Source organism: Alternaria postmessia, assembly GCF_024291825.1.
Source record: "Alternaria postmessia strain BMP 2775 chromosome Unknown scaffold_83, whole genome shotgun sequence".
In the NCBI taxonomy this organism is placed as follows: domain Eukaryota; kingdom Fungi; phylum Ascomycota; class Dothideomycetes; order Pleosporales; family Pleosporaceae; genus Alternaria; species Alternaria postmessia.
This window is the reverse complement of record NW_026260156.1, coordinates 1-120138: the sequence shown is the minus strand read 5'-3', so window position 1 is coordinate 120138 and position 120138 is coordinate 1. Positions and strand designations below refer to the sequence as shown.

The following is a 120138-nucleotide window of genomic DNA, read 5'->3' as shown; positions in this document are numbered from 1 at the left end:
TTTTGGTTACAACGATAACTCTTTTCCACCTGATCATTCCATACGATACCTCACGGACTACCGCTTTAGTCTACCTCGCCTTAGTACGGACCGAGCCTAGAGAAGTATAGCCTAACCCCGTGTAACATTATATTCAAATAGTATATTGTTATAGAGCGCTTACTTTGAAAAACCTTACTTAAAATAAGTTAATCTAAGTAAAGCCTAATCTCAAGTTCAATATAGTAGAACTTAGTGATATCTTTGTTTATATATATCACTAAGACAAAGTACAATAGAATAATAGCACTTTCAATGTACTAAAGATACAAAAGTTAATTTTCTTCAACTTATTATATTGTAAATTATAATAGTCACTATTATATGTTATAACTTAGATATTAGTACTATATGTTAACTAGCTATAGAACCTTTAGTTAGTAATTAAGTTAATATAGTTCTTTTACTTAAGAGTTAGTAAAATCTAAGCTAAGTACATACTACTTATTTATTATAAAGTTATTTAAGACTAAGCGCTTAGTAGTTATAAGTTATATTATGTCTAATAATCTGTCTTATATTTAGAATAGTAAGCTTAGGTACAAAAATAAAGCTTAACGTATTAAAGTATAAATGTAAGAATAACAAAATTAAGATAGTTTATATATAGATTGCTCTTAAGTTTAGATTCTATACCTTAAAGCTTTGATTACTCGCTATTAACTATATTTATTAATATCTTTCTAAGATCTGACTATAAACTCTCTATAAGTTTAGAATATATAACTTAATTTGAAGTTCTCTACGTAAAGTTAGAACTTAGTAGTTTAGTCTAGTTAAAGTGTAGCCTAAAAGTTATCTTTAAACTAAGCTTAGCTACTAATATCTTTAATTACTATAATAACAGCTTATAAAGGGCTATCCTATATTTAGTAGACTGTTTTACTTATAGAACGTATAGCTTAATATAAACTAAAGTAATAAAGTACAAAGCTTATAAAACGTGAGTTATAAGTATAAAATAAACTGTTCTTTTTTTATCTTTTCTCTTTTCTATATAAAATAAATATCCCTGTATTAGCAAGCCTCTTTTAACTCTTAATATAACAAGAAAGATTTTATATTTCTTACTCTTATTTCTTTACGTAGTAAATTTAATATAAAAATATTACTTCTTAATATAACTAAGGAATAACTATCGAGTAGTAAATTTAGCTAAAACTTATTAAGTAAAAATTGTAAACGCCTTTTTCTTAACGTATATACAACTTAAATAAAAATCTAAAATAAAAGCTTATTGATATAGTTAGCCTTCTAAAAGAGAGCTCAAACTAAATAGTAATAGGAGAATTAAATATAGCTCTATAATTGTAGGTATAAATTTTAGCTTAAGTAGTATTTTATTAGCGCCTAAGTATACTAACTTCAAGTAAAGTATTACATCATACTATGTTAGTATCTATACTACCTTCTCTTTACTAAGATACTATACGTTAATATAAGAAAATAAGACTACCTAATATAGAAACATCTAAAAAAAGCTTATATAAAAACTACTTTCAATAGAAAATATATATATATAAATAAAGCTCTCTATAGACTAGTAAGCCTACTTAGCTAGAAAAAAGTTTAAGTGTACTATACTATTTCCTATAAAAAGAGTTAGGCTTTTACTACATTAAAAATCTATATTATAGGTATAATAAAAAGCTTTCCTTAAGCATTTTTAGCGTAGTTTAAGAACTAGCTTAAAAGGTTTTTTTATAGACTCTATAATCTATAAAAAAGTAATAAAGTAGTTCTAAATAACTAAATAAAAGAAAGATAAGTTTATCTTTTACGTATAGGTATTTAACCTTAAATTTCTAGCATTAAGCTTAAGAAATATAAGTGATGTATAAGAGACTTACTATCTTAAGTAGTCTTATAACACATAACTATAACATGAATAAATAGTCTCTTAATTTGTAAAAGATAGTTTATATAATAAATTTATATAGAAGAGATATATTACCTACAATCGTCTAAAGCTGTAGACTAAATTAGCTACTATATATATACTACTAGCAAACTCTCTTTTATACTCAATAATTATAATACTATAGATTAGACTTTTACTATAGAAGTATCTTAAGCTTTGTATTAAGAAAGAAATTTTAGAAAATATAAGCTTATATTTGAAGAAGAAAAAGTAAGATAACTAGATAAATATAAGTACTAAAGCTGTAAAGATATGTAGTACTAAGTTAGAATTAGAAAAGAGCCTACTTATATAGGAAAGAAAGAAGCTTTAGTTACCGTAGTTACTTTTATAAAAGTATGTACTAACTCTAAGAAGTTACTAAGAAAAGTTTTAACTTAAATATAAGCTAAAGTAAAGTATAGAATTCTTTTTTACACTGTAGAATTCTTTGAAAAAAACTTATTTTATCTAGTATTAACTTTTCTTATATAGATAGATAAAATAGTAAATAGCTTTAAATACGCTACTGCTATAATAAATAATAGTTATTATACTTGTTAAGTTATAACTAGGAAGCTTATAAAATTAAGAAGCTTACTATATATAAAGATACTTTATATCTAGATTAAGAATGTAAATAAGTAGAAAAGCTCTATTAATGCTATTATAGAGTTTGACTTAGATATTAGAAAAATAGATAACGCACTATAATAAATATCGTATGTATAGAATATAATTATAATATAATTCTTAGAAACCTATTGCTAAGATAAATAAGTAAGATTATTAATTGTTACTAAGACATTTTAAAGCTACCTTAACAGAGTGTTACTATATGTAGTATAAAGTTATAAGAGAAAAAGATAAACTTCTTTCTAAATTCTACTATAGCTTTTTAACTATATATATAACAGAACTAAAAAAGATAATATAGATTTTACTTATAAGCTTTGACAATATTAAAAAGGCGTTTTAAATACGCTCTTCTTTTATAGTATAGTAAAGTTACTAGTAACTCTAAAAATACTTATAATAAAACGTATACTTTTTTTCACTAAAAAAAAACTCTCTTACTTTTATTTAGGCCTGTAGTAAACTACTCACTAAAGCTAAAAGTAAAGAGTAGTAATAACCTAAAGATTCAATCGAATTCTCTCTATATTATAGTAAAAGGTAAACTATTAGTACTATTAAAACTACTATATATACTTTTGAATAGAAAGTTTATATAAGCAAGGAATTCTTTTATAGTATTGCTAGTTTTAGGTATATAAAAGCTAAGTAGTATGTAATAATCTTATAATAACTATAAGATATTAGACGCTAGTACTAAAAAATATTAATACTTACTACCTCTTCTTAAAGGAACTTTGCACTAGAATATATAAGCAAAGTAGAATACTAAGCTTAATATAATAGATACGTTTTATAAAATATATATTATTAGAAAGTAATAGTAGATAATAGTTTTTTAAATAAGATTTAGCTTGTATAAATATTTTATAGCTTCTTTTAGCTTTCGAAACGCTCTAAGTACGTCTTAGTACTATATAAACAAAGCTTTTAACAAAAATCTAAATCTGTTTACGTTAGTATACTTTAATAATTTATTTCATATCTAGCGTGTAAAAAGTTCTACTTTTGTAAGTATGCTGCTCTTCTGTTATAACTTTGTAATTCTAGCTTTATTAAGCATTTTACTATATGCCTATAATCTATAATAAATTAGTACTACAAAATACTTTTTTATACTTTAGTAATAATATTATTTTTATAACTAAAGTACAGTTCTAGTATAAGTAGTATTAGACTAACTTAGAATTGCTAAACTAAACTTGGAGTTAAAAAAGTGTAATTTCAATATATAGTGTATAAAGTACTTAAAATTTATAATAGAAATAAGAAAGACTATCTTTATAGACTTAAAGAAGGTATAAGCTTTTTAAAACTAAAATACACTTACTATATTTAGTAATATAGAAGAAATGTTTAGAACTTATAGACTTTTATAAAAAGTCTGCTTTTACTCTATACAACTATATAAATTACTACTCTAACGTATACGTACAAACGCTAAGTTTATATATATAAAAAAAAGTAAAAAAGAAGCTCTAATATAGTAAACAAAAGATCTCTATTTTAATAAAGGTTTTATACTTTTTGACTTAGAGCTACTAATAGTTCTAAGAAACAAGTGTTATAAATATATACTAAAAGATACGTTTTTGTTAAAAAGCTTCAATAGTATACTTTATATAGCTACTTACTTATTATAAAAGTTTCTTACTTTTAAATCTAACTACCTAATATATAAAAAACGGCATTCTACTATAATTTACTTTTTACAGAAATAAAACCCTAAACTCTAAAGTATATAATAAGCTAAAGTTGTTATAGATTATAATAGCTTTAAATGCTTTACTAGTAAGTAGAATATAATAAAGAGCTATATAAAATAGTTAATTAAGTTATTTTGATTTTTATTACATAACAATTAAGTATAAGCTAAAGTAAAAGATATACACGCTAATAATTTCTTTAAATAAAACTAAGATATACTATAAAATATAGAATTTATTAAGATTATAAGTACAAAGTTCATACTACTAACTTTAGCGTTCTAATAAAAAAGCGTAAAAGTTACTGTATTTACTCCCTCTAGTTATACTAGTAGTGTTAATATATTTCTTTAGCTATTAATTAGATACAAGTTAATACAAAACTACAAAGCTATAGTAGTAGCTAAGAATAACTTCTATTAGAAAGTACTTTAGTTTATATAAAAAAATTAATACTTATTATTTATAACTAATCTAATAGCTATATCTCTAAAAACCTATAAAATTAACTTATATAACTACTGTATATAGAAGATATATACTTAAGTACTTAGGTTAGAACTACTTTATATAATTATAATCTAAATAGCCTACTTATTTTTACAAATCAGCTACTAAAGTAAAGAAGAAACATATATAATTGTAGTAAGAGATTAGTACTAGCTTCAAATAAGTAATTATATTAGACGCTAAATATAAAACTATAAGCTTAATAGAAAAAGCACCTTATAAAAAGATAGTAGATATAGTTACCTTTACTTTCTACTAGCTCTAAGTTATACGTAGTAGTACTTAATAGTAGACTTTGTTATAAGGCTTTTTTTTTTAATAAGAGATGAACTTAAAAGTAATTTAAAACTATCTTAGTAAAGCTATAATCTTAATACTTATCTAAAAGACAAAAAGCTAAAATACACCTTAGACCTTTATCTTGAAGTATACTATTGCTATAGCTATTTTTTATTCTATCTAATAAAGGCTTTTAGTTTATAAGTACTATATAAGAAAATATCTATAACGTTTTAAGTATAAAGAAAAACCTACTTATAGTTTAGTACTTATTAACTAATACTATAGCTAAAAGAGTAAATAGTAATATTAAAGTAGTTATTCAAGTTTTTTATAATAATAACTAAGATAACTAAGCTATAGTATACTTAGTTCTTAAACTAATACTTGTCTTCTATATTAATACATTTACTAATATCATTCCTATCTTCTTATAATATAGTTAGTATAATACGCTTTTATTAAATAAAAAGAATATAAATACATAATAAGTAATAAGATAGCTAGAAAGCTTACTTTAAAGAAAGCTAGAAAGACTATCTAAATAACTACTTCTATAATAGAAAAGGCAATTACAGCTATACTATATATATATTAGGTAAAAAAGAGTAAGTAAGTTAAGGCAAAACAACTACCTTTTTTGTAAAGTTAGAGGTTAGATATAGCTTAACTTATAAAATATACGTATAGTATAAGTAAGTAAGAAGCTAAACTAAAGCATTGAAAAGTACTAAATATTACGCGTACAAAACCTTTACTAAGGAGAGCTAACTATCTTTTAAAAAACTTAGTAAGATTATATTAATAAAACTAGACTAGCTACGACTAATCCCCTACTTTAATAATAGACTAATAATTTAATTTCTATAGTAGTATTTACATAAGTAAGGATCTATAAGAAGAATTTTTACATACTAAGTAGAAGGTAGTATAAGTAAAAGAACATTTTAAAGAACCTAGTAATATCTTATAAAATAGGCTAGATTTTAAGAAGCTATATAGGAACTAAAGGAAGATTTAGCTAATACTACTACTTTCTAGCTCTAGTAAACTTATATTCAAGCTATATAGTTACTTCTAAGGTCTTTTTAAGAATAAGAACTATTAGTAGTAAAAGCGTAGTTATTTATATTAATAAGCCTATTATAGCTTTATAACTACTAATTACGTAATGTATAAATCGTAATAACGCTAGACGTAGAGCTTAGAGCTTGCGCTCGTTATCTTATACGATCAGAATTGCGTGTAATACTATATTACCTTATTACTAAGATATGTATATTAGCATTATAAGTACTAGCTATTTCTTCTTGCTAATACGCTCTACCTAATAATTACACTTTACTAATATCTATTACTACTTCTATTTTTCTACTATCTACTTATTAATTATATTTAACTTACTAATATACGTATACTTTCTCTAATACCTTCTTAATTTGTATATACGCGCGTAATTACTTAGCTAATTTAATTAATTTGTTTAAGAAGAGGATAGAGATTACAAGAAAAAGAACTTAGAATAGCAGTAACTTTATTTAAAAGTAATTAAAGAAAAGCTTAACTTACTTCTATAAATTCAAAAAGACTAGAACTAGTTACTATTTACTTTAGCTATATAGGTGTCTATAAAGTGCGCTATCTTCTATAACTATAAGTTATTAGCTCTTAACTTTATTATATAGAGATATAATATATCTTTTTATAAAATATAATATTCTACTATTTTCTTAAGTGATAGATTATAGTCTTTATTACTAGCCTTAGCTTATTATAAATAGTAACTAAGATAGTAGTATAAAATACTAGTAGTAATTGCTAGCAGCGCATTTCTATCTAGCTTTAAAATAAAGCTAATATAAACTTTGAGTAGTATCTATACTCTAAACTTTATAACCTAGTAGTAAATTCATAGTACTATATTATGAAAAGCGTCTTTATAAAACTTATTATAGAATATAACTTCTTTGATAAAGTTGATAATAGCATAAGTATAATAAATATCTATAGGTATATTTTTAGATGTATTTATAAACGTAATTTTAGATATAGTAGTAATATCTAGTACTAATACTACTAAGAAGATAGGCAAGTTAGATATATTCTAGAGTCTGCTTTTAAACTATTATATTCTTATATTTTTTAGGCTTTTTCTAAGTACTATAGTTATTCTCTCTAATATGACTAAAAAATAATAATACTATAACTCTATAGTATAATAAGCTTCTACTATTTATTACTTTAATAGACATATCTACAGACTTATTATATCTTACTTAGATCCTTTGATAATTACCTCTAGATAGCTATTATTATGACTAAAGATAGATTAAGAGATATTAAAGCTCTATACTAGTTAATTTAGAGAATATAAGAATTTTATCCTAGGTTAACTTAGCTTTATAGTATTAGCTTAGATATATCTAAGCAACTAAATATATATAAATAGACTAAGTTAATAGTTTTTCTAAGTATTTCTAACTTTATACTACAATAACGTCTTATAATTATAATACCTACACTACCAATACATTAGTAATATATAACTCAGAGCTTGAGTTTAGATTACTATAACAACGTCTATTAAAAAAAACTACTGTATAGTATTAGTTTATTATAGATTAAAGGTATAGAGTAAAGCGCAAAATATAGCTATAACTATAGAATAATACTAGAATAGTAATATGCTTGTAAAAGTAGAAGCCTTTAGACGCTCAATAAGAAGAAAGAATTTGTAGTAATAAGCTTCTTTTTAGTAATAAAGTATAGAGTACTAAATTAGTTATATAAAGACAAAAACTAAAACAAGCTCTTACTTCTCTACTATTAAGCGCTCTTTAACTGATAAGACTATACTATAAACTATACGCAAACTTAATATTATTAAAGTAAGCACTTTTAACTTTCCAAGATTTAATATATTACTTATAAAAGTAGTAAAGTCTTTATTACTATATATAGTATAGGCAAAAATATCAGAGTACTTAGCAAAGTTAAGAATAATATCAACATAGGTAAAAAAAAGCCTTAAGATATAAAGCGCGTTTATTAAAAATATAGTCAGTATAAATCGTAATATAAGTAATAATAGAAAAACACTTATTTCTACTTAAACTCTAATAGGTGTTAGATAGTAAGTTTCTAGTAGGATAAAGAAAGAACTTTATAATATTGTAGACAAAATCCTATTATACATTTAGTAAAGTAAAAACTAGATTAAAAATCAATATACAGAAGCTATTACAAGTATGTAACAAAGCTTATTAGCAATATATCTCCAAAGAATATATTGTTCGTTTATATAAATACTATTTTTATATATTTGTAACTATAATAGTTATAATAGAATGTTAATAACTAAGTAAGTAATAAGTAATACTATATAAGTTAGCTATAGCGTTAGTATATAAGCTATTAGCTTGACTACTAGTACTAAAAGCAAGGTAAGTAAAACTATTAGTAGCTTAGATGTTCTGAGTAGAAGTAGCTATTATTAGAATATTAGATTAAAGGTCTTAATAAAAGGTAAAGAAATTACTTTTTGTTCTATAGAGCGTCAAGAGGCTTCTACCTTTACAAGCTTACTGCTATTCTATTATAATCCTATAACATATTAGCTGTTTTAAGTACTCAACTCTATGCTTATAATCTATAACAAATTAATAATAAAAAGCAGTTTTGTTTTCTTTAGTAAAACGTAGTTATAGTAATTCAAACCTAACTTCTATATTATATATATTAAATTTATTTGTAGTGCAGGTATTATAATTATAAAACGTTATTCTAGTATAAAGTATAAAATACTAAGAAAAACTATTAATCTACTTTTTTTATGTGCGTTTAGTTACTTTTCTTACCTAGATAAAAATTATAAAACTAAGTAGACCTACTTTTAATCAAAGATATTATTTGCGTATTTCTTATATTAACTTATAAAGAGCCTTGATATTTTTTTAATATAATATTGGCTGTAATAGCTACTATCTAGAGGCAATTATTTAAGAATTTAAGCAAACTGTAAAAGCCTATCTATAGGTCTATGAGAGTTATGGTTATTATTATAAGGGCTAGTAATATTCTCCTAACTATTATAATAGGCGTGTAGTTATTCTAGAGAAGATATTTCGATATTTTGTATTTAAGTTAAGTTTCCTCTGCTACCTTTACTATGTCTTTTTTCTTCTATATAATAGCCTCTTTTTCTAGGATAATAGCTATAATAGATTTACGCAACTGTATATTACTAAACGCGCTTTACTTCACAAACCTTAGCTTTATTTACTATTAAGTAGTATACTACTACTATAAATAATTTGAGTAGATTCTTATAAAAGTAGAAGTATAAAAGATTAACTAAGTCTATTTTCAGCCCCTTCGTAGGCTTCTAATACTAACTATTAATATATAAGCTATCTAATATAATAAGCTTACTTAGAACTTACTCCTAGCTAAGCTCTTTTTACTACTATAAAAAAGACTATAGAGTTAGCCTACTTTTATAATAAAATAAAAAACTTCTACTTTATAAAGTCTTACTTTAGCTATTTTAAAGCTTAAGAAGATATATATTTTTATAAAAAGTATATTCTATGTAAAATAGTATATAGTTTATATCTATTTTAACTCTCAAAAATTAAGTTTATCATTCTCTTAATTACTCATAAATAAGGCTACTCTATAGTTAAAAAGTTTTTTTATCTTTACTTACGTTCTTATCTTTCTTTTAAATAAATTAAATAAATTAGATAACTAATTATACGTGTATATAAGCTAAAAAAGCTTTAGAAGTAGTACATATAAGCTATAGTAAGCTAAATATAACTAATAAGTAGATAGTAGAAGTTAGGAACTAAAGAATAAAGGTAGTAATAAATTAGTAAAATTAAGTTGTCTAGTAAAGCGTGTTAATTTAGAAGAAAAAAACATAGTACCTAATACTAATATCAATATATTAGTAATAATGTAACATACAGTTTTTTATAATTCTAAAGATGTAATACAAAAGGTTTAAGCTCTAAGCGCTAAGCGTAAAGCGCTACGCCTAGTATTATTATTATTCTTATACAAAGAAATTAGTAGTAATAAAGCTATAATAGAAAAAACTAGTATAAAAAAGAGAAAGTTGGTAACAAAGATACTAGCTCTATATAATTAGAACAAAATACTAAATTTCTTTTTATAGTAAGAACGAGTTAAGTAATAGTAGCTAGATCTATATAAGAAGCTTTGTTTACTATTAAAATAGTTACATAATAATTAATATATGCATAGAAAAGTAAGATTTACTATAGACTGTAATATTATATTATAAATACTCTTCTATAATAACGCGTTGTATGTAATTCCTAAAAAAAGGGTATTATGAAAAGCTATACTGTATTAAGTAGATTACTTTAATTGTATAATATATAGCTTAGTATAGACTAAAGTAGTTAAGTATAAAGCTTAGTAAAGGCGAGTTATATGCGTAAGAAGAACTTATTTTCTTTAATCTTACTTCTTCTATATATAAGATAAATGTGTACTATTAGCAGGCGTCTTTCTACTTCTTATATAGCTATGGATAACTGTAGATATTTTTGGTTTTCTTAACTATATCTAATTACAGTTTTCTTTAACGCTCTAAAGTTATAATAAAATAAATTTAAAAGTATAATATAAATTTAGTTTAACCAAAAATATTTATACTTAGCTCTAGCTATAATTATAGTATTTATAGAGGTTACTAAGCAAAATAGCTGTTAAGTAAGAGTGAAGCATAAGCTACGCTCTAGCTTAGCTATTTTGCTTACTAATAAACGTTATATAAGAACTCTAAACTAAAGCGTCTTAAACTTTTAAAGAGTTTATAGTAGAATTCTACTTTTATTCTATTAGTTACAACTTTAGAGGCTCTATAGGTAAGGTAATAAAAAAACTACTGTTACTTACATATTTATTTTAATTCTAAAGTTCTACTAATGCTTCCTTCTTCTAAAATTAATATAAGGTATTAGAATTTAACAGCTTTTTATAATATACTAAGTTTCAAATAAGTAAATATACTTCTATAATTGGTAGAATTATATAGGAGCTTAAGAACACCTACTATAATATAATGTAGTATAGTTTAATAGCGTTGTACCTACGTCTACTTGCTAGTACGTTTAGTGTATCAATATGTTATAGCTGTATACTATAACTTTATAATAAAACATATATAAAAACATAATTTGTTAAGTACAAGTATTATACATTAAGATGTTAGAGTATAGAGCTTGTAATCTATTCTAGTATAAGATGTTTTATCTTCAAAGGACTAACTAGCTAAGAGAAAAAGTATATAGCTTTAGTTTTGTCTAATTCTGTAAGATTAATCTAAGTATTACTCTAATTACTTGTAAATTAAGTAGCTTTGTAACTATTATGTGTTATTATATATATCTTTATCTTTTTATTATATAGATTAGCTAAATTAGCTAACTAATTACTTATTTAACTTTCTGAATCAAACAAAGATATTAAAATAGTATCTATTCATAGAGGAAGTAGGTACTAATAACAAAGAGTGCTATATTAGTATATAGATAGAAATTAAGCACGTACTAATTATATAATTATTCTATAATCAAACCCTAAGTATATATAGTTTCTTAAGTAAATTAACTCGAATAGCAGCAATCTAGGTAATAGACTTAATGTATACTAATCTATATAAGTCTTTTTACTAAAATAGCGTTAAGCCTAGGTACTTGATACAAAGAATAATCTCTGCTAAATACTGTTTTTTACTTATTTAAAGTCTGTAATGTTCTACTTTTATAAATCTACTACTACTCTATTATGATACTATAATTAATTATAGTAGTACTAGTATTACTTACTTTTCTAATAAAGTTATTATCTTAATATACGTAATAATATTATTACTTAGTCTTTAAGTAGTATTAGTAAGAGCTATTATAACAATCATAGTTTATTATAGTATAACTAACTATTATAGCTTTATTACTACTAATTCCTTTGTATAAGAACGATAATGATATTAAGCGTAGCGCTCAACGCTTAGCACTTAGAGTTTAGACCTTTTGTATTATATCTTTAGAAGTATAGATAATACTTTATTATATTATTACTAAGGACTACCTTCTTCTCTTCTAACCTTATACGCTCTGCTAAACAACTTAACTATACTAGTCTATTACTACTTTTATATTTCTATCTCTAAATTCTACTATCTACTAGTTAGTTATATCTAACCTACTATAGCTTATACATACTATCTTTAAAGCCTCTTTACTATACATATATATATATAAATACTTACCTAATTTAAATACTTTGTTAAGAGAAGATTATATGTATAAATAAAAGTAAAAGATATTTATAGCTATAGACTAGCTTAATTTAAAAGTAATTAAAGAGATATTCAACTTAGTCTTAGAAAGTTAAATAAGATATAATCTATAAACTATTCTACTTAAAAGAAATATTTTAGAAGTTTATATTTCTTAAGTATTGAAATAGCTTAAGTAAAATATTATAAAGTGAAAGTTTGTTATCTCTTTATAAAAGTAAGCTAATTTTATAGTATTCTATAGTAGTAAAAAACGCTTAGCTAGTAGTAAGTTTAAGTAAGTTTATTATACTAAATAGAATAGAGAATAATAGTTAAACTCTAAAAGCCTACTAAAATGCCTAAGAAAAAACAGTTTTTAATACGCCTATTTCTTTATTAATTTACTCTTCCTATCTATAGTAGTAGTATACTACTTAGTAGTAAACAATTTTTAAACTTATACTATATAGTATATTTCAAAATATATATTTATATAAACTATTATAGCTATTATCTTACAAGTAGATTCTCTCTTTTTGAATAAGAGTAAAAGTATAGTAAAAGTAGTAAAAAATATGTAACTAAAATATAAGTATCAGAATATCTTCTTTAGAATAATTACTTCCCTATTATAATACGTTAAAAGACATTACTAGATTTTATACTTATAGCTAGGTACTTACTACTCTCTACAGCTTTAATAAACTTGAATACAAACTTATTATAGCTTATTTAAACTTTTATATAATCCTCTTTTAGATAGCTATAGTAAAAACTAATTATAATTCAAGAAATACTAAAGTTTCTTACTAAGAATTAAAAGAGTTAAATCTCTTAATTCTTAAAGAACTTATATTATATAGTACTATTATAAGTACAATAGGTAACTACAAGTATAAAGTATAGATTATTAGAGTAGTTTAATAGTTTTTTTCAAAGTATTCCTTAATTTACACTAAGATGATATTTTAGAACTATAATACCTACACTACTAAGATATTAACATAATATAATAGAGAAATTATAAAGCAGGCTAACAGAAGTTCTAGCTTTTAGCGAGATTATATAATTTCTAAACCTGCAAATTTGCAGAACCTAAGTTTAAACTATTATAGTAACCTTTTACAAAAAGAGAAAAAGAAAACTACTTTCTATTCTTGCTTGTTTATAAATTTAGAGTGTATAGTAGAGCACTTACTATTAAGAAATATACAGAACTATAACAGGATAGCAATATGCTTGCAAAAATATTAGCTTTTAGACTCTTAAAAAAAATAAAAAAATAGAGAAGTTAAGTCTGAGTTACTATAACTAGATTAAATTAAAGAATACTAGCTACTTTTTATTTATAATTCCCTATAGGTTAGAAGTATAGAGTAAAGTACTTAAGACAGCTAGAATTATATAATTATAATAAAATCGCAGTATGCTTATACAAGTAAAAGCCTTTAGACGCAAGAAAAAGATTTAGTATTTATTTATTATAGGTTATAAACATAGAGTAAAGTGCTTACTATAGCTAACGTATTATAGAATTATAATAGAATAGTAGTATACTTATAATAGTATAAGCTTCTAGGAGCTAAAAGAATTTCTAGTATAGCTATAGCAGCTTATTATATAGGTGAAATAGGTAAGTGTCTTAGCGTTAATAAAAGAAGATATTGTAGTACGCTAGGATTAAGCTTAGCTACTTAAGATTTTTCTAATAATATATAACGTATAGTTACTAAAGACTTTATTCTTAAGGCTTAGACATAATATACTTAAGTACATAGAGTAAGAAAATAATTAGCAATTTTATAAACGTTACTTATATCTATTAGTACTAGAGTAGCTTTTTCTTATATATATAATGCTAATATTATAGTTTATAAACCTTATACTACTAATACTAACATTGTTATTCTACTTCCCTATATAGTTCCCTATATATTAAGCTAGACTAGTAGCTACTTAACTATAACTTATTTTATTATATAATCAATATACTAGTTATAGAATATAAATATAACACTCTTAGGTTATACCATGTTCATAATATAGTGTGGATCTCTACTATAGCGTTAATTTTACTGCTTTCTTGATATAAAAATAATAACAATACTAAGCGTAGCTCTTAAGAGTTAATACTTAGAGCTTAGACTAGTGATATCTTATTTTTAGATTTAGAGATAATTCTTAATTATATATTTAGAATTCTAGACGATATTATCTTATATTATTACTAAAACATTAATATTAGTATTAGAGACTACTTTTTTCTCTTTTATTTCAATACACTATACTAGATAATTTAACTATATAAACTTTTATTACTACCTATATTCTTCTACTTTCTATAATCTAAAGCTATCTATATATACTTTTCAAAGTCTATATACGTACGCATAATTAGTTACTTAGTCAAGGAATACATTTCGAAAAAACAAAGAAACTAATAATAAAGTAGACTCAAGTAATATGTAATAATTAGGCAGATTTAAGTTATTTATAGATATAAAAGTAAATACTTAACTTTATTTTAAAAAGTAAAGAAAAACATAGAGTAAGAGCTGTTTTACTAAGTATTATATATATTTTATAAGTTTATTTTGTCTTGCGAAGTATAGATAGTAACAGAAAGCTTTATTACGTAGAGCCTTTTTATTCTCTTTTAATTATTAGTTAACTAAATAGCTTCTTATAGTTAGAAGAAAAGCTAAGCTAGTAGTAAAGAGTTTTATCTAAGCTTACCATGCTTAATAGTAATAATAATCTAACTTTAAAGGTAGTTTATATTAGTTATAACTAGAAAACTACTCTATTTATTAGCAGCTTCTTCTATAATTATAGCTAGAGTTATTACTTAGTCTCTTAGAACTAGGCGCTTAACAGTTATATTATCATTCTATATAATAATCTACTTTCTATTGATAATAAGATATTAAAGTATAGAAGTTAAAAGAAGAATACTTAAGTAGTTTATATTAAGATATTTTCTAAAGTTTAAATTCTATATTTCAAAATCCTATTTACGTACTATTAACTAAACTTACTAATATCTTTCTATAATAAACCTACTAAGCTATAGTTTATCTACCTAATAATATTATAAGGTTTTGAAAATACTTTTCTCTTCTATTGTTTATAGTTATTAAGCTTTAGAGTTTAATAGCTTTAGTTATAATTAACAATATTCTTATATATAATAAAACTAAGTAAGTATTAAAAAACATACTTCTATTGTAATTAAATATAGTATAAGTTGATAGCGTTCTGCCTATATTTATATTACTGAGACGTTTATTATATTAATAATGCAACTGTAAGCTATAAGCGTACTAAGACAGTTTAAAAGAATATAACTAATTAACTACTAGTATTCTCTTAAGAAATTACTTCTAATAAGATATAGTAGTAGTATACTACTTAGTTGTAGCTAGACTAAGATTTTATCTTAGTTATAGTTATTACTATACGTATATATGAAGTTATTATAGCTATTTTCTTAGTAAGCAAGGCCTTTATTATATAAAAAGTAGAAATAAAAGTAACAATAGGTATATAACTTAAGTATAAAATATAGGAAAGTTTTTATTATATTAGTTATATTCTTATTATGTTATCTAGAAGATGTTTACTCTTTCTCTAAATATGACTTCCTACTAAGCCTTAGAGCTCTATTATATTTTAAGAAAAAAATCTTTAATTAACTATAAGATAACTAAGTTACTTTTTTATAGTTTTCTTTAGCTACTTTTACCTACTTTTTATATAGTTATAAGTAGTTTCTAATAGACTTATTAAAATAAAAAGTTCTTATAGTCTAATAACTTCTAAGCTAACTAGAGTATAGTATTAGTAACTTATAAGTATAAATAGTTTACCTTTTACTCCTTTTTTAAATTATAGTATCTTACTCTAACTTAAGTAGTTAGAGCTAAACTATAGCTTATAGCTATAGTAGGCTAATAAAAGTTCTAAATTCTAGTAAATCTATTAAACTATTATACTTATAGTATAATAGAACCTAAGTTTAAACTATTATAATAGCCTTTTATAAAATAAAATAAAAAAACTACTTTTTATTTTTACTTATATACAAATTTAAAGTGTATAGTAAAGCACCTACTATTACTAAATATACAAAGCTATAATAGAATAGTAATATATTTCTAGCAGTACTTTAGTATTAGATATTAGATAATTAGATTATAATCAATACTAGAAATATAATATTTAAGAAATATACAGATTATATTACATAAGTAAACTAAAGATAGATTATTACTAAGCTATAATATCGTCCTATAAGTCTTTATATTTTATTTCTTAGTATTCTAAGCTAAAATAGCCTTTAATAGCTTAGAATAGCTTAAAGTGCCTTTTTAGAGCGCCTAGCCTAATATTATACTTTTAATATAAAAAAATAGTATAAGTATAGTTTTAAAAACTTACTTAGCTTTACTATATAGAATTTTATATATACTTATTTAGAAACATCCTTAGTTATAACTAAAGATATTAGACTATACCGCCTATAATTAATATTAAAAGTATATAGTATTATCAATAATTAATAATATATATAAATAATATAAGTATTCTATAGTAGTATTAATATAAACAGTTATTAGTAACTATTGTTAGTAGTTAGTAACTAGACTCTTAAAGTACAGGATTAAAATTCTTTAAAGTATTTAAAACTAGAATCTATTCTAACTTAAAAGCTAAACTTAGCTTATTATATTAAAACTATCTTTCTTACTTTTAAATTCTACTTTTGTTTCTATTTATAAGGTCTCTAAGGTTAGACTAAATAGATTAAAATTAATAAATATAGTAAGCTGAAGTAAAACTATCTCAAAATAGCTATAGCTATAATTATAGTGATTATAGATGCTTACGTTACACAAATTACTATAAGTAGAGTGTCTTTAACTAATAAAGAGTCTATAGTAGAATATTATATTTATATGTACGTTAAGAAATAAACCTATATAATAACAGGTTCAAAGAGATAATACTCTTTGATAATAGGCTGATAACCTTAGTAGTGTTGTTACAAAGACTATCTGCAACCTTCTTTCATGCCCAGCCTACGTTGCGAATCTCCAGCTATTAGTCACCCCTGTTTGCTCCTCTTTCGCAGTCAAATCTTTGTTCTTCTTATTGCACCACCACTTCGTCGCAAGACACAGTATGATAGTCAAGCCACATCCGGCAATGATACACCCACCTCCTGTCTCATACCTCGGCTCCTGGTTCGTGAGGAAAAAATATGGCGTGAACCAATGACTAACGCTTGACACACAGTTTGCGATAGCAATCAGTGCAGCTCTTTTGGTCCGCGGACGAGGCACAACTGTAGTCTCCCATGAGAGCTGGATGTTGAGTCCGACGAACGGTCCGCAACAGAGAAGAATCATGGAAAAATACCTCGCACCTGTATTCAGCGTGCTGATCATGATGATTGCTCCAATGAGGGTTGTCGAGATAGCGCCGATGATATGATAGCCGTGTTCGAGCATACGCCCGGACGACCATGACACGACCAGTGTGACGATATAAGCTATCACGTATGGCGGAGCCTGAACAAGATAGGTTTCGACCTTTCCAAAGCCCAAGGTGTCCATGATGGACGGAAAGAAGTCTTTGAATGATTGGGCGATGATAAGAGAGAAATGTATGCCGGCAAATAGCCACGTAAATGGATCTCGAACAGCCTGCATCAGCCCGCCAAGGTAGTCGCCTTCTTCGTCCTCCGATACCATACCAGAAGACACGGACTGGCGGTATTGCGCCATCTGTTGCTCTTCAGCGGTGAAGTAGTACGTTCCGGTGTTGTTGGGGAAGTTCGGAAGAAGCCAGAATCCGGGAATGGCAACCATGATGGACACGATACCCTCCAACAGGAGAAACCACTGCCATGCATGTAGACCCGCAATATTGTCCATGTTGGTCAAAATGCCCGCCGCAAGTAGACCAGAGAAGACATTCGAGACGATGTTTCCTGCGTGCCAGATTGCCATCCGTAGAGGACTTTCCTGTTTGGTATACCAGCATGAGGTCATGAGCGCTACCACAGGGAGGAATGGGCCCTCAGTGAAGCCAACAAGAAAGCGACAAAGCATGAAGTGCCATGGTCTGGTGCATGCAGGCATACAAATGGTGACGGATGACCACGCTAGCATTATACAGGGCATCCAGATGCGTGGCTTCTGTTTCGACATGATGATGTTTGCAGGTACCTGTGAAATGATGTATCCCACGTAGAAGAGCGAGATGCCAGCAGACCACTCCACATCGCTCATGTGAATGTCATGTTGCATGCCAGCAAGGCGGGCATTAGAGACATTGATGCGATCAAGATAACTGTCGGAAGTTAGTCAGTTGACTCTGAGCCACACAGCCAAGAAAGCTGTCTCACTTCATCAATAGCATCAACGTAATGATGAGCAAGAATTTCCAATCCAATTTCTTCAGAACAGCCTTGTTCAATCTGTCGAGCTCATCCTTGGACTTCTCTCGCAGCAGAGGATAGCTCTGGAGAAAGATCTCGGCTTCAGAAAGCCCAGCATCCTCAAGCTTCACAGTCTCGCAGCTTTGCTCCAGGAATTTTTTGTCGGTAGTCATGGTGATGTCGACGGTGGACGTTGGCTACTGAATGGCGGGTAGAGAGAAGAAAGGGTCTGAGCGGTGCAGCATCCGGCGATAGCGTTTCGAGATCTTCGGCTTCTTTATACCTTGCTACAACAGCTAATGTACTCCAAGAATCGATATGATGCACAGTTGGCCATGCGTTTTCCCGTCCATCGTTGCCTGTCCAGCGTGCGGGGATGGTTCGTGTCGCCCACACATTCCCCAGATCCCAGATGCCCTACTAGTCGCTTGCCTAGACATTTCTTCTGAGCTTGGTGCTATCGGTAGTCGTCCGATGATTGTAGCGTCTCGGGACTGATGCGAAGGCCACATCTTGCGTCGGTGGTCGCCCGAGAGGTGGCGTGGTAGAAGCGGGGAAAGGATGCCCTGACAGGCGCACTTGCTCCCGTTAGACCCTGCATGACTCATGCACAGCACGTACTCATGTTCGCACTTCGGTCATGTCCCGAAAACATGTCGGTAGCCCGATACTGTGTGTAGTGGACCGAAAGGATCATAAATGATGTCGTAGTGCAAGGGATTACGTCGCATTACTTATTGCAGTCAATAGACGGCCAACAAGACGCTCTTATACCTCAAACTCTGTCTAGTCCTTCAATTTGGTACTGTCAACACAAGATCATCACCAGACAGAAACGGCGATATGGCTGAACTTACTCTCCATAACTCTATTCGGGAGAAGATGCTCCGCGATGAGGTAGCATACACCTTGTCTGTTAAGCTTGTTCGCAGTGTCGAACTTCCAATGATGGCGAAAACCGCAGGATTCGATGGCATACTCATTGACATGGAACACTCGACCTTTGACTTGGACACAACCAGTATGTTTTCCCTTGTTGACCTTCCATTCTTCCCAACATTTGTGTCTCTAGAGGCTGATATGACTCAGGTCAGATCTGCATAGCTGCCCTATACGCTGGCATCTCTCCCATAGTTCGTGTTCCATCTAAAGATCCTTTCTTCGTTTCTCGTGTACTAGACGGAGGCGCCATGGGGGTCATAGTCCCGCACATCCGATCTGTACAGGACGCCAAAGATGTAGTCGCCGCCGCGAAGTTTCAACCCGTTGGTCACCGTTCGTCGACGAACAACATGCCACAATTCCAATATCGACACCTCTCCGCCAAGGCTATGAGCCCCGTGTGCAACCGCGAAACACTCGTCATTCCGATGGTAGAGACACTAGAAGCAGTTGATTGCGTTGAAGAGCTAGCAGCCATCGAAGGTGTTGATAGTCTGCTGATTGGCACCAATGACATGTGCGCCGAACTAGGTATTCCGGGTCAGTACGAGAGCCCGCAATTGCTCGAGGTCTACGAGAAGACTATCAATGCCTGCAAAAGGCACGGGAAATGGGTGGGTGTAGGAGGTTTACATTCGAGACTAGATCTTGTAGAGAAATTTTGCCAAATGGGAGCGCGATGGGTCATGGCAGCGACAGATGGGCCATTGCTCCTCGGTGGAGCGACAAAAAGAGCAAGTGAGATGGCACAACTGAGCGAAAGAGTCAAGCATATCGAACAACCGACCCACCAGGAGGCGAATAGAGCTGCAATCGAGTCGACTAATGGAGTTATCGATGTCTTGAAAACAAAGGCTGGTGTTACTGTTGCAGAATTGACGAACGGCCACACGAATGTATTGGCTAGCTCTTAGTCAATAAGATATGTTTACAATATAGAGATAAACTGACCTTGCGTGTTGTATGAGTATATCCGGCATCGTTGAGTACGTCAAAAGACCAATAGTCATGAAAAGTGTCTCCCTGATCGTGGGGCGGCAATAGTTCTTACGTTCCTAACAGCGGGACCAATGGTTCCCAGGATTCGATAGCTGGCCGCAAAGTGCCACAAAACCCATACCTGAGAAGCCCAGTTGTTTCGGAGCAATTTGCATTCCCTTAGAAGCAATCGAACTTGAGTTCGTTGTAGGTATCCTAGGTTATTCTGACTGGTGGGACCCGAACTCGCTAGCGCCTCGTCCTGTGCCCAATGCCTCGGTTCGCCACAGCGTTTCCACCTCGATCTTCGAACCTAGGCCCCAACTCGGACTTAACCTGTCAACATGACCACTATGCAATCGCAAGCCTGCGAAAGATGTTGGAAGAGAAAACAGAAGGTTGGTGGGCGCATTTCCCCGCGTGATAACGACATATGGTAACACCTGCCAACAGCCGTTCTACCCTAATGTTCCGTTCTTGTTCTCAGGGCAGAATGATCCGCCATCACTCTGTGAACTCACGTCGTATTGACATATCGCTGACAGGTGGTGTAGTGCTCCCGCGAAACACCAACATGCCAACAATGTCTCAAAGCCTCTTCACAATGTGTGCAGCGACGCTTGGGTTCGACCATCGATGCTTCTGATCCATCTTCTATCTCATACATCGAGTCTTTGAAGTTGAGAATCCGTGATTTAGAAGGTAGATGCAAGCGGCAATCTGATGTACGGCACGACGACCTCAACAGCAACGATTCCACAACTCAGAGTTGGAGTAGCGATTCGACGAGAGCTGACACTCCTCGTGCGCCGAGCAATGGCGGGACTGGAACATCGGTTGTTTACAATAGACCAGGAGACGACTTGCGAAACGCTATGCATGAAGCCAACTACTTGAGCTTGAGTGCAATGGCGGAGCCTACCGATAGGCAGTCGTTCTCGAACCAGGAACTTTCATTCTCAACATTATTTGTCGCTGCCGCAAGCGTAGGAGGTGCCAATCCCAGTATACCTTCCGGAACCAATCAGTCAGTTTCCGGCTCCATAGCAGACTTCCGGGGTCAGATTTTCCCTTATGGTAGTAGGTTCGACGCTAATCAAGCTATCGAGGCATTCCAAACCTTTCTCGGAACAGCCCCAGCAACCTTCCCCAGCATAACACGCGGCGATCTCGAAGAACTTTACAACACTGTTTCCACGGCAGAGCGAGATGGAGTTCTCGAGATCATAAGTAGCGAGTCTCCAGATAAGGTTTTACTTGTAAGAACAGGCATTGCGCTTGGCATGCTGCTATCTCCAACCTACAGCTTCACGGAAGTGCTAGCATCAGAGCTAGCATCCAAAGCCGTACAGCTTATGCCACGCATCCTCGATCAGTCCGAGGATCTAGCGGTTGTACAATGTCTTACGGCTCTCACTGTTTATTCACTGTACACAACGTATGGCGGATCCTCATGGCATCTGCTTGGACTGGCAATGACACGTTGCATTTCTTCGGGTATGCATACATCGCGAATCTCCGACATGACTTCAGAGAGCGAGATCAAGAGGCAGAATGGTAGAGCTTTCTGGACGTTGTACGTCTTGGACACGCACCTCAGTACAGCCATGGATCGGCCATTTTGTCTCAACGACAGCGATATCATGATGTCGCCACCTTCGTCCCCACGAACTGCACCGATGGATACGGGCTTCACGGCTTTGCAACATCTGATCCAACACGCACAAATTCTGCGTTCTATCCGGAACCGCAGTGAGGACGATCTACTTTGTCATTTCGTCAATCTAAGTCATTGGAAAGAAACAATACCTGCCGCATTGTCAGCAGCGGGTTCAACGAAGAACCAACTCCATGTCAGAGGCCTCGTGGAACTACTTAAATGCCCTTTGATGGCCCAAGACGTGCATCGAGATATGATGCTGAGACACATTGAAGGAGAATTGGCTGACTACGCGGCTGCGACTGAGCATCAGCTTACCAGCCATCAACGTGCGCCTGGAGCCCTGGAGGGATATTTAATCTTTTCCATCGGTGCATTCAGCGCATCGCAGCCGCCTGATGAGGGACGGCAGAGGTGTGTGCTTCAATGCCTGAGCAGCCTCACTATGATATCGATGCGCTACACTGCTTTCCAGGGATTTCGCAGCATACTTGTTGCATTCCAGTCTAGATCAGCTTCTAGAGAGCAACTTCAGGCCCTGATGAGCGCATCTGAGATCGCTGTGTCACCTCAATTACAACAGCTCATTCTGGGCAATTTGTGAGTGGCTCATGGAGCCCATCGCAAAATGCACCTGCTGCCATTTGCTGCCATTGAGAGACCTTCGCCTTCGGCATCTTGCGTCCCAAGCCAGGTTGAATCGTGCGCTTGATTTCGTGCCTCGGCTTTACCAACCGGTGGGGCCAAACAGCCCAGAGAAAGACCTGGTTTTCCCACACCCTGTTCGGGAGAGGCGGACATCCTCCGACGCTAGTGCCGACATCTTTCGGTGGTCGTCCGACAAGCCGTGTTACTCTGCACATCATCTGTCCTTCGGCATGTAAGCGCGGTGTCGGCTTCTCCAATATGGCAGAATGCTGTCTGTATTTCACAACCTGGTGTGTCCCCATTTCTATAGGCATTGTACATCCATACACGTGTTGTTTTCAGTGTCCTGGCTGTATTTTGACAACCAGTTGCAGTTCGACATTGCCCTGGCCTTTAAATTTTTACTTACTTGAGTTCTCATCAGCCACCCTGCTATCACACCGTAGCTGTCGCCATGGCACCAGGACTTATTAACTCGGGAATTACTTCCGAATCCTCAACTTCGCCAAACGGAGTCAACAAGCCAACGGTTTATCTACTGGATACGTTACATCCTCAAGCCATCGAACGCGCCCGGTCGTTATTCAACACTATACTACCTTCAGACCCTAAGCACGCAGAGTGGAGGGAGCATGCTGAATACCTGGTGATTCGCGGATCGTACCTGACCACAGAAGACGTCGAAGCATGCAAGAACCTAAAGGCCATCGGAAAACAGGGTGTCGGGATCGACAAGATTGATGGAGAAGCCTGCAAAGCGCGCGGAATCAAGATCTTCAACACGCCCGGAGTCAATGCGCAGTCTGTTGCTGAGACAGTCCTCTCGCTCACGATGTCTGTAGCTCGTGAGATTGGTCGCATCATAGCGCTACAGAGTGTTGGCATCAAGGTACCGAAAGAAACTTGCTCCGGCTTGATCATCAACGACAAGACGGTCGGCATCGTGGGTATGGGGAACATCGGGCGGAAAGTCGCACAAATCTTTCAAGGCGGACTAGGGTGTCGTATAGTCGCATACGATCCACTATTGCCAAAGGATGCTTGGGAGGACATTGCGCACACACGGGCAGAGACGCTTGATGAGGTGCTCTCTGTCTCTGACGTTCTAACACTACACGTGCCTCTTCTGCCACAAACCCGAGGTCTCATCTCGTATGAACAACTTAAGATGATGAAGCGCACTTCCATTTTGATCAACGCCGCGAGAGGTGGAATCGTGCAAGAGGCGGATCTCGAGCGCGCTTTGAAAGAAGGTCTCATCTGGGGAGCGGGTCTTGACTGTCATGAGCATGAACCACCAACAAAAGAGGTATATGGTAGTCTTTGGGAGACCGGACGCGTCGTGAGTACTCCACACGTAGGTGCTGCAACGGCTGAGACGCAAATGCAGACTGCAATAGCAGCAGTAGATCGATTGTATGAGTATATTAAGACTAAAGGCGCTATGTAACAAACGAACTGCTCAACAAAACAATTTGCGCTCATCATTCATATTCCTGCTTATTCGTAACCGAGAAGATTCCAGCAATTCATCTCGGGATTTAGCGAACCCCATGCGTATTCACCCAGCCCTGATTCAAGTTGGTTCATAAGATCGTCTGTAAGACCAATAGCAAGTTCTTGCGGAAATTGAGCAGTTGTGATGTCGGGAAAGTCCCGAAGTGAGATGGCATCTGCTGTTGTTTGTTGCTGTTGTTCGTCGACGGATAGCAGATAATGTCCATCGACAGTACCTATGCCAGAATGTAGCGGATTCCCATTGACTGAATGACTCGAGAAAACTTCCGGATTTGAGAGATGGCCTGAGAGCTGCTGGCGGTGTTGTGAAGTAGGGGCCGCTGTGACGTTGGCTGACGAGGGTAGCAAATGCGCGAAACGGTCTTTCACAAACTCTTCCTTTATGACGTTGAACACAGTCGCAAAAGACCCTGCGTCTGGCATCTTGTCTTTGAAGAAATCTAATAGTGAGCCGCAGATATGAAGTGTTCGCAGAGGGTCCGTATGAGTCGCAGAGAGCCCATGGTTGTCGGTCAAGACATCCAAGATAACACAATAGATTACAGTGAGGCCGGCTGTGAAGATAACCTGAAAGTAGCTGCGCGTCCAAGTGATAGCGTCTTTGCTTCGTAGATTCGCATATAACTCTATTGTACGCGTTGCTGACATGTAGCACGCTCTCAGTATCTCCTTTAGTATGGACGCGCCAGAGAACTGTCGTGCCGGAAGGTTGTGCATAGCGCCACGGGCAAGCAGAAGGCGGTCTTTCTCATACATAAAGTCATGCCATTCAGATCGCTCGTACAGACATCTGGGTCCTGAGAAGACAGGTGCTGACGCCCGTATCGCATGAAGCTCGCTATCGAATTGAGAGAAGGACGAGTAGACATTTCCGATTGATCGGAATGCTGGTGTCCGAGTGCCGTCTGCAGTACTGCTTGAGGGTGATTTGCGACTGGTGTAAAAGGCTGTGTGCACCCTTGAGCTTAGACGTCGCAGCTTGATGCAGAACAAGTTGATTGAGACTTCGCTTGGGTGTACAGCCGTGACAGTCGGAACGGTATCAAGTACATTTGTCCCAGATGTTATGATCGTCTCGTCGTCCGCATCTATGGGCAGTGGCATGCCTATCTCTGACTCAAGTAGAGCGAAAGGACGACCCAGAATGCCAGAGCTGTAACGATCATGAACGTAACACTCCCAAAATATCCTGCGCTGGTGTTGTTCTTTCAAAGGGTCCGGATTGCCATATGCGTTCAGATGCAGACCCCATTCGATACATTGGCGCATACAAAGGTGAGATATTTCCCATATCGACGCTCCAATACGATGGTACATGCCGAACCTTGCTATGAGCAATAAGTTCTGGATAGCGTCCAGACCTTTGATCAGCGGTATATCGGCAAGGTAACTTTCGGCAGCAAGATAGTAGCCGTATGGATGTTCAGCACTTTGACCAGCACTTTGGCAAGCCCGATGTCTAGTTGTGTCGCTGATTGCAAATAACATGAAAAGGCGGAAGTTGTCCTGAGCGGAGGGTCTCCCTAGTGATGGCGGGACTGAGTAGACCCGGTTGAAGACGTCCAGCATCTCGCTGCGTAGTAGAAAAGCATGGTGGACATGGAACCGAGTGAAATAATTGTCAAACAATTGTCGCGCTTGTACCATCGGTGGCAGAGCGTTAGCAACGGGCCGATGCCTAACGATACGAGGACGCTTCTTCAGCTGCTCCAGTATTTGGGCGCGATGGTGCTGCCATTTGATATCAGAAAGAATGCTCTGCAAGAAACCTAATCCACTGCCATCGCCGACAAATCCGCTTTGAGTTCCCGAGCTCGCTGCCGTTTCAGGGCCTGCCGGTGTCGGATGGGAACCGTCCGATCTCTCAGTCGAGACTGGAGTGACAACGCCTGCATCGTCGAGTGCACCAAGTCTTTGCGTTAGGCCGCGCTCCTTCTCTTCTAATTGCCTGATATAATCACGTGCATACTGCTCTCCAGTAATCGGGTCGACAACGATACAGGCGACACTGCCTTTCGCACAGTTGGTACATTTGGGTGCTTGCCGGTCACATTTGACTTTGCGCAATCTGCATTTTTGACATGCAGGCAGCTGATTTTCGCGTTCTTCGGACATGACCCATGATCTGAAAGGTTGGTTTGTAGCACAATGTGGTGAAGGATAAGTTTGGTTGGGCGTCACAGGGAGCCCCGAAGTTGGTGGCGGTGTTCCTGAGCCGAGGGGCAGGGGCCGACCATTGGCGCTGCCGCGGCAAGATAGGTTGCCCAGGCCTTGGAGTTGCACTGAAGCCGCGAAACATGAGAGCCTTCAATCTGTACCACTGCCCAAGTCTCGGAAATCGGCACAAGAGTTGCCATGCAAAGATTGATACAATTCGTAAATATGAACAAACATGCTATGTGCGCCGATGGCTACAGATCTGACCCCATCAAGATAGAAGGCAAGAATCTTGGTTTGCTCGCCACTGCAAGGAACCATCCGCTCAAATCTTCCCTCAACCCATGCGCCTTTGCGCGGTCGATCCAGTCCTCCATCGGCATGACTTCCACTGGGTCTTGGATTTGTGTCGCGACGAACTTGTTCAAGTCCTGCGCCGAAACCTTTTTACTGCCCGCGATATGTTTGTATCGAATGCCGCCGGTAGATGGCAGAAGCGCTTCCTCTACAATGTGCTGAGCTACTTGATCCACAGGCACAATGTCAAAACAACCCGTCCACTTCTTCGGCAGTGGCACAGCCCTAACTTCCCTCGAAAATCGCAGCAGAGTGCCCAGCGCGTCATGCGGCAGGACATCATCCGGCTTCCCAGCACCCTCGACGACAGTGCTCGGACGATGCACTGTAACCGGTATTTTGTATGATGCTGATGCGTTCTCCAGGACGACTTCACTTGCCCATTTACTTGTCGTATATCCACTCGCACCCGTTGGCGGAATGTGTTCCGCTACTGACTTCTCGCGCAGCGACGACAGATTTGTTAGCTCGGCAACGCCGGCTGTAGATACGTAGTGAAACGGAATCCGGCGGGGTGTTGCCACACAAATGGGCTCTCTAGTCGACGTTACGTTCGCTGCACGGAGAGAAGCGTAAGGTTGGAGGAAAGAAACTGTAGCACCGTTATGCACAATCATGGTGATGCTGGCAGCCAAGGAGGAGAAGTCTTTTTGAGAGAGGCCAAGCAGCGGACTAGCCAGGTCACTTGCATGCAGATAAACATTGGGATAGGTGGTAACGATGTCTTGCAGGCTGTCGAGAGAGCGTACAGCAACACAGTGAACGGCAGCCACCTGATCATGACTGTATGTTTTCCGAAGCCATAGTCCAGAGCTTTGAGCATACATCCGGCAATACCAGTAGCAAATATCTTGGATCTAAGTCAGCTCAGGTATGAGTGTAATCTCATGTCATTCTACCCACCGCAGCAGCAAGAGTCAGCCAGTTATCAGCATGTTTCCACGGATTTGTAACGAACGACTGCGCATAGAACCTCAAGGCCACAGCTGCGACAAGTGTAACAAGACATACTACATGCACTGCAATGACTTCGCCCAATCGGTCTTCTGCCCAGTGCTGAAGCTGAATTTGGGTGGCGTTCGACATCTTGACGCCTCACGTCAAGAACTGATGGCTTGGGTTTAGGATAACAGTGGTGCACACTCTATTCTCCATGTCAACTACGAAGAAAAGGCCATGCACACAGGAAAATGTCGACCCGCAGATGACATGCAGCAAAACGCCGAATCTGCGGCTGAAGTGTGGGTGTGTATACCCATTGGATGGTAGCGAGGTAAGCAACAAATAGGCAATATCCGCCCGTTGCAGCGCAGTGTTTCTTATGTCTTACGGCAGTCTGGCAGCCAAGGTTGGAAGGCTCCAGGTATGCTTCAACAGCACCCCTGCCGTTGTCCAATACCGGTACTCCAACATGTACGGGTAAATTGACAATCGCCATACAACCTAGCTTTGGTGCCTTTTGATTCGAACATTGGCGATTAGACTGCACTTGCAGCTGCATTAGCTGCGGTCCCGAGGCGCACTTTCCCCGAGCCTGGCCGTTGCTTACCGGTCGATGCATATTCTGTATCTGTACCTCATCTCAAACGGACTGTCAGTTTCTTTGTTATGTATGCCTAGGTAAGATCACGGCCCTCGCGAGGGAGAGCATAGAACGCAGCGGCATGCTCTCCTTCTGTGGCGTACTTGCGCATGATCTGGAATAGGAGCCAATCGGAACACTCCATGATGAGCCCTCCCACCACGCCGCAATAAGCGGCACAATATATATACTACCGGGACTAAGTCGCGTTAACTCGCACTGGTTGGACTACTACCATGTTTACACCTCCTACCTCTATTAGCAAAACCCGGGACGCCTGCGACAGATGTCATTCCAAAAAGCTCCGGTGCGAAGGAAATGGGCAGTCTTGCACCAGATGCGCGCAGGCAGGCTCAGCATGTATCTTCAGCCCGCGTCAAGCGTACAACAGTTCGAATAGGCGGCGGCGAGGAGCGGATGCACCGAGGACCGCAAGGAGATGTTCAACCAGCATTTCAACGCGTTAGTATACCAAAGGCCACAGATTTAGTCAGCCTCACTGAACCCGTACAAGGTTCTACATCACAAGAGCCGCCCAATTGGACAACAACAAACCTGGGGACGCTTTTGACTCCCACCTCGGACACTGTTATCCTGCCACTGCCACGGGACGAAGGGATCGACTTCTGGAAACATGACGACTCGGGTACGGCAACAACTAGCGTGTTCTCAGACAGTGCCCAAGAAGTTAATCACATCTTACCAACAGACACGTTTGGGTCTGGTGCGACCATATTTCCTCGTGCGCGTAGCACGATTGTAGAAGCCACGCTCTCTTCCGTGGTCCACGACATCTTCCACAACCTCGGTACACTCCGACTAGAATTTAGAGCACTTGACGGATCTATACAGTATCCGGAAGTGTATGCGCGTATCTTCCAAGTATCACAAGCCTTTGTACAAATACTAAAGGACGTCGAAACCCAGGATGCTCCCTTTCTCGATCCCAAGGATCGCACTTGCGCTGAAGTGGAAGACGCAGATATCGTCTGCACAATGTCTTGCTTTCTGAAGCTTTTGACAGGCTACGATCGGATCTTTACATTTTGGCTCGATTTGATGACTAGCTCCCTAGAAGACGCAACTGTGAAGGCGACATTCCGCCACACAATCACTCACTTGTTACCGACTGTATCCATCGGCTCTTTTGTAGCTCCGCCTTGCTTTCTATCACAGCTGTGTCTGGTTCTCGACGTAGCCGGCCGCATGTACGACGAGTTCCAGGACGGGCTCAGGCGCTTTGCCAAGACACTCAACGAACGTGATCGTGCGATTTCGATGGAGCGCATTTCATATGTATCTGATACGACTACTGAGCTAGTCATAGGTCGCGAAAGATCAGTCGCTCTAAAAAAGCAAAAGGTGCTGGAATGTTCACGAGATGAGGGTCTGAAGAGGCGTTTCGATACGACGCTCGTATCTAGCTAGTATACTTGTCTATCTTTTCCCTGGCTCATACGGAAAGAGCATGAACCGCCAAGCAGTCGAGTGTACTGAAAAAGTAACAAGACCGCGTAGAGATGTCAAATACGAAAAGGATGGACATGGAACAAACATGCACATTTCATCATTTCTTCGCCTCACCTTTGGTTTCGAGACCAAACTCCGTCTTTATAGTGTCCTTGAGCTTGATTTCTTTGAAAAACCACGTTGCTAAGAATCCCAAAGCTGAGAACGCAATGAGAACCTGCCAAACAGTCTTGAGTGCACCTTGGTATGTTCGGATGAGTTCGGAGCGTGTCGGCTCCGTAAATGAGCCAATGTAAGCAGCCGAGGCCCTCTCGTATGCCATACCATTCTGCAACAACGCTCGTACATTCTCGTCAGTAATCTGCTTGGACAACTCTCCAAAACGTGTATTGAAGATAGCCGCTGGAATCGACACTCCCCAGATGGAGCCGAGACTACGGAGGAAACCCCACGTAGCGGTTGAGGAAGCGCCGTCGCTTTCCGGAAGACTGACCTGTACAGCTGGGAGAGTTGAGGTGGTTACGAGTCCAATACCAGCGGCTCCTATGATTTGGAAGACTACCCATTCAGCCATCGATGAGGCAGAATCAAGCATGGTGAAAAGCCCGGCGGCAAGGGTCATAAGGGCAAAGCCCACAATGTTCAGCGGTTTGTAACGGCCAGTAGCAGTGACCAAGCCACCAGCAATGATTGCGAAAGGGAGCACTACGATGACAGTAGGCAAGAACTGAACGCCCGACCGGGTGGGACTACTCAATAACACTACTTGAAAGTACAGTGGTAGGAAGTAGGTTATCCAGTAGAGTATCATGCCGTGGAGAAAGACTAGTAAAAAGCCAGTAAGCGAGGTACAGATGGTGAAAAGCCTTGCAGGAACAACCGGCTCCTTCTGACCGCCAACTGCTTCATATATGTGGAACCCGATCAATCCGAGAAGCCCTAGAATGAGAGGCACGATTGTACGCCAAGACGACCATGGGCGGAGTGTTCCTCCATAGGTTAAGGCAATCAAGATGGATACCATGGACAACGTGAGGATGACGTTCCCGGTGTAATCGAGTCGCTTGAGTTTGTTCTTTAGAGCCATCTCCTTGTCGTACTGAACTTGCAAGAAGGCGACCAAGAACATCAGGGAGACACCAGCTACGGGAAGACCAATGTAGAAGACCCAACGCCAGGAGGCTCTGTCGACCAGTATACCTCCCACAAAAGGTCCTAGCGAAGAGCCAACAGCGAAGAAGGCGAAAACGATCCCCATGACAGCGCCGCGCTTTCGCTGTGGAACTAGATCGCATACAATGATGTCGATAAGCATGTTGACACCTCCAAGACCGACGCCTTGAAGTGTGCGTCCAGCGATGAGCATTCCAGCGGATCTAGCACCTCCAGCAATACCGCTGCCAAGCGCGAATACAGCAACTGTGAATATAATAGGCCATCGGCGACCAAAGACGTCGGCCAGCTGCCCAAATAATGGTTGTACGACCGCGCTGACGTGGTTTTAGTCATGTGGACGATATCAGGACATTGATAGCACAAAGGTGCAATTTACCTGGAGAGAAACAGTGCGTTGACGAACCACACATAGAGTTCGCGGGAATCCAGCTCACGGGCGATGCTGGGAAGCGCTGTGGCGGTAACAGTGGCTTCAATTGCGGTAAGAAGGGAAGTAAAGCACAGGCTGAGAATGATCATCCAGAATCGCCATCCGTAGTGGGTCGTATCTTTCGGAGGAGCATCGTCTGCCCGACCCTCTGATGCTAAGCTAGTTTCTAAAGTGTGCGTGTATTGTGTAGCTGAGAAATCTTCCTTGGTCTCGCCGTCGGGTGTCGAAGTAGCAGTCATGTTATTTGTGCAGAGGGGTTCCAGGTGTTGAGTGCAGATGCAGATGCGGATGTTGTTCAAGGCGATAAGATACGTGCAAGTATCGAGCCACGGACGAGAGATTTCGGCTCCCACACATGGTTTTCGTGTCTGCATTGTCGAATTCGCCGGAATCTGCAGCAAAACATGTACGAGAAAGTGAAGTTGTGATCCAACACATTGGTTCGACCAGTGCTTGCACTCCAGCTGCTTTTTCCCATTGGTACTCTGACCCCTGTTCGGCGAATTCGCGCGTGCGTTTTGCTTACTCACACGCTGATAGGAGCGTGCAGGCTGAGAATCTTACCGGCGTGTTCGGTATTTTGACCAATGCTTCGCATTAACGAAAGCGCCCAAGTACGGACAGATGATTTGTCTCGCTTGAAGCATAACTTTCCGATCCAGGAAGCTATCATTAGGCCTTCGCCATCATGCATCGATTTTTCAAATCCGAGTTCTTCAACTTTGAGTTCCTGCGCATTCTAAGCACGAGGCGCTATGGGAGTTGTGGAATCGGAGAAGCTCTGGAGGCTGCGGTGCATATCAAAGACGGTGACCCGCATTCATGGAGTACACAATGGTCAGTCCTCAGTACTAAAGCTGAGGAACTAAGCAAAGAAGCGCAAAAGGCGGGCAATACGATCACGGCCCATAATGCCTTGTTGCGAGCAAGTAACTATCGCCGTGCAAGTCAATACATGCTCAACGCGCCCGACCCTACGGAAGCAACCTTGGCGATTACCAGGCTAGAGAAAAGTGAGACCCTGTTCAAGCAAGCTCTATTGCTTCAGGAAAGGATCACTGTCCATGAACTAGCAATCCCCTACGGCAAAGGCATACATCTTCCAGCATACTTATATGTGCCAACACAATTTGGAAAAGATAATGGCGTACCTCTGGTCATCAGCCTGTCGGGAGGCGACTCCACGCAGGAAGAGATGTTTGTGGTGTCTGCGTACGCCGGATTGCCGAGAGGATATGCAGTCCTTACCTTTGGAAGCCCAGGACAGGGCATCTTGCTGAAGCGGGAAAGGTTACCCATGGAACCAGCGTATGAGAAGGTGACATCTACGGTACTAGACTTTCTCGAGCATAACAACTCGAGTGACCAGGCCAACTATGGGTTGGATCTCAACCGGGTTGCCGTTGTGGGACAGTCGCTGGGCGGTTATTTTGCACTGAGAGCCGCAGCCGACCAGCGTGTCAAGGCGTGCATCGCGGTCGATCTTCCATGTGTCATGTGGGATTTGGCGCTCTATCGTATGCCGGGGTAGTTCATGAGAGGATGGGTCCGCGGTATTATCACGGGCTCCATGTTCAAGTGGACGGTGGGCCTGCTGTCGAATCTCAACTACCAGCTGAAGTGGGAGGTGGCGCACTTGCAAGCTATGTCAGGTGCAGACAATGCGGCAGACGCTTTTCGATTCTTCAAACAGCCCACTCTGAGGAACGCCGACGGGAGCCAATATCTTCGTAATGTCAAGTGCCCGGTGTTGGTCACCGCGCCTACCAACGCAATGTACTTCGATCTTGAAGTGAATTCGAAGAAAATCTTTGCGACACTTGATCATATGAAATAAGGAAAAAGAGATTATTGGGTCCCTGGCACACTGTATGAAGGCGGGCTGCAAGCCAAAGTGTGTGCCTTCGAGTTGGCAAATTATCGCATCTTTGGTTGGTGCGACGAACATCTGTAGATATGACGTAGCAGCAATGACAAACAGTGCCCAAACAAGCGTTTTGATTCCCAACACATCAGTCGTTGCCGTTAGTGAAGTTGCTTCGGGAAGTTTGAAACCTGTACTGTGAGGTGTAATACATGTGAGGTCGGAAGAGATGGTCCGGAACTTGATAGGGCTAACGCACGCTATGACCATTAGCTCCACCAAAAAAGTTCAGCGGCAGGCGCGAACTCGACTGCAGCCAGCAGCGCATTCACTCACCACCAGCGCCTCACAGACATTTAGAGCATGGCGCCGCCTTCCTTCTCGCCCGACACATCCATCTCTTCGCATACCCTCTCAATCGGCTCCGCCCAGCCACCACACATGGAACTCCAGCCATCCGCCGCGACTTCGCCCACAAGTCTGCTCACCAAACCACTCGCTTTTCTCCAGCCCACCCCGCAGCTCAATGCGACATTCCTAGCCGCCGCCAAACGCTACCTGGACCCGGTGGCTGCCGGCGTAAGCGCGTCGCAATCCCAACGACAGCAAGATCTGCGCAAGAAGCGGAAGCGGGGTGGGGGTTACGACGATGATATCACCATCTTACACTTGAAGAAGGTGCATCTGGACGGATTCGGCGTGAATCAGGTGTTTGAGCAGACGCGCAAGATTGTCGAGGCGACGACAGATGAAATCGAACTTTCGCTACCCGACCAAGAAGACGGAGTTGTCGCTGTGCGCGACGGCGAAGACGACGATGAAAGCATCGAGGAAGCTGAAGAGGAATACCACACCGACTCGGACATAGGCGAAGAGGGTGTGGATTGGGAGTACGATGGAGTAGACGAAGACGAGGATGAAGACGCGCTGGATGAAGAGCAGGACGACGAGGACATTGACATGGAAGACGGGGCAGAGGGCATCTTCTCTGATGCTGAGTCCGACGATGCACCTGCTGAGACCTACCAACCCGACCCCAACGGTCTCAACGACGGCTTCTTCTCTATAGACGACTTCAACAAGCAGACCGATTTCCTAGAACAGCAGGATCAGAGAGGGGAGGGTGCGGATAGCGACGATGACGAGGTAAATTGGGAAGCAGATCCCATGGAAGACGGCGCATCCAAAGTCAAGGCCAATGGTGTTGGAGGGGATGCATCAGACGATGAGTCTGACGAAGGTGGGCCAACCTTTGGCAATGCAGATCTGAATGCACCGGAAGGCGATAGTGGCGATGAAGACGACGTCGAGGAAGGTGACCTCGATGGCCTTGATACCGGTATGAACGCCAACAACGTCATGTACAAGGACTTCTTCGCACCTCCCGCGCAGAAGGCGAGCAAAAACAAGAGCGGCAAGAAGCGCGGACGACCCAACCCCCACAACTTCCCTGAGAAGCAGGCACAACCGGAAGAAGAAATCGAAGAGGACGTAGAAAAGACTATAGCCAAGGTACACCGAGATCTCTTCGAGGACGACGACGATGTCGAAAGCGAAGGCGATCTATCCGACGTAGATCCCGCAGATCCGAAGTCGAGGCGATCAACACACGAACGAAGACAGGCCAAGATCGCAGAAGAGATCAGGAAGCTGGAAGCGGCCAACGTCGCGAAACGGGAATGGCAGCTGTCTGGTGAAGCTCGTGCAGCCGACCGACCACTAAACTCGCTTCTCGAAGAGAATCTTGAGTTTGAGCGAGCCGGCAAGCCCGTACCGATCGTCACACAGGAAACCTCCGAAGACATTGAAGCCCTAATCAAACGCCGCATCTTAGCCGGAGAGTTCGACGAGATACATCGCCGACGACCTGACGATCTAGCCACCGGTCCTCGCCGCGGCCGCATCGAACTCGACGACACAAAGTCCGGCAAAGGTCTCGCCGAAATCTATGAAGAAGAGCACCTCCGCGCCACCGACCCCAACTTCGTCGAAGCCAAGGATGAGAAGCTCAAGAAGGAGCACGACGAAATTGCCGGCCTCTGGAAAAGCATATCTGCCAAGCTCGACTCCCTGAGCTCCTCGCACTTCAAACCCAAGCCTGCAGCTCCTAACCTGGAGATCCGCACCGACGCTCCTGCTATCGAAATGGAAGATGCGCGGCCCACTGCTGGCGGCGAGGTGGCCAGTGCAAGCATGCTCGCGCCTCAGGAGATCTACAAGCCTGGCGAGGAGAAGACCAAGACGGAAATTGTCACAAAGAGTGGTATGCCAGTTGCCCGCGAGGAGATGTCGCGAGAGGAGAAGATGTCCAGGCGGAGACGCGCCAAGGAGAGAGCAAAGAAGGCCGGCCTTAACAAGCCGGTGGAAAAGAAGACAGAGGGCAAGGAGAAGAAGAGGGGCGAGAAGAAGCAGCTCGTCAGTGATCTCAAGAAGGGTGGTGTACAGATTATTGGAAGAAAGGGTGTGCTTACTGATGTTGAGGGCAAGGAGGTCAAGGAGGCTGCGAAGAGGGGCGCGGGAAGCTTCAAGTTATAAGACGACGGCTTGGAGATTTTGGGCGTTTGTTGCAGAACTTGGGAACGCAATGTAGTACTTTCAATGCCATTGATGTTGGTTGAGGCTTGGCTATTTATTCCCGGATATATTCTACTGCGACTTGTGTAACGTTGAAAGGCATATTCCATCAGGTTGATTGATGGTTGATTTTCTTGTATTTACGTTGAACCATAGTACACTAAGCATTTCAAACGGTTACGGAACGTCGAATGTATGCTCCAAATGTTCATTCACAGTGAGAAGAATCCAGTCTTTACAGAAAAAGGACAAGTCATTTTGGTAGTGTAACTCGTTCGTATATACATCGGGCTCTACATAAATCATCTCTATATACATACATCCTCATAACGTCATAAGCATACCCTATCGAAATTCATCATCGCATCACAGCACAATCATACCAAGTCCACAGCCGAAGAACGCCACGGCCATTCCCCAGACACTTAATCTCGAAACAAAACTCGCCTGACTACTACTGCTGCTGCTGGGCTCCGCTTTACTCGTTACGCCACTCTGGCCACTCGCAGTCGCTGTACACTGCTCACCACACGCGTACCCGTTGGGACAACAATTACCACCAGCATCCGCCGGACAGCTATACCACGCACTAGGACAGCTTCCCGCGCTCTCAGCACCCGTCGGCGCCACAATGACCACACCGTTGGTGTTTACAATAGTATCGGACGGAGGTAAAGCGCAGGAGCCCGTGGTCTGGCAATCCCTGCCCACACGACAGCAGCCGGACGGGTAGTATGCGCTGCAAACGTAGAAGCCCGTGGGGCAGATGTTGTCACTGGAGGCGCCGGTTGTCACGGCGGCGCTGGTAGGACGAACAGGGGCGTCTGGAGCGCGTGTGGAAGAGGGGTTGTCGTCGTCGCCGAGGCAAGAGGCGCCGGTTGCGCAGGTACGACCGTTCATGCAGCAGCCGCCGCCGAGGGAGGCGGGGCATGAGAACCAGCCTGTTGAGCAAGTGTATGCGGAGCGCGAGGTTGAGGTGGATGTTGGTTCGGGGGTCGTGCTGGTTGTAGATGATGTGGTTGGAATGGCGGCGGCAGTCGTCGAAGTAGAAGTGGCAGACGGGGTGGATGAAGAGGTAGAGGGCTGGACAAAGGACGTCGATGTACCTTCCGCAACGCCTATTCAAATTAGCCTTTTGAATCCAATGGACTTGTCAACAAAAGAAGATGTAGCGACTTACATCCAATACCCTGACACTTGAACCCCGGCAAACAGCACCCGCCGTTGTCCGTCCCAGGACAACTCGTATACCCGCTCGCCTCGTCGCAACTCACACTGCCTGCGCAAGTCTGGCCACTAGGACAACATCCCACATCGCCTGCAACCGAGCTCCCGGTCACACTGATACAAGTGCTTCCCGTGCCACAGCACACATCCGGTGCGCCTATACTCTCGCAACTCGCCGTTCCATCTGGGCACTTGAATTGGCGGTTCATCAGTATATCTCTGATGTGCATACGCGCCAGCCAGTCAGACTGCGCTAGAGGGCGCAGAGGCGAGAGAGCCTGAGAGGTTGCATTGCCAAAGACGTCGTAGTCTGATCTCCTCGAGGATTGTGGTTGAGACGGCGTGTCCTGGGCAGCGAATATCCAGTTGTCCAGCATGAACATCTCGCCTTCGTCCATGCTCATCTTCTTCACTCCAATGGGTTTCTCATGTTGCAGTCTTTGCTTGACGCTCAGCCCACGCTTTGCGTGGACTTCGTCTTCGGGGAAGTATTTCAGGTGTTGGGGTACGTTGTGCGGCCATTGCGATTCCTCTGCGGCGAGTCCTGGCGTTGCTGCGCAAAGAGCGATGATAGCAGGCGGGAGGGCGAGCAGGTGTGGAAGATGCATTGTTGCCAGTGATTTCAAACCGGAGAATATTTCAAGTACAACGGTACGGTACAGATGCAGGAAGAAGCATGACAAGCTCGGTGAGAAGTGTGGTTGCTTGCTCGTGGTTGGGACCCCAAGTGGCTGGTGGAGCGCAACGGAGGTAACGACTCAGGTAATTGGCGAGGTTGGTATGCGTTGGCGCCTCACCGCCGGCAGGGCACCGCTGGGTTGGCAGGGTGCATCCTAGAGCGCCCCGTTGCTGCAACGATGAGGCTGAAGATCTGCCAGTAGCGCGTGCTAAGACGAAACGAAGTGTGTTAGTGGTGAGATGGGGAGAGGGATCCGTCCAACGTCATGGCGGCGTGTTCCGCTGATTCCGAAGTCTTGTGCGTGCAGGGGCTCGACCTACGTCCAACGACACGTCCATGTTCGCAACAGCTAATCAATCACGACCATGGCCAACCTGCTGTGGCGCCCAGGACGACAGGTGTAATTGATTCGTTGTCTTTGATTTTCTATGCACCTGGGGTAACCAATCCTTGGCGACTCCCAGATTATTGCGTAGAGGTCCCAGTTGTGGAAAGCGCAAAGCATGTATTGCCTGCTTGTCAACCACACTTTCGTATCACGAACATTGTCATCATGTAATCCAGATATCAACAAAGACGATTGCTATGGTTGGTTCCTTCGTCGGGATTGTCTGACAATATATACTGTAGGTTGGAACACACCATCAATAGCCACAGAGCATCTCATAAACAGTCCGAATATCCAGCCTATCCATCCCCAAAGCCACCCAGATAGTATACGGCGCGTCCAACCCCGACAACCATATCCTCGCCCATGGTACTACTGAATTATCATCTCCCGTACGACCTTTCTTTTAGCACCTGAGTTAGTCCTGGAGAACAACCGTTGCACGCCGGATCAAGCCTGAAGACCCTTGCGAGCCTTGCGCTCGCTCATACGGGAGTTCTTCAACATGGCGACCCAGATAAAGCAAGGTGCGAAGGCAATAGTTCCCATCAAGACCATGACCCTTTGCGCATCACCGAATGCATGGATTACAGCCTCGCGCTCCGGGCTACCCCATGGCAGTCCCAACTGATTCCGGATGTCGCCGTAGATCATCGGAGCTAGATGCTTCGAGCCTTCGGGGAGGTACTCGACAAGTTTCTTAGGTACAATCTGCGCCCAGAGAGTGCCGCTGACAGACTGGCCGATGGCACCGCCGACAGCAGTAGTGACGTTGAGGAGGGCGATGGCGACGGCAACCTGGTCGTGCGGTACAGCCATCATGATGGCGACTTGCTCAACATTGTAGAGCATAGCGCTTGCCATAGCACCGAAGACCTCGACTGTGACCAGCGCCGCGATTGGACTACCGGGATGACGGAGCATGATCAACAGACCAGTGCATGTAATTTGAATGGGAACGGCGATGATGGCTCCCCATTTGTAGGTATCGGTATACTTCATCGCGAAACTGATGATGATTGCCCAGGTACACGAAACAATGTTGAAGATGTTGGTAATGTATCCGGCCTTGGCGACAGGAAGCTGGAATACGACTTGAAGGTATGACGAGTACATCATCCGGTAGGAGCTATTCGTTCGACATCAGTACATGTCTCTTTGACCAGCCAAAAGACTTACTAGAAAGCAATCCAGGCGTTGGCGCCTAGCAGGCATGACGCAACAACTGTACGGTCCTTCATGAGGTAGTATGGAAAGAAGGTCTTCGTGGCGTAGAAGCGTTCCCAGATCACGAAAGCCACGAGGAGCATGAGTCCGAAAACAATCATGCATATAACCAATGGAGACCCGAATCCATGGTGCTGGTAAGTTGCGAGAGGCCAAGGAAGAAGGAGGAGAGAAAAGCCGCTGACTACGAGCAGGAGCCCAATTACTGTGACACGTTAGAATTCAATCTACTTTGACAAGAACATGACTTACGGTCAAATTCGATGGACCAGTGCTTGATGCTCTGGAAGACTGTTCTGCCGCTCATTTCGCGTGCTTCGACGCCCGCTCTCCGTGCTCGTCTGCCCATGAGCCAGAAGACAGCACAAAACGACAGGGAGAATACAGGGGTCAAAATGGCGAAAGAGCCATAACCCCAACGCCAGGTGCTATGCTTGAGGTAGGTTTCGCCGAGTTTGGGACCGGCAAAGGTGTTGATGACATAGGGGAACCCGGTGAATGCCATCCAAATTAGCCGGTTCTCCATGAGCGCAGTGTCGGCAATGAAGATGTTGAAGACGTAATCGACACCGTTCATGCCTGTCCAGTAGATGACCTGTGCAGCGCAAAATGTCTGAACGTTTTGACACAAGGCCATGAGGATGAGAGCTGGAAGTTATCAGTCAGCTAGACAATTACATGCCAGTTGGATTGGAAGGACTTGCAGGCGATTATGAAGATCAAGCACATCAGAAAGCCTTGGGGCCGGCCAACAAGATCAATGAACATGGCTAGCGGTAGCTTCGATACGCCTCCGACGATGTTGGCGACGATGTCGGTCATGGCAGTGAGACCGTGCATCAAGAATGCCGACGTGACGTAGGGTCTCCATGAGAAGTTGGTTTGTTGTTGGAGAGAGTTGATGAAGGAGATGAGCATGATACTGAACTGTCAGCGTTGCTGCACACACCGTAGCAGCGAAAGGTAGACATCAGATAACGGGAAAGGTGTCCTTTAGGTAGGGGGATGCTTGCAATAAAAGGAGAGCGAAGATATACTTACGCTCCATAGGCCGCGATGAGCCAGTTCCTGGACCAGATGATGGTCAGGCCCTCCATCTCCGCAGGACCTCGCAGTTGCTCACTGTCGCTATTCGCAGTGCTCGGCAGTGTATTCATCGTTACATTGGTGTTGCTGTCGAACTTGCCCGCGCTGGGCGGGTTCTTGACCGAGTTGGCGTCGACGAACTCGCGCTGCTCAGAGGGATGCATTCCTGCAATCTTCTCCATCTGGGGCGCATATCCAGTCGCCATGATGAGTCAACGCTCGTAGATGCTGCGGTAGTTTCAGCTTCTGGGAGTGTTATCTTGTATCGCGATCTGTACCTTGTCGCGGAACAGTTACGATTGATCTGCGGTGGCGGCGATGTGGCAAGGGAGAAAAAGCCTGGTTGCTCTCGCGATGGGTTGCAATAGGTAGTAGACAGGACTGGCGAGACTGGAAAGTTCTATACAGCAAGCTTGCGGATCGTGCACGGACAGTGAAAGTGAAGAAGAGAATAACAGAAGCACAAACATACGAACTACGGTCGAACACGGTGAACAGAAAGTGGGGTAGACGTCACTTCTCATCATACAGCGTCGTCATGGTGAAAGTGAAAACCCAAGAGGAAAGAGCATCGTGACCTGAGGTAGTCACGATAGCGGTCAAGTCCGAACATGCGAACGCACGACGCAGGAGAGAAAGAGTGTTCCTCCTAAAATGAGTACCGTCATGCAGTAGAACCAATTGCTAGCCTGAATGAGAACGTTGTTGACATGAACTGCTGTCAGAGTGAGCAGGTTCCATGGTGCTAGAAAACATGAAGTGGACTGCTTGACGATCTCAGTTGCCTTAAGCCGTGGTGATATCAAGTTTCATTGGACCCTGGTTATATGCGGCTCTTTCTCCCGAATAGGACAATGCACTCAGCGTCTAGACACATCAATTCGTGCAAGATCAAATATGGAGGAAGGCTTTAGGCGACAAATACAAATGAGCAGATGATGTCTTCATCGGCGACCCGCATGCAATGAAACTTTGTGAGATATGATTTGAGCATGGTATAGTAACACAGATTCATGTCGTGCGCGTGGCTACGTGTTAAGTCGACACCATATGTCTAAGCATTGAGGAACCATAGCACCCTGCTGCTCGGTGAAATCTCTAATCCTCTCTTTGATGCTGACAGCTTCCCTAGTTTGTTGAATTTGAACGCCCCGCCCACATGCTGCCATATATTCAGTCGCTACTACCACTAACCGCCACGCCATAACTCCCCAAGTCGCCTGATGAGACTCACGTATTACGAAGTCTGCAGACTGACCTGCTCAACACCTCTGCTCACCTCCTCTTCCGCGGTCTTCGCCGCAGGTCCATCCTGTCCCTTCTCAGCAGCCTCAACACCCTTGGCCTTCTCAGCATCTTTCTTTGCCTTCTTACGCTCCTTCTCTGCCTTCTTAGCTGCTGCCTTCTTTGCCTTTTCTTCCTTGGCTTTGCGAGCCTCTTCTCCACCAAACTGCTCGCGCCACTCTTGCTCCTTCTCCGGCTTGATTTGGCTGAAAAGGTAGCCAGCGGTGCCGATCTTGTGGCCGACAGGAAGGGAACGTGCCTCCCAGGTGTCAGGAATGATCAGGAATTCGGCGTTGAGTTGTGATAGGATAGCGGTGGTGGTGTCAGGCCTGTGATGCTGTTAGTCACGTGTTGTATGACTGAAGTGCACAGCGCTAGAGAAGCAGTACTTACATGTATGGTTGAATCAGACTGGCGAGAAGATGGATCTGGCTCAAGGCTAAACCAACAACAGCGGCGCAACGGTCTGGCTGCTCGGTTGCCAACTTGTTGTCCAGTCGGTTGTCTTGCAGCAGCAGGTTACCCAAGCTTGAGACGTGCAGCGCAGTGGCAAGCGCGGCACGGATCTTGACATCCTCTAGCTCGGCAATGTATGTCTTCAAAGAGTCATTGACCTTCTTCTTATGCTGGGTGAAATAGTCGTCGTCGAACTTGGTGTAGTCCGGCACAACTGAATCGTAGATCTTGACGTTGTTTACGAACTTGATCACGCGGTTAATGAAGTTGCCCAGGTTCTTGAGAAGCTCGTTGTTGTTTGCCGCAATAAAGCCGTCCCACTCAAACTCGGTGTCGCCAGTCTCAGGTCGGTGTGAAAGAAGGTAGTAGCGCCATACGTCTGATGGGATGCCGGTTTCCTTGGCGTTGTTTCCGAAGACACCAATGTTTCTTGACTTGGAGAACTTGCCCTTTTCATAGTTTAAATACTCTGTTGTCGAGATGGTGTTGAGCATAGTCCATTTGTCCTTGGTACCAATCTGCGAGCAGGGGAAGACGACCGTGTGGAACGGCACGTTGTCCTTGCCCATGAACTGGTATAGCTTGACGTGCTCGGGGTTGTGCCACCATTGCTTCCAGTCCTCGGTGTAGGTTGCTGTAATCGAGACGTAGCCTATGCAGGCGTCAAACCACACGTACATGACCTTGTCCTCGTAGCCCTGTTTCTGGTCAGCTAGATCTTAGTGTATCTTCAAGGATCTGTCGTACTTCGAGTGGCACCGCTGTTCCCCACTTTAAATCACGAGTGATACCACGCGGCCTAAGGCCTTCCTTCAGCCAGGATGAAGTGATCTGAACACCATTGGAACTCCAGTTTCCCTCCTTGCTCGCCTTTTTGAACCACTCCTCTTCCATGGGTTGTAGCTTATCAAGGCAAAGGTAAACGTGCTTGGTCTCGCGTGGAACCGGCGTGGCGCCGTCAAGCTTGCATCGTGGGTTCTTCAATTCCAGAGGGTCAAGAAGGTGTCCGCATTTGTCGCACTGGTCTCCACGGGCGTCTTCGTATGCGCACAGCGGACATGTGCCCTCGACGAATCGGTCTGCAAGGAAGCTCTTGTGTGTCTCGCAGTATGGTTGTGTTGTGGTTTGCTCCTCCAGAAAGCCGTTCTTGTAGAGTTTGGTGAAGATATCCTGTGCAATGTCGGTCTGTTGTTGGGTGGGTGTGCGTCCGAAATGGTCGAAGCTGATATTGAACCACTTGTACACCTCGCTGTGTAGCGCATAGTATTTGTCGCACAGCTCTTTCGGGGTGACCTTCTCTTCTATGGCTTTGGTCTCGGTCGCAGTACCGTACTCGTCTGTTCCGCAGACGTATAGTGTGTTGTATCCGCGAGCGCGAGAGAAACGGGCGAAGACATCGGCCGAGAGTACGGAGCCGACGATGTTGCCCAAATGGGGTACGTTGTTGACGTAGGGTAGTGCGCTAGTAATGAGCACATTGCGCTCGCCCTCGACGGGGAGGATCTTCTTTGACCCAGTCATGAGAGGTTGTATGCTTCTGTGATTTAGTTTGGGGGAGTCGAATAGAGGAAGGGATACTCCAAGCTTACTCGGGTACACTCGGAACTATGTGATTGATTGTGGAGATAGTGCGGGATTCGTGAGGGCGCAACACGGGTATATGCAGCTCAATGTTTCTTTGGATGAGTTTCTGAGTCAAACGCGAACGGCTGCACACATAGTGGATGTGTGGTGCAGCTGCCCCGCCAAAACTTACCCCGCCAGCCACAGGTGACGCCACAGAGTCGGCTGGACCCTCTAGGGCTGACTCCGACTCTGCACCATCAAGTAAAGAAACATCGTGACTAGCAAGGGACAATAAAAATTGCGATTCCAAGAATCTGTAAAACTCTACCTTTTCTGCGATCCTGCATGTCATTCCGGACTCGCCATTTTCTCCTGTGAAAACAAAACAACATCCTGCTCTGCCGCAGCATCGAACCAGATTTCAAGACGTATCGTGGATCAAATAGACCTAGGTCGCAGCATTCTTCACAAACGTCATCGTAATGGCATCCGAGACCGATCCCTTCGACGATATCCTAACCCTAGAAGACACCCTCTACACAGCCGCCTACGACCTTGGCGCGTCAGATGGAGCACATGCCGGCCGGATCGAAGTGAGTCTCGGATCCACGCAATGACGATAATATGTTTCTCTGACTTCCATGCCTCCGTACATGTAGGGCCGAATCTTTGGTCTAGAAAAAGGTTTCGAAAAGTTTGCTGAACTCGGCCACCTCCACGGGCGAAGCGTCATATGGGGTTCACGACTCCCCAGTCTTGTTCCCAACAACAACATCAAAGGAGCCGACGAGACAGAGCCCGAGAACAAAACCCTGCCTCTACTTTCCAAGAACGAGAGGCTGAAGAATAATACTACACTATTGCATTCGTTGACGGATCCTGAAACATTCGATACGGCGAATACGGAAGAAGCTGTCGCGGATTTTGACGACAGATTCAAACGCGCTGGGGCCAAGACGAAAGTCATTGAACGTATCGTGGGGGAGACGGATGACACTTTGTCTTCAAAATCCCCTGACGGCTCTCCTGCACCGGCTGGCAGAAAAAGCAAGACTGGCCCTGTGCGCGTCTCTGGACAGAGTAAGACTGCAGGTGGGAATGCAAAGAAGGGAGATGACAGTATGGAGGACTTTGCAGGATCGAAGTTGTTGCGTTGAGGCGATTAGAATCGTTGCGCTGAAAGTTGCCTTTATTCTCGCTACTTGTTCAGCCGCATTGGGACCAGAATCTCCCGGACAACGTGCCACTCTTTGACTCGATGGAGTAGCAAAAACCGCGATTAAGCACCGGAAGACATCTTGGTGTTTATGGTATCTTTGCTCGTCCAACAACGCGGGCTGAGTATCACACAGCTTCGGACAGCAGGACCTCCCACCACCATGACCATCGAAAGCGCTGTTCTAATAGCGCGAACACGTCAATCGTATCACTTCCATCCATGGCAGCAACAAGAAGAAAAAGTTGAGAAAAGCGCTAGGCTTCAAATTAGTTTGCTATCGTACCGGGCACTACCCAGCGTCTTAGCCCAACAACCACTACACCGTGCTATGACATACGAGAAGAAGAAAAAGTATCAAGGTTCCATCGTAACTAAAAGGATATTTGAGAAAGGTTGTCAAATCTGAAGTGTCACAAAGTCACCCACTCTCCCGTGCTCTGGCTCGTCCCTCCGTTTCGTGCTAGATGATGCACTGGTATCAAAACATGTCCGCAACGCAAATCGCCCGTCCAACGCACTCCCACTCAGATAGCATCGATCATGGGGACAGGTCTGTCTATGCGAGGCTCTAGCCCTCCACCGCCGCGCATGCTCGGCAGCTTGCCACCGCTGCTATCGACGCGATTATGATTTGGGAACTCCTAGTACCCGTTCATGGTCATGCGCTGGCTGTTCCTGCTAAGCTCGCGGTCGGCAGCGGGTGAGATGGGACGCGAGGAATGGCCCTGGTGAGAGCTCTCCTTGAGGGCAAGCAGCTGCTTGGCGCGGAACGACTCGTAGTGGATTTGTGCGGTCGTCTCGATCAGGTCTTGCAAGTGGGTGCGGGTGAGGAAGTTACGGAGGTAGACGAATTCGCAGTGGTTCTCGTCCTCGACTGGTACGTGTTAGTGGAGCTCGTGTGGAAACAGATGTAGCTAGCTGGCTGGCTTACCGTTGATGATACCCCACTTGTTCTGGCGGCCACGGACGTTCTTGCCATTGACTACAACGGTCCTCTCAGAGCCGACAACGGCAAAGGGAAGGAGCTCCTGCTGCAAGTTAGCTGCTGCCCCGTGGTAATGCGGCAATGGGGAATCTCACCTTGATGGCCTGCTTTGCCTGGACCTCCTCGTTGTCGTCCTCCTCGTTGTCGTAGGGGTACATGCGCAGGTTGTGGAACTGGAACTCCTCCTTTATCCTGTGCTTGAACTCGGCACGCTCCTCGAGGGTCAAGCTGTCGCTCTTGGCGATGACGGGTACGACGTTGACAAACTCGCTCAGCTTCTTGAGGACGACAATGTCAATGGGCTTGAGGGCGTGGCCAGATGGCTGGATGAAGAACAGGCAGCAGTGGATGCGTGTGTCCTGGAGGTACCTCTCACGCTGGGCGGTGAGTTCCTTGCGGAGGTAGGCGCTGTGTTGGTCCTTGATGTACTTGACAATGGGGTCCCAGCAGCGCTCGTTGTTGATCAGGTCACCGTAACCGGGCGTGTCGACGATGTTGAGGCGCAGACGGACGCCGTTTTCCTCGATGATGTGTGAGACGGGGTGGATGTTGGTGGTGCTGCGGACCTCCTCGTCGGGCTGGAAGCGACCCTTGCTGTCCATGAGGTGCGAGGCGAAGAGGGTGTTGATGAGCGTCGACTTGCCGAGACCAGTCTGTCCTGTGTAGCGTTAGAAGCAGTCGTGACAGGTGGCTATTCAACCCTCATACCAACGCAGATGACATTGAACTGGAAACCCCGCTTCACCGACTTCCTCTCAATCTGCTTGGTGATGCTGTCGAAACCGACATAGCTGTCCGGGAAGATGGGCTGCGACTGGTTCTGGTTGTATGGAGCAGCCATTGTGAGTAATGAGAGGCTCGACTCCGGAGAATTGGGTGATGGAGGCGTGTGGGTGCGGGTGAGGGTGAGCTTTGGGGGGAGAAAAGGGTACGAGGTGTCGTCGTAATAGAGTAAATAGTCAGGGTCGCTGCGCTGGCGACTTTCTCGTGGAGATGCAGGCGCGGGAAAGGGGGCAGCTAGGAAGCGAAAGCGCGCTAGTGTTCTGGCGGTAAGGCCGTGGGCGCGCGCCCAAGAGCTCGGACCCGCCGACTACTGGGGTGCAGAGACATTTTACAACACCATCGCCAACATCGCATAGTGACCCCGCAAGCCATGGCACTCGCCCGCCCGCTCCCTCCGCTGTGGCAGACGCTGCTGCCCGGCCTCAATGGCCCAATGCGGCCCGTCCTCAGCCCCAACTTCCTGCAGCGCCTCTCACAGCCTTTTGGGGCAATCAACACACCCTTCGGCGCTCTCGCCATACCCTCGCTGTCTCTCCCCTCAATACCCTCACTAGCCGACATCTGGGACGGCATACTCAACGCGGTGCCCAAGAAGAAGACGTCATACCGCAAGAAGCGACAACGCTTCATGGCGGGCAAGGGCCTAAAAGACATCACGTCGCTGAACACATGCTCTGGGTGTGGAAGGGTCAAGCGGTTACATATTCTGTGCCCCTACTGCGTGGATGGTGTGTAACTCGAAATGTCCCAACGTGGTCAAAACCCTTGGCTAACCCATGTGACAGCCATCAAAACCAACATCTTCGGCCAGCTCAACTGGTCCATCCGCCAACCAACCAAGAAGATGGCTAAGCAACTCGGACGCGAGAAGCGAGAAGCGGCCCAAAGAGCGCGAACCATGATGCCCGATCCAAGGAAAGAGAAGGAGGAGCAAATATTGAAGCATACCGGCTGGAAAAGGTGATGACGGAATTATGGAGGTGGTAAGTAAAGAATGAAGAATACACTCGGCGAGAGGCTGGAAGAAAGGCCCGGGGGGCGTGCAAAGCGCATGCCACTCTACGTGTAAAGCACACATGAGTGCGTTCAGGCGTTAGGAATACTTGTACATGAGAAATGTAACAACACGATACTTGGAGGACTAGGATACACAGCACAGGCTGATCAAGACTAGCTGAAGCAGTTCAAGGTGTCATTCACACCTTCGATCTATCATACCAAGTGCACTTGAGACATGCAACTTTATTCTTACACCCCTTGCAGCGTATCACTTCATCCCACTGAGCCCCAGCCCACTCTCCGTCCTCGGTGGTGGACTTACAGTGTTCCCCGCCCGGGACACATTGCTCCCCCTCCTCTCCGCGCCAACTTTGCCCTCGGCAGCCTCTCGCTCCAAGAAGTCCTGCCATAGCTCAGCCAACGACTCCTTGTTACTAGAGCTACTAGCCATGAGCATGGGATCCGCCGCCGCCGCACTCAAGCTCGGCGTCGACGGTGTGCGCCTGAACGGCGATAAAGGAAGGCGGAGGCTGCCACTCGAGGTAGCTGTGCCGGGGCGGGCAAGACCTGCTTGCTCTTTCTGCTCTGCAACGACCGTCAGCTACACCCAAATCGAAAGTGACATGATGGAGTTGGAAGGAGAAGGAGCATCTTACCATCCGTCCACCCTAACAACGCACTAATCAACTGCAACGCCTCAAACTTCTTTGGATCACTCCGATCTATACTCAAAAAGTGCAAAAAGTAATTCGTGATGATTTGTCGATCAACGTTATCCTCCGGCCGCCCCTTTTTCAATATGCGCAGCGCCTTTGTCAGATGTTCGTTTAGTGTTACAGCTTCGTGGCGGAGTTTGCCAATGAGCAGGTTCTTCTCTTTGACCTCTTTTTCAAAGGGCAGGGCGCGCTCGAGATCTTTTTGCGTTTGGTCCAAGGTGGCTTTGGCCGTGGCGGATGCTGATTCGGCGGCTTGGACTTGTTTCCTGAGATCGTTGATTTGCGATTCGTAGGTTTCGACCGACTTTTTGAGTTCAGCTTTCCGCACTGTCGGATGGTCAGCACAAGTCGATGGAACGATTGGATGGCGACTTACGATTTTGGACTTCTTGTAGCGCTTTTTGTAAACCTTCTACGGCTTGGTTGTTGGTGTCCCTGTCCCTAGCAGCTCTTTCATACTCTTCTCTCATCGAATCGAGTTGGTCGCGCAGCTCGGCATCCTTTTCAGCAAGGTTTTCACGCAGGGACCGCTCGTTCATGGCCAAAACTTCCCAGTCTTGCATGGCTTGTTTGGCGTTTTCAAACTCTTCTCTTGCGTATGCTTCGCGCGAAATGAGTTCGTCGCGTTCCTTGATCCAGTTTTGTTGTGAGAGGTTCGACCTGCTTCGCAGTGTCTCGATCTCGGATGCTTGAGCCTCCTTTTCTTGTCGCAACTTTGCGAGCTCCTCTGTAAGGCTATTGTTATTCTCTTGTAATTCGCGCGTCTGTTCTTCGAGGTCGGAGATTTGCGATTGGAATTCCTCGATTCTGGCCTGCACATGGTCAGCACTATTACAGGCATGTCTCGAGCAACACGTACCGCGTCCGCCTTCAATCGATCGCCCAGGCTAGTCTTGATGGTATTGACCCTGCCCAGCAAGTTCTTGTACTGTGTCTCAAAGTGCTCTTTGCCCTCGTTGGCTTCGTCGAGCTCCTCCCGCAGGCTTCGTATCTCTTCTTCATAGTTTGAATTTGAGCCATCGGACGTTGCAGCGCTCTTTAACTCCGTGACTTGTTGCCGTAGCGCGTCGCGCTCCTTGGTTATCGCGTCCAGGCGTGCGCTGGTGTCTGACGGCGGCGGCGGGGATGCAGAGATGCCTTGTTGCGAACGTGAGCGTGCCAATCCGAGGGCAATCGCCGAGGAAATGCTGTGGTGTGGGGTGCCATTTGTTTGTATGGTAGGCGATAGCGGAGGCTGTTCGTCGTCTACGTCGTCGGCGTCTGGGTCATCGCGTACAGTCTGTCCAGCTTCATCCTCGGCATCTTCGTCGTGGTCCTCGGCGTCGCTCTTGGAGTGGTCCCCCCCATTCACTTTGCTGTCTGTCTCGTCCGCCTTGTTCGCAGCAGTCGCCTTCTTTTTGTGTTTCTTTTTCTGCGACTTGGACAAAGTACCTGCCATTGCCTGTTAGCCAGAAGCGGAGTTTATAGGCACCTCCGAGAGCTGCAAGCTCACCTACCACTTTGTTGTATGGGGTCTGACGTGGTCGGCGCAGACATGTTGAAAGACGCGTAATGCAGTCGCTACCGCATCAAGAACACTTGAATCAGCGAGGAAAGAAACAATCGGGAATCTAAGTGAGCATTCGTGGATGTCTTGACTTGGCAATTCGTGTCCCGTTCTATGTTTCGGCCCACGCGGTCCACGAGTGGCGTACGTCACTAGCCACATCTCACCTAACACCGTCTCGTCTCCAGACCAACTCATCTCCCCCACTGTCACCAACGCCAGTGATAAGATTCGCAAACTTGTTCTCACTAAAAGTCCACATGAGTTGCGTTATCTGTCATATACACCTCGTGCCACCGGCGACGACGCGCACGCGTGCGCGGGGTAGACGAGCTGTCGAAACATCAACCACACTCCAGCTCAAACAGGCCAAGAGTAGCCACGCAACCCATCGAACCTCTCAACGAGATGAAATACTACAAGCCGATGTTCTACTCGGCCATCACGATAATCTATGCCTCCTTCGCTTTTCGAGTTCTGAGAATCGGACTCCTCCCAAGGATGGTCAGCCACAAGCGGGATCCAAAGCCCACATGAGGGTTGGAGTTGAAAGCGCAAACACCGACGTGAACAAGACTTCGCTCTTTGATGCCCCTGACCTTTTCATGTTTCCTATTCCCACCATCATCCATTTGTTTGCTTGGCGCATTTAGCCAACGGCCATACGAGAGATGCTCTTCCGACATCCAACCAATCTCGACGTCGACCATCCGTCCATCACTAATTTCGTATTCGCCGGCCTCATCGATGAGATCGCCATCGTATCGTATATCCTGCGCACGTTGAGTCCGGGTGGCGCGGCCATAGCCATGTGAGAAGAAGTGCAATAGCACGTTGCACTCGAAAATGCACATTACAAGACGCACGGCGTTCATGTATCTGCCTTGTAATATGACATCGAAACAACCGAACAGAGCAAGCTGCGTAGGAGTACGGTTAACTCATCATCTGAAGTAAAATTCAATGATCCGCTTCTCACTTACAAGCACCCTAGGTGCTCTGGGGCCATGGATTCGAGTTGACAAAAATGTGCCTTGCCTTGAGAGCATTTGCTCATATATTGTGACTTGTATCCAGGCAACCATTCTTTCACTTGTCAACTAAGTTGCGCTAAGAGCGTGTCCCTGCTGTCTCTCGCTTTTCTACCCGCCTTTTGCTCACCTCTATATTTCCACACCCTCCATTCTTTATCCTGTCTAATTTGCAATACCATCAACATGGCGCTACTCACCCTCCTCCTCAGTTGGCTTTTTGTAACACTGGCCTCGGCGTGCATGTTCCCTTTCAACAACCCTCGCCTCACCAATAGTTCGCTAGTCGAAGAGTATATCGCCGACTTGCAAACCAAGGGAGGCAATGGCTGGACCAGTCCCATTGGCCCGAGCAATCCAGTCATCACCGCTTGGCCCAAGAATAGCGCATCAGGCAAGGTGACGTACATTTACTACTGCTTCGACTCCCATGCGTCGTACTCGGTGCTCAAGGACGTAGGTAAGTTCAACTAGCTACAACTCATATCAAGTGACCTTCAAGTGCTGATTTCGTTGGCCGTAGTCGACAGCGCGAATAAAATGTGGCGCGACAAGTTAGGATCTGGTTCGACAAATGGTCATCATTTCGACGGCTTCCGCCACTATTACTCCAAGAACACCAACTCTTATCCCCGCTGTTACAAAGGCTTCCCAGATCCGTGGGGATGGAATTCAGAGGTCCCCGAGGGTACACTCGTGATATCATGGAACAGCCTGGGATATAGTCAGTCCACCGTCGGCTACGACGATGAAAGTATCGATTGGGATCGACATTCCTTGACACTTCATACTTGGATACCTAGGTATGAAGATTGGGTCCTCGAAGTTGCTCACGAGTTAGGTCATGTCCTCGGCTTGAGACATGAGCATCAACGATTTGACCGGGATCGTGATCTCTACTTCGACTGCTCCAAGCTGCAGGGTTATACTGAAGCAAGAGATACAATTGCGGCGCACCCCGAATGGGGATTTACCATCAACCAGGCTTGTGAATCAAGATACCTAGGTACCAGTAAGAAGGAGCTCAACTTCTGGCAAGCGGCTGAATATGCACTACACACGGTAGATGAAAGCCATAGTTATGGAAGACTAATTGACCACAACTCCATAATGATGTACTCTTCTTGGGCGAACGCCGCAGATCTTATGCACGGGCTCGCCAACCTACCTCTCGTGCGCTGGAAGAACGGACCACCCAGTAACGGGCATGCGCCAGATCATTCCAACGCAGAGACCGTCCAGTGGCCTATAGGGATCTCCGATGGAGATAAGGAGGCAATTCAGAAGCTTTACCCATGGGAAGGTTGATTGTTAAAAACCAGTCATGTGTGAGTTGCCTGATAACGACCCAACGCGTTACTACTAGCCTCTAGAAGGGTTTTCGTGCGCATACCAGGGTAGAGAGAGCTTTTGGCAAACAAGATACTGATGGTAGAGGCGGTCACTCGTTGAGCTTGATACATAACCAGCTAAACGGCCAGATATGCCAAGGGCCTCATAGGTAGCTAGAATGAACGTCAAACAAGATCTGTGTTGCACTCTATGCTTGTTCGAATGACGTTGGTGTTTCGGTAGAGGTTGCCAAAACAAGCTTCGACGTTGAATGGACCCTGAGGCTGAAGCCGCCGGTTCCCCACATCGGGGCCGTTACGGCAGGTACCATAATGACAGCACCACGTCAACGGGAACATCGTCGCATAGCCGGTCAAAGCCGTACATAGATATGCGTATGATGAAGACTGGTTTTCATCGAAAGAGTACGGGAATAAACTTATCTTGAAGCTAGATCTTATTCAACAACAACATCCTCCAGTCGTCTTCCACTCTAACAACTTACCAATAAATCGTCCAACCTAAACCAGAGACTCGGAACTATCTACAACGAAGATGGCGACCACTAATGTCGCAACGAGCGATCATACGTTTGACAGCTCCAGTATAAATGGTACAAATGGTACAAACGGTTCTACCGACTTCTCCTACGGCTTCTCCCATACAAACGGCACCAATGCGAAACCACTCCCAATTGTGATAGCAGGAGGCGGCTGTGTTGGGCTCTTCCTAGCCCTGCTCCTCGCTCAATCTGATATCCCCAACAAAGTGATTGTTATCGAACCGCAGCAGCCGGACCCCACGTCGACTCGCGCAATGGCTCATCAACCACCCACATACCCCATCTTGTCCAAGGTGCAAGGTCTACTACCCGAGCTGGTCAAGACAGGAAGTTTGAGCTCAGGTCTGTGTTTCCGAACAAGCGTCCAAACCGGCAGCAAAGTAATCGCAGGCAAGACCTTTGACAACTCCGGCGAAGGGATGAAAGGAAAGGGTCAACTCCTTCTACCACAAGGAAAGTTCCAACAAGTTCTCGTGAAGCGCCTAGCTGCTCTGGAAGGAAAAGCAGAAGTAAGAATTGGAACCAGCGTCACTTCGTTCAAGCCGACACCAAGCAGCGTCAGCATCCAGATCACGCCCGAAGCCTCTTCAATGCAATTAGGCGACGAGACCATCGAAGCAGCCTATTTGATCGACGCATCAGGTGCCCACTCCATCATCCGGAAAGACCTGGGTATCAGTCTGGAAGGCGAGACACTCGACGCTCAGCTCGTAGCTACGGATCTCTATTTCGACTTCCACGCCCACGGCTTCTACGACGCAAACTTCATCATGGATCCGCTAAATTACGGTCTCGTTGGTCGTATAAACCATGCAGCGGATGGTAAGCCAGCGCTGTGGCGCGTAAGTTACGGCGTACCCATTGGCGTTTCCGAAGAAGAGATCAAGCGGACCCTGGACGACAAACTGCGCGTCATGATGCCGAACGACGGACGCAATGAGAATGGCGACATAGGATATGAGGTCGTCCGGGTAGCACCATACAAAGCCCAACAACGCCTCGTACCCTCGCTATACCACCACGACGCCCGCGTCTGTCTGGTAGGCGATGCGGCGCACTTGACGAATCCGTACGCAGGACTTGGTCTCGCTTCTGGAATGGCAGATGCATCTTCGCTTTCGGAAGTGCTCATCCGCGTTCTCATGGGCCAGGCCTCTGATGACGAGAAGCTGTTGACTGCGTGGTCTGACGCGCGGAGGGAGAAATTCTTGAATGTGGTTGATAAGCCAAGCAGAATGGCATATAAGCGGGTTAAAGCTGATGTTAGTACTGAGGACAAGATACAGGACTTGATGAGTAAAGATCCGCTTGTCGGTGCGTTGAAGAAGGGAATGCCTGTTCAGCCGCCAAGTTTGGAGACAAAGGGAGAGGAGTTGGAGGGCTGGTAATCGTGCTTTCGAAATTGGTCCTACTGTCCATAGGAGTGTACATGTAGACAGGGCCTGCAGCGTCGGATACGCACCGTATCCTGATGCTCTAGAATAAGGAGAAGCGGTCATATTCAATTAGAATTTTTTCGACTGCGCTTGCAGTTGTTCCGCTAGCATTGGACTGATCTTTAAATCTTCGCTCTTGCTCGTGCCTCTTGCGTACAGTTCAAATGCCCATGGGACCTTTGTTCCAATTCTCGTCACACGTTACGGTATGACCAGGTGGCTCTAGTCGTCCTTCCTGCTATCAAAAAGTTATTTCCGATGAGGCTGTTTGGAACCATGCTCGTAGCCACGTCCACACGCGTCGTATCATGTGGACATCCGGAGCCTGTTGACATAAGTTGCCCCACACTCGCGGCTTCCACCGATGCGTGAAACACAATGTACATTCGCCAAGGCATCTGTCATCGAGAAGCGTGTTCACTGACCGGGTATACTGCATCCTCCTCCTTCTCATTTTTGCTTCCGATGCTGTCGTTGGTTATCGTTATCGTCGCCGTTTGGTGCCGCTGTCGTCTTCGCAATAGTCCGATCGGGCCTGATGCTGCAAAGTAACTGTGAAAGTCTCTTGTTGTTACGCTAACGGCCTCGGCAATTCGGTCTCTGGTGCGTCTTGTCAGTTATCTCACGGCATGTAGTGCCTTCGTGGTCTTTGGTCCAAACGAGAGTGTAGTATAGGGGGTGATGGCTACTAAATGTCTCAGGAGCGCGGTGCGTCCATCCACGGTATTGTGTGAAGAGTCTCAAAGATTGTCGCGCTATGCATCGCCCCGGACTGCTCTTTTTATGTGCCCAACACTCTACTCCAAATCGAATGACGCATTAGTGTTCTGGCATTGCTTTGTGAAAATGGTTTGCTTGACAATATCCTGGTACTGTTCACTAAAGCTGTCTGACTTCCCGGCTTGCTCGTACTCCTCGGCACCACGATGCCACACATAACCACGAGAACGGAACATACAATGCCTCATGGTTTGGAAATCTTCTGCGCTACTGTACAGTTCGGCGATATAGGGAGCGTCCATAGCCGCTGGTCTGGAGACATGTATGCGACTGGAACGGGGTTGTGAAGGGTTGCAGCGAAATAGTACCGGAGATGGACGATTGTGCGCTTTGCAAGGACGTGGACGTGAGGATGTGGACGTAAGGATGTGGACGTAAGGATGTGGACGTAAGGACTTGTAAGTGTTGATGTAAGGCGAGGGAACGTGTTGTGCGAATGTTGTAGTGGGTTCGGTGGGGTTCGAGCGGTGTTTTGGTCAAGGAGGATCGTGGTGGTGGGGAGTGAGTATATAGTGGGATTGTGATGCGCCAAGATAAGGGCAAAAAGAGTAAGTTGGCTGAAGCACATATCTTTTCTACCCGAACATGTCTTCCAGCGTCTCCAATTTTTTTCTACAGCTAGAAGAAGAAAGACATAATTAGAAGATGCTCTGATCGTCTGTAGAGAGTGCGGTGTTCAATCCCCTCTCGTGCCATTTTTGAGACAACAACTGCATGACGATAGCGAAAAAAAATGTTCATCTCGAATAGCGTAGTGTAGTGTTGTATTGTGTTTGGGAATTTTGTACTTACGTCGTTATGGCTCCCCTGTGACAGCTCTGCTGCATGGTTAGCGAACGTGCTGACTGTACCCTAATCCCATAGGCACTGGGTGTCCCATCACTAGAACCCGGTGAGGTTAGGCCGGTCGGAGCGCTGAGAGTTGATGTCAGCGGGGATCGAACAAACCGATGGGGCGGTGTGAAGGGGTGGGATGGACCACCACGCTATTGTAATGAACTTGATGAGATGCTGGGTTCGGGGAGGCGGTTATATAACGAAGGTAGGTTTGGAATCTCTCCCTGATGAAATTGAGTAGTTGGAGAGTTTGGAGGTGACTGTGGTATCTGCTGCGTGTGAAAGGAGACTGTTGTGGTTCGTTTTGACGCGTTTGCGACTTTCTGTGGCCTAGCAACAGCATTGTAGCTCGCTAATTTGCAAACGTGTAGAGACATCCCGCAGCAACATCAACTCTATGATCTGACATGGCGCATCTGGGTGTAAGGTAACGATATTGGACAGAAGAAGTGGAGAGCTAGAAGGGCGTATGAGGTATGTGGATGCGGAGATTATTGTGCATACCACATGCTAAGGGAAAGAGATGTGCTGCATGCTACATAACACGTCAGCAAAAAAGGGGTCATACAATCCAGATCTGCTAGCTACAACGGTCATTAGGAAGGGAGAGTGTACTTACCAGATAGCCATCCGTCCCTTCTACAAACCGTAGCGTTAAATCAAGAAGATGGCCGAAGCCCGCTAGAACGCAGGAAATTGGCCGAAGCCTGACATAAGCCTATAGCGGCCGCAAAGAAAACAATCAGTGGTAGTGGGACTGTTTCGAACGCGTTAGCCATGTTCTTCTTGAAGTGAGAGCGGAATCGACCGCTGCGCCAACAGATCTGGATGACTTGATGAAGAAGTCTTGAGTTCGTCGCTCCACAATGAGTAGATGTTGATCCTTGGGACTTTGAGCAATAGTTCTCTTCTTCCGAAGAAACCATACCGTCTTGGTGTTGAGGGTCGTTCTGTCGAGGCTGCTTTGATGGTGGTGGGAATCTCAGCGGTAAAGGCGAGATAGCGGGCGGAGGTGGACCGATCGCGAGCATGACCGTAGTGGGATGTAGCCACGGAATATATGAAATCCTTATACGAGAAGGCTATGGAGTTTGACGTAGACAATGGGAAGACTGAATGATGACATGATGAAGAAAGCATTATACCAGTCCAGGACCTCCGGCGGCAAGGAAAGACACGCACTTTTGCAATCGGTGTCAAAGCAGCAGTACGAACCCATGAGGCGTACAGCAGGTACCAGATGCTTCACAAAGGTCTCAAGTAAGCATGTGACGACTGCAAAGGTCTGCAAAGGCTACGCCGTCGTGGGTGCAAAGGAATGCGGTCATAATTAGTGGCTTCCACGTTCAGCCCCAAGGCGGGGTTTCAGGGGCAGCAATAACCCAGATACGATGCATGGTACTGCCAATCTCGGAACTGGTGATGCAGGCGATGGGAACAGAATAGATAGGCCTTCTGAGCACCCTGGAGGAGGCGATGGAAGAGAATGTCGTCGGTGTGTGGGAGGTTTGACGTTGGAAAGAATGGGGCCGGTCGGCGGTGCTTGCTAGTTCGGGGATGCCGTGGGGCCTTTGGCGGCTTCAACGCCTCACCCACGCCATGTTCACAACACCAACCTGGGCCCGACCGTCATGGCGCCATCGAGGGGTCTGACTATGTCGAGCTCCCAAGCCGTCTTCTCGCGATGTGCATGCCCGACTCTTGGTCGGCCTGCAGCTCGTCGCAGCTTCCTTGGGCTTTGGACAGCCAGGTCAGCGACTTCCTCAATCAATTCGCTCCTTCCTCAGCTACGACGCACACTCAGCGCCGGGACTTACTCGTCCTTCACCGACAAGCTCGCCGACCCCGCCAACAAACTGCAGAGCTACATATCCCGCAGCGACGACCCCTCGCTCAACCTCTCTATCGAGGACCACATTCTCCGCAAGAGTCCTGCCGACAGCACGGTTCTATTTCTGTACGTGAACAGGCCGTGTGTCGTTATTGGGCGTAACCAGAACCCATGGACTGAGGTCAATCTGGGAATCCTCAATGCTGCACGCGGGGAACACGACGTCAAAGACAGCGAGCCACCAGCCATCGGTACCGTCGACCTTGTACGCCGCCGCTCAGGTGGAGGCACCGTCTTCCATGACGAGGGCAACCTCAATTGGAGCATTACATGTCCCCGCAGCGACTTCACGCGCGACAAGCATGCGGAGATGGTAGTCCGCGCTTTGCGGAGGCTGGGTATCGACCGCGCCAGAGTCAACGAGCGACACGACATTGTTCTCGACCAAGGGCATGAGAAACACACGGCCGACCCTCAGGACACGCATCGCACGCCCTATACCACCGATCAGGGTGGACCAAGACCCCTCAAGGTTTCTGGCTCAGCATACAAGCTCACACGCCAGCGCGCCTTACACCACGCGACGACGTTGTTGAGCTCGCCGAACCTGCACATCATATCAGACTACTTGCGATCTCCGGCTAAGAACTTCATACAAGCTCAGGGTGTCGAAAGCGTTAGCTCACCCGTTTCCAACATCGGTCTTGAGGTAGAACCATTCAAGCGACGTCTACAAGACGAGTTTGCCTCAATGTATGCCGAGCTCGGAAATCCAAGCATAGTGGAAACTGTTGGCGAAGAGCACCTAAACATTCCCGATATCCGGAAGGGATATGACGAGCTACAGGTACTTTCATACTGCTCATCCTTTTCTCATTGTCGTCGCTAACCTTTGAAGACGGACGAGTGGATGTGGTCTCAGACTCCACGCTTTAATCTTATGCTCGACCCCAAGGACGACATCGGCCTCCAGATGGAAGTACATCATGGTGTGATCAAGAGCTTGGAATTCGAGGGGTCCGACCTTCCAGACAACGCTCGAACGGCTCTTCGGACTGCGCTGGTTGGTATGAAGCTGCAGCATGTCTGGAACTCAAACATGTTTCGGCAGATTAGCGATCAAACCCAGAACGACCAGCTTGCGATTGCAGCGAGGCGGCTCAAGGCGCTCCTTCCCGTTCCCAGCCTTCTCAGGCGTTGAAGCTTGCCATCTGAAAGCTTCAGTGCAGGTCTGCTCATCCGTTGTCTGTCCAGAGTTGAGATGACCGGAAGATGTATACCCAACTTCTGGATCGACAACCATGGTCATTTCGGCAAGTCCCTCCCAGCTTTTGAGAAAAGTTACGTCTATAAGAAAGACAAGATATGAACCCCATTCCCTACTTTCTTTCATGTTTGCGTTGAGCAGGCGCATCTTCGCCTGGCGACCATGGATTCGACGACATCGAGTTCCTGACGGTCCATATTCTTTGCATTTTCATCCACGTCTGCATGTTGAGCTGGACGGTAGTATTGTGCTCCTGACCTATGGCCGCGCCGTTGCCTGTGGACGCTGCTGTCCATCGTCGCAGCCTGCCATTGCAGGGACTTTGTGTGGGTACATGGTGTTTCGGAAATTGCCTGTGGCAGAGCCTTTTCATTATTCGAAGCCTTGCCTTGATGTTTGCAGCGCGACCTGCCGTAGGATTCGCAACGGTTTCTGGAAGCTGTCTGGCACTGCGGTGCGTCGCCCTCGATAGGTGAGTTGTCTTTCTGTATCGCCGCGTCATCATGCCCTTCATCAAGCAAGCCGCGCCTGGATGATCTTACTCGTGGCAATCGTGTCGCCCGCGCGGATGATTCGATCAAAATATCCGGTTTGTAGTGCCACTACCGCGGGGCGCGATTCGGTCTCTGAGCAAGTGGCTGCATGCGCCAAAGAGGCGGAGGTATATCATGTTCTTCGCAGTAGGTTGTGCTTCGTTGTCAATGTCAGGGCAGGAGCGTCGCTCCTTGTTCGTGTCCATCCTTTGTTCTTTTTCCGGGGGTTGTCCGCTTCTCGAGGCGCCCCTGCAACCCCATCGTTGGCGCGGTCTAGTGAAGCTAGAAGGCTTTACAGGCGTGACGGTACGTACAAAAAGCTTTGCCGCGTAGCCCATGAGGACTTGTTATCATTGCCGGGACTGCGGGGTTCGCGACTCGGGGATTCGACACGAGGTTTCGATGATTGTAGGCGTCTGGTTCTCCGCCGCGGGGTAATTCCAGAGCCGCAGAGCGAGTCAATAGCGAGCTCATGTCTGCGAGTGGTCAATCTGCGTGAGGTGAACTTCTTCCTAGGCCGCTGAGCGCCTTACCATGGGTCATAGCTGTCGCCTTTCGTGGCGGCGGAAGCAGCTCTGGAGCGTTTCCTGAGCCCTTCTCCGCGGGGGCCTTCAAGAGTAGACAGTATGGGGCTTAAACCATGCGGAGCTAGGGGTTTCGTGAGTCCCAGGAGGTAGCTGATGCTTTGCCTCGACGCAGAGCGCTCCGAATGGAGTTGCTGCGACGGCCCTCACGAGCTTCAGTGGCGGTGGAGAGTGGCAGTATGATACCCCTGGCTGACCTCATGAGATTGGAAGTCTTCTGTCAGCTTCTGCAGATCGTCTTGAGAATCAGCAGGGTGGGTTGTGTGAACATTGTGTACAAGATTGTGGTGGTAGTATGTCGGAGCATTGTCTTCTGCCCCCTTCGCCGCACTAGCGCCAAATCACCAAAGCAGCAACGACAACGAGGCACTTCAGACCAGTGTGTTTGCCAATCACTACGTCTGAAGCCCACATGGCATCTCCAGTCACCTTGTGTTGGAAAGGGTGAGAGAAGCCAGTGGTAAGATGGGTATTTCAACGCCAATTGGCAAACTCTCACCATTTAACATCACATCTCTTTCTACACACCATCATAGTATCATCACTACTACACGATGGCCTTCGATTGGCCCAAAACCAAGAAGTGGGTGAAGAAGAACCTGTGGAAAGCCCCCAAGGACCGCCTCAGGAAGAGGTTCAAGAAGGAGCCGAGGTTTGATTCTCCTCCCTCTCCCGGGAGCGAAAGCTCCCAATCATCGCAAATGACCTCCGCCCCAGTGAGCGTGCGCTCAACCGACCCTTGGCGTGGTCTTGAAAGTCCCTTCATAGGGCCCCCTAACAGGGCGTACTTGACTGACGAAGAACTCAACGAGCGCTTGATTGAGGCAAACATCTGGCGTCCGTGGTCAAGAACCTGTTAGGGGGTCCTTATGAAGGGCAACGACTGTTAGGCTGTGACAACAGCAATATCGAACGACTTTTTGGGCTTACTCTGCGGAGAACCCCTCTGCAGTAACACACCTATTGGTGTGGCAGGGTCGGCATATACCGGAGTATCCTTAAACGTCGGTCAAGATGGCAAGATGCTGCGTGGAGGTTTCCAGCGTTGGGCGAACGCATGTAAGCTTCACTTCGACGGCGATGTCAGCTTCTGGATGAACTCTGAAAAAAATCGAATACATGCACGTCAGCATGGTATGCGGCAACGACTTATTAATACCGACGGACATTTTCGCTACCTTCGTCCTGGTTCTTGGCAAACCATCGCCTATTCGCCTACCGCGGTTTCAGCCTTCCCCATCAACCACTCGCCCTCGCATCGTATTTCCTCATCGCAACCGGTCAACAGCGTCGGGGATACAAATCTGCACGTATGGGCATGATGCGTCACCTGGATCCAATGACGGCGTTCCGTTATTCTGGTTGCCTGTTGTTTCGAAACACGGACAGGCCATGAAACGGCTGCCATCAGCGTTCGCCGCGTTTCAGCTGGTGAACCGCGCCTCCCCCACCACGCTAACCTCTTCGCCGATAGCCATGCCTGAGGCTGAGAACATGGCTGCGTTTAAATGTCCAACCATGGGGAAACCGATTGCGTGTTGATTACGACGAGTTTCTTCCAATCTTCAGCGCTGCGCGCACTCCGTATCTTTACTCTCTTTTACGTTTCTTACCAGTTGCACCATGAGCGGTTACGAACATTCCAGCGCTGGTTCGCATTACAACTACGATACATTCGAAGACTTTTGTTATGAGACGTTGAACGGTACACATCCAATGTATGGGTACTCGCAGAATCAGCTGAACAGTCCCATCGATTACGAGCAAAGCCCTGTCGGTGTGTAAGACCATAATCGTTTCCTCTATAGAAACTCAAACTGATCATGATCACAGAGAACTTCGAACAGAATTCCCGACAATGGCCAACTGCGAATGCTATGCGCCAACGATCCGGTTCATCGCAACACCTCTCAGCTTCAAGTTTTTCATCAGTACCTTCCAGCTATCGGTCGTCAAATAACAGCACCTTTTCCCACACACCACTAAGAGACTCGATGTCTTCGTCTGCATCAGGATACTCGCACACCTCCAATATGTCGAGACACCAACATTTTCTGATGGCCGAGCATCTGTTGTGTCATGCGCCTACTCAAGTGGCTTCGCAAGTCGTTAGTGCGCTCGAAAAGCCCTGTTCACGGCCTGTCAAGGCAAAGGAAAGCAAGAGACCTGCTGCGCCAGAGAGAGACTACTTCAAGACATGCGTCTCAGCGACCAAGCAATCCCGCATATGCAGCAAAAAGCACAAGTACTTCTGCACCAGTTGCGAAAGACCTTTTGTCGAGAAGGCGGATTGGAAGCGCCATGAAGAGACCTACCAAGAGCGCCCTGAGATGTTCAAGTGCGACCTATGCCCTGCTATCTACTTCCTGGAAAAGGACTTTACGAAACACCATAAAGAAAAACATCGATGCACCTCTTGCGCCGACACCACAACACGCAGCAAGAAGGCTCACGCAATCTCTGCGAAACGAAGGCGCATGACCAGGACTGGCTGGGGATGTGGCTTCTGCTGTCATTTTAGCACCGATTGGACAGAGAGATGCGATCATGTCGCGCGCCACATGGAGAAGGAAGGACTAACGAACATGAATTGGTATCACAGCAAGGTTATATACTCTCTGCTTCAACGGCCAGCCATATATCACCAGTGGGAGCGGCTGCTTCTTACGCAACCCGGCCTCACGAATTGCGCTTGGAACCAGCACTCGACTGGACGCGTCGAGGGCTATCCTGAACGGAACCCGATTCCTCAACTCCAAGATTATCTCGAGTACTTCACGCCGGAGCAAGACGCAGCGGCACTGGTACGCTTGGCCTACAGCAAGATAGTGAAGTCTTCCTCACCCCCTCGAACATCCGCACCACCACCTGTCCCACCCAAGGATTATCTAGACACCTCGTTGCAAGGCTGGACCGACGAGGTGGATTGTTGGGCGCCGCTCACCACTTCCGTCATCGAAGACGATATTCTGCCTACGGGTATGTGTGGTCTTGATGGATGGTATGGAAATTAAAAGTTTTGTAATCGACTCGCGTTTCGCAGAGTTTAATGTTTAATGACCATATCTTATGTACTAGTATTATGCTCTCGCCTGACACTTTTGCATAGTGTCGAATCGCATACAAAGTCCATAGCCTATATTCACTCTCAGCCTAGCTTGTCCGTATTAGGAATACAGAAGTCGGATTGATAGCGCATCTAGACCCCTTACAACCTTACGAGTATCTGGTCGCGGAATTACAAGATCTTGGTATATATGCGTAATGGACTACCCGCTAGCCTCCGGATCGTCCCAAAGCGCTTGACAACAAAGTTTCATGAATTACCCGTCTTCGGCCCTTTGTCGGAATCTGTGCAACTTAAACACACCAGATCGCCGTTACCGTCTCTTCTCCGCAGTGCACGACACACTGCAGCCATTTTAAACAAAAAGAGTAATAACGCTGTGTTCTTGACAACCAACACCATGTCGCAGATCATGGAGATAGTAAGAAACAAATGGGGTATTCTCCCCGCCGAGTCCACAGAATCCTTCACAGGCCGCACCATCCTGATTACCGGCGCTACCTCTGGATTAGGCTACGCAGCAGCAGTCAAGTTTGCAAAACTAGGAGCTTCAAAAATTATCATCACAGCACGAGATGAGACCAAAGGCGAGGCGGTCAAGACGCGACTTCTTGCAGAAGTCGGCGAAGCAAGTGAATTTGAGGTCTGGACACTCGACATGAACTCTTACGACAGCATCACCCAATTCACTCAACGGATCGACAAAGAACTGGAACATTTGGATGTTGCAATTCTGAATGCTGGGGTGTTCAATACGAGCTACGAAACCTCGGGATATGGATGGGAAGAGGACTTGCAGGTCAACACGTTGTCTACGACGTTGCTCGGTATCCTTCTCCTGCCAAAGTTGAAAAAGAGCAAGACGTACACAGGAAAGATACCCATACTGCAGTTTGTGAACTCGGGCGCACATAAGACTGTGGAGATACCCGTCGGGCTACGAACGCAAGAGCCTAGCAACATTCTGTCTGAACTCAATAAGCCGGAGTTGTACAAGGGCGCGATGAAACAGTATGCGTCTTCTAAACTTCTTCAACGATATGCAGCTATCCAGTTAGCGAAGGCGATACCGTCAAGCGAGGTTATCATCACGTGTGTGTGTCCGGGTATGGTTGTTTCGGACATCTCACGCCATATCCAGTTTCCGGGGGTCAAGATTGTGACGGCGGTGGCGCATGCGTTGCTGTTTCGGACAGCGGATCAGGGTGCCAATGTATATGTTAGTGGCGCGGCGCAGAATCAAGAGTTACATGGGAGGTTCTGGGCGAGCGATGTGATTGAGCCTGACACGCAGAGCATTGTGGGAGAGGAGAATGAAAAGGTTGCGAGGAAAGTATGGAATGAAATTGTGGAGGAGCTGGGGAAGCATGTGCCGGATGTTAGGGAGTGTATTTGATGTTGGAATCTGAGTGTCTGGGTGTTTGTCGGTCCAGGTCCATTAATACACAATCCAGCTGCGCATTAAGGCTTGATAGACAGGGGGGCAGTACAGGAGGCCTTGCGTTGTGATTGTCCTTTATGTCTTTGCCTTGTTTGTATATTCTCCGACCAAAACCATTGAACATTCCCATGATCCGGATATAAGATGTGAGGGAGGCGTCGCACACTGGCGCAGCTGGGGATGGGTGGGCGTTGCGTAGTTGAGGTTGGGGTTGGTGCTAGTGTGAGAGGGCAGGGATAGGAAGAATGACGTGCCGAATGCGAGAAGTGCTCCCGCACTTTGAGCTCCCGAGGCGGTCCTGGCTGGAGCTTCGCGACAAGCGACACAATGGCTGACATGGCATCGCGCATAGCTTCATTGAGAGGAATACTGCCTGACCTCGAGTCTGCACTGCAATCCTTCACCTCGTCTCCCGCCAAATTCCGTGTCGTGCGGACTGTGAACGACACGCCGACGCAGCCGAAGACGCTCTACATCCTTGACTCGTCCTTCAACCCGCCGTCAATTGCCCACCTCACGCTCGCGACTTCGGCTCTCAAGCAATCTGCGCCCCTGGAGAGTAGTCCTTATCGGCTGCTGCTGCTGTTCAGTATACACAATGCAGACAAGGCACCAAGCCCGGCGAGCTTCGTGCAGCGCATCGCCCTTATGACGGCGTTTGCCGAGGACCTGTCGCGAAGCCTAAAGAGCGCGTCGCCTTCTTTGAAGCATGACGTCTCCGACGTGTCGATAGACATCGGGCTGACCAAAGAACCGTATTACAGTGACAAGTCGGCTGCGATAGCCGAGACCACACCCCCATTCTACGCGTCGCAACCCATTCACATCCACCTCGTAGGCTACGACACCTTGATCCGCTTCTGCAACCCCAAGTACTACCCCAAGTACGACCCACCGCTGTCGGCACTAAAGCCCTTCTTCGACGCTGGCCACAAGCTGCGCGTGACCCAGCGACCAACAGACCCGAGCGATGAATCGTCCAATGAGTTTGGTACAACTGAGGAGCAGACAAGATACCTGCAGAACCTGAAGGATGGTAATCAAGAGCAAGCTGGCTTTGAGGCTGCGTGGGGCAACAACATTGACATGGTACAAGCCGAGGAAGGCGTGGGTATAAGCTCGACGAGGGTGAGAAAGGCAGCAAACGCAGGCAAATGGGATACGGTGGGTGAGCTATGCACTGAAGGCGTGGCTGCTTGGATCAAGGACCAAGGTCTATACAGCGAAGATGCCAGCGGCAAGAAGATGATGGGCTGAATTCTTAGCTTCTCCGTGCCATGCAATTGGTGATACATTGATGATGCACTCCTCTCTCAGCATACGAGGCTACAAGTGCATGCAGTCGCGACTACCCAAACCACTTTGCACCTCTCCTTCCTCACTTCCGGCCCCAGGCAAGCACCCCGCGTGGGCTCACGCAAACATCAACAAAGCAGCAAACTTGATGAACAGCCACCCAGCTGACCCTCCTCCACTAACTCATCATCATGGCGACCAAGCTGTGCTGTACAGCGGAGCAAGACCATCGTTCGGAATCGCCTGAGCTGCCCAATGCCCGCCCCAGCCAACTCACACCAGCGAACCGCCCACTTCTACCCAAATGTACTGGCTCACCCGGCTCACGCTTTACGAGTGCTCGTTCTGAAGACCTCCACGAGCTTCGAGAAATCTTCCACAATGCGCAGGCCTCTGACCAAGATCGAGCTATGTCGATGCGGGCCCTTCGTGCGCGATTCAGTCGCCCATCAATGCATAGCATCCGAAGCCTACACAAGATGACCAGTATGCGCTCTCTTATCAGGCGGAAGTTTTCGAAAGAGCTTCCGGAAAAGGCTTCAGGTGTGTCATCAGCGCACACCCAGCCAAAGCAGAAGAGTATCACGTCGATTCCCGACACCGTGGTGAAGCAGCTGAAAGACCCAAACCAGCAGCTTCGAATCACCAAGCATGACCTACGCAAGGACTTACTAAGTGACAAGAAGCCCGATGAGGGTGGTTATGATTCAGACGCTGAAGTCCTGGACGACATCGCAAAGAACATCGGCAAGAAACCGCTAAGCAAGAGGCCAAGCATCCGCAGTGTCGATTGGACAACTACCACAGGAAGGCAAGTAGACTCGATTGTCATTCTCACACCATGCTGACTGATTGCAGCAAAAGCACGCCTGAGTCCTCTACAAAGGGCCGCATTAGTGCCGAGCTCAAGCGCGACCTCTACCCTTACAGTGTTGATAAACCCCAAGCCGCTTCCTTCTCAAACGGTTTCACTCAGGTGTTCAGTACGCCCGATCTACGGTCGAGTACATCTGGTGAACGGAATCGCAAAGTGAGGCGGTCACATTCGGCTACGTCCATGGGTTTACCGAAGCCTTCCCCAATCTCGCCGTTGCGGCTACCGAGTCTTACCAACCACGACTCGTTTGGTATGCCGTGGTCTGAGGTGATGCATAAGAGTCTCCGTCTTTCGCAGTTTCCTATACCTCCACAGCATATCAATACTGAAGCATCTCCAACCATGTTGAACAAGAACGACATTCAAAAAGATGCTCATGGCCATCACCAAAATCAAAATAGTGACGCCTCAGCATCGTCGCCCCGGACGAACATGTCACTTGCAAGACCTGCTGCTCGTATAGTGGAGATCCGTGTTCAGCAGCCCACGTCTATCGCAAGCCCTAGGCCCTCTACATCTGTTAGAGGTTGTTCTCGTGAAGACTCGCCTTCCAGGAAAGGCAGGGGAGCTGAAGGGGAAGACGATGGGGATAATGACCCGCGTCGCTCTGTCCATCTTTATAGCATGCGCATCTCGCACCATTTACGCTCAGGCTCTCTTCTTTCCTGGGATCAACTTGCCGATGCGCCAGACCTCCCAGTCCCGCCTCCTATGTATCGTGAACGTACTGTCTCAGACCAAAGCCGAGTCTCTGTACGAAACCGACAACTTGCTCGCCATCACCGACAGACATCTAGCTCTGGCTTTGCAAGTACAAAGATCCCGAGCAAGTGGGGCAATGTCTTGCCGCAAGATGTCGATGCGCGTCCTGATGTTGCGTCATCCATATACTCGAGTCGACCACAGAGCCCACCTGACAGCTTTGGTGGTTCGATGGTAACTCTGTCGCATACTGGCACTGAGAACCAAGTCTTCAGTATCTCATCGTCTGATCTACGCCGGCCTCGACGCTCTGCTTCCTTTCCAACAGATAACGAGGAAACGCCGAAGCCAGCTAAACGGCATGGACTGTCTGGGCTTACAACGGTGGTCGGCCATTCGATTGAATCCTCCCTACTTGCCGTACCCGTCCCTTTAGCACGCAAGAACAGTGTTGCTGATACTAAAACCTCTAAATTTCGGGAAGAGTTCAGTCCATCTCCGCCGAAGAAGAAGACATCACAATCGGTATCCATCATAAAATTCTTGAATCCAAAGCGCCTTAGTGGGCGGAGCCAGAGTGAGGCAAACCTCCATCCCGAAGGTTCAGTGGCCGCTATGGATGATCCATCTGATATGCTAGCAATCCCTGCCGATCGTGAACGTGGTCATTCTCGGTCATTGACAAGCTTTCAGACTGAACAAGATGCGATGGGAAGGAACAAAGGTGCTAATCATGTGTGGGATCGCGCTTTGCAAGCTTATCAAGAAGAGAAAGCATCACTCTTCCTTCCACAGAATAAAGACCTTGCCGTTCACGCGAGTCCTTTCCGCGAACGCAGTGGGAGCGTTTCTGTTAGAAGAGCTAGCATCGAAGGTCTAGATCCAGCCAGTCGAGCTGACGACGGCTCCAGCACGCGGGTATCGACACTTTGCCCAACTCTTCAAACACCTAGTGAAGAGCCATCTGAGGGACTTTACACTCTAGTCTCTCGGCGTAGTGCTTTGGTAGGGCGCGATGACGTTAGCGTTGGACAAGAGGTGGCCACCGTGTTTGAGCGACAGGGCGACAGGACCGACATTGTGGGGGCTTGGGGCCGATACCCATCGCACACGCGCCATGACCGCACCGCTTCCGCAGGCAAGGCCGACAACGTTCAACCTCGCGACTTTGCACTTGAGGCAGCAATCAAGTTTGCCTCGGCAACAGATGACGAAGACTTGATTGATCCAACAGAACGAAGACCGTCCACTCCGCTGCTGCCAGGTGAGAAGAAGAAGCAGAAGAAGGTTGGCAGTGGTCGTATAGCAAAGAGCAACTCCATGACCTTTGGCAAAACTCTCATGAAGAACTATGCCAAGATGTTCAGAAGCCAGAGTACAGAATTCCAGAGGCATGGTCGAGGACATCGCAGCTCCATCGCGTCAGGTGGCATCCTAGAGCACCCTGAGCTCGAGCTGCTGCCCCATGTGTGGACGGGCGAGGTGCACAAAGGTCATGCAGACGCGCAGACTCTGAAACATGAGGAACAGTCGCTGAATAATGATTCTTCAATGAGAGCCACTAAACCCAAGGGCAAATTGCGGGCAGATGACTCCATGGCGACCCTCCGTCCGCGTCGCAACTCTTCAGCTCCCAATCTCAACGAAATGTCATTCCGCGATGGCGCTGCCGGAGTGGGGCATGCAAGCGATCGTGCACACGTCTGGTCGGCCTATTATGAGAACTGTATCGATGCTTACCCACGTTTAAGTATGGATACCAACCGATTGCTTGAGGACTTTAGTTACTCAAAACGATTCTCATTCGACAGCAGGCGCGTATCCATACACTCACGAGCTATGCCCATTCGCATACCGAAACACGAACGTAAGGAAAGTCAGAAAAGCAACGCAAGTCTCGCAAAGAGCTTGGTCTACCAAGATCATAATGACAGCGCTTCCGAGGAACGCAGCTTGGTCAGTGTTAGGCGGAGCACAATGGATCTGATATCCAAATTCAAAGAGCAGGAAGCTACCGAACATGAAAGGATTCTATCGTTCAGCAGCATGGATAGTGGAAGGGCTGGGGAGGGCGTCGCGGCTCCATGAGCTGCTCGTGTGTTGCCGCATGCGGTAATGTGTAATCATTCTGGTAAAAGTCTCTCGGTGCTATCAACACATCATCATTTTCAGCATGCTCATAGTACGTAGAATTTACTCTTTATAGTTGGTTCGCTGTCCTTTCTTGTTATCGCTGATCTCGCTTGTTGTACCAAGGTACAAGACATAGGACTTATCATTGGCTGTAGGTGGGCCTGTTGAGGGTCCACGGATGAGATCGCTGTCACGTGCATATCAGTCATCGTTCTGTCGATGGTCAGCCAGTAAGGGTATGTGCCACCCAGGAGCTACTGACGTTTGGCGACGGCAGTGCCGTAAAGCCCACGTAGTCCTCTGGTTATGGTATTATCTTCGCATCTAGGATAGGGAAGTTCATGTGGTTGTCCAACCAGCGTCGTCGGAAAAGTTTCACGCATGGGAGCGCTGTTGCTGGGAACCATGTTTGCGATTTCAACCTCAGAAATTTCTATGGTCGCGCTCAAGTGCGAATCAACCCAGAAAGTATATAACCAAGTCCACCGCTCCCTCTTATTTTTTCCACTTTAAGCAACATATTGTATACACTCGTCCAAGCTCAACTCATCAAGATCTCAGATTTCCCTCCGAACTATCACCAACAAACTTCAGTCACCCGGGTAAACATCATAACTAAGATTTCCTATTCAAACTCCCAGCAAATATGTCATCCAACTCTACTATCACCGCTGGCAGCCATTACCAGCCGTTGGCCACAACGCCTACGGTTCCAACCATGGACGACTACTTTGACAGGAATCTCCAGCCTTTGCTTCTTGCTCTGGCTGCAAAAGAAGACGGAGAAGAAACGGAAGATGGTGAAGAGTTGGACTATAGAGATCCAACTCCTCCTCCTCATCCTATCGCGAAGGATAAGTCCTCCGCTCTCAAAATCCATTTCCCAAAACGGATCTGGAACGAGGTTGTTGCAGAGAGTGAGCTCGATCGAGCGAAAGAAGTAGCAGCGAAGCCCAAGAAGAGTTCAAAGCGGTTGCGCTCGGAAAGTATTCTTGCCGTCGCCGAAGCTGAACCGAGCGAACAAGAGGCGCAAGACAGCAGACCCAGGCGCCGACGTCGGGTCGAGACTGAGCAGGAAGTTGGGGAAAGTAGCCGCCGTGTGGGGACGACATTGAGTTCGGGTCTTGGTGCTGCATCGAAACGAAGCAGTCGTATCCCTCCTGCTGCTGGTCCAAGCAGTAGACAGCCACCAGCAGAGAACCCGTATGCTAAACAATATTCCAATCATACTCGTTCGGCAACTCTCGTCACCCGCTCGGTCCCCGCTCCCGCTCTCGCTACTACTGGAACCAAAGGCAAAGGGAAAACTAAGGCTGAACCAGCACTTGGACGAGCACCCGCGCCTGAGCGCGCTTCTGCATCCGTACCTTGGCCGAAATCACGGTGGCCAAACTATGTAGGCCCCCGCACAATGTGGCGCCGCCTCTTCCCCCATCTCAACTGCGAGTTTAGCGAGTACAAAGGCGTACCGGACGCATGGCGCGAATTAATGCTATGGGACAAGGACCAAGGCTGCTGGAGAGCGAGAAGGCTAGATGGTTCCGAACCATATGTTAAACAAGTGCTGGGAGGTATCGGGTTCCTGAGAGCTTGGTCTGAGAGGAGGTGGGGGTCTGGAAGCGAGATGCAGAGGGAGTGGAATCGGAATAGAAGGCTGGCGGAGGAAGAGGCTAGTTTTAAGGATTGTCTCAGAACTAGAGGGTAGTGACGTCTGCCGGAAAGTCATGAAAAGGGAGTGGCTGTTTCGTGAGCCGATATGAAGGAAGAATTACCTGCATGAGAGAAGTTGGGTGTGTGTGTGTGTGTGTATGTGCTTGCTGGACGAATAGGGCTGTGTAGAACTACGATGGAAGGATTGTTGTGCTTATCTCGATCAACGGATTGTGCAAAGTCTTCTTGTCGGCTTCTAGTTCTGTACGTCCGCTGTTAGTTTGCGCAGCGATAATAGCTGTTGCGTATTCGTTTGCGCTGTTCTATTTCTTCCTATATACATTCCATGACTTCAACACATCTATGTTCCATCATCACCTTGTTTGACTGACGGCTGCTTGTCTTGAGTGGTCGAAGTAGGTGGTGTCGACTGTTCTGACTTCTGCTCCGCTGTGGTCGCCGAAGACAACGGCACCGAGGAAGCAGAGGCTGTAGTTGATGGTCTAGCGTGATGGGCGTCATCATCCTCATCACGATCTATTGGTTCCTCCCATGATACGAAGTCTTGTTCCTGGCTTGAAAAGTTCGCACCTTCTGGCTTACGAGCATGATAGAAGAAACTGTTGAATCAGCAGAGCCAATCATTCGCGATGACAACAACTTACACATCAGCGTAGTAGTGTCGGTCTTTTCTCTTAGCCTCCGCTCTGCACTCCGATAGAAAGACTTCTACTTCCTCTCTCGACCACTTCAGTACGCGCGTGAACAGGCCCAGCGAACTACTCGGAAGCCAATCCATTAGATCTTCATAAACGAAGCGACCGAGAGCCTTGAATCTCGCGCCCTTTGCCCACTTACCAACGGGCCATTTGTACGACTTGAGGTTGATATTCTTGAAGCCTGCATTCCGTAGTTGTGGCGTGAAGTGTCTCGGTCCCGTTCCGTCGAGACCGATGACTTTAGCAGCCTGGAGAAAGAGCTCTGACCAGCGGATCAGCGGGGAATTTTCCGCAGTGACGCCAGAGTCCAAGCATCGTATGGGGAAGGCAAGGTCTTGGCACTCAAGGTATCCTCCTGGCTTGAGGTTGACGTAGGCTTGTTCGAAGAAGCGGTCCCAATTCTTGATGGCTGCTACCATGGCTCGGGCATGGATGAAGTCGAACGGATCGCGGAAGATCCAGTCCGCCTCGCAGTCATCGATGAGGAATTCACAGTTAGGTGGTACTTGAGCGGGCTGGATGGGACTTAGATCAGTGCCGAGAACACGCGCGGATGGATGCTCATCAGCGAATTCAATAGACCAGATACCAGTTCCGCACCCTATGTCAAGCACATTCTGCACGTCTTTTGGTATAGGTGCTCGGTAGAGTTTCCCATCTAGTGTCAGTCTGAAGGCGTGGTGTTGTAGGTCCAGTCGATCTGCTTCCACCTGGGCTGGTGTCAGCAACTCATTGCTACTTAAGTCGGTAAGCTGCACACCTCATCATTAGGTACCGGGTACTGGCCCTCGGCGTAGGCGTGGTACCGCCTGCCATTCTCATAGCGAAAGTTGAACACTGACGAGGTTGCGGACATGGTGTAGGAAGATCGATTGTCACCGTAAGCAGAATCACCAAATTCAGAGTCGCGTTCGTCGCTTTGATCGCTTTGCCCCTCGGTGTCCTCACTCTAAATGCCAGCTGTCAGTCGGGCAGGCTAACACAGCCAAGCGATGGGACAGGGAACGCACGTCGATTTGAAGCGACGGACCGGAGCTGCTAGCCTCTTCAGCGGTGGAATAATCAAGGGCGCTCCCGTTAGTGCGTGGAGAACTGTTCGATGCTGACATGTTCTCTTTTTTTTCTTCCTCTCGACAGAGAGAGGCACGAGGCAAAACGTAACGATCAAACTGGCGGCCTTAGGCTACCCCCCAGCGCGCTTTAGATGGATTGCGCAGTATCCAGCTCAGTGGTAACCCAAGCGTAGACGATCAGTGCTGCGTTGTTAGGTTCGCATTTTTCAGAAGTTGGGCCAATCATGTGAGGAGAGGTGGTCAACGGGCGGAGTTTCCCACGCATTTTCATATGCCGCGTCTTATTCATGGACTATCTGGCAGGAACGGCACGTGGAGATGGCTTGCATTAACTCGCTCCGTCGGAATTGGCCCAAGTCGTCGTAAGCGGTCTATGGATGTCGAATCATCGGACATGAGCGTTGGGTTTGGTGCAGGGCGGGCTGCCGGGCGTAATCGCCGCGTCTCTCTCCGGCTAGGATTAGCCGAAGTCGTCAGTGGCTGCTGCAGGATGTTGGCGAGCCGAAGCTAACATGTGATAATACTGTTGTGTAAAGGTATGCAGAGATACAAGAGCCTCGATGAAGGAGTTTTGAGAGTTGTAGTGAAAAGAAAGTAGATTGTCACCGCGACGGCGCCAAGCATGCGCGCCTCTGTCCCCACCCACCCGCAAGGGGTGCCGATCAACTGCGAACATGTCGACTCCATGCAGGAGCGTTGAGCGTTTGTTAGTACATCGAGACATCATCTCTTGAGGAACGGGTCCGCCAAAGAGCTCGGTCGCGCCTCCCTGACACTCATTGCCTGCACTCTGCGCGTCATCGCAGGCTCTGGGTCTAACGCGACTCTGCCGGACGCGTCTACTCCCGCCATCACGCGGCTGTCTGCGCCATCTGCCGCTGCCGCCCAACATCACTTCATTAGGTGGCCAATTCTGATTCGTCATTCGCTACCAAATCAGATCATCAGTCGCCTGTTGCAAGTCTAGGGTTGCGCCTGCCTCTGCGTCTCCACGAATCGCTATGTCGCAACACTATCAAGACAGCTCGCGTCTGCGGAAAGCTCCACGGGTGAACAAGTGGCAAGAAGAGCGACAGAAGGAAGATGATCTGATAGCCCCAGTTGGCGTTTCTGGATCCACTCACCATCTCGAACGGTGGGCTTTAGTGACGGCGGATATGCCACAACAGCCAACCAAGAAAGCCAAATCGCGAGAAATCGAGGAAGAAACCCAGGAGCGCATTCGAAGAAGATATTATTTTCCGAGACGTCTTTGGCCGACGACTTCGCAAGGCGACCCTGAACCTGTGGATGAGCGCACCATGGTTCATTCCACAAGCGACGATGCGCAACCAAAAGCTCCGAGCCCCACGACTACCAAGAAGCGCCACCGCTCACCGTCTCCCGCTCGAGACAGCTTACGCACCCATCTCAGTACTGTAAGCTACGTCCAGACTATTAAGCGACGTCGTTCAAAGTCGCCATCGCCGAGGAGGTCTGCTTACTCTGCCTTCAGCACCCAAACGTATGGCGCAAGAGCGCTCAGTACAGCAGGGTCTGACGAAGAGTACGACTACTACCAGTCAAGTGAATGGAGCTTCCCAAGCAGCGATGAAGAAGACGAAGAGATGACATGAGGGCTCATTGGCTCAGGCAGGCAAGACTGCGGCCAGTAGGAGGACGTCCGGCTTCCCGTCGCTAGGTCCCAGAAGGAGGCATTAACTCGAACAACTTGAACTCAAAAGAGGTCACTGCCAATAGTACGTTGCGCGCACGCTCACTATACTGGGTTTTACATCAGCGCTAACCATCGGTGGCACCAGACATAGACCTGTTCGCACATGTACATTAGAAACATCAAGATTGATCCAATTCTCATGCCATGCATGCTGTATTGCAGTACTATAGGGCCCGCTTGACGTGAGTACTACCACCTTCGCTAACAAATTAACAAATAGACATTAGCTTGCTCGACGCTCCCCGAGATCCTGATCAGCCCTGGAAGCTGCGAGCAACGGTCGACATCGATCTTGGTACGGTTGCGTTCGCGATCGATTTGCTCGATACGCCTACGGGTCCCATACCCGGCAAGGGTTGGAAGGCAGCAGCGTCAGGCCAGTTACCGAGTGCAGCTGGATCTCCACCCAGACGAACCCACTTCGCATGCGACGGTGTTGGCCCATCCAGAACAAACATTCTATACCATCCTACAGGGGCGACGTATGGTCCCTTGGGCGCCTTGACTGTACATGCTCCGCCTGAGCAAGACACGCTCGGGAACAGGATACGCGCACCCATCGAGCTTCCATGAGTACTAGACTCAGATCCGAGCAGCGACACTTTGATCGGACCACCGGAAGACGAAGTCACCGTGAAAGAGTAGTCTTCCTCCCAGATCCAGTCGTTTTGAGGTAGCTCAAAGGTAGGCTGCGCTGCACCAGAAAGCAGATAGGGTGGGAGGAAGACCTCAATGCGGTGCTCCTGGGGATGCTTGCCCTCATCTTGAGGATCGGAGCCTGACACAAGGATCCTCCCATCGTCCATGACGACGGCTTCGGAGTGATACATGCGCGCAATCGTCGTGTTAGCCATGATGCTCATACGCTGATGTCGTGGCTTTCGGGAATCGTACAGAACAGCGTTGAGATTCGACTGGTCTGCAAGACCGAAACCTGCTTCGCCAACTTCAGCGCCATTCAGGATCAGATAAGTTCCATCTGGTAGCGTTGCCATGCACGAGATGACACGTCGAGAAGGCATGCGCTCAAGAGTCCATTCGGGGTTGGCGACATCAGGTTCAATACTGACGCAGTTGTCGAGACCCCACTTGGGTTGTCTTGCCGCGCCACCACAGATGAGCACCTCCAGCGGAGCGTCGTAAGGGTAGTACTGAGGCATAAGGACTTGAGTACCCTCGTACGGGCAGGTTCGCCCTCCGGTAGGATCGTTGACGGCAGCTGGTGCCTTTGGCAAGATCTTGACTGTGTCTAGGCTAACTTCGTCGAGGATACGAGCCTCGTTGTAGTACTGGATGAAGATACCACCCGACGGCAGTACGACTAGGAAGGGATAAAGGTTGTACGGGTCGGTATCCCTTAGGTACTGCGCTTCGTACACAGGCCCAACGGTAGGCAAAATCTCCATGTTCGGCACCGGCGGACCATTGGAGCCATCTTGCCCGCCGACGATCAACATCGATCCGTTTGCCATGACCATTCCTGTAGGATACCAACGGCCTCTCTGAAGCTTGACGCTATTGACATCCTCCTGCCAGTCATTCGTGCCGTTGACACCGGCAGAACCGTCCGGCCAGTAGATGCGGACACCAAACAACGAATCCGTCGACCATCCACCAATATTAATTTGCCGACCAGCACGATCCGGCATAGTCAGACCTGCAGCGCAGAAGATATCCGTCTTGATGCCGCTCAGCTCACGGAAAGCATGGAAAATGTCGCCACCAATCGAAGGATCAAACTCATACGCACCGGTGGTGTTGGGCTCACCTGTTCCATGCTTCTCGAGGAGAGAAACCTTGCCGTTGACACCAGGCTGCGAAATTAGAGGGATGATAGGACCGCCAACCAAGAACTCGTAGCGTCCAGCCGCAATGCCTTTGGGGTACTCCCATAAGTATAGAGGATCGCCTTCCCATTTGTACCAGCTGAGTCGGTTGCCTTGGCCGCACAGGGCTTCGGGGTTGCCCGGACAAGCAGTGTTGCATTCAGACTCTGCGACTGTCTTTGAGCCACTTTTCTCGATCCCATCAAGGTCTCCGCAATAACATTCTTCACCATACTCCATTCCAGCTGCCTGATAACCGAAGGCTTGGCATTGGCTTAGACACCATTGTGGTGAGTTGCCTGTCTGGTTCACTAGCTTCCATGGAAAAACTTGGTTGTTGGTGTCGGTAATACATCCTTGGTATTGCCAATCGCTCACATTCTGGATAGGAGCCGGAGCGTTGATGACCTTCAACGGATCTTGGCTTGAGTAGATGCTCATTCGGTTGGGGCCTCCGCAAGTCTCATCTTGGTTGCCAGCACATTTTGTGTTGCACTCTGATTCGGAAGAAGCAGGCTTGCCGCCCATTCTCACCTGCGGGAGTCAGTGGTTGGTACATCGACAGACCTGACTGTACTTACGGTATTATCACAGAAGCATTGGTAACTGTACTCCATAGCGGCGATCTCGTAGCCAGCTTTCGCGCATGCGTTGGAGCATGAGGCAATGGTCATACTTTGATCATCGGGTTGTTGGTAGTTGACGATGCGGAAGCCGGGTCCATCAACATAGCAGCCCTTGTACTCGAACCCTTCCGGGAGTCCCGTTGCAACAGGGACTGCACTGGATGTCTTGGTCGCAGATGCTGTCTGCGAAGCAGTAGGTGAAGCAGTTGCCGAAACGGTCGATTCGCCACCTGTGTAGAATCGGAAGAACGTCAAGCGATCAGGACCGCCGCACATCTCAGTTTGATCTCCATTGCATGCCATGTTGCACCCAACTTCGCCGTCAGGTGCAGGGCCGCCATTGTTTCTGATCTGATTGTCACAGAAACATTCACCAGCATACTCAGTACCAGCCAGAACATAGCCTCCTGCTCGACATGCGTCTCTGCACTTCGCATTGGTCATAGCACCGGCCACTCCCATCCCCACGGACAGCGTTCGACCGCCGACGCTGTCTGTGTAACATCCTTCGGCGTTCCATCCTACCTTTGGTTCAGGAGTTGTGGTATTGCTGGGTAGGTCGGGTGTCGCGGTACTTTGTCCGCTAGCGTACCATACCAGGGACAGTACCAGGAGCAGTAGGCTAAATGGCTGCCGCGAGGCGTTATGTTGCGCCATCTGTGGCGCAATGGGAAAGTCAAACGAACGATGAAAGTATATGCAATTGACAAAGTTCCGAGTGCAAGAAGGCGCACCGGCTGTTTAACAGCACCCAGGATGTCGTATAGCATCCCAGGCAGACGATGTATATAAGCGTCTTGTATCTCTACACCTCGACCACCGCTCAGCCCATGCTCTGCCGCGCCTGATCAGACCGATGTCCCATCACGGCCGTACAGTATGCCAACTTCGGTAAGTACGTTGGTGACAACCGGCCTGCATGACTGCGGCGTTGCCTGCACGTATCAGCACTCGAGCTGCATCTTTTCAATAGTATACTTTTCTCATATTGCGGCTGACAAGGCAAGAAAAAACAGGGACAACATACGGACCGCTATCTTGTTAGTACTCGCTTAGGCAGGTGTCCCGCTGCTTGGTATTACCGGATAAGTAAAGGGTCTTATCACAGCCAATCAGCGTCCTGACTACATACGCCAGCTTTAATCTATTTTCCGCGCATACATGTTAGCTCCCTGAAAACTCTCCTATTGATTTCGCTGCAGTCGAGCGCTATGGGCCGGCGCTCTCGTGGGCGATGTCATCTGGCGATCTCAGGGTCTAGCAGCACGTTCGCTCGTTACACACTGCCGACATTGGACAAACGTGTAACTGGTGCGATGGCGCGCCTAACATGCGGGACGATTCGGACTCTCCTCCGTAGCCCTACGACGAGATCCTGGGTTCACGATGTTGCGATACGAACTGGGAATGATCTAGCGCTAAGAATAGCTACGTACATGACACCAGGTTGGCTTTGCCGCTCTTATGCCGCAGCTCTGCGATACCGTATCAGTATTGAGTCGTCTCCTAGCTGCATCAGCTGCGCAAAATCGCTTTGTTACATCTATTAGGTGGTTGTACGTATCGTCACCCCAGGCGCGGTCAGTAGCAGGCGTCTTAGCGATTGTCGAGACGGCGATGGGTTGCCCGATAGAGGTAACCCGTTGTGGAGGTAGTCCGAAGCCTTCACCACCAACTCGACACCACGGTTTGAGCAGCTTATCATCCGGTCTGAACTGCGTGAGAACACACTACCACACATAGCAGCCTCAGGTCAGCCCCCAAATTTGAAGGATGGAGTGAAAATAACGTGGCGCACACACAACCGCCAGTGGCTGATCGACCCGTGTGGGGAACATCTGCGAACAAGATACGCTGCCGCCAGACACTAGCCAGGTTGCTTACACGTATAAGTCTTCTGAAGTCTAGCCCAGCATAAGTGGAGATTTCTCGTGAAGAGAAATTTGACTACCCTCACCATGCAGCCACCATGTACCTAAAGTCAAGTTGTCAGCCTCGCAGTGGCATGTGACAACGAGCTGAGTCATTCGCACAGCGCCCACGATATACTGTGGAGTAGGATAAGTCTCAATATTGTAGAACTAGGCTGGTAGAGGGAGTTGCTATGCATGTCAGACACCCACTTGAATGTATTGGCATCCCGTATTCAGGAACGTTCGGTATGAGGATGATTGACCGGCAGTTGGATACAGGGGAAGCGATGCATACGATATTATGCACTCGGTAGTTTCTCGATGTTGCAAGCCCAATATTGGTTAAAGAGCGGGTTTGTGGTGTATGAGTGGACTAGCAGGATGGTGCAGCGATACTGGAGGTAGCCGAAAGGAGATGATGTCTCGTGATGAACATTGCTTTGCAGGCTGTCGAGGAAGTAAACCCGTGATGGCTTATCTCTCGACAAGAATCTGGACGCATCCGATCGTAGTTCCTGCACATAAAATTTACAAGATGGTGTATTGAGGGGTGGGAGGTATGGGTCCCAATGCATTAGGTTTGCCAATGGTAATCGGCGAGGAGAGTAAATCGATACATGAGAAGAGACGCCTCTATTCTACTGCCCAGAGCTGAAACTCAGCTGCTGTATGGTAAGAGTGAACGTCGGTCGTAGTGACTGCTTCCAAGATGCTTCATATGCTGGGCATGGACAAGCTAATCCTCATGTGGTTTAGTTCCCGCGGGGTAGACGGAGTTAACCCCGAGCCATACACTCGAAGTAGAACACACACACAAAGCTGAAGCCCCAGAGCCAGAACACAAGGCCCCCTGATCACGCCCTGTCAGAGTTTGGTACGTTGCCGGAACAGTCTCCATGGCCTCACTGCCGTCAGTTCGCGCATGCATCTTCGATGTAGACGGCACTCTCATCAACTCCGAGGACATCTATACGGACATCTACAACAATATCCTTCGCGAGTATGGAAGACCAGACTACCCTTGGAAGATCAAAGCTACACAGCAAAGTAGAGGCACAAGGGTTCGTATTGCTCAGCCTCAAGCCATCTTCCATCCCGCTCATTCTTCGTAAAGGGTACAAAGCGCCTGCTAGACTGGGCTCAAGTACCCCTCACACCCGCGCAATGGTCAGCAAAGGAGAAAGAGAGTACACAGCTTTTCAAGAATAGCAAGCTGCTCTCAGGTGTCGAGACACTTCTTACTACCCTCAAAACAAGAACGTCGCCTCCCGTGCTCCTCTCACTAGCTAGCTCCGCCGGCCACCAAAAGTTTGCACTGAAGACGTCGCACATACCAGTCATTAACAAAGTATTCGATGACCCAGCCTTCCACGTCTTTGGTGACGACCCGGAAATGTCGGATAGTAAGAAGAAACCAGAACCCGATATCTTCCTCCTTGCTCTAAAGAGACTAAACGATGCTGAGACAGCCCGCGGAGAGCGGACTTTGGAGCCCAGTGAGTGTTTAGTGTTTGAAGATTCAATTGCTGGGGTTGAGGCAGCAAGGAAGGCAGGTATGCGGGTCGTTTGGGTGCCTCACCTTGGGCTGGCGGAGGTTTGTAAAGGGAGGGAGATGGATGTGCTTATGGGTAGGACGGAGGAGGATGGCAATGTGCCGAGGTATGGGGAGCCCGTGGAGGGAGTTGCTAAGAGTCCTGTGGTGACTGAAGACGGACGAATGGTATCGGAGGATGGAATGGCGGAGCTGAGGTCTAGTCTTCAAAACTTTCCGTATGCTGCGTATGGCATTAGAGTTGCGCAATAAGCGAAAGACGGCGACTCATAAGCGTATGATGACCATATGTAGTGAGCGACGGTAACATCTACATGTTGGAAAGTGCCAAATACTTTCCCGAAGTCTCCCAAGGCAAAAAAAAGCTCTACTCGTATTCAATAGATTAATTCCATGAACACATTGATGTACTAAGCGGTCTCAGCATGTGACTCGGCCAAACTTGGCCTATGTCTGATGATACTCTCCCCACTCGTGCTATCGATGAGACGAAAAAAAAAATGATGTTTGCCTTTCATCTGACCTACGCAGGGATCGAACCTGCAATCTCTTGATATCGACGAATCGTAGTCAAGCGCCTTGCCATTGGGCCAGCAGGCCAGTTGTTGTTGGTGTTGGTGTTGATGATAGCAATCTCAATTTGACTGTTATGTATGCAGCGTTCTATACTTGAAGTATTTGCTGCTTGCTCGAAGTGTCATAACGAAGAAATCCGTGACTCAGTCGTGATCTTCTCCTAGCTGGTTAGCATACCGTGGTGCCGTGGAAGTTTTCATTCGCCCCACTCTGTGGTAGCTGTCGATTGGTCATATCTACCTGATCAAGCAAGGCAGGCCAATAGAATCAATGCCACTGATGGCTCCCATGAGAACGCGATAGCGACCTACAAGGTCCACCATGATAGCTCAGGTTGACCGTCGCGGCTTTTGGCCATATGGTGTCGGATCAAGCGTGGCGGAATGGCAAAACTCCAAGAAAAGGCGGGGCGTGCTCAATCAGCGCTAAAAGCTGGTAGCGTCGTCGCGCGACACGCGACGCGCACACCGAAGCTTCATTGCGCCTTCATTTATCGCAATCGCTTTCATCAATCACACGACAGCAGCATCAAATAGGCATCTTTCATATGCTGGTTCCAGTCATCTATCTACTTGCTTAAGTAACCCGAATATTGGGGCGTGCATAGCTCCATCTAGAGCAGCCACTCTTCCTCTTCTTCATTTCCCTGCGCCTCGGCCTCCACAAAACCGTCATTCTGATGCATCGTTGGATGGCCTGTTTGCGAGCTCTCACTGATAGTAGAGTCTCCTTTGAGTTTGTCCATTGCAGCTTTCAGCTCGTCTGGGCAGAAGAGGTGGCACAGCATATGCATATCGTCAAACACGATTTGGCGCTGCTGTGAACCTGGGATATAGATAGTGTTACCAATGTTGAACGTTAACGAGTACAGCAAATTTCTGGCGTCCCAGTCTTCCACAGGCTCAGATACTGGGAAGTTTTGCTTGTAGTTCCGTATATATGCTTCACTGCTCAGGCGGTGGCGCGGTGCCCTCCAATCGCCAATGTCGTACTCATTGTGTCCGTAGAAGGAGCAAACGTCGAACACGAAAGCCTCGCCTGTCTTCGCTTCGATTGCTGTGTTTCCGTCCCAACAGTCACCGTGGAGAAGGCATGGTTTTAGGATTCGGCCTTCTGCTTGGAGAGGCAACAGGAGACGTGGTACCACTTTCTGGAGTGTGAGATCGCAGACTACATCGAACTCTGGCCATTGGAGAATTGGCTTAGCAAGCTCCATGACATGGCCGAGGTGCCGACCATACAGAGTGCACCACGAATCTTCCCAGGTATCGACAGCCTGAGCGATACGCGCATGGCACGTGGAGAAGTGAAAGCCGAATTTGCCGGTTGGCGAGATGGATCGTTGATGCATGTCTGCCAGACCCGCAGCTAAATTGACTGGGTCTGCAGGCTTCGAACATCAGCTTTCGGTCACTCCAAGAGAGCTAAATTGCACATACCTGTTCTCCCACATCTCGGAAAGCCGCAAGCAGAAAGTACGTCTCTGCTAAACCTTCGTCGATCTGGCCCCAACCATATGGGTGTGGAACGAATGAAGGGGAGACTGCATAGATGGATTTGAGCGATTCGTATTCACCTTCGCACATGTGCCTTCCTATGCTTCCTAGAGATACAACCTTCGTCGAATCAGTATTCGTTCCCCAATAGCTCCTCGGCGAGGGGTCAGACCTTGAGGAAGTAGTTGTCGGTCTGTCCGGTGGGAAGCTGGACAACAATCTTGGCCGCTTTACCCCAGAGCGATTTACCGCAGTTGTAGGCGTCTATTACTTGAGTCTTGGGAATGGGGAATGCTGGATCAAGGTCAGTCTTCAATCAAGAACCGCTTTGGCTGATATACCTGCGATGACTCGCTCATTTACTTTGTAGGACCCGCTGATCTGTGGCGGAAGAAGAGGCTCAGTTGGCATCTCCTTCAGGTCTGCTTGCGCCTTGCCTATAGCGGTTCTCGAAACAGTATGGACCTGTTGTGTATTCATCGAAATCACGTTGGCGCAGTCCTGACTAACGATAGTGAGGGGTGATGAACCTTGGTGCTCGATCGGACATACAAGAGGGGAGATGCATATGCGGCACAGCAGCAGAAGGAGACAAACGCTGGCGGTACCCCGCACCCGAGATCAAGTGCAATGACCGGCCCTTGTGAATTCGCGTCGGAGTCTAATAAGCCTCTTACTCGTATAGAGGTACCTATATCCGCCGCACCATCTGGAGCGTGACATCAACTTTACTATTATCCTTTCCATTCACCAAGCGTATCACACGTTCACCCTATGACCATGACCTCTCTTCTTTCATGCATCATATGCTTTCGTGGACTTGACTTAGGCAAACAGATCACAGCTTCACTTATTGCACACCTTGAACCAAGTCCCTGGCTGTCCCACGTGGTCTCCCTGCTGAATGTCCCATTCCACATTCACCACCTTCATCTCTCTCTTGTTCCCTCCCGTAATTTTGTAATCGTCCGTGAACCACGCCGCTTCTTTCAGCGACACAGCCTCGCTGGGTTAGTAATCACTCGCATACAGAGGCCGAGAGAAGTGCCACAATAGGCTATGCACAGTCGCAGCACTTACACCAATTCTCGTCTGTCAAATAATATGCCTGTATATCATACTACATACAAAATACTCTGCGGTTATGGAATGCTTGCTATATCAGACTTAAGACAAATCGCTTTCAAGCTACAACAGCGTTTAGTAGTCTTTTTTACTCTGGATTAAGTTAGACTAGAATAGGCCGAGTCTTACCATCTTTTACTATAAGATCAACTCCACACGAGCAACTTCCGAACACCTTTGGTTAATATAGTAGAGATGTATCTCGGCTCTAGAGGAAGACATGTAGCTATTTTTCATAACGAACTGCTCTTGTATAAGCCGCAAGGTGAGGCCGAGAGAGATGATCCACTTTTAGATTCCGAGATCGGAAGTCTCCTTTCCGATGGCGATTCACCTCAAGAAATACATCATCTCAGCATTCAACGTGTCATATCCCTTCATCTCAAACCACAATGTCACAACCGTTATTGTTAGAGGGCTTTTCCAAAGACGCCCCCTCTGCACCATCCATAAAGCTCCGATACGCAGATGTACGCGCATACCCCTCCCCATGATGACGCGACTTGGCTGAGAACAATTTTGGGAGTGCTCAGGTTGCTGTAACAGGAACTGCCAAAGAGTTTTCTGGTGTATATCGGGGCAAACAATACCATGAGGCCGACTTCGACGCAGTGCTAGATCGCGCATTGGCCGCAGGGGTAGAGAAAGTCATGCTTACAGGCATGTACGCTTCCGATGCGCAACTCAATCTTGCAATGGCCCGGCATCGTCCAGAGCAAGTCAAGGTCACTATGGGCGTGCATCCGTACCATGCCGTTGAAGCAGATGAAGGTGGCGAGGAATACTATCAGGACCTGTCCCACAGTATCACAACGACCCTCAACGACAAAGAAGACTCGCATTTGCTGGCCGCTTTCGGGGAGCTCGGCTTAGACTACGACAAATTGGGCGAAGCGCCCAAAGACGTCCAGATACGCGTGTTCAAGCGACAGCTCGATATGATCGTGAACGCAGGGTGGGAGCTGCCTCTGTTTCTTCACTGTCGCGCCGCGTTCGATGATTTCATCTCCATACTTGAACCATATATGGACCGGCTGCCTTTACGATCTGGCTTAGTTCACTCCTTTGTCGGAACTAAAGAGCAGATGCAGAAACTGGTCGCGATGGGCTTACAGGTTAGCGTCAACAACTTTGCCTTCCGAGACCGCGACAGCTTGGAAATGATCAGACATTTACCACTACCCAATCTGCAGATCGAGACAGACGCACCGTGGGGCGATATTCAAGCGTCTAGCGAAGTCGCTAAAGTGTATCTGAAGAATGCGTCCAAGTGGCCTTGGGGGAACAAGAAGAAGGACAAGTTTACTAGGGGTGACATGGTGAAAGAGAGGAATGAGAGTTGCAATATGGAGAAGGTGGCTTTGGTTGTAGCTGGCATCAAGGGCATTGGTGTAGAGGAAGTTGCAACGTGCGCGTGGAGTAATAGCATGACTATGTTCTTTGCGCGTGGCTGATGTGAGTGGGTTTGCCAATTACAAACGCCGCGTGCAGACGGTCACGCTCGCCTTGCGGCTGATTCTTCTAGTTGTAAATGATGGCAGCATGATGAGACATTGGATTTACAAATTCGCGAGATCATTCATATTCCGTCTACTTTGTCCCATTAGCACCGACCCCGTTCGTCTTCGTACCATTGGACATCATTCCGTTCGTACCCGTCTTCTTTGCCCTCGGTACCTCCACAAGCACCTTGTACGTCTTTCCAGCGCTGACATTCTTGATGACATCGCCCTCCACTCCCTGCCCGTCAACCACGACCTTCGCATCTTTCACATCTCCTCGCTTGATCTGCACATCAAAAACCGCGCCTCTGAACTCTCTCCTCACCTTCATGCCGTCCCATGCACTCGGCATCTTTGGCGCGATCTTCAGACCTTCCCTTACGCCCCTCAAACCGCATAACCCTTCGATGAAACATCTGTACGCCCAACTCACAGTTCCAGTGTTGAACAGTTGACTTGAACGTCCCGCTGTACGGTCCAAATGCTCAATTCCATGACCACCACGATAGTAGTTGGGAATGAAGATTGGGAGCTGACCACGACGAATCAGATCTTCCTCATCAGGACCAGGAATCATAGCGCGGAGAGTGTTGTACGCGCGATCGACTTCATCGATACCGTAGAGCGCCCACGCGTAGAAGGCAGCCGCGTGGTTGTACACTGACCCGTTCTCACCCTGACCAGGGTACTTTTGCGTGACGCGGCCGACATCTTCGCGCATTGCTGTAAACGGCGGACCGAACATGACTACTCCGTAGGGTGTTGTGAGTTGCTCGTCAACCTGGGGAAGCATTTTTGCAATCTGCTCCGAAGAAGCCGCGCCCCCAAGAATAGACCAGGCTTGCGGGTTCAGCCAAATGCGACCTTCCTTGTCGTCTTTGATGCCGAAAGTAACGTTGTCATCGGTGATACCACGGGCGTACCAGTCGCCGTCCCAGAGGTGCTCGTTCGCCGATTCGTTGACCTGTTCGGCGCCCGTGCGGTATTTCTTTGCGATATCCGGTTTGTTGGCGTCGTCGCAGATCTGCGCCCACAAGTTGACGGCGTAGGCTGTTGCAACTGTGAGCCAGCCTGATACGCCGACACCTTTGGGACCGACCATGTTCATGGGATCGCACCAGTCACCCTGCGCAATGTACGAGAGGCCGCGATCATCTCGTGCATTGGACGAGAGAAGCCAGTCCATTGCGCGGCTGAAGCGCTCGAAAACAGTGAATGTATCGCCATACATGCTGGTCACCTTCTCGTCTAGTAGTGCGTAGTCGCCAGTTTCGGCAAGGTAGATTTCAAGGGCGATAGGCAGCCAGACACAGTGGTCAGTGTGAGGGATCTGGTTGATGTACTTGAGTACCGCACCCTTCGCTAGCAGGATACCATCTGGCATCGAACCGTTCTTCTCTTGTTGACCTACAGCAGTCGTGATAGCCTTCCTGGCCACTTCTGGCTTGATGAAACTCATACCCATGTTGTCTTGTAGGTAGTTTCGTGTCTGGGGATCGGTTGTAAGTCTGTTCACGTCGCCATGGTAGTACAATTGCCGTGGTAGCCAGTTGTTGACCATATTATCGAGATCTTTGTCAGGAGTCTCGAGACGCACGCAACCGCTGCCTCTCATAATGTAGTCCTCGTAATCCCTGGCTGCTTTCGCGAACGCCATCTTGTTGAGATATCTCTTGCGCATGTCCAGGATTTCGGCTTCATCGTATGCGGGACCGAAGAGAAATCTATACTCTTTGCTCTCGTTCTCTTTCAGGTCGGCCCAGTATTGCACAACTGCAGTCGGAGTCTCGTAACGGGCATCGCTATTCGAAAGTTGCGAATTTTGTAATGCCGATGGCGCTTGTAATCCACCTTCCCCCTCGAAAGCCTCTTGCTTTGCTTCCCATGAGACTGGTGTGGTTTCGCAGAGAAAGTAGGTCTTGTCTTTGAGGTACTTTGTCTTTGGATAGTCTTCTGCTTTTTGGTATGGCGTCTTACAGCTTCCAACCACGCCACCAACGTTGGCATTCCACTCCGCTTCTTGGTTCATCCATGACATGTAGCCTAGGGGAAAGTATGGGTAGACACTTAGATTCCGCTTGCGATCGGATATGTTAGTGACTTTGATGTTCCAAAGCTCAGCCACATCGTCTGTTGGGAGCAGAAATGTCATCTCAACGCGGATGCCGAGCTTCTCCACAGTCCATTTGATGTCGCTCTTGCCTATATCGAAGGTAAAACGATCCAGTTTTGCCCTTACCGGTTCGTACGGCGCTGAGAAGATGTCGCCATTCTCTTCATCCTTGATGTATACGAATCGGCCGGGGTGATGAGCATAGTAGTTTTGCTCCGGCTGCATAAAGGTCTTGGCTTCGAGATTGGGTGCATAGGCGTATTTGGCAGGCTCGGGTTGCATGTACTGCGCAGTTGCAAAGCCACGACATGTGACCTGAATCATCATACGTTGATTCCACAGGAACGCACCAGCTTTGGGCATCTCGGTTGGGCTTGTGAGCTCATATCGCTCGCCATCTTGGGTTGGTTGTATCATGGTTGGAGTATGGACAAGGATTGTACCTGTGAACTCCGCGGGGAAACTTTTATACCGCGATCGGATGGTTGGTTATAAAGAGACGCAAGGGCCGACATGGCTCAAAGGGCGAAGCTTACTATGTTTAGTGACACTGCAGAAGTCAATTCAACGCAAGACCGATGCGGGAGCAAAACGCGTGACGGGCACAAAGTCTTAGCGTTTCTGCCGATTTAGTCTACAACGCGAGTATCAAACTCGATGCTCGTTGACGAGACGGCTAGCAAGGCAAACGAAGGTAGTAGATACTCCTATGAGAAGATGCAGCAGGAACGCAAGCTTAAGATGACCTTGAAAACGAAAGTCCGACCAGCGTGCAAATCTTGAAAAGGATGACGAGGGATTTTCGCAAGACAGTCATCTGTTTCTTAATGGTTCATATAAGGTACAAAGCACAATAAGCCGCACCGCGTGGGGCTAAGCGAATGGCGGTGTGGGGTTCAGCCTGAAATGGTACTATGTAAGCGCGGAGACGGTTGTCCGGACCGCAACGCCTTTAGCCAGCCGTGAGGCAATAGTCATGCCCCAACATGTTCAAAACACAACGATCGATGCATCGTCAATATGAGCACAGGATTCGGATTGCGCAATCCGATGATCCGACTTATGTGGAAAAGTGGCGAGGATGACGGAAAGTAATTGTTGGCGCATACGACAGTGTGCGGAAAGTAGTGTGTCAGCTGCTCGTGATGTTGAGTAGTCACGGGTGACAAGCAGGACTGTACCGTTCCGGTGCCGATATCCGCAGACACTACAGCCATAGATATTAAGTAAGACCAAAACCCGCTACCGGCCACCCCCATCCTGGGTATGCAAGGTGCTGCAGCCCTGTAGTAAGTGTTGGGTGTCGCGAAGTCTTGAAATGCTCTTTGTTGTTACTGGCTTGTGGAAAAATATTGGTAATGCTCGCTAGACTGTGGACGAAAAAGCAAAGGCCGGTAAGGTGGGGTAGTGTACCTTGAACGAGAATGAAACTGTTATCGCGGCTGACAGAATGACATTTCCCCCAGATCAGTGAAGGCCGAGAAACTGGCTGCCTCTCTACTTCTACTGGACGACTTTACTCAGCAGTCCACAATGTCGCACTCCTTCCAGTCCAACTCTTTCTTTCGGATTCCTCCTATGATGGTGCTTTTTTCGAATTTTTGGTGATTTTGACATACTTTCCCGTCTCGGGGAATGATTTCTTTTCTACCACCGCTGATGGTGGTTCCTTCTCCCACCACGACGGAAAAGCTGGAACACTTGTCCGAAAGAAGCGCACCTTCTCATCGCCGCAGACAATGGCGTAAACATCATGCTCTTGTTGGTCTTTGATGATTCCGTAAAGGCCGCCTTGTACATAGCAGGCCATAGTACCAGCAGGCCGACGGAACAGTTCCTTCGCGTTATTATGCGTGTTGTAGACAAGGACTGAACCGTCGCTTGTCTCGAGTCCCAAAAGCCGACCTTCGTCCATCCACCAAACATCTTGGATCCCCCATATGCGCGTGAGTCCCTTGTCACTTTTGACTTTGAAATGCTGAAGAACCTTACCGTTGGGGCCGTCGGAGGGATCCCAGATGTACGCATCTTCATCCACGCAAAGCGCGATCTTTGGTTCTGTTGGATGCCATTTGAGACTACGGCACCAGTGGGAAAACTTTTCTTGCATAGCTGCCGTCTTCTGTCCATCAGATACAACGTGCACTTGGACTGCATGGCCGTTTTTAGAACTCCACACGATGAGCTTCGAGTCTGGTCTAGATGGCAGGTGTCTTGAGTCAGTATATGTTTCGTATGTCGTTTGTAAGGAAGCTACTTACGAGAATGCGCCAGCCCAGCTCTGTCCACCAGAGTTCTCTGTGACCCACATTAAGGCTCCAGTGGAGGCAGAGTACATGCGCATTGTGCCATCCCAGGATACCGAAGCAACGTGTTCCTTGTCCGGACTGATAGCCGACCACATAATGGCGTCCGTATGTCCAGTGAGGCGGTGGGTCTCAATGCCTGCTTCCAAGTCGTAGATGGCGACGACTGGAAGATCGTCTGGTTCACGCATACCTTGTTGGGTAGAATCATTCTTTGAATGATACAATAGCAATTTACCATCAGCGCTGAAGCTTACAGACCCAAAGTTCCCAAGCGTCGCATTGTCAATGATGGTGTTATGACGCCTGCGATGATCTGCGGCTGCCTGATTGAGCGATTTCATAAAGTCAGAACGGAGTGTTGACGCATCGATAAACTCCCTAGTCCATTCGTGACTCGCGGCGAGATCTGGGGCGATTGCATCGATGGCTTTAGTAGCGAGCACGGCGGGATCAATGGGCTCTTCTTTGTCGAGTATTCGGCCATTTTGGTCCAGATCCCAAAGGATGAGCTGGTTGGTACCAGGAGCGCGGCGATGAGCCTCGTGCGAGATGGAGCTGACGAGGGTATAACCCGGTCTCGGAGTCCCTACACCCATGCCTTGGTCGACATCTGCAACGCTTTCTTCGTTGGTGTCAGAAGGCCGGAATGTCACATATCCCGACCCTTCAAGGACCTCGCACAGCTCTCGGGATGCGAGGTCGTATATGAGAATGCGCTCTGCATCCGTGCTGATGGCCAACAACTTCTTGTCGGAACTGAGATCAGTGTAGTAGCTTCTGTATATATTCTCGGGGTCTTCTCTCAGATCAGCACTGAAGTCGAGGATGTCGTCGGTTTGTGACCAATCCTTTGGGTGGCCTGATGCATACTGGGCCGCGATGCCAGCACGTTCAAAGTCTTGTGCCGGTTCGTCAGGAAAGACGAACTCTCTCATGAAGTCTTTGCGTGAATAACAAGGCATATTGAAGATGTGTAATTGAGTAGAGGCTGTCAATGTCATCCCAAGTGTTCTTGTCCAAGATGGCTGCCTAGCCTGGCGAAGCGGGGGTAGATCGGCGGATGACGTTCAGGTCAGCAAAGGCCAATCATGTTCAGCAACTAGCAAGCGCGAGATATACCAGGAATCACACATGAAGGTGGTGTAACATACGACAGCTACTTCTAGGCAACAAGACAGAGACATGTAAGATCGCAAAATGGGACACACTATTGGAAGATGAAGAGAAAGAAAGAGATATGTGCGAGCTGAAACGAAACGTCGATCCCACCTATGCTGTGCGCCCGCCGATGCTCAACTGCTCGGGAAGCAGGAACAAAGAGGATGCAGCAGCAGGGCAAAGCCGCCAGATAGGCTCGTTACCTCAAAGCCACCGACGAGTCTTGCTGCAGAGCAGCTCGGACTCGCCAGGACGAAGAGGCATTACTCTTGGGCGTTGCCTTTGTTCAGCAGCCATCCATCAGAAGATGAAGGGACAGCCCCGGCTGCTGAACCCACAAACGCGATCTCAGACCGCGGATGTGTTACGCCCGTTAATGGGTTTGTTGAAGGATAGTGATTTGGCAGAACGGGCGATGAACCCCGCACGCGACGATGCGATGATACGTTCAGTAGGTGCGATAAATGAGTAGCCAACGGCCAATGTCTTGATGGTCTTTCTGGTTGAGACGCGTCGAACGCGATCGCGACAGCGTATTCACTCCGGAATCCAGGTGCGTGCATCAACGATCTTTACAAGAGAGTGACGCGACAAGATATGTAGCTTGCGTAGGATACGTTCCCGGTAGTGATGAAGAAGCGACCAGGTGACGGCAATATATACAGTGCGACGTCAGAGTCGAAGAGTAGGAAACGCCCCTTGGAAAAGCCCGCCTCGCGATTAGCGGGGCCGCTAAATCCTTTCCAGACTTAGCGCATCCGCACTTCACGCTCCGTGTCCAAAAATTTCGACCCAACCAAGCCCTCCCTACCAACAAAAAGCAAGTTACTACACGACGTGTAGTAGATATTGCAGATGACTCAGCCGAGGTTTGAACTCGGGACCTTCAGTGTCCAAGAAACAATTGTTGTTGTTAGACTGACGTGATAACCAACTACACCACCGAGCCCGCTTTGATGACTAACAGCCGAATTACGAACAATATATAGATGCTGTAGCTATTCGGCGAGGCTGAACAATACAAAGAATCAAAAGTCACATATATCAAGTTGAATGTTCTGAAGATGAGCAGAGTGATGCCTGTTGCCCTTCCTTGATCGTTTCATTCGTTCTGTGGTATCAAACATTTAGAAGCTGAATTTCATGCCACCATTTGCGCAGATGACGCTACCGGTGGTCCAACCCGCTTCAGGCAAGCAAAGCATACCAACAATCCCACCAATCTCCTCACTGTAGCCTGGCCGTCCACCAGCGTTTTGGCTCGCTTCGTAGATCTTTTCCGGGTCGATGCCCTTCCGTGGTGCAGCAAGGGGTGTGTTTTCTATGAAAGGCTTATTCTGAGCAATGAAAGCGTCGTCGTTGCTCCAGTACATGTCGGTTGCAACGGGGCCTGGGTTGATGGCGTTGACAGTGCAGCGCTCTGCTAATTCGCGAGCCCATGTCCTTGTCATGCTCTCGAGCGCTGCTTTTGTTCCGCCGTAGATGGATTGACCTTTGTATCCCAGCGACGAGCTGACGGAGGAGAGGTTAACAATGCGGCCGGAGCGGTCGTGGGGTAGATAGGGGACGGCGGCTTGCAGGAGGAGCAGTGGACCCCGTACGTTGATGTTGAACTGTCTGGCAAAGTCTTCGCAGTCGACGTTCTCGACGTAGTTGTTGCCTGCGACTCCCGCGTTGTTGATGATAATGTCCAACTGGAACTTGCCCGTCTTGGGGTGTTGGAAGTTGTTCTTGGTGACCTCAACAAGGTGCTTGGGTCCGTTCTCAGAGCCCATGCTTGCTTGTACGCTGATGGCTTTGATGCCATATTCGGCTGAGAGTTCGGAGGCGAGGTCTTCGGCGGTTTGGGTCGACGAGTCGGACGTGTAATTGATGACCACGTTGCAGCCTTTGCTGGCGAGGTTGCGGGCAATTTCGACACCGATTCCTGAGAGTGTCAGCAGGACACGGGGTCAGGGAGTGCTCCATTCAGTACCCCTAGATGCTCCCGTCACAATGGCGGTCCTTCCCTCCAAGATGCGCTGGCCTGAGCCGCTGGCCAGGTTTGTCGAGGCAGTCCGGGTGTGAGTGGGTCTTGAGGCCATGTTGGATGATGTGAGGGAGATTATCCGTGTCTGTTCAAGTGGCTTGGAGAGATGCTGCACTCGCAGTCGCGTACTTTGTTGGTTGTTGGCGGGGTTTTATACATGATGCGGGGTTGTGGAGACAGCTAAATAGGGCAAGTACTCGGTGGTTCCGCCGCATCATCGTGAACCCTTTGCTCGGACATTGACCGACTGTCGTGAAAAAAGCGCTGTCCAGCGCCGATGGCACCTGACTCAGCAGCCTGCTTTGGAGTTGTTCATTCCTGAGGCGATGGTATTGTCCAGAAGGTTGATGATCTTCAGGGTCTGAGCTAACCCAGAAGATGCCTGTTGAGATGCAGATTCCGCTAGGAGCTATGGCGCGCAAGCTGATTCATGCTGTCATCGACGACGCGAAGGAGTCGAGTCGAGCCCACCATAGCAGAAACTGTCAGAACTTAAAAGCCTGGCCTGGAAGGGATCGCACTTGGGCGTGCTTATCGCAGCGTCTCTGTGCTACGAAATCATCCGAGAACCCACCGGACGTGGATGATGTTGCGCAAGCTCGTAGTCGCCAAGACTCCGAGCAGCCCCTCCCCGATGTCGGTTTGGGCAAAACTTAGCACCACCCAGAGCTAGTCGCAGTTGGCTGTGGGCATGGGAGCGCTAAAGTAGAAAGAGATACGCGCTCCACACGACGTTAACTTTGGGAAGCCCTGACGAACGGGCGGATTGTTCTCGCCGTTGCAGAATAAGGTTGCAGGCGGTGAAGGCGTCGTCGAATCGGAGCGAGCTAGACGCCAACCCCGCGACGCTGCTGCATACGCCAGCAAAAAACATAAAGCACACCATCCGCTATTGTTCTTCTTCCTACATCCCACCTTTTCCTCCCCCTCCTCCCTCTCACCTCTCTCTCATCAGAATCTACCCTTCCTCCCCCCAAATCCATCACAGTTGTCCGCATTGGACTATCACATCACAATGGTACACTCATCAGTACTCGGTTTCCCCCGTATGGGTGCGGACCGTGAGCTCAAGAAGGCCAACGAGGCCTACTGGGCTGACAAGCTTTCCCGCGATGATCTGATCAAGGAGGGAAAGCGTCTGCGATTGGAGCACTGGAAGATCCAGAAGGACGCCGGTGTCGATGTCATTCCCAGCAACGACTTCGCTTTCTACGACCACCTTCTCGACCACATTCAGCTCTTCAACGTAAGCACATGCCACTTGACTGTTATCCGCTCCCACTAACGGCTCTTAGGCTATCCCAGAGCGCTACTCCAAGCACTCACTGCACAAGCTCGATGAGTACTTTGCCATGGGCCGTGGCCACCAGAAGGACGGTGTCGACGTTCCCTCTCTCGTAAGCTCTGCCAGTCTAAAAACTTGTGAAGACGATCTAACCCCACTACAGGAGATGGTCAAGTGGTTCGACTCAAACTACCACTACGTCAAGCCCACACTCCAGGACAACCAGACCTTCCAGCTCGCCGAGAACCCCAAGCCTGTTGCTGAGTTCCTCGAGGCTAAGGAGGCTGGCATCACCACCCGCCCCGTCCTCATCGGACCCGTCTCCTTCCTCGCTCTCGGTAAGGCCGACCGTGGCCAGTCCGTCGACCCCATCTCTCTCCTCGAGAAGTTGTTGCCAGTATACGTAGAGCTTCTCCAGAAGCTGAAGGAGGCTGGTGCCGAGTACGTCCAGATTGACGAGCCTGTCCTCGTCTACGACCTGCCACAGAAGGTCAAGGACGCTTTCAAGCCCGCATACGAGAAGCTTGTCAGCGACAGCCTGCCCAAGCTTGTCCTCGCCACCTACTTCGGTGACATTGTCCACAACTTCGACGTCTTCCCCAGCCTCCAGGGCGTTGCTGGTATCCACATCGACCTTGTCAGGAACCCTGAGCAGCTCGAGAGCGTCGCTGGCAAGCTCGGCTCCAACCAAGTTCTCTCCGTCGGTGTCGTCGACGGCCGTAACATCTGGAAGACCAACTTCAAGCGTGCCATCGAGCTTGTTGAGACTGCTGTCCAGAAGCTCGGTAAGGACCGTGTCCTCGTTGCCACCTCCAGCTCCCTCCTCCACACTCCCCACTCTCTCGACAGCGAGAAGAAGCTACCCGAGGAGGTCAAGGACTGGTTTTCCTTCGCCGTCCAGAAGGTTTCTGAGGTCGTCGTCATTGCCAAGGCTGTCAACGACGGCCCGGCTGCTGTCCGCGAGGCTCTTGAGGCCAATGCCAAGTCGATGCAGGCTCGTGCCTCATCTGAGCGCACCAACAACAAGGCTGTCAAGGACCGCCAGGCTAGCGTTACTCCTGAACAGCACGAGCGCAAGTCTGCCTTCCCCGAGCGTTACGCTCAGCAGAAGAAGCACCTCAGCCTCCCCACCTTCCCCACCACCACCATCGGATCTTTCCCCCAGACCAAGGAGATCCGTATCTCACGTAACAAGTTCACCAAGGGTGAGATTACCGCCGAGGAGTACGAGAAGTTCATTGAGAAGGAGATTGAGGAGGTCGTCAAGATCCAGGATGAGCTTGGTCTTGACGTCTACGTCCACGGTGAGCCTGAGCGCAACGACATGGTGCAATACTTTGGTGAGCGCCTTGACGGTTATGTCTTCACCACCAAGGGTTGGGTCCAGTCTTACGGATCCCGCTGCGTCCGTCCCCCGATCATCGTCGGTGACATCTCTCGCCCTGCTCCCATGACCGTCAAGGAGTCCAAGTACGCTGCCTCGGTTGCCAAGAAGCCCATGAAGGGTATGCTTACTGGCCCCATCACTTGCCTCCGATGGTCCTTCCCCCGTGACGATGTCCACCAGTCCGTCCAGGCCCAACAGCTTGCTCTCGCTCTCCGCGACGAGGTTGTTGACCTTGAGGCTGCCGGCATCTACGTCATCCAGGTTGACGAGCCTGCCCTCCGTGAGGGTCTCCCTCTCCGTGCTGGCACTGAGCGCGAGAAGTACCTCTCATGGGCCGTCGACTCCTTCAAGCTTGCCTGCGCAGGTGTCCAAGACTCGACCCAGATCCACTCCCACTTCTGCTACTCGGAGTTCCAGGACTTCTTCCACGCCATTGCCGCTCTCGACGCTGACGTCCTGTCCATCGAGAACAGCAAGAGCGACGCCAAGCTCCTCAAGGTGTTCGAGGACAAGGCCTACCCCCGCCACATCGGCCCCGGTGTCTACGACATCCACTCCCCCCGTGTTCCCTCGGAGCAGGAGATCAAGGACCGCATCTCTGAGATGCTGACTTACCTCAAGCCCGAGCAGCTCTGGGTCAACCCTGACTGTGGTCTCAAGACCCGCCAGTGGAAGGAGACCAAGGCGGCGCTTGTCAACATGGTCAACGCCGCCAAGTTCTACCGCGAGAAGTACTCTTCTTAGGCTCTGTGTCATTTGACATATCCTTTTGACTGCGTTTCATCAACGCAGTCACTTCAAGCAGCATATCAACATGCTGCTTTGTAATGTGTGTAATGACTAAGTTATGATACCCAAAAGTTCAACCTGCATCATGGGTCGTTTGGCGGTGCAAAAAAGAGTTGAGTAAGTGTGCTTGAACGCATCTCAACATGGGCGTTCATCACAAGCAGCGAATGGGCTGGCTTTGGCGTTTTGATTTGTCGGGTGCGACGATTGTCGCATGGTAGTGGTATGATTGATGGAGCAAGAGCTCGGTCAATGCCTTTAGAGTAGATGATTCATCCAAGGATGAGCTGAAATGAAAATTTTCAGTGTCGCTCTAACAATATGTGTGTATGTTTGTACGTGTGTGATGTGAAGGTGGTGGTGGTCTCGACGTGTCCAACGGCACGCGCAAATCTTGATAACGGCTGCAAAGGCCCGATTCCACCTTTGTTCGTTGATCGTGGGCGGCGGACTAGTACGCTGGGAAGGTCGAGAATTGATTCCAGCTTTGAGCCTCAAGACGTCCTGCCCCCATTACAGGCCTGTGCACAAGATATCAAAGAGATGATGCCTCGACGGTTCGTTGGCGGCTACGGTAGCGGAGATGCTGCAGCGTGTGATTCGAGCATTTGGTTCACCTATGCGAGGAATTACGTTGCAAAACCGTGTCACCGCCTTGGACAGCTCAATCGAAAAGCAATTAGCTGCCGCCTATCATGTGCAGATTGAAATGCGAGATGCGATGGATACACAAGATGATTCGTGGATTCGAAAATCAGGATTTCGGTTTTAACCTTCCAGTTGTGTAGCAGTCTGCGGTGCAAAAAGGCCCGACTCCATGTACCTCGAGAGCCTTGATTTCCTTGATGGTGGTTCTTTTTTGTAAAGGACCGAGAGGCAATTGTACGCGGGCAATCATTCTCAGCTGATGCGCGCCGTTTATCTGAAACATGGGCGGTTGGCAGCGTAGTGTCATCGACTCTTCCGCGTGGAAGCCGGGTTCTCCAGCGGTGAGGTGGGGGGGTATGCTGTCATACCACCGACCTTGCACCAACCTCCCTCTCTCGTCCCAAGTCCGGGTCGACGCGCAGCACAGCACAGCACAGCACAGCACACTCTAGACGACGGGTCATGCCAGTATGCATTCCGTTATCCAAGAAAAAAAATTCTTGACGAGCGGACTCATTGCCCCAGTCGGACTGTGTGGCTTGCCCGCGATGATAGCATGTGAAGATACAACGTTCGCCAAAGGCCGTTGCTCCGAGCGACCGTGTTTACCAACTGGCTTGGCGTGAGAAAATCAGGGCCAGACGCGCGCCGGGCGCAGACGCGATGATGCGTAACGCATACTGATTGGGCCGATGGACCCACGGTAGCGCATTGCGCAAGCTGGTGTATGCCCTCTGGTGCACGGCTTGGGTCTCTGGTGCATGACTGCGGGCTGGGCCTCTGTTGACAGACCCCGATAGCCAGCCACCTCGACGGTCCCGTGCATGAACCGCAGATCTGAGCCCACCTTTCGACTCCCGTCTCATCGACAACTCCAAGCACTGTATCGTCGTCGCCTGCTCTGTACTGTCCGTCCCCCGCAGAGTCCAAAGCCGCGGTTCATGGGACGTCGATTCCAGCATTCGAGGTGAAGGCTCTCCTCGCACCAAGCATGCAGCGCCTCTCCCTGCCCCAGATGCCCTACAACCCTACACGCCTCCTCCAAACCAACGACACCCTCTACGTCTTCCGCCCCTCGTCGCAATCCACCACACAGTTCGCCCTTAGCACCATCGATCTATCTTCCCCGGTCAGAGCGTCGAATCTACCTTACAATACCTTGTACGCTGCGTTACCCTTCCTTGACGATGAAACCCCCCGGGCTTTCACCCCAGTTCTCGACCAGGACGGCAACTTGACTGTGTATACTGGCGACTGCACTCTGGGTGCGAGTGGTGGAGAGTTGTGGACCTTTGTGCCGGATACGTCGGAGAATGTCGTCAAGGGCAGTTGGAGCAAGCAACATGTCTCAGTCGTCGACAGTTCACATACGTCCATTATGGGCGCCAACTACCTCAGCGGCGGCATGACCTTCTCGTCAATTGTGGGGGGCAACGCTGCAGACACCGGTGCGTACTTCTTTGGAGGCATGTGCCCCGACCAAAACGACACTGCAGGCGACTGGCAATCTGCCGCCAACTACTCCAACTTGATGGTCACCTTGCAACCCTCCGGAGATGCCGCTCAACCTCTCAACTACGACACCGATGTATCGTCCAGTCGCGGGCCGCCTGTACCAGAAGCCGGTTTCACAATCACAGGTCTACCACCCACCTTCTCCGACCGAAGCGATGGCACGCAGATCCAGCAACAGAACTTTGTCCTCATCGGAGGTCACACCGAAGCTGCCTTCATCAACATGTCCCAGATAGCCCTCTTCTCCCTTCCAGAACAGGGCTGGACCTTCATTGGTGTCGAACAACCCGATACCTCCCGTACAGACCTAGCGATCCGAGCAAACGTTGCCTCAGTCGATCCCCGTTCCGGTCATACAGCCGTGCTTAGTCCAGATGGTCAGCAGATCATCGTCATCGGTGGTTGGGTGGGCGACATCGACACACCAGCGGATCCTCAACTCGCTGTACTGAACGTCGCAGACGGTTATGGTGGTAGTGGTGACTGGCAGTGGATAGTGCCGTCTACCACTGGTGCTGGGTTGCCAAATGATGCCGGTCTCTATGGCCATGGCGCGGCCATGTTGCCAGGTGGTGTTCTAATGATCACCGGAGGTTATTCTATACCATCGTCTGGTGCGCGACGGAGAGATACTACGCCAGCAGCGAATACGCAGACCTACTTCCTTAACGTCACTTCCAATTCCTGGATATCCGACTACACACCTCCTGCCGTCCTGGCTCCACCACAGTCTTCCAACAGCGGCCTTTTGTCTACGACTGGACAAAAGGCAGGATTGGGCGTTGGTATCGGTATCGGTATCGCTGCTGTATGTGGTTTACTCGCACTCTGGATGTGGTACACAAGACGTTCAAAGAAGCGAAAGGAGCTTCGTGAAAAGCAACTACAAGAAATCTCCTACACAACGCACAGGTACAACGTCGACGAAAACTCTCCGAGTTTCGATGATCGCGGCGGACGCACTGACGCTCTGGACTACCTTGTTGATCAGAACGGCCCGTACTACTTCCCATCCGGCACACAGGGTGGTCAAGGCTGGAAGGCAGCCGATCGAGGTGATGTAGAGAGGTCAGGCTTACTTGTTGAGATCCCGAGTCCAACGCGCGGACTACGACGCAACCTAAGCGGTAGACCACAGTACGCTATGGGCAGGCCTCGGGGTCCGGGAGGCATACATCCCATTGATGAACTAGAAGAAGAGCCTGATGAGGAGTTGGTGCACGAGAATGGTACACCAGCTAGGCAACCTGAGATGATCGAGACACGACCACGATCTGGGGCAGCTATACTTGATAACGCCCCTGTTCTGGATCCTTTTACCGAATCTCCTGGACGTAGTAGGAATGCGTTGAATTCCAACCCTACTTCGCCTCACCACCAGAGCTCTGAGATGAACACGAATCAGCCGATGATCGCGGGAAGGCTCTCGCCTGATAAATCTTCCTCAGAACGTACTAGCTCCAACCTCAGCGAGAGGAGTACACTGTCTTGGACGTCTTCCAACGGCGGCGTCGTGCGGAGTACATCCATGCGTTCAGGCCCCATGCTAAACACTGCCACCCGCGGGAATCCGTTCAAGACGCCAGATTCCAGCCCAACTCACGACCAGCCCAGCAGAAATAATGACACAGGTTCACACTCTCCAGACCATCCGCGAACGCACTCTCTCAGCAGTCTACGCAACAATGGTCACCACGACATTGACTCCTTTCATACCACCCAATCCTCATTCGCACATCTCCAGGCTCAAGGCGAAGCACTCCTCGGCGGAAACCCAGAAAATAGAGCAAGGCCAGACACGGGTTCAAGTGAGTCGACATCTCATCGCGATACAGACGGTAGTTATAGTCGGGCTGCGACTGCTACGCCAGCAACACCATTCTCAATGGACCTTGCGACCGTTGCCCGTCCAGCTCCCAGGGAACGACGGATGAGCTGGTTGGGGAGTGTGAGGAGAGTGTTGACGAGGAGTGTGAGTAGTGCTGAGAGGACGAGGAGTATGACTGCTGCGACAATGAACTATCAGGATGTGCAACAAGAGCCGTACAGAGACGATCCCGTCGAGCACTCGTCTACGCCGGTTCACAGGAAAAGCATGCCTGCAACGACGGCAACGTCGTCGACGACACCACAGCGAGCTGCCTCGGATGCTAGTTTCTGGCGAAATAGAAGAGGGAAACAGGATTGGTTGGAAGATGAAACGGATCCAGCTTGGCGTCGGACGGCGGGCGATGATTGGGGCGCACCAGAAGACATTGCCATGGCGGAGCGGGAACGCGCGAGGCAAGAGTGGAGAGAACGGGGTGCGAATCTGCTTGTCAATGTGGGGAGTGAGGAGAGGTTGCCTACGCCTACTAGGACGCCTATTAAAGGAGAGCAGTTGGGTGTGCCAAGAGGAAGAGGAGGAAGCGAGAGTACTAGTAGGCCTTGCACGCCGGCTAGCGAGGCGGACTGGGATGTCGAAGCTGCGGTTGAGAGGAGGGTTGTTCAAGTCATGTTTACGGTTCCGAAATCTAAACTCCGCGTCGTTAATGCGGATGTGGACGGGAACAGCATATTGTCCGTAGGAGGACAAGACGCTGATGACGGCAACGGCAGCAGCAGCAACAACAACAACAACAGCAGGGGAGTCAAGGACACAAGAAGTGTCAAGGATCTCGCTGGCCGCTTTGAGCAAATGAGCCGTAGAAGCAGCACACCGAGAACGTCGCCCAGACCTTCTCCGTCGAATTCTATCAAGAGTTTGAAGGTTAGAGGGAAGAAGAGTAGTGAGACAAGTCTGGCCAGGCAGACTAGTATCAGAAGTGCGAGGATGGCTAGTGGCAAAGAGAAGGCGAATGAGTAAGATGAATGATGGGGGTTTTGGTTGGTGCCAACGGTTTCTCTTTTCGGATCTACGTTTCTTTCTCATATTTGACGATGTTTCTTTCATCATCTAGTCGTTTGATTCAGATTAGGGGATCTCCAGCGCAGGCGTGGTCTGGGTACATATGGCGTTTTTTTGCTCTTTTTTTTTTGCAAAAAGGGAAGACTGCGATGCCATGCCATGCCATGCAGAGCATGATAGATACCATGATGTTTTGCCTTTATGCGCTATGGCTGTTCATGTTGCTCAACGAAAGGATCGTTTTTGAGATGCGTAGTAGGTGTAGACAGATGTAGAAATGAGTCTATTTGGTTACTTAATCCTCGGATACTTCACCAACTTCACCGCAGGCATGCAACACTCGACCTTAGATCCGTCGAACTACTCTTCCGCAACTCACTCTCGACAACAACACTTGACGTCTTCGTAATTCCCCCGGCATTTCCCGCGACAACAATGCCCCTCTCAGAGTCCCTGTCACCCCTCCAGCCCGCCGTCGTCCTCTCCTCACTACCCACACTCACCGTGTCATCCTCCACGTACTCGAATCTCTTATTCATAGCCCTCGATCCGATGGTCTTGAGCTCCAGTTGGTGATGTGAGCCACCCCCATATCCTGTACTACTTTGCTTTCGGCTCCGACTGCGAAGCGAAGACTCGCCGATCAGACGCGGTGCGACATGCCGAAAGAAGAGACGCATTGTTGGCAGGCAGCCTGTGATAATGACGAGGTTGGCTTCGATGAGACTGCGGAGAAGATATATATCAGTATATATGATATGATGGGGATGAGATTCCTGGATTTGAGGAAGACTTGCATCCAAATACCTGGCATGACGATCGCCCACGTCTGGTCGATGGTTTGAAGCATGGGAAAGAGTAGAGCTAGTCGTACGGCGCTTGTTATGCATGTCCTGTGGCAGTTTAGATTGTGCTCTCCATCTCTATCTTTTGGCCTTGCTACTTACAGCGAGCCCACACCGAATATGCATATCAAACCAGCTTTCTGAGCCCTAGGCATCTGCAGCTTGACCACCATCGGTATAGGTAAGATCAGCAGTAAGATATCTGTGGCCATATTCAGGACCGCCGTCGCCATATAAAGTGGTGTCCTATCGATGCAACTTCCCTCGGTAATTGTAACATCCCAGTTCCGTCGGAAAGGCGTACATGCGAAGATGAGCGGAAAGACAAGCGCAATGTTGTATCCAACGACGACGAACATACTTGCGTATACGCACAGTCGGAACCATTGTATGTGCGACAGGCGTAGGTAGAAGAAGAGGAGAGATAGCTTAGCGCTAGCGAGGAAAGGACAGTAGATGATGCTTGCTACACTGATCAGCTGCGGTATGAGTTAGTTGAGGTCGCTTGGTCAGAGTGATGAGTGGTGCTTACGTTCATTGTAGAGTTGACTCTATGGCCAGTCAATTCCCAGATGTGTACGCCGAGAGTGCCTCGGCCATACTGGACTTTTGTAGGGTTAGATCAGGCTTGAGGGCATTGATAAAGACCTCAGAACATACACAGAATAGGAACTTGGATGGCAATGGAGAAGCACTGTAGACTTGGTCGTCAGCAAGATCCAACGAACATCCTGCTCTATGCGAAATGTACTGCCACGTACCCAAGCTACGAGCAACGCTACTGTTGGTCTTCGTCAGATACTGGATTCCGTTGCAGAAGGCTTGAGAGGTGTTCTGAGAGATTTGAGCGAGCTTACTATCGTCCGGTGTAAAGCCCTTTGCTAGCCTTGTCTTTGTAAAGACACGTATAACCATGAAGATGGCAGCAACAATCATGCCCAAGGTACCAACCCAGAAATTTGCAGCTTCCCCGGTTCTCTGGGGATTGTCCACATCGACGACGTAACCAGGCGGAGCCGAAAATATGGGCTGGTTCATGTCCATGTTGAGATGAAAATTCGATACAAATCCGCATCGTTGCGAACGAAGCGTCGTCTTCACTCATCTATATTCCAAGTTGGCATTATCGTCCCCGTCGCTTGGATTATCGCATTTCGCCTGCTCACAAGTCTCCTCGACCAACAGATCCGTCGCGTCATTGCACCCTGTTCCTTGCCACAAAGAATTCCTCTGATGATTGTGATGTCCGATAGCGGCACGGGCTGTTCATATGTGCCGCATCGCTTAAGTTGTAAAGTTGCGACACGCAGCAGGAGATTGGTCTAAGGTACGGCACAATCTGCTGTGAACCTGTTCATCATGCCTACGCCGCTCCATCGCATGGGCGCAATAGCTTGGCATTGCAACAACGGCTCGGATGTTTCCCTTTCCAGCGGAAGGACGATGGGAGAGGGTGCATGCCAAGCATGTGGCGTTCGATGAGATGGCTATATCTTGGATATTGCACCCGTCACTCTGGTCGCCCGGAGTTCCCCGGATGGTCTAGCTAGACGCCTGCGCCTCAACCACAGCCCCTTGCGGTCCGCTCCCTTAGGGACGCGGAAAGATCTTCCAATTGACTCTTTGGACCGAGCCGCGTGTAAGTACCCTCGCACCTATCACAGAACACGCGTTCTTTTACCCTTGCAAGCCACAGTTTTAGCGAACAAATTGTAGACTCGACCGAGGTACCACCGGCAGCTGTGTACCCTTCGCAGTGCAAACCCAACGCTCCAAAGCATCTAGCCCTTCAATCAATTCTGGAAATCCTTCAAAAATCCATCTTCATTTAATATGCCGAGTCATTGTGAAGCAGTGATTGCGCCTTCCTGTTTAGGCCATGTTGTAGATTTGTCGGAGAGAGTGAACGAGTAGAAAACCGTGCTGCAGCCTGCGTTGTAATCGCGATCATCCAGTACTCCTTGTATCGTCTCTTTGGCTATTGGGCTGACTATCATAATGGCTCGCTTGATCGTTACTCTGTTGGCGGCAGCGGCTGTTGTTCCGTATGTGCAGGCTGACTATTGTGTAAGGCTGCTCGCTGAGCTCGATCTATTCGAAACGTTAGTTAACAATGGCAGTGCTCCGCCCTCGCTCTCACTTCCCTGAGAAGTCGCCTGCTATTCCCTGGTCAAGACGCGTACGAGACGCGGGAGGACTCCTACTTCGATGTGAAGCAACAAGTCATCACACCCAATTGCATCGTCCAACCCAAGACAGCCAAGGAAGTCGCACTTGCTGTCAAAACTCTTACGGCTGCCAGTCTACTGAAGTCTTGCAAGTTTGCGATCCGCAGTGCTGGGCATACTCCCTACGCTGGAGCCTCAAACATCGAGGATGGCGTCACTCTCGATTTGCATTACCTCAACACCGTTCAGTATGATGCTAAGAACACTCTTGTCAAGGTCGGTCCTGCGGCGACGTGGGACGACGTATACAACGTTCTTGAACCTCTCAATGTGATGACGAGCGGTGGGCGTTCATCTACAGTCGGAGTCGGGGGCCTTACACTTGGTGGTGGTATCTCATACTTCTCGCCAGGACGGGGCTTGGTCTGCGATAACGTGATTGAGTTCGAAGTCGTTCTTGCCGATGGTCGTATTGTGACCGCCTCCAAGACCTCTCATCCCGACCTCTTTGCTGTCCTCAAAGGCGGCAACAATAACTTCGGCGTCGTTACTAGCTTCAAGTTCGGTACCTTTGACTACAACGGCCTCTGGGGTGGCCTTGTCATCTACCCGGAGTCGACCATACAAGACCACTTCAAGGCCCTCATCAATTTCTCCAACAACATCGACAAACAGCCCAAGGGTTCGGCCATCGTCATGCCGGTATACCAAAGCTCCGCTGGTGCTGATTTGATCTTGAATGCGTATGATTATGCTGAGCCAGTACCAAGACCCGCGGCCTACGATGAGTTTCTAGCGATTCCTGGCAACATTTCCGATACCACAGGAATCAGGAACATGTCGTCGCTGGCAGCAGAGCTTGCAGGTGCCACAACCCATAGGTAAGCCAGTCACAGCATTCACTTTAGCAGATGTTAACCAAATCTTCAGCGTATACTTTGGCACACTCACTTTCGCCAATGACCTCCGCGTCATGACCAAAGCACATGAAATTTACATGGACGTACTCTCCAACCTCAAAGCCAAGGCGACGGGCGACTGGCAGATTTACGTTCTCTACCAACCTCTTCCGCCTTCATACTGGCGGCAGAGCGCCTCTAAAGGTGGTAACATGCTGGGCCTGGAACGTTTCGGCGAACAAGTGTTGTGTCGTAAGTCCACTCTTTGACTTTACAGCGAAAGATAATCGCAAGCTAATGTGTATCAGTCTACCAACCCTACATCTCTTGGCAAGGCGCAGAACAAGATGCCCTCTTCCAAGGCGCAGGCGCAGATCTCGTTAACCGGATTCGCGAGTATGCTGAGAGTATCGGCGCTGACAACCCATATCTCTACCTGAACTATGCGGATAACACACAGGATCCGCTGGCCAGTTATGGCTCCGAGAATGTGAAGAAGATGAAGGCGGCGGCAAAGAAGTATGATCCTTCTGGTGTTTTCCAAAAGCTTGTACCGGGTGGCTTTAAGATCTCGAACGTTCGATAGATGGTCAGCATGTACATGAAGATATATTCAGTCTGAAGCTCTCTGATGCAATGAATATTTTTCCTTCGGAGGTGGTCGGGTTTTGCTTCTTTTGCGCGCGAAGATGGCGTGCTACATAGGCCAGTCGCGGGTGTGGGAGCGCCGCAGATACGCTGCTTTGTGTCCTGTTCAATCCAATGCATCTTAAGCGCACGCGTACTACACCATCAACTCCTGCTGACGTGTGTTTGTGTGTGCCTAGACCTAGTAGGTAAGGACGATTTCGGTCGGATAACAAGATAAACGAAATTGTTTGGTTCTAAGCGCTACATTACATTACAGCGTTGCATTTCCCGAATGTACTGCTCTCTTATGTGCTTCTTCTGCTTTCCAAGTTCTGCCGCAAAATTCTCTTTAGCACGTTGCATCTCTTCTTTAGCTTCCCTCTGGCTCTCTTCAAATCGCTTCTTCTCTTCTTCTATAAGCTGCAACCTGTTGACATGTAGCTTCTCCATCTCTCTTCGCTGCTTTGCAAGACTTTCCTCATGTTCTCTTTTTTGCTCTTCCAACATTTCTCGGTCCTCCTTGCGGGCCTCTCTGAATTCCTGTTCTAGATTCCTCAATTTCCCTTCATATAGCTTAATGAGCGCTTCCATGTTTGATGCTAGCGCTTCGCCAGCGCCCGTATCGATCAGTTCGCGCTTCTCATCGACCATCTCGCGCTGGATGTCGAGCGTGACGGGTCTCTTCTTCTTCATCAGATATTTAATGATCTTGAGCGCTGACGCTTCTTTTTTGTCGTGACGGAAAACGACACTGCCATGATCTATCATCTTTTTCCAAAGTTGTGGTTGTTCTTTCAACTCCTTTTCTCGTTGAATTGCAGCGTCTTTCGTAGCCATATCCCACATTGTGGTCGCTAATACCACACTCGCAAGCGGGCCATCACCGCATAACTTTTGGAACATTCTGATGTTCTTGATTCCGCTACCGCCTACTCGTACATCTGATATCCGTTGTAGGAAGATTATTCCTGCTAGTCGCAATTTCTCAGAGTGTGCCTTGTTCAGCCAAAGCGCGACTTCTCGCAGGATTTCAGAGTCGGTGCGATATGTGTCATCGAAACCTGGAGTATCGACAAGATATATTTTTGCGCCACCTTCGAATGTGCAGGGCACGACTTGCACTGATACGGTACCTAGAGAGTCTTAGTCGAGATAATGTCTCTGCCGCAAACTTCGGTCCTCACATGAGTCCAGTCCATGTCCAACCTCGAGCTTTCGATCAGAGAACAGATTAACGAAGGTGGTTTTGCCGCAGCCAGTTATACCCATCACAGCGATTATGATGTCGTCAGGTCTTTGTAAAACGATCAGCCAGTACTCGCCGAAATATTGGTTGGCACTTACTTCAAATCTGGAATGACAGGTACCTCACGATGAGGACTGTCCACTCTGTCCTTCATAGCTGCTATGGTATTGATGCAATTGATGAAGAAAAAGAGTCTGTAAAGCTATCGTACTTCAGTTGGAGCGATATGGGCTTCTCATCTCGTGAAGAATGACGATAAGGCTGGAAGGCAACCACTTGCTAAGATATAATCCTAGACTGGGAACTACAGGTTCATGCATACACTCACACGAAGCTTGGACCAGCATTGCGCCTCGAAAGTACCATGTTCGTGTCGTTCGCCCATATGCAAGCCATCGGGTTGGTCATCAAGTGACAACGCACAGGTGCGGCTGATAGGCTAGTTGGTGACGAACCACCGTTGCATCTGCCCCTCCATCACGCGGGACCCACCCTGCAACTATCGCGCAACCGTCTTTCGAAGTTCACCGGATAGTTCTCAGCTCTTTAATAGCCCCCACATCTCGTATTATGTGCATGGTCCTGGTGGGGCAGTACATGCACCCTTGAAGATGGCATGGCGTAGCTGGTCCCAAAGCCACTCTTCACAACCACATGCCATGCGTGGACTGCGCCACGCGAGGCAGTTTCTTGTAGCCAGAACTTTGTAATAGTCTAGGCATTAGACGAATGCATCTGATCAGACCCTGGGATACTCCAGATCCAGGGATGGCTACATTATACATCACGTTACACTGACGCGCACGAAGTTTTTTGGTAGTCGTTGAAGAGTTGTGTTTGTACGCCCAGTCTAGAAAATAGATGGTCCCAATCTAGGCAAACTACCCACGATAATGGGTTTCTCCAGGCGCGTTACTGGGATAAGAAGGAGATCTGACAACAACCTGGTGGTGTGGCGGAGCAACAGAAGGTGGGATTCTGCGTAAAGGAGGTTGCGAGGGCGGAGGCGGATTGCGCATTGTCCTAGAGGGATCGATAGATACTCCATGAGGCGGTACTTGGTATTGCCCATTGGGTGCAGGCAGAGCCACAGGAGTGTATGAATGAGCCTGGTGTGGCATATACATCTGAGGTGTTGAATTGTTCATCCCGCTCTCGTAGTCACTTCCCGATACACCAGGATACCCAGGCTCGTGTGTGTATTGACCTTGATGATAGTGCGAAGCGATATAAGACTGCTTTGTTTGCTCTTCTGAATATGTGCGCATATTGTCGGGCTTGCGACTCTGGCGGCTCTTCGATCGGCTTCGCTTTTGCCAGGACGTTATGCTAGACTTTCTAGACGCCTTCGTTTCCAACGGCATGGAGTCAGCTCGACGTGGCGGCTGTACAAAGTTTTCGGGGCGTCTCCCAGCAAAGAAGTTTTGCATCCACAGAATAGCCTCATTATGAGGCGCTCGCCTCTCTTTCACTTTAGTACGCGCGACTTGGTCGCGTTCCTTAGCTTCTGCGATCTCCTTACTAGCCGCCTCAATCCTCTCGATTTCTTCACGTTGTGCGTCGAGATCATCGCGCTGCGCTTCAATTTTTCTCTCAAGCCCTTGAATCTTGTGCTCAAGTTTAACGATGTGGGCGGAAGTGTTTTCTTGCGTAGTGTCCTCGGCCTGGTCGTCGCGACCCGCTCCACAGCTCACCGCTTGCTCGTTCCACATATCTTCGAGTGTGACGGAGAGACTCCCTTGATCGTCCACGATGTTGTTCACAAGGCGAGTGCAGTCTTCGATTTGCTCGAGGAACTCGCTTCTGAGATCATCATCATCATGAACTTCCTCAGCGCACTCTTCTAGCTCTCGTTTCTGGGCCTCGTATCTTTCACGTGTATGCACAAGCTCACCTTCCAGGTACCTGCCCGCTGTCGTTCCTTCCAGTTTCATGCCGCCTCTCATTTCGTGTTGTAACTGTAACACCACCGTTTTTCGCCTATCTGCCAGAAGTTCGACGATACGAACACCGCTCTGACCATCACCCTGGCTTTTCTCCATCCTAGCTCCACCTCTTATCAAGTTGCCAAAAAACTCTGGTCTTTCCTCCATCATCTTCATGCGCATCACTGCGGCATCTCGTGCTTCATTCGTCTTCAAGGACCCCCACATAGTCGTTACGACCACAACATCCCGAAAATTTCGCTCGCCGCAAATCTTTTCGAATATTCGGAGGCTTTTGAGAGAAGACCCTGACATTCGCATGTCGGTTATCCGTTGAACATAGATCATTCCACCTATACGAAGGCCGCGCCTATTCTCATCGCAGTAGGTACAAATCCATGAAGCAATCTTTCGGAAGACTGCCGCATATTCCAATTTGGTATCATCGAAGCCTGGTGTGTCGATGAGATATATTTCCTGGCCGTTCCTTCGTTGCAATGTTCGGAAGGTGACATCAGTTGTACCTTGACACAATTAGGCTTAAATTTTCATCAGTATGAACAAACGTACAGGATTCTAGCGAATGCCCGATATCTGCACTTTTCTGCGTGACTTGTGAGATAAAGGTACTTTTGCCAGCACCGGTAAGTCCCATAACGAGTATGCCAATTGCTCTGGTGATAAATTAGATGAGCGAGTCAGTTTGGGATTTTAAGCGTACTGAGAAGACGGTGCATTGTTGTTGAGAGCCGTGACAGTCAGAGCCGATGAGGGAAGTGAGGTGGAGGGTTTCCCAGATGAGCGCGCCGAGTCCGGCACGTCGAAACTCCCCCTTCTTGTTGAAGAACTTCTATAAGTGCTCATGTTGCGTACATTACGATAATGTCAGTTGCGTAATGAATGATCGCGTACGATGCGACAAGTTGATGGCAGTAGGTGTAAACGCATCGAGTTGCTATTGCGAGTAGGCTGCAGTGTCCTGACGATCCCAGCTGGAGTGCTTACCTTAGCTTGCTTCATGCAGGCGCACCCGTGCACGGACTGCACCTAGACGAGGAGGCGCAGTCTTACATGCATCGGTATCCCTGCAGCACAGCCCGTCGCACTCAACTTGACGTGTGTGACGCTGATTGGTGGCTGTGAAGTAACGGAATGGAAGCCTGATGTTCAACCTTGTCGCTAGTAAATACATGGTTTGACTTACTTTCAGCCGCAAGGAAAGCTGCGGCGCGACATGATTATAGCAGAGCGATAACTGAATGCCAGTCCGACGCAACTGTACTCGCTAGTCTGCAATTTCGTACAGTCACCCATTGCCCTCGATGGAAACCACAGATGTTGGAGGCTTGCAGCCCGTTGAGTTGGTATATTCTCACTTTTCGGATGCACAGAGCTGACTCGACGGGTAGTCCCGATGATGTTTTCATCGCAGTCATGGGAATGACTGGTGCCGGCAAGTCTACCTTCATTGAGCACTGCACCAAGCCGACAGAGCGCTTGTCAGGCCATGAACTCTCATCATGTAGGCATATTCGTGGACGACAAGCTCGGCCGATCGTTGACTGGTAACACAGGTACGAGTCAAGTGTCCATACATACCACATGCGTTCTCGGACGGACAGTCCATCTAATCGATACGCCTGGCTTTAACGACAGTCGACGGTCTGACGGCGAAACATTGCAAGAACTAGCATACTGGTTAGCAGCCGCTTACGAGAGAGATATCAAACTTAGTGGGATCATCTACTTACATTGCATAACGAACAATCGCTTTCAAGGTTCCGCTGTACGAGCGTTGCGTGCTTTCAAGAAGATGTGCGGGGAAGAGGTGTTTAAAGGGATTATCGTGGCAACGACAATGTGGGACAAAGTCACCACAGATGAACTCGCCAAAGCTGAAGTTCGGCATGAGGAACTCCAAGCGAAGATTCGTCAGGATGTGATTCGGGGAGGCGGCAAACTAGTGAGGCTATCGGCCGTAGAGATAGACGCAGCGAGAATACTTCAACATATAGTGAGCAAAGATAGAAGACTAACGCTGGCGTTCCAGCGAGAACTAGTGGATGAGAATCGGCTTATCCACGAGACAGGTGCCGGTCAGGTGTTGTATGACGATTTGAAAGGATCAATCGAGACATTGCAGGCTAAGACTCAAGAAGCCCAGGAGAAAATAGAGAAGATGGCTCACTCTTCGCGAAGAGAAGAACTGCGTGAGCTCGAGGACGCCGTTACCGAGATGACTAAAACCATGCGATCGGTCGACGAAGATATTGACCACACAAAAGTGACGCTCGACGACATTCGCAAGGCGTGGGATGCGAATATTGATCGTGACGACGAGACTATTTCGGCAGCAGCACGTCGTATCGAGCAGCAATTGGAGATCGAGCGCTGTCGACAAGGAACTAAAAGCACAACCCAGTCTGCTTCAGACAACACCGTTTACGGAGGCTCCAGTGCTGTATCCTCTCCAGTAGCAAGTGGATCGCAGTCTTCTCAAGCCGACATGTCGCGCAGGTTAAAAGAGCTCGAAAAAGAACGGAAAGAGCTTACGTATCAAATGGGCCGAAGATTGAACAGGCGGTATACTAAGCGCTCGCGCAGTGCGACAACGATAGGAGTCATAGGCACCGGATTAGCCGTAGGTCAACTCGTCGCAGCGATCGCTTGCGTTGTAATGTGATGCGTATCGAACAGGCGAAAAGGAGACAAGCTGCAGTCTAGCGTAGGCGGGTCTGAGGGCTCGGGCTCGGGCTCCGCGCTAGTACAAATGGGGTTGTAGCACCCTCAGCCCTGCCTCTAGTCACGCGTCCAACTACTCTCCCACGCGTCCGGCATAAGATATTGTTGTCTAAGACAAACAACTATACAGTTCAACTTTAAGACAAATAAAGGTTTAAGAGATATAAGAACTCTTTTACGCGTAGATAGAACATTACAACTTATCTTTATACACTTTAGTTAGTCAACTTTTCAACAGATATAGGCCCCAAGTATTCCTGATTTTCGGGACGCGTATATTGGACTGCCATCGAAGACGGTCGTCATGAAGTCACGGTCGACGTTGGTGAAGGCGGCAATGCGCATCCTAGGTGTGGTGAATGGCGTCCTCTCTACGACAGCTTCGGGCCCCCCTTTGTATCCAATCATAATCTTTGCAGACAGGCGATGGAAGTCTAGTACTACCGCATCTGGTTTTCACTCGACAACGACAAGTTCATATGACCAGTACTCTCAGCCTTCATCAATGGATGGGTTATCAGACTTTCACTCGACCGTCTGGTCGCTCAACGTGTTACTAGCGGTCCACGTAAGACCTCACGCCTACGCAGTCGAAAGAAGATTTCGTTATCCCCTTCCTAACATCGAATCACAATCACTCAACCGACACATTGCCCACATCTAAACATCATGGCTTCGGCTCAACACGTGATCGATCCGAATGCGGATACCATTATCATCTTGCGATCACCAGGAAACCCAGAATACTTCGCCTTGTGGGACAACTCGCCATTCGAGAATCTCGATGCACTCGCTCAACTTCCTTTCTGCCTGGCGGCCGAGGACGTAGAGACCACGAATACGAACGACAATACAGTTCATCAGGCACCTACCGAGGGTATCACAGTTACAAGCTTCGAGCATACGATCCCGGTCGTTCCCGTTGGGTCGGTACTGTACTGTGTTTCTTCGCGTCATCTTACCCTGGCTTCTCCGGTGTTCAGGAAGATGCTATCGCCAGACGGTTTTCGTGAGGGATACAAGAAGCCAGATGGCCGCCACTACATCGTAGTAGAGGACTGAGAAGAGGAGGCTTTCCTTGTCTTCCTCAACATGCTACATCTACGGGGTCGTAAGATCCCACGCCGCGTCAGTCTCGAGCTATTGGCCAAGGTCGGCATACTCGTAGACTACTATGATTGTGAGGACGCAGTCGGGTCCTTCACTACTACGTGGATGGAATCCTTCGACAGCAGAGAGGTACCCTCTGAGTATTGTCGTGATCTTCTACTTCATCTTTGGGTCTCTTATGTCTTCCGAGACGAAAATCACTTCCAGCTTGCTACGGATGTTGCAGCTGCGTACTGCGACGAGGGCACTCTTCGGACAATTGGCCTTCCTATACCACAGGAAGTTTCAGGTAAGTGAACTATGAGATATGTACACAGTTCGTCGATTTCTAATCCTGAACAGCAAGTATTGAACGTCGACGAACGGACAGTATCGAGGAACGGATCTCTCAAATTACTGATAATCTTTACAAGTATCAATTTGGTCAAGGAGCATGCTCGATAGATGAAGGTTCTTCTGTCACATGCAACTTCATATTATACCGATATATGTGGCAGATGATGTGGGATATGGGTTTACAGTGGCCGTCACCCACGTATCCTTACCATGGCTTTTCGGCCCAGCAATTGCAACACTATACACATAAGCCGTTGCATTGGGGGTTCGGATTGGAAGAGGAAGGTGATGTTGTTCGTCATAGAAGGAATTGTTGGTCGTGGCCTCAAATGAATCACTACGATGGCCCACGCCTAAACGACTTTCCAAGGCGTACTTTCGCGGAATGAGAAGTAGGATCTGACGAATTGGCGCAAGTCGGAGCATTTTCGGCGCTCATATAGTGCTGTTCTTCGAGAATAGCCTGTTGTTTATCCATCGAGTGCTGGTCGTGAATTGGATTCGAGAACCCGTAGCTTCAAGTCTAGGTGTGAAAATTGTAAAAAAACAAGTCCATTCGTATCTGTTAGACAGCACAGAAGGATCTCGGATGCTAATGACATGCTCTACACACCAATACTATGTTGTTAGCGGAAGGTGCTCGTATGTGCCTTGCATGATCTGTGGCCGAGGCAACGGTCCGGCTATAACGCCATCCCATGCAGGCAGCCCAAAACCGGTGCTAGCGATCCCGCACCGGACGCCATCGGCCTATCACAACAGGCCAAGTGGGGCAATCGGTCATGTTATCGCAGTACCAAGGCCAAAACAAGAAGGAGCTTATCCGGCACACAAGCCTCGTCAAGGACTCCACCCCGAGGCTTGTCTTCCTTAGCCACTTGCTTGGGTACGATTAGTCCCGCTCAACGCGTCGCATACGCGCATGGCGAGATGAGCCAGTTTAAGTATTCTAAACTACATGAGGTAGGTCGATATCCAATATGCAGGGTCTGAAGTCGACTGCGGGAGCGGTATAAAAGTACTATACTGTCCTGCTCTCATGGCCTCTTCATCCGCTTTCGCTTCGGACTACCTTCGCTCAAGGCAATATCGGTTGTGGCAAAGATGGCTCCAGTGCTCTCATTCATCGTCGGCTCGTTGTTGGCCATGCAGGCCTTCGCCGAGCCGTTTGAGAAGCTTTTCGAGGTTCCGGAGGGTGAGCTATACGTCTCATCGAGTTTCGATCAATGCTAACGGCCAGCAGGATGGAAGCTTCAGGGCCCGGCATCGGATGCGCACACGCTCAAGCTCCAGATCGCGCTCCAGCAAGGCGATACCGCAGGCTTTGAGCAGACCGTCATGGACATCTCCACCCCTCGAACGCAAAGTACGGACAGCACTTTGAGTCGCACGAGGAGATGAAGCGCATGCTCATGCCCAGCGAGGAGACCGTTTCCTCGGTCTCTGCCTGGCTCAAGGCCGCCGGTATCGAGAATTTCGAGACTGATGCCGACTGGGTAACCTTCAAGACCACCGTCGGTGTTGCCAACGAGCTCCTCGGAACCAAGTTTTCCTGGTTCGTCAGCGAGGAGAGCACGCCTCGCAAGGTTCTCCGCACGCTCGAGTACTCCGTTCCAGATGAGATTGCCGGGCACATCAACCTCGTTCAACCGACCACTCGTTTCGCTGCTATCCGCGCGAACCACGAGACTGAGCGCGAGATCTTCAGCATCCAGCTCGCTTCTTCTCCCAACGTCACTGTTAACTGTGATGCTTCTATCACTCCCCAGTGCTTGAAGCAGCTCTACAAGATTGACTACACTCCCGACCCCAAGAGCGGCAGCAAGGCAGCATTTGCTTCCTACCTCGAGGAGTACGCGCGCTACAGCGACCTTGCCCTCTTTGAGAAGAATATCCTGCCCGAGGCTGTGGGTCAGAACTTTTCTGTTGTCCAATTCAACGGCGGTTTGAACGATCAAACCTCTGCCGACGACAGTGGCGAGGCCAACCTGGATTTGCAGTACATGCTTGGTCTTGCCCAGCCCCTGCCTGTTACTGAATACAGCACTGGTGGACGCGGCCCGTGGGTCGCTGATCTCGACCAGCCCGATGAGGCGGACAGCGCCAACGAGCCCTACCTTGAGTTCCTCCAGAGCGTGCTCAAGCTCCCGCAGAAGGACCTTCCCCAGGTCATCTCGACCTCGTACGGCGAGAACGAGCAGAGCGTACCCAAGTCGTACGCTCTCAGCGTCTGCAACTTGTTCGCTCAGCTCGGCAGCCGCGGTGTCTCGGTCATTTTCTCGTCCGGTGACTCTGGTACTGGCTCTGCCTGCCTTTCCAACGACGGCAAGAACACTACCAAGTTCCAGCCCCAGTACCCCGCTGCCTGCCCCTTTGTCACCTCGGTCGGCTCGACCCGCTACCTCAATGAGACTGCTACTTTCTTCTCCTCCGGCGGCTTCTCCGACTACTGGAAGCGTCCCAGCTACCAGGACGATGCTGTCAAGGCCTACTTCCACAAGCTCGGCGAAAAGAACAAGCCCTACTTCAACCGTCACGGTCGCGGTTTCCCCGACGTCTCGGCCCAGGGTTTCGGTTACAGGGTAAGAAATGTTCTTCTACAAACTGCACGCGAGACACAGACTGACTCTGTTTAGGTTTACGATAAGGGTTCTCTCAAGGGATACCAGGGTACGTCCTGCTCCGCTCCTGCTTTCGGTGGTATCGTCGCCCTCCTCAATGACGCACGTCTGAGGGCCAAGAAGCCTGCTCTTGGTTTCTTGAACCCCCTGCTGTACTCCAACCCTGATGCGCTCAACGACATTGTTCTTGGTGGTAGCACTGGCTGTGACGGCCACGCACGATTCCACGGCGCACCTAATGGTAGCCCTGTCATCCCATATGCCAGCTGGAACGCTACTGCGGGATGGGACCCGGTTTCCGGATTGGGCACTCCCAACTTCCCCAAGTTGCTCAAGGCTGCGATGCCTGCTAGGTACAAGGCCTAGAGGAAGTGTGGATGGACTTGAGAGACTTGCGATATTGTAGATGAAATGTTAATGCAACCATGAGATGCAATGTCAACAACAAATATGCCAAGATGCAAAGTGATTTTGGTCGATGTATTGGTGAGGGAGGCTGCGGCGTTGCATAAGCATGCACGAGCCACATCAGCCATCAGATGACGTAGAAGCTTCGAGAAGCGTCGCGAATCTCCACGCGTCTTCGTGACAAAGCTCGAAGCATCACCAATCGTCGCGCATCGTCTACGTTCTTCCAGCATCGTCCTGTTCTTACGAGATCAGAATTTCTCATCCACGCGCACGCAATCGACTGCTGCCTCGAACGCCTCCAACATGCCTATAAAGGAATGTGTTGCGGCTCTCCAGGAGCCCATCATCAGATTCAAAGACCAGCACATCTACACATCTCCCATCTACAACTACTCTTGAGCTTCATCAGCCACTATTACTCTACACATCAATCAACAAGCCTCTCTTCGTGAACGAACAATCCCAGCAATGGCGTTTGTCCTTACCCCCCGCTTCGCACCCGCCTACCAGGCACCGCAGTGCAACCCCTTTGGCTACTGCGCCCCAGTATCACGACCCTCACACGGTTACCGCGTCGCTCGTCCCCAGCCTCGTCGTCCCCAATACTCGCCTTACAACAACTTCTTCAGCCAGGTCGATGAGCTATTGAGCGAGATCGACCGCGAAGCACAGCGCCAGGCACAGATCGAGGCACACCGCGAGGCACTACGCGAAGCCTACCGCCAGCGACAGCTACAACGCAAGCGCGCACTTCGCGCCGAGTTCCAAGTCAACCCGGTGGAGCAGGGATGGCAGGTAGACGGCGACATCCACGGCTTCAACCAAGACAACATCAACATCGAGGTCATCGATGAACAGACGCTGAAGATTGCGGGCAACACCCACTGGCAGTCGGAGCCGTCGCAGCCTCAGGCACAGCAACCTCAAATCGAAGCCGAGCCCACGTCCGCTCCCGCCGACCAACACCCCATTGCCATGCAATCCGAACAGGAAGTCGAGACCACTACCGACGCCGACACTACAACGACCGGCGCTGCGACACCAGATACCGACAGTGTCAGCGATACCGCAAGCCAGAAGTCATACCAAGCGACCGTAGAGGACGACTTTGAAGACCTTGCCGCCGACTTCCCCAACTCGCGCCCTTCATCTCCTACCGAACCCCGCGAGCCCAAGGGCAAGGAGAAGGCAGTCGAAGAGCCTGCCTCCACCGAGACTGCGGTAGCAACTCAGCCACAACCTGAAGCACCAGTTCAGCAGCAACAGCCACAGCCACAGGAGCAGTCGCAACAACAAGAACGCATCCACGGGTCGTTTGAGCGCACCTTCAGGTTTCCGGAACGCATTGATGCAGCTAATGTGGGCGCTAGCTTCAAGGATGGTGTGCTCAGGGTCACCGTTCCTAGGGCGCAGAAGGTGCAGGTTAGAAGGATCGCTATCTTGTAGATGGATGGAACGATGATTTAACAGGGCATGAAATGCATCGGATGGAGTAATGGGTAGCATATATATATGAAGGGAATGGTTTTGTAAGATATTTGCATACGATGCTTAGCTATTGGTTCGATAATGAATTGAATTCTGATATGGTTTTATTCAAACATTTCTTTCTCTTCTTCTCGCGATCCAATGGGTATACATCCACCCTTTCCTCATCCATCGAACCCAGGAATCCTCTCTTCGAACTTTCTTTTCCCTCTTATGATCAGTGAGGTGATTGTGCATCCTAAACTACACTAGCCTGCACCTACAACGCCCAAGCAATAGCTCCCAGTACGGCTACCACCACACCACCGGCTTCCCCAGCGTTGATAGTAATAGCAGCACCCGTCGATACAGCGGTGGAAGACGAGTGGAGTTTTTTACCCGTGGTGCTGGGAGTAGCTGCTGGAGTGGTTTTGGACATGGTTTCCTCCGCCTTGGACGAGGCTGCGGATGATAGGGAGGCTGCAGATGACAGGGAGGCTGCGACGGAAGACATGGGTGGGGAGGCATTGCTGGAAGATATGATGTGAGTATGGCGATGGAGTCTATAAAAGAAGAGGGGATGAAGCATTCTATGCGTGAGGAGGTACTTACGTCGATGGGTCTGCGGCGAATGTTAGGCCAGCGAGGGCAGGGAGGATGACGGTCGAGAAACGCATATCGCTAGTCTTGTCTTGGACGTTGGAACCGATGATATGAAGTCAGAGCTGGAAATTTATTGGCCCGATGATTTGTGGTCGAGGGAGAAAGAACGAGGTACATTAATTGCTACCTTGAGACCCGACTTATGTACCCTTTGCTGTTGATCATCGTAGTACAACCCCTTGAGCTTACATAATACATCTCTTTTCGTATTCTGGATTGTGCTGCCGTATGCGTACGTGACTCGTGATACTTGGGGTCGTCCCCCCTGTTTTTGTATACTATCTCGTGAATCATGAATACGTATCGAGGTATCAAATCCTACAGCCGTCTGGGCTAGCGAGGTAAATCTGCTTGGGGACACGAGATCAACATTGACAAGTAGATTGGGAGATGTTTCTTGCTTTTTAGATTGAGTTGCATGTATGCTACCCATTTTGCGCTCTCGTTCGTCCGAATTTGCAAAGCTGTTTTTGACACTTTGCAAAGATGCGCGGTTTGCCTCACACTATCGTTAGCATCTCCCCTTCGCTCTTCTCTCCTTCCCCGTTCATAACCCCATGCAAATATGCATCGCCCACGATCTTGTAGCCTCTTTCAGACCTCCTCAGCACAAACGGGACCCTATTGCCAGCGAAGAAACCGACACTATCCCCTACCTTCGCTGAGATGGGCAGCATGCCAATCATTCCTAGTCTTGTAAGACCAAACTGTCGGCCCATCGTCCACTGGATATGCATGATTTGGAAGTCCTTTTGCTGAGCTTCGAAATAGCCCCGCACGCCATACCAGAAGCTCTCCCAAGTTCTATCACAAACGCGAACCACAGTGGGAAGAGCCAGTAGTGTGGCGGATAGCAGGAGCTTATTTCTCCGTAGACAATACACCAGAGCTGAATACGGGGCCATAGCTATGCCTAGATACCACCATTTTCTAAAACGGGTTTCATAGCGCCATCGAGTGAGACGAAGAAGGTTTAGAAACGACTCGTAGCTGAAGCAGAGTTGCTATCAGTCAATCAGTCAGTTGTCAGTTCATCTTTGCGGTTCAAACTGTCAGTCTGGAGGTAGTGAACTGACCTGATTGACTGCCAAGACATTTTTTAGAATCGCGAACTGAGACTG

The 120138-nt window shown here is 47.8% G+C and overlaps 42 protein-coding genes and 2 non-coding genes across 44 annotated transcripts; 26 read left to right on the top strand and 18 right to left on the bottom strand.

Moving 5' to 3' along the window:
* Positions 1 to 17469: 17469 nt before the first annotated feature.
* On the bottom strand, positions 17470 to 19006 carry J4E82_009162 (uncharacterized protein; the record flags this gene model as incomplete). The annotated part of the gene is made up of 2 exons (XM_051735388.1): positions 17470 to 18745; positions 18801 to 19006. The coding sequence occupies 2 exons, from the start codon at positions 19004 to 19006 to the stop codon at positions 17470 to 17472; spliced, it is 1482 nt and encodes a 493-aa protein (XP_051584894.1).
* A 670-nt stretch (positions 19007 to 19676) lies between these two features.
* On the top strand, positions 19677 to 20689 carry J4E82_009161 (uncharacterized protein; the record flags this gene model as incomplete). Its single annotated transcript, XM_051735387.1, has 2 exons — positions 19677 to 19854; positions 19923 to 20689. The coding sequence occupies 2 exons, from the start codon at positions 19677 to 19679 to the stop codon at positions 20687 to 20689; spliced, it is 945 nt and encodes a 314-aa protein (XP_051584893.1).
* A 408-nt stretch (positions 20690 to 21097) lies between these two features.
* J4E82_009160 (uncharacterized protein) lies at positions 21098 to 23017 on the top strand (the record flags this gene model as incomplete). The annotated part of the gene is made up of 2 exons (XM_051735386.1): positions 21098 to 21151; positions 21308 to 23017. 2 exons carry the CDS (start codon positions 21098 to 21100, stop codon positions 23015 to 23017), a joined length of 1764 nt encoding a protein of 587 aa, XP_051584892.1.
* A 498-nt stretch (positions 23018 to 23515) lies between these two features.
* Positions 23516 to 24511, top strand: J4E82_009159 (uncharacterized protein; the record flags this gene model as incomplete). Its single annotated transcript, XM_051735385.1, has 2 exons — positions 23516 to 24403; positions 24452 to 24511. The coding sequence occupies 2 exons, from the start codon at positions 23516 to 23518 to the stop codon at positions 24509 to 24511; spliced, it is 948 nt and encodes a 315-aa protein (XP_051584891.1).
* A 50-nt stretch (positions 24512 to 24561) lies between these two features.
* J4E82_009158 (uncharacterized protein) lies at positions 24562 to 25683 on the bottom strand (the record flags this gene model as incomplete). The annotated part of the gene is made up of 1 exon (XM_051735384.1): positions 24562 to 25683. One exon carries the CDS (start codon positions 25681 to 25683, stop codon positions 24562 to 24564), a length of 1122 nt encoding a protein of 373 aa, XP_051584890.1.
* A 4559-nt stretch (positions 25684 to 30242) lies between these two features.
* On the bottom strand, positions 30243 to 31990 carry J4E82_009157 (uncharacterized protein; the record flags this gene model as incomplete). The annotated part of the gene is made up of 2 exons (XM_051735383.1): positions 30243 to 31635; positions 31698 to 31990. 2 exons carry the CDS (start codon positions 31988 to 31990, stop codon positions 30243 to 30245), a joined length of 1686 nt encoding a protein of 561 aa, XP_051584889.1.
* Positions 31991 to 32439: 449 nt separating this feature from the next.
* J4E82_009156 (uncharacterized protein) lies at positions 32440 to 33282 on the top strand (the record flags this gene model as incomplete). Its single annotated transcript, XM_051735382.1, has 1 exon — positions 32440 to 33282. The coding sequence occupies one exon, from the start codon at positions 32440 to 32442 to the stop codon at positions 33280 to 33282; it is 843 nt and encodes a 280-aa protein (XP_051584888.1).
* Positions 33283 to 33978: 696 nt separating this feature from the next.
* J4E82_009155 (uncharacterized protein) lies at positions 33979 to 36150 on the top strand (the record flags this gene model as incomplete). The annotated part of the gene is made up of 1 exon (XM_051735381.1): positions 33979 to 36150. The coding sequence occupies one exon, from the start codon at positions 33979 to 33981 to the stop codon at positions 36148 to 36150; it is 2172 nt and encodes a 723-aa protein (XP_051584887.1).
* Positions 36151 to 37459: 1309 nt separating this feature from the next.
* On the bottom strand, positions 37460 to 38024 carry J4E82_009154 (uncharacterized protein; the record flags this gene model as incomplete). The annotated part of the gene is made up of 2 exons (XM_051735380.1): positions 37460 to 37507; positions 37563 to 38024. The coding sequence occupies 2 exons, from the start codon at positions 38022 to 38024 to the stop codon at positions 37460 to 37462; spliced, it is 510 nt and encodes a 169-aa protein (XP_051584886.1).
* A 909-nt stretch (positions 38025 to 38933) lies between these two features.
* J4E82_009153 (uncharacterized protein) lies at positions 38934 to 41002 on the bottom strand (the record flags this gene model as incomplete). The annotated part of the gene is made up of 5 exons (XM_051735379.1): positions 38934 to 39612; positions 39663 to 39915; positions 39963 to 40358; positions 40415 to 40632; positions 40752 to 41002. The coding sequence occupies 5 exons, from the start codon at positions 41000 to 41002 to the stop codon at positions 38934 to 38936; spliced, it is 1797 nt and encodes a 598-aa protein (XP_051584885.1).
* Positions 41003 to 42033: 1031 nt separating this feature from the next.
* RAR1 (putative methionine--tRNA ligase, cytoplasmic protein rar1) lies at positions 42034 to 44057 on the bottom strand (the record flags this gene model as incomplete). The annotated part of the gene is made up of 3 exons (XM_051735378.1): positions 42034 to 42409; positions 42474 to 43234; positions 43284 to 44057. 3 exons carry the CDS (start codon positions 44055 to 44057, stop codon positions 42034 to 42036), a joined length of 1911 nt encoding a protein of 636 aa, XP_051584884.1.
* Positions 44058 to 44584: 527 nt separating this feature from the next.
* J4E82_009151 (uncharacterized protein) lies at positions 44585 to 45259 on the top strand (the record flags this gene model as incomplete). The annotated part of the gene is made up of 2 exons (XM_051735377.1): positions 44585 to 44695; positions 44762 to 45259. The coding sequence occupies 2 exons, from the start codon at positions 44585 to 44587 to the stop codon at positions 45257 to 45259; spliced, it is 609 nt and encodes a 202-aa protein (XP_051584883.1).
* Positions 45260 to 45962: 703 nt separating this feature from the next.
* Positions 45963 to 47147, bottom strand: SPN2 (Septin Spn2; the record flags this gene model as incomplete). Its single annotated transcript, XM_051735376.1, has 4 exons — positions 45963 to 46195; positions 46253 to 46349; positions 46402 to 46964; positions 47015 to 47147. 4 exons carry the CDS (start codon positions 47145 to 47147, stop codon positions 45963 to 45965), a joined length of 1026 nt encoding a protein of 341 aa, XP_051584882.1.
* A 312-nt stretch (positions 47148 to 47459) lies between these two features.
* On the top strand, positions 47460 to 48053 carry J4E82_009149 (uncharacterized protein; the record flags this gene model as incomplete). The annotated part of the gene is made up of 2 exons (XM_051735375.1): positions 47460 to 47817; positions 47875 to 48053. The coding sequence occupies 2 exons, from the start codon at positions 47460 to 47462 to the stop codon at positions 48051 to 48053; spliced, it is 537 nt and encodes a 178-aa protein (XP_051584881.1).
* A 303-nt stretch (positions 48054 to 48356) lies between these two features.
* J4E82_009148 (uncharacterized protein) lies at positions 48357 to 50340 on the bottom strand (the record flags this gene model as incomplete). The annotated part of the gene is made up of 5 exons (XM_051735374.1): positions 48357 to 48673; positions 48745 to 49131; positions 49181 to 49616; positions 49664 to 50235; positions 50301 to 50340. 5 exons carry the CDS (start codon positions 50338 to 50340, stop codon positions 48357 to 48359), a joined length of 1752 nt encoding a protein of 583 aa, XP_051584880.1.
* Positions 50341 to 51567: 1227 nt separating this feature from the next.
* J4E82_009147 (uncharacterized protein) lies at positions 51568 to 52689 on the top strand (the record flags this gene model as incomplete). Its single annotated transcript, XM_051735373.1, has 2 exons — positions 51568 to 51841; positions 51905 to 52689. The coding sequence occupies 2 exons, from the start codon at positions 51568 to 51570 to the stop codon at positions 52687 to 52689; spliced, it is 1059 nt and encodes a 352-aa protein (XP_051584879.1).
* A 579-nt stretch (positions 52690 to 53268) lies between these two features.
* J4E82_009146 (uncharacterized protein) lies at positions 53269 to 54663 on the top strand (the record flags this gene model as incomplete). The annotated part of the gene is made up of 1 exon (XM_051735372.1): positions 53269 to 54663. The coding sequence occupies one exon, from the start codon at positions 53269 to 53271 to the stop codon at positions 54661 to 54663; it is 1395 nt and encodes a 464-aa protein (XP_051584878.1).
* Positions 54664 to 57959: 3296 nt separating this feature from the next.
* J4E82_009145 (uncharacterized protein) lies at positions 57960 to 59360 on the top strand (the record flags this gene model as incomplete). The annotated part of the gene is made up of 2 exons (XM_051735371.1): positions 57960 to 59006; positions 59058 to 59360. 2 exons carry the CDS (start codon positions 57960 to 57962, stop codon positions 59358 to 59360), a joined length of 1350 nt encoding a protein of 449 aa, XP_051584877.1.
* A 2806-nt stretch (positions 59361 to 62166) lies between these two features.
* On the top strand, positions 62167 to 63557 carry J4E82_009144 (uncharacterized protein; the record flags this gene model as incomplete). Its single annotated transcript, XM_051735370.1, has 2 exons — positions 62167 to 62320; positions 62377 to 63557. 2 exons carry the CDS (start codon positions 62167 to 62169, stop codon positions 63555 to 63557), a joined length of 1335 nt encoding a protein of 444 aa, XP_051584876.1.
* A 465-nt stretch (positions 63558 to 64022) lies between these two features.
* J4E82_009143 (uncharacterized protein) lies at positions 64023 to 65006 on the top strand (the record flags this gene model as incomplete). The annotated part of the gene is made up of 1 exon (XM_051735369.1): positions 64023 to 65006. One exon carries the CDS (start codon positions 64023 to 64025, stop codon positions 65004 to 65006), a length of 984 nt encoding a protein of 327 aa, XP_051584875.1.
* Positions 65007 to 65378: 372 nt separating this feature from the next.
* Positions 65379 to 66308, top strand: J4E82_009142 (uncharacterized protein; the record flags this gene model as incomplete). The annotated part of the gene is made up of 1 exon (XM_051735368.1): positions 65379 to 66308. One exon carries the CDS (start codon positions 65379 to 65381, stop codon positions 66306 to 66308), a length of 930 nt encoding a protein of 309 aa, XP_051584874.1.
* Positions 66309 to 66538: 230 nt separating this feature from the next.
* J4E82_009141 (uncharacterized protein) lies at positions 66539 to 70014 on the top strand (the record flags this gene model as incomplete). Its single annotated transcript, XM_051735367.1, has 2 exons — positions 66539 to 67158; positions 67206 to 70014. The coding sequence occupies 2 exons, from the start codon at positions 66539 to 66541 to the stop codon at positions 70012 to 70014; spliced, it is 3429 nt and encodes a 1142-aa protein (XP_051584873.1).
* A 691-nt stretch (positions 70015 to 70705) lies between these two features.
* Positions 70706 to 71764, top strand: J4E82_009140 (uncharacterized protein; the record flags this gene model as incomplete). Its single annotated transcript, XM_051735366.1, has 1 exon — positions 70706 to 71764. One exon carries the CDS (start codon positions 70706 to 70708, stop codon positions 71762 to 71764), a length of 1059 nt encoding a protein of 352 aa, XP_051584872.1.
* A 306-nt stretch (positions 71765 to 72070) lies between these two features.
* J4E82_009139 (uncharacterized protein) lies at positions 72071 to 73284 on the bottom strand (the record flags this gene model as incomplete). Its single annotated transcript, XM_051735365.1, has 3 exons — positions 72071 to 72329; positions 72375 to 73138; positions 73189 to 73284. 3 exons carry the CDS (start codon positions 73282 to 73284, stop codon positions 72071 to 72073), a joined length of 1119 nt encoding a protein of 372 aa, XP_051584871.1.
* A 1218-nt stretch (positions 73285 to 74502) lies between these two features.
* Positions 74503 to 75117, top strand: J4E82_009138 (uncharacterized protein; the record flags this gene model as incomplete). Its single annotated transcript, XM_051735364.1, has 1 exon — positions 74503 to 75117. The coding sequence occupies one exon, from the start codon at positions 74503 to 74505 to the stop codon at positions 75115 to 75117; it is 615 nt and encodes a 204-aa protein (XP_051584870.1).
* A 355-nt stretch (positions 75118 to 75472) lies between these two features.
* J4E82_009137 (uncharacterized protein) lies at positions 75473 to 78050 on the bottom strand (the record flags this gene model as incomplete). Its single annotated transcript, XM_051735363.1, has 3 exons — positions 75473 to 77578; positions 77626 to 78021; positions 78045 to 78050. The coding sequence occupies 3 exons, from the start codon at positions 78048 to 78050 to the stop codon at positions 75473 to 75475; spliced, it is 2508 nt and encodes an 835-aa protein (XP_051584869.1).
* Positions 78051 to 80479: 2429 nt separating this feature from the next.
* Positions 80480 to 81387, top strand: J4E82_009136 (uncharacterized protein; the record flags this gene model as incomplete). The annotated part of the gene is made up of 2 exons (XM_051735362.1): positions 80480 to 80644; positions 80698 to 81387. 2 exons carry the CDS (start codon positions 80480 to 80482, stop codon positions 81385 to 81387), a joined length of 855 nt encoding a protein of 284 aa, XP_051584868.1.
* A 267-nt stretch (positions 81388 to 81654) lies between these two features.
* On the bottom strand, positions 81655 to 81735 carry J4E82_009135. The gene has a single exon. It is a non-coding gene; the product is annotated as a tRNA-Arg (tRNA).
* Positions 81736 to 82324: 589 nt separating this feature from the next.
* On the bottom strand, positions 82325 to 83687 carry J4E82_009134 (uncharacterized protein; the record flags this gene model as incomplete). Its single annotated transcript, XM_051735361.1, has 4 exons — positions 82325 to 83101; positions 83151 to 83327; positions 83380 to 83501; positions 83549 to 83687. The coding sequence occupies 4 exons, from the start codon at positions 83685 to 83687 to the stop codon at positions 82325 to 82327; spliced, it is 1215 nt and encodes a 404-aa protein (XP_051584867.1).
* A 1037-nt stretch (positions 83688 to 84724) lies between these two features.
* Positions 84725 to 85786, top strand: J4E82_009133 (uncharacterized protein; the record flags this gene model as incomplete). Its single annotated transcript, XM_051735360.1, has 2 exons — positions 84725 to 84802; positions 84866 to 85786. The coding sequence occupies 2 exons, from the start codon at positions 84725 to 84727 to the stop codon at positions 85784 to 85786; spliced, it is 999 nt and encodes a 332-aa protein (XP_051584866.1).
* Positions 85787 to 85922: 136 nt separating this feature from the next.
* J4E82_009132 (uncharacterized protein) lies at positions 85923 to 88364 on the bottom strand (the record flags this gene model as incomplete). Its single annotated transcript, XM_051735359.1, has 1 exon — positions 85923 to 88364. The coding sequence occupies one exon, from the start codon at positions 88362 to 88364 to the stop codon at positions 85923 to 85925; it is 2442 nt and encodes an 813-aa protein (XP_051584865.1).
* Positions 88365 to 89523: 1159 nt separating this feature from the next.
* Positions 89524 to 91218, bottom strand: J4E82_009131 (uncharacterized protein; the record flags this gene model as incomplete). Its single annotated transcript, XM_051735358.1, has 2 exons — positions 89524 to 90145; positions 90209 to 91218. The coding sequence occupies 2 exons, from the start codon at positions 91216 to 91218 to the stop codon at positions 89524 to 89526; spliced, it is 1632 nt and encodes a 543-aa protein (XP_051584864.1).
* Positions 91219 to 92270: 1052 nt separating this feature from the next.
* J4E82_009130 lies at positions 92271 to 92363 on the bottom strand. Its single transcript has one exon. It is a non-coding gene; the product is annotated as a tRNA-Val (tRNA).
* Positions 92364 to 92541: 178 nt separating this feature from the next.
* Positions 92542 to 93498, bottom strand: J4E82_009129 (uncharacterized protein; the record flags this gene model as incomplete). Its single annotated transcript, XM_051735357.1, has 2 exons — positions 92542 to 93341; positions 93390 to 93498. 2 exons carry the CDS (start codon positions 93496 to 93498, stop codon positions 92542 to 92544), a joined length of 909 nt encoding a protein of 302 aa, XP_051584863.1.
* A 960-nt stretch (positions 93499 to 94458) lies between these two features.
* MET26 (homocysteine methyltransferase Met26) lies at positions 94459 to 96859 on the top strand (the record flags this gene model as incomplete). The annotated part of the gene is made up of 3 exons (XM_051735356.1): positions 94459 to 94689; positions 94739 to 94840; positions 94892 to 96859. The coding sequence occupies 3 exons, from the start codon at positions 94459 to 94461 to the stop codon at positions 96857 to 96859; spliced, it is 2301 nt and encodes a 766-aa protein (XP_051584862.1).
* A 1684-nt stretch (positions 96860 to 98543) lies between these two features.
* On the top strand, positions 98544 to 101912 carry J4E82_009127 (uncharacterized protein; the record flags this gene model as incomplete). Its single annotated transcript, XM_051735355.1, has 1 exon — positions 98544 to 101912. The coding sequence occupies one exon, from the start codon at positions 98544 to 98546 to the stop codon at positions 101910 to 101912; it is 3369 nt and encodes a 1122-aa protein (XP_051584861.1).
* Positions 101913 to 102274: 362 nt separating this feature from the next.
* On the bottom strand, positions 102275 to 103843 carry J4E82_009126 (uncharacterized protein; the record flags this gene model as incomplete). The annotated part of the gene is made up of 5 exons (XM_051735354.1): positions 102275 to 102680; positions 102752 to 102847; positions 102902 to 103278; positions 103332 to 103405; positions 103561 to 103843. 5 exons carry the CDS (start codon positions 103841 to 103843, stop codon positions 102275 to 102277), a joined length of 1236 nt encoding a protein of 411 aa, XP_051584860.1.
* Positions 103844 to 104797: 954 nt separating this feature from the next.
* Positions 104798 to 106452, top strand: J4E82_009125 (uncharacterized protein; the record flags this gene model as incomplete). The annotated part of the gene is made up of 4 exons (XM_051735353.1): positions 104798 to 104866; positions 104920 to 105848; positions 105898 to 106118; positions 106175 to 106452. 4 exons carry the CDS (start codon positions 104798 to 104800, stop codon positions 106450 to 106452), a joined length of 1497 nt encoding a protein of 498 aa, XP_051584859.1.
* A 305-nt stretch (positions 106453 to 106757) lies between these two features.
* J4E82_009124 (uncharacterized protein) lies at positions 106758 to 107896 on the bottom strand (the record flags this gene model as incomplete). Its single annotated transcript, XM_051735352.1, has 3 exons — positions 106758 to 107629; positions 107681 to 107790; positions 107841 to 107896. The coding sequence occupies 3 exons, from the start codon at positions 107894 to 107896 to the stop codon at positions 106758 to 106760; spliced, it is 1038 nt and encodes a 345-aa protein (XP_051584858.1).
* A 3205-nt stretch (positions 107897 to 111101) lies between these two features.
* J4E82_009123 (uncharacterized protein) lies at positions 111102 to 112350 on the top strand (the record flags this gene model as incomplete). Its single annotated transcript, XM_051735351.1, has 2 exons — positions 111102 to 111189; positions 111242 to 112350. 2 exons carry the CDS (start codon positions 111102 to 111104, stop codon positions 112348 to 112350), a joined length of 1197 nt encoding a protein of 398 aa, XP_051584857.1.
* A 728-nt stretch (positions 112351 to 113078) lies between these two features.
* J4E82_009122 (uncharacterized protein) lies at positions 113079 to 113471 on the top strand (the record flags this gene model as incomplete). The annotated part of the gene is made up of 1 exon (XM_051735350.1): positions 113079 to 113471. One exon carries the CDS (start codon positions 113079 to 113081, stop codon positions 113469 to 113471), a length of 393 nt encoding a protein of 130 aa, XP_051584856.1.
* A 30-nt stretch (positions 113472 to 113501) lies between these two features.
* On the top strand, positions 113502 to 113963 carry J4E82_009121 (uncharacterized protein; the record flags this gene model as incomplete). Its single annotated transcript, XM_051735349.1, has 3 exons — positions 113502 to 113589; positions 113642 to 113808; positions 113862 to 113963. 3 exons carry the CDS (start codon positions 113502 to 113504, stop codon positions 113961 to 113963), a joined length of 357 nt encoding a protein of 118 aa, XP_051584855.1.
* A 996-nt stretch (positions 113964 to 114959) lies between these two features.
* Positions 114960 to 116842, top strand: SED2 (Tripeptidyl-peptidase sed2; the record flags this gene model as incomplete). Its single annotated transcript, XM_051735348.1, has 4 exons — positions 114960 to 115050; positions 115096 to 115190; positions 115232 to 116437; positions 116492 to 116842. The coding sequence occupies 4 exons, from the start codon at positions 114960 to 114962 to the stop codon at positions 116840 to 116842; spliced, it is 1743 nt and encodes a 580-aa protein (XP_051584854.1).
* Positions 116843 to 117355: 513 nt separating this feature from the next.
* On the top strand, positions 117356 to 118333 carry J4E82_009119 (uncharacterized protein; the record flags this gene model as incomplete). The annotated part of the gene is made up of 1 exon (XM_051735347.1): positions 117356 to 118333. The coding sequence occupies one exon, from the start codon at positions 117356 to 117358 to the stop codon at positions 118331 to 118333; it is 978 nt and encodes a 325-aa protein (XP_051584853.1).
* Between the last annotated feature and the right edge of the window lie 1805 nt (positions 118334 to 120138).